Raw genomic sequence first — 141,555 nt, 5'->3', positions numbered from 1 at the left:
CTCAGGTATTAAGTTTCTACATTATTCCTAAGAATTAGCTGCTGGATAAGAGATTGTCTCATTAGCAGTGTCTGCCAGGAGGTAAAAGCTGCAGTGTTGACTCCATAGGTAGGTCATAAATTTGTCTGGCTGGCACCAGGCAGGCAGTGCCTGTAACACAGGAGTCACAGCACATGTGGGTCTCAGGACAGCTGGTAGATGTGGGAGGGAACTGAGGGCCTGTGCTGTGATTCTGCAGTTGTGTGAGGAAAGCTGAATGTCCCATGGTCTGATTCAGAGAACACGAGGAGTGTTGCAGAAGATCATAGAGATGAGGAGGAACTGGGGAATGATATGGTTGGAATTTGTGTGGCTTGGGCTGGTACCTCTCAAACTGGTCTGTCAGGATAACGGCCAGGCAACAGCTTATTTTGGAGGTGATGGGCTGATCTGCAGTGCAGGGAGGGGAGCACAGGAACTCTAGAATGTGGGAGAAGACATCCAGGGAACATCAGAGGAAGAAGCTGGTGGCACTGCAGTCATGAAAGGAGAGAAGGGGCTGAGGTGGGATCTGATAGGAATGACATTATTCAGGAACAGAAAGCAAAGTTACTTCAGCTTGGTAGGGCAAAGGGGTGAGGGGAGAAGTTTAAACACTTGTTCATCCAGGTATAGTAGAGACCACACAGGAGATGTTAAAGGGACTTTACAAGGAATGATTTTGTGGCCTGGACAGAGGGACAAAAGATAAGTCTTGGTTGTGTATAGTGTGGATTGTGTTTTGGTAACAATCTGAGAAAGGGGATGAATGATGGCAGGAATTAAACATTAATTACACAGGAAGCTTGGATGAGGGGGAAGCGAGAAGCATTGTCTTCAGCAAGGGAGAGGAACTGAGAGAAGAGATAGAGGACTGACGTGTGTGTTTGAATTAAATCAATTGTGCACAACCCTAATCCAAAGCCAAGTGAAGACAGCATCTTCAAGAGGCTATTTGAAATATCCCTCTGTGCAAGTATTTGTCTCCAAAACCCTAAGTATGCTTTACAGAAATGTCCAAACATCTTTTGTCTTCCATTTGTAGGGTGTGCCCAGAGGTTAAGTGATCCCAAGCCACAGCAGTGACAAAACTGGCTTCCAACATTCCCTAAAACAGTTCTCAGTCTGGTAAACCATAGAAGTAATAAATGTCCATATATGCACAGAACACATGACAAGGAAAATCAGTGAAACTCTCAATCTCCAGTTTAGGGAGAGCACAGTCCCTTATTAACTGTCCCTTGTTCTGCATATGCAAAATTAGTGCACAGTTTCCTTCCCTCACAGCATTTTGTCCTCAAATTTTTTTCTCTATTTTATTGTCTGCAACTATTTCTTTTCTAGTCATCCTGTAAACTTTCTGTTACCAGCACAAACTGAGGAAATGAATATCAATCATTCAGTGATTTTTTGCAGGAAATAAAAGCGTGAGATAGCAGCCAGCCCAGGCCAAGAAGGAAGGACAGCATTGCGGTGCTTTTTATAAGGAGAGCCAAAAATATTATTCATGTGCTCAGCTGTTTTCTGAATACTGTGGAGCTTTCTTTTGTGAGCTCTGCCTTCTTTGTGTTAGGTCCTGCTACCACTGAACTTGGAATATTTGTTACTAGCCTCTGTGAGAACAGGATCAAGCCATTGTCTGTTGATGGTTGGTAAGATACTGTGAGGGACAAAACCACATTTGGTTTCCCAGAATCTCTGTGAGCAGTTTTATCTGATCCTTGGAGATAGCACAGCCCCTGTGGGTGGAATAGGTTCGGTGCTGACTGTTTCCAGCAAAGCTGTTTGAAGCCAGTGTGAAGCCTCTGTAAAATATTGAATCTTCTTGCTCAGTAGCTGCTTTTTTGAAGTCTGCATTGTGCTCCAGGTTCTGCTAAGCTATGCTACAGTGAGCATGATGAATAGTAGGCAAATTGCCTTCGGTCACTGCTTTGGAAATCAAGATGTGTGATGGTTCACCCCATTCTTTCATAAATATCTTCTTGAGCTACGGGAAGTGCTGTGGAACACCATATCCCAGAGTGTTAATTTTTAATGTCTTGTGCATGTAATGGACTTGACTGTAATTAGGAGTCCCAGGGCACACAGTCACTGTTGACAGGATGGAAAAGATGACTGCAGGTCTGGGTGGCTCCACAGTTAGGGACTGAAACATTGATCATTTTCATTCCCAGGAGCAGTGGAAACAGTTGTATGAATTTAAAGCAAGAGCTTCAGTGGAACGACAGGTACCTGCAAGCCAATAAACATCCCCCTGCAATCTATTAAATTTAGACTTTGCAGCATCATCCTCCTGCGCTGAATAAAACTGACTGAAACCTGGGCAGGGCAAAGTGGTTTTGACAAGCCTGTGCTTATGTCCCGAATAATCCAAGTGAATAAGCATGTAGGCAGTGATGCAGAGAGGAGTTAGGATAAAAAATTCTCAACGTTTTTTTCTCAGTAGTGCTATTTTTAACATACAGATCCTTATTTCTTTCTTACATGAAATCTTGAAGCTGACAGCATCCCTTTCAGACCTGAAAATGAAAGGAAGCTGTCTGAAAGAACAGCAGAGCTGGGATTTTTAGGCCTGATCCTGTCAACATATCTTGGTTGGCAGATTCTTCCTCCTTTGATGAGCCCAAATTGACTTTACTGAACAGTGCAGAGTTCTTCCCTTTATCAGGTTTAATGTAGGATAAGACCTCAGCATTCAAACCCTTGTGCCAGTAGACCTGCATTATTGTCTGCCAGCTTTTCAGAGTATTGAATAGAGGTGGAAGGGATTTTAGACAAATGATTCTCATTTTGCCCTGCCTGTGAAAGCAATACTCCTACATTCCTGGTGTCACAGTAGGTTGTTTTGATGTCAGATATTTAATTTCCTTTTAAAAGTGTTGTGGCCTTGGTTTGGTTCTTTTATTTTGTTGGTAACTCATAAGGTATAAGCTGCGGAGATCATCACAAAAGGAAATTCAACCACAAACTCTGCTCTTCATTCATGTCACTGGCAATAGTTTCTCTGAATTCAGTGATGCAAAATCACTCCTGTGCTGTACTTAGTGCACTCAAGCTTAAATCAAATCCTAACACTTTTTACTAGTGCGAAAAGCACATTTAAAACACAGGGGAAAAAGAAAAATCTTTCTCTGTGACAGGATATCAATTTAATCCATTTATTGTTTATTTGTTTTCTTTCCAGGCTTATATTTGGCACACTTTACCCAGCATATTATTCTTACAAAGCCGTGAAATCAAAGGACATCAAAGAATATGTGAGTAATGAGGTTTGTGGCTGTGCTGTGGGTTTGTTTTCTAAGATTGCTCCTCACCACATTGTGAAGGTGTTGCCTGTATTCTGGGAAAGCTCATAAACCAGTGCAAGGGGCAGACTGGCCTCGAGGTGAACTGACTGATTGCTGGGCACAGGTCTCAGACAAGGAGGCTTGGGGTTTGTGCTTCTGGCTCCGCTGGTGAGTGGATGAGCTCCCTGACAAGTGCGTGCTGTTCTCTGGTGGTGCGAGCTGAGCTATATACAGCTGACTTAAAAGGCATTTGGCATCCCAAGCTTTGTGTGCTCTCCTTTGTTTCTGAAGAGCAGCATAAATCAAAGCCTTTTCAAAAAGCTTCGAAGCTTTAACTGCTCATTCAAAACAAGGATCAGAGAAGGCAACTCGAAGCACATATGACTGAATCCTCAGACAGAAACATCCTGCCTTGTAGAGCGACCTATTTACAGGCAGGTCTGGCAGCTGGGTGTGCTCTCTTGTCCTTTTGCTGAAAAATCTTCCCTGGGCCCCAGTTTGTAAAGCCATTTTGGGGCTATCAGGGAACGGGACATGTGGGAGAATCAAAAGCACTTGGATGCTGTTGGAGTCCTGTGGGATTTGTAGTGCCCTTCACAGCCTGAGCTCTGTTGACTTCATTGAACCCAGCTCAGCCTCCAGATCTTGACTCTTCAATCCTTTCAAGATCCCAGGGATAACAAGCCCATTTTCTCTTCTGGATAACAGCATAGATGGCTGACCCATTAAGTCCTTAGTGCAGGCTCAGACTGGGACTCACTGTGGCTGCTGAGATTTTTTATTTTTATCATTCTCCTCCTTCAAAAAATTATTTTGGATATTTTGAGAATGATAAGTGTTACAGAACACAGTGGGCACCTAAGGCAAAATATCCCTGCAGCCCTTGCACAGCTGTGCTTCTCAGGGTCTGTACACTCTTTGCTTTAAATGCTGGAGACATGCATGAGGATCCCCAAGCAGTGTCTGCCACTGATACTTAATGTTTCCATAGTCCCTTTCCAGAGAGTACTTTGTTGAAGTGCCCAATTCCTGTTGGAAATTCAATTGCAAAAGAGGAACTCGTATTAGACACGTGAGGTCATGACCGCAGTGTGAGAACAGCTGATCTAAGATCTGGTCTGCACTTAACAATTGATTTCAGTTTAACACACCAGTTGTGGTAATACATCCATTAGGGTTCTCTTAAAAATAATAAATGAAGTGGTAATTTACACTGACACAGCAAAACCTTTCATTTATTAATCAAAATGTATATTGCTTTATGATACTCTTTTTCTACTTGGTAATAGTCATTTTCATAAATGTTGTTTTAGGCTGATCCAAGTGTATCCACACCAGATCTTGGTTTGTGTTTAAAGTTTTGCTGGCACTAATGTCTGACTGAGAGAGTCATGCTGGCACTGAGGCTCTGAGGAGTTACAGTTATGTAAAAGTCTGACAGAAGCTGCCCTGGGAAGACAGTGCTCTCAGGCATTTGGCAGTGCCATTGTTGCTGTAACACTAAATATAAATACACATATAAATATAAATCCCAGGAGAGCAGTTATATAGCTGAGTGACAGGTGCTCAGGGAATAATTCCAGTACCTACAGGAAGATGGAGAGAGACTGCAGGTACTGTCCCCCTGTATTGGGGAGAAGATGGAGAGCCATTTCTGAGCTGGTGAGATCCAGATTTATTGACACCTCCATCCTCCCTTCCTCAGAGCAACTCCTGGTATAGGTATCCCTTTTGTACTGCCTTCTTTTCAGCCTTCCCTTACTCTATTGCAGTTGTCCCAGCCTTAGCTAACATGATCCAATTCTCTAATTCATGGATTTTCATGGTTTTTACTTCCTTAAGCTTTCTAATGTTCCAGCAAAGCTGCTTAGGGAACTCCATTTTCCAATATACCTAATCAAACAACAATTTGCAGTTAAATTGGCAACCTTTATCTTACCATCTCTTTTCCATCTGAAGAAGAATCAATACATCAGAATAATTGAGCTGTGCTTCTAAGTGCCATTTAGTGCTCACAGAAAAAAGTCCCCAGATTCCTGAATTACTCAAGATACTACAGTTCACCTGACCAGGTCATGGTCCCCAAAGACTCTCTCTGTTGCTGTCACCCCAAAGGACACCATCCATCCGTGAACCCCACAGTGCAGTTTCCCTAGTTGAACACAGAGACAGCAGAGCACATGCTCTCAGTATCAGTGTGAGGTGGAACACTCTCAGCTAAGCCCTAGGTAAGGGATTTAAACTAATGCCCTTGCCCTTACCCCTGCACTGTGCTCAGGGTGAGGATGGCAGCAGGCACAGCCACTCAAGTGATGCACACTGGTTTAGGGACTGTGGTGAGCTGGTTGTTCTCCTGAGCCCTAGTTGTTCTCCTGAGTCACCTCTTTACCTCTTCCAAGCTATAGATATTATGTAAGCAATTACATTTTGTCTTAATTCTAGTTTGGTCGACACCCTAATATTAACATTTGCCATTGAGATAAGCCAAGTGAGGCTTTTAATGTCTTGTGACAGAGCTGTGGAGCAGCTCCACTGGCCAGTGGGGAACAGAGTAAAGACACAGTCAGGCTGCTCTTCTTTTCCTCAGACCAGTCCTAAAGGCCACAGTCACCTTCCCAAGGGCGGTGTAAATCTGATGTGTGTTGTGTGCTGCAATGGAGGCAACTCTGGCACCTTCAAGTCTGCAGTAATTGCTAAATACGCATCAGTGAGAGTGGGGTGGAGTAAGAATTTCTGTGGGAGTTATTCTGTGCACTTGTGCCTGTAAAAGATAGTTTGAGGCCTTTGGGGAAAATGAACCAGCTACTGCTTTTATTTCCCAGGTCAAATGGATGATGTACTGGATCATATTTGCGCTCTTCACGACAGCAGAGACCTTCACGGATATCTTTCTTTGCTGGTGAGCTCCAGAACGGGGAGGATCTTTGACATGAGATGGAAAGAAAATGGAAAAGTTTACAAGGGGGAAAAAGGGTCACAAAGGTGCACTGACTTCTGAACACAGGATTAGCAGCTTCAGGTGCATGGAGGTGTTTTGTCTGGAGAAGCCATGCTTCCTTTCCCAGTGCTGTCATAGGAAAAATAAGAAAGAAGTGGAAGTGCTCAGTGGTATCTCATTAGTGAGAAATCATTACAGGAGTCTCAGTCCCTGTCTGTCAGAGAGAGGCACAGCCAACTGCCCAGTTGGGTGCTTGCAGAGGTCATCATGTAAACAGCAGCTGCTTTAGCTGCAGGCATGCATAGTTCTGGCCTTGCCTGGCTGTATCCTACAGTAAATACACAGACTGTGGGGTCAGGCACAAACAACTCTGCAGCGCAAGACTTTGTTTGTAGGTTGCTATGTGGGTGATTGTTCCTGGGATGTTTTGCCAGGCCAGTTCCTGGTTAGGCTGAGTTTATGGTTTGATGGAGGACAGTTAACAGTCCGTACTGATGTGGACTTTCTGGTGCCAGTGGAAGGATTCCTGGTGAGCTCTGTCAGGACAAGAGCATATACATGCCCAGTTATCAGATTCAGTTCCTTTAACTTGGGTGCTTGAGTTTGGAAGTGTTTGTTGTTTGGTTGCTCTTTTTAGTAAGGCCTTGCTAGCAGAAGCCAGTGAGACCAATCAGACTTCAGGATGAAAGTTTAACTGCAGTGCACAGCCCTCCCTTACAGCCTGTTCCTGCATAGCACTGTGTGCCTCCAGTGAGTCCTCCAGACAAAGGAAATCGGGGTACTTGGCAACATGTCAGATCTGTTGAAAAGGAGATAAAAGACATTACTGTCTATCTAATTTGCATGCAGATCAACCTCGCCTGTGTTCATCTAGAGCTTTGGTTTTTGGAGGATGTATTATGATGTGGGTCTCTTGGGAGTTACGACAGAGGGTTGGTCCATCCTGTGAAATCAGGTATGCTGTAGAGATCCTTAGAGAGGTGGAAGGCCAACTTGACATATTCATGCTCAAAGTAGTGCATCGCAGAGGCCCATTGGATCAGACCTGGCTGGCTCAGTGACAGTGCTTTGTAGCACAGCAGGAGTCTGACTGGGCCCAGATGGGCTGGTCCACACAATCACAGGTCCCTGCACTGCTCTTGCTTGTCCCTGCCTACAAAGGGTGACAATTGTTCATCCCACTGCTGGCAGCAACATGTGTGCCTGCATGAGGATGCTGCTGGCTGGCCAGTCTTGAACTCTGGGCTTTTTTCTCCAGCAAAAGAGTTTGGATAGTTTAATCTCAGGATGTCCCCAACTTGTTATGACAGCTAAAGCATGTTCTTTTGTTAGTGTCCTCCATATTTTGCAGTGCTGCCTAAAAGTGAGTGTGGATCTGCACAACAAAGGTTCTCATAGTTCAGTTTCAGTTAGATAAGTGTTATCTTAAAAGCAGAAAGGCAGAGAGATGAAAGGTGTCTAAATATATCAATGAAATATTGATTTGCTGGTTTGGTCTTTGCTCCCTCATGATGACAGGAGATACTATGAAAGCAGCACCTGTGCTCTTTGTGTGTAGAAAGCTTCTCACACCTAGAGTCTCTTCCAGACTATTAAATAGTGGTCCTGATAACCAAGTAAAGATTCACCCACATGCCTAGTTGAGATGTGTGCACAGGTGAGTGAATGTGTTCTGGTATTTTGATTCTTTGGTAAGCAAAAGCTGCCCTGAGCTAGACTGGCCAATCCCTTTGTATGCGGAGGCAGTGGTTAAATTGAGTGGACAGTAACAGCTCTTTTTCTTCCAGGTTTCCATTCTACTATGAACTCAAAATAGCTTTTGTAGCTTGGCTGCTGTCTCCATACACAAAAGGCTCCAGCCTGCTCTACAGGAAATTTGTCCATCCAACGCTGTCTTCAAAAGAAAAGGTAAGCACAGGTGCCTTGATCCTCTCTGGGTGGAGCAAAACTCTTTACTCCAGTCTCCTGCGAGTTGCTGATTCTGTTCCTTTATCATTTGATCACCTCCTTTTGGCTGGTGTTTTTGTTCATGTTTTTAAATCCTGGCATCAGTTCAGTGTACTCACATGTATTAACTCATCTTTGTGTGCTTGAAGTTTGGAGGGAGGGGGATAAAAATACCTGAGCTGCTTTGCATGTACTGGGTGAATATAACTGGAGAACTGTGTTGTGGCTGGATGTAACAAATAGAGAAACAGGGTCTGGCAGCCAGGATTCCTTAGCTTTGTTCCCAGCTCTGCCTAAAACATTGTGCAGCAATGAGATAAACAACCCAGGCAGCCTAAAATGGGCTTAGCAAGCACATGGCTGGCTGGGAGACAGAGTATGGTGAAGTGAGGCATGTAGTATGTTGAGGTCCTGGATTAAAAACTGTCATGCTCATATGGGAGGGGGATGTTACAGCTTGGATCACTTGCCTGCCTAGGACATTCCCGGCCTGTGAATGAGGCATTGTTGGGCAGATCTGTTTGGCTCATGTGAATACATGGGCCAAGTATAGCTGTTGATCATACATCAACATGCAAATTACTGAGTTTTCTACATTGGCAACTTTGGGAATGAAAGCTCCCTGTTAGCCATAGGCAATGCATGAACAGTTGTATCTCAGTTCTGTCCAAGGATACTGGGGTCAGTCCCCTGTCTCTGCTTCCTGGGAACTTCTGCTTACACTTCTCACAAGTGCTGCTCATGCATTTTGGGTTCCCACTTCTTACCTACTGGGAACAAGGGGAGAATCACTGAGCAGCCAGCAACTCGTCACAGCCTCCAGTCCCCACTAACCCAGCAATCCAGCCTCTGGGTACTGAAGTCATTGTTACCATCCAGAGCCCTGTGTCTTGAGGGAGGGAGGGTGAAGGGAGGAACTTTTATAACCATTTCACTGTATATTGAGCAGCATCGAAGTCCATAAACTCCGGGCCTACCAATACTGTGGACATCTGAAGGTTGGCACTGCAGTGGTGTGCAGAGATGTCCAGGGTCATCACAGGATTATTTCTAACTATGGAGCAATCCAATCTGTCTAATTTAGAATCCATAGTTTGCAAGTGTCTCCTGATCTATGCTGTCCAGGTGGCTTACTTGCTTCCAGGACTAGGTGGTGGTCACACTGTGTGAGTTTATTGCAACTTTTCGTCCCAAATTTCCATTTACAGAATGAAGAGTTCCCAAAGCCTATGATGGGAGTTACTGTTCCCCTGTAAACCTTTCCAATTTGCAAGCATTGGCTGTAAACTTCTGTCCAGCCACGGTGGAGGAAGTGAAGGACATCTACACCTCCATAAAAGATGACCTGGTTTTACCAAGAGTTTGAGGCTGGGAGCATAGTCTGAACTTGTCCTTCTTGGGCTAATTTTTCGTTTGTTTGGTTTGCTGTGACAGGAGATCGATGACTGCCTCATACAGGCAAAAGACCGGAGCTACGATGCCCTTGTGCACTTTGGGAAGCGAGGGCTGAACGTCGCAGCCACAGCAGCCGTCATGGCAGCCTCAAAGGTAAAGGTGTGGGTCAGGCTGGTGACTCATTAACATCTCACAGTGTAGAGGGAGAGACGTGGGCAGTGCTGGGATTCTCTCACTGGTTTTGTGTGAGCTGAAGTTTGTGAAGGCTGAAAGTTCATCTACAAGGCTTACACATAACATACCTGGTGTGTAAGTGTGCAGACATGCTTGTGTAAGAGTGAATGGGAAGCGGCATTAGTTTCTTTTGGAGAATGAGTAGATACTGCATGAAGGGTCTCATCTGAAGAGGTGTATCTTGTACTCTGTTCCTGGCTCAGAGCCAAACCCAGAATACAGTTGTTTTCTCTTGTTTCTTTGCTTGCATAAAAGCTGCAAGGACTTGATAACTGCCTTTTGTGGCCCTGCCCTCTGCCCATGGGCTATCATGGCTTAGGGTCGATGTGCACAGTGACTATACCCTTGTGTTTTGGGGGCAAGACTTGTAAAAATGATATGGCTACAATGCCTGTTGCAAAAGGATAGCGGAAACATATGGGTGAGGTGGGTACTGGTATTAGGAAAAATGTGAGAAGGAAATTATTTTCCTCTGCCAAATGCTTTTCATATCACCTCAGGCACATCATTTTAGTATGTCTTGGCCTTTCCTCCTTCAAAAATGCATAATACATCCTTAGGAGGCTAAATAGCATGGAGTCTATACAGCCTGTCAAATACAATGTGTTGTAGAATTGGGGAGCCCAAGGGTTGTGCCATGCTCATGTGGGATCACAAGGATATGCAAAAGCAAAAATCTCCCTTTTCCCTGCCAAGCATTGTGTAGACTGTGGTTGTCAGGCCTCGTACAATTCTTCTCCTTAGCTGTTGTTCTTCAGTGGGAAGGCTCTGCTGACCCAGGAGCTGCTAGATAACCCAAACCTGGACTGAAACCTGGGATAAGGCAGAGCTGTGTATCACATACCCAATAAAACCACATTTGTGTGATGCCTCCATGCTGCCGTGTAAGCCTGAAGAAGTCACAGCATGGACATAAATAGGCTCTGGGAATGCCTGTTCTGCAGCACCGCCTTTGCTCTGAGCCCCTTTTTACAAGGTGCTGCAGACTCTCTGTGCTAGAGTTGTTTTTAGGACAGAGTGAGAAAGGAATTCTGGCTCCTTTTTGGGTAGCTCCTGAATATGAGAAGCTCAGCAGTAACCCAAACCCACAGCACCAACCTGTTCCTCCATCAGGACTGCAACAGTGTCTTCATCAGCTGTTCAGCTGGATTGAACACAGTTTGTCTTCCCACTGTTCTGCTTTTCTGGTGTTTCTCTTAAGAATCTCCCTGCCTTGCCATGTGGCTCCAGTGGCAGTGGGGAGAAGGGGAAAGAGACTCCATGGTACAAGGAAGCCGTTGTCTTGCATGAGTTGATGAAGCTCCCCATTCAGTGGTGGAAGAATGCAACTCTGTGGCTCGTGTGCTATTGTTGTATTGCACATCTGCCAGCCCAGCTTGAGAGAAAACTGTTAAGACACTGCAACCTGTAAATGGATCAGAAGAGTCTGTCCTGCACACTGTTTTGGGGAGGGGAAAATGATTTTTTACTAAGATTGTGAGGCTGTTATTGAATAGATTGATTTTTGCAGCAAAGCAAGGAGTGTTCATGTATTTCCTTCAGCCTTGACATTTAAATTACTCTGAATGTCTGAGGAAAAATAGAACTCCTGGCTTCCTTCACTGCTTCATCTAGTGGCATCCAAGAGGTTGCTGGTTTCTGTCTGCCTCAGGGTGCACATCCAGCAGAGAGGGTGAACCAATCTCACAGCTCTCCCCCTCCAACATGCTCCTGCTCCCAGTGTGCACCAGTACTCTGAACCTCCTCAGATTATGTCTAATCTATCAGAAAGCAGATTCAGAAAGAAAACAGAAAGGGAATGTGGTTTCTCGAGCCCACAAATGTGTCTTGAGTGCCTGAGCCAGCATGAGGGAGGGGATGGAGCTGCATTGTCAGGAGTATGGCCAGAGGAAAAGAAAGCAAGCTCATCCCTTCCTGGTCATGGGAAGCAAACGGATTAACTGTGCTGCTCATGGAACTACACCCTCGATACATTTACACTCTTCACAGTGTAATGATCAGGAGTGGTTAAAGCAGCTTCTGTCCCTTGCCCTTCTCAGGCGGAATGTGCTGTGGTGCTGGCAGGGAGAGCTGACTGGTGTGAGTTACAGCCTGAGGGGTTGCAGTACAGAAGTGCTGAGCTGGGGCTCCTCAGGTGTTCAGGTATTGGGTGTGGACATGTCTCCATGTAGCCATCACTGCTGCTGTGGGGGGAGCTGTATCCCAGAGAGGAGCGATACAAGAGGGGCGGGTGGGAACAGTTTCTGTTGCCCTGGTTTCAGCTGCTGTCAAATATTTGTCAACGCCCTCACTTGCTCACTCGAGGAGGTGTAACAGAGCCAGATTGTCCTGAGTGAGAGAAATTTAAGTGACTAATTATCTGGAAAACACTTTGAGCAGGCAGATGCCAGGCCAGACTGCAGTGCGGTCCTTAGGGGGAAGTTTCCAGGGAGGTAGGAAATAGAATACTTTTCCAAGACTTATCGTGGCTTGCCCAGTGCCAAGGTTTAAGGCTATTCAGCTAGCCTGTGGTAAGTGTTGAGTGTAGATGGGAAAATGAGTCCTTCATTTGATTCATTTAGTTTCAGCCTTTAAAGGATTGTGTTAAAGCTGGAACCTGTAGAGATGACCATCTATTCAGGAGCACTGAGCTCCTGCAGCTCCCATGGGAAACATGGCTTTTACCAGAAAGTCAATGTGTGGATTATTTCCTGCTTCACTTGAATTAATGGATGAGGAAGAGATGCTGTTATATTCAGAAATGAACCCTCAGACTTTGCAAATCATCATCTTCTAGTGTCAGTGCCCAGTGAGCTGCTGGGCTGAATGAGTACTCTGTGCAGACCTGTTTTCAGTAAATCAGCTTAAATCTAAAAGCTTCTGTACCTGGAGATGTGTTTCCCACTCTGCACAGCCTGACCCTCTCCTTTCAGTCTGAGCTGGTTACTGATCTTCTTGTGCTCCCACAGGATCCATCATGATCTTTTGTCTTTCGTGATAAGATCTTTGGACAAGGCCCATCTCTTCATTCTTTTAATCCAAAATATTTTTTACCAATTCTTTTTATCTATCATTTTTATTCATGCAGCACAATGATCTGGTTCTCTGATTACGATTTGTGTGTGACAGGCTGCTACCTAGATATTTACTGATGCTGCAAGCTGTGTACAGGCACACCTTCCTTATCTCTGATCCCCTGACCCTTTCCCTTTTCTATCTTTAATAGCCTATGGTTTTAGTAAGCCAACTGCAGGCTTGTTCTTCCCCCTCCTCCTGCTCCCTTCCCCAACTCTGTTTTGTTTTGAAGCCACAGTTGTCTAACGCTGGCACAAACCTGTGCCAGTTCATTTTACAGGCTGAGGAGCTGTCAGTGTCCCAAGCACCCGAGTTTGCCCAGCTGGCTCTCTCGGGGGTGTTCTCTCTCTCTGGAGAGTCTCTTTTTGATGCTCACTAAGCAGACAGAGCACTGAATATCTGGTCTTATTACCCCTGCTAGATGCTCAACACAGATCTTTTCCCTGCCCCCAGCAGCTCATGTCCCCACCAAGGAGCCTAATCTCGTTTGGGTCTCTAATCCTGTCCTCATCACTTGGTGATTCTGTCACATGTGGTGACTTCAAGTGGGTCAGCTCTAAGTGGTGGGATTAGATGACTAGGCAGTAAATCCTGCTGCTCTTTGTGTGTTTTCAGTTAGTTCCAGCTGGTTCAGCCATTCCCACTCACAAAGGACCCTGGGCACTGACCACCACCGTCTTTCCAGCTCAGCTCCAGGGAAGAGAGAAGCAGGAAAGGATCCTGCTTTTGGGTCACAGAGGAAAGGGAGCAGCAGCAAGGCTGTTACAGCCCCAGTAGTGGGGCATCTACAAGGCCCTGGCCAGGCAATGGGTCCATCAGATGGATCCTAGGCCTATGTGGGGTATTCATTGGCACTAGTCAGGTTTCAGTGTGAGCAGCTGGGACATGTGGCCACAGTGAGAACTGTCAGTGGCTTGGTGGGAGCACCAGCCTTCTCTGGCACACCCGTGTGTGCTCCCTTGCAGCCACCATTATCCCAGCACTTTCTTGTCCTCCACCTGTCACCCTGAGCCTCCTACAACCTGCTGCCTTGCCTGCCCTCAGTCCCCAACTCTTCTGTACCTACTTGCTTTCCCAGGACCCTGCCCAACCCTGCCATTACCTACTCTGTCTCTACAACCCACCTATCACCAGTTTTACACTCTTCCCCAGCTCTCTGACCCTCTCCTTCAAGCTTCTGGTTTCCGAGATCCTGTTTGAATGTATCCTTCCTTATTCCCAGCCCTAAACAAACCTATTCTGCCAGTCAGGCCAATGTGCTTCCCCACCCTGCTCCCAACCACTTAACCATCCCCAAACTGCACCCTCAACTCTGCTTTTCAAAGGAGATCTGCAGAAAACATCCCACTGCCAACAGATCAGTGTAACCCAGAGGTTTCTGGCAATATACCTTCCTCTGCCTTTCTCCTACCCTTCTGTGTTTAGGGCAGGGACTGGTGCGGAGCAGCTGGTGCTGTGGCCCATTGCGTGTGCCCTGTGCACAGGGGAGTGGGGCACAGCGTGGCGCTGGCAGTGGGGGCAGTGCCTTGGCAGGAGAAGATAAATGAGGTGGAGGGAGCAGGCACGCATGACTGGTGTCAGTGAAAAGCCCATTTGTGCCTAATAAGTCTGAGAAACAGTTCAGGAGCCTTTCATGCGTGGGGAAATGTGGCTTGTGGTGGTGCTGGAGCCAGCAGTCACTCCGGGTGTCGCTGAAAGGAGCAGGCAGGCAGGAGGGGCTCTGTATGTGCAGCCACCTCCTCAGCTAATGCAGCCTCAGCAGTTCACAAACCACCTGTCTGGGCCAACATGTTATTTCTAGTTCCACTTTTTGGGCTCACCTTCCCCTGGAGAGGTTTCAACTCCACTACGGCAGGGGCCCTTAGCCCCTGAAATATATCAGGAAATTTCCCAGTGTATTTGCTGGTTTTTGAACCAGGGAACTGGAAAGGAAATGCTGGTGATGATTTAGGATTTTTTCTCTCTAGACAAACAGCATCTTTTAATTCATTTCTAGTATCTGGCTAGTGTAGCCAGTGCAACTGCCTGAAAGTCAGTATTTACATCCCTGATCTTCCATGGGAATTTGGAGCAAAAACTTGGGTGGGAGAGGCATGACAGGGGAGAAAGGCACTTTTCTGTGAATTGGGAAAGAGGAAGGCAGGAGGTGGGGAAGCATCCTTTCCTTTAAAATGCTGGATAAAGCCTCTTTATAATGATTAGATCTCACTGCTCACAGGGAGAGTGTTCCTGTGCTTACTGAACATGAGGGAGCACAATTCTGACCAATGTACTTACCACTGTATCTGTGATGGCCACATCATTGCCCCAGTCAGTAAGTAACATGGCCAAGAGCTGCAGAAGTCAGGAGTGATTTGGAGTTCACGGTTTGAGAAGCCTTTGGGGATACATTAGTACTGTCTCAGAGGAGCTGAGCTTGTTGCTTTTGAAAGTAGCTTCCTTTATAGGGTTTCCATTTGGGATCCAAAATCAGAGATCTCATGGCTGAGCTGTTACATCATTTAAGAAGAAGAACAAATGGCTTTCTTGAAATATATGGTAGTGTGCCATTGATCACAGTATTTAGCAAAGTATTCTTGTCATGATGCAGTGTATCTTTCCTTCTAAAGTCTTGGAGAATCTGTTTTTGGCAAATCTGTAAAATCCCAGTTCTGTTTGTGCTACAAACCATGTAGCTGTTTTCAGTGTCTCTTTCTTGTTGGCTCTTTGGCTGACGTCTCCAAGAAGCAGATGACAGTCAGGGAATGCACAGGACAGCAGCCCCAAACAATAAATTTGTACAGAGAGACCAGGCTGGGAGAAACAATAACAAACAGTTCCCAGGAGAGGAAGTGAACCATACAAACAAAAAGGGTGGATGAAATTAAGTTTCCACCATCAACATTAACGTCAGCTGGTTTCCCTTTGAGTCTGTAACACCGTCTGGTATCTCCAAACCAGGTAGCTGTTACAGGCTACACATGGCACGCACACACGAGGATATTGCTTGTAGGATATTTGTGTTCATGTGGTGGCAGAAGCAATTTCCTCCTTCACTCAGGCCTGTGCCCAGACCTTGAAGCTGATGGTTTTGCTCAGGGCCTGCCTGCAGCCAGACACGATAAAGCTTCTGTGTGCAAACTCCTGCTCACTGCTGTGAGTAATTCCCCAGTGTTACCCTCCTGCTCAGGAGACCTGTCAGTCACCAGAACTAAAATGACTGCCACATATCCCTCACCTAATCCTCGTCTAAATTAGCCATTAGGCCACATACTGGGGGTTTCCCCAGTGGGAAGCATCAATCAAGCTCCAGGAGTGGAGTGGCAGCCCATTGTGTTTATAATTTGCTTTACTCTTTAAACACCTTGTCAGCTGGGATTATGAGTGGTTTCTCCATCTCTCTGGGAGAGCTGGGGAAGGGAGAACCTGTGTTCAGAGGTATAGTCCACAGGTGGGTGTCCCTGCTTTTTCTTTGTGTGCGAGTCCCTGCACATGGTGCCCAGTGTCATGCTCGTGTCTCACCTTGATTACTTATGCTTCAAATAGACCTTATTCTCAAAGCTTTTATGTGTGTTGCCACAATGGCTCTATTTTTTCCCTTGCTAGGTCTCTCAGCTACTTCATTTACCCTGGTATTTGGACCAGAAAAAAGGGCAGGTAATCTGCTGAGTGCTTACACTAACCCCTAACTAATGTCTGCTCCCTGTTAGAAGAGTTTGAACTGTTTTCAGCTGAGGTTGGTCTGAGGCCAGATGCCGTTTGCTCCACTTCCAGTGAGCAGATCCTGCGTGCTGAGCCTGTCCTTGATCTCATCAGCAAAATGCCTTCCAAGTCCTCTGCTGGCAATCAGAGAGACTCCAGCAGCCAGGCAGAAAAACACATCTAACTCAGGTGGTTGCTGCTGCTGCTGCTGCTGCACTGGCCAAGCTGCTGTGTTTGCTGTTGTGTTGTTCTCACTAATGGATAAATAAAGGGAGCCGGACTCCCTCTGCTGTGATGCCTGTGAGGATGGTTGGGGTTGCAGTGGAAGTTGTGAGGCCAGGATCTCTGATGGGTGTGGTTGGGACAGTCCTGCTGGCACTGTAGCCATAACTGACATGCTGGGAACATGCACTACACCTGTTGGTGAACATGGGCAGGACAGAGGCTGTAAATGCATGCAGACATGTCTGCTAGTGTGGAGGGGAACTACTAACCACAGCTACAGCAAAGAGAGGGGGGAACATTAACAGGTTTAGTATTGTGCTGGAAGTGTGCTGAGTGTGACTTAGTGTTCCCTTGCTTGTCCATTAACTGCTGATTCTAAGATGCAAAAGGCCAGGAGGTGCTATCCTGCATTAACAGTGATTGTATTAATAGCTTCTCTTTTGTAACTTGGCAGCTTTTGGTTTCGGATTTGTTTCAATTCAACATGCTGTGTCATAGTTTCCACAGCTGCAAAATGGAGTTTGTAGGTATTAGAGGTGTTTTGAAGCCTGAATAATGTGTACAGAATTCTTTCATATTTTCAGGCCAAAGGAATGATAAAACTAGACAGTTATTTGCTTATATTTAGATTGTATTTAGTAAGACTGTTACATAAATTTCAGATTTTTAAATTATGTGCTTAATTTTATTTATTTTAGCTTCAGCTACCTACATACGTAGAGTATTTATAATGAATAAATCTATTGGATGTAAACACAGTTTTTCTTCTATTCCTAAATGCATCTCCCTCTAAGAAGCTTTACTTCATAAATGAATGCAAAGATTAATTATAGAGAGGTAAAGAAAGTTCCTTCTCTTTCTGAAGAAATGCCTTTTATAGTGTCTGTCACAATGCAGACATCAGTTGTTTGAAAGGATCAAGATTTCTGGTCCAGGCAAGTTACATCAGTGTTTGTGCCCACAGAAGTTGATGTTTGTTTCTGGAGATGACGGTGATGACGTCTGCAATATGCAGGGGGAGGTAGTGTGCAGGTTGCTGGCTTTGGAAGGTCAGTGTTTGAATCCTGTTCTGTCCTGCTCTTTAAACCAAAAGGAGAGAACATGCTAGATGTGGGTAAGGAAGGAATGTCTATACAACAGCAGTCATTTTGGTCAAAGCAGACAGATGTACCCAAATTAGTTTTAGATTAATTACCATGCCACCTGGATAGGAGCTTTAACTTCCCTTTGAATCACAGATGAGCTTCTGCAGCTTAAATGGGTTTTGATAGGCAATGTCCCAATATCATTGGAGATGTTATGAATCTAAGTAAGGGTGATAGCAACTAATAGGAGTGTCTGGGGAGTGATATTACCATGTCCTTTATGGTACTTGTCTTTTATCCTATTCAGTAGCACTGAGCCCTGGCCATGAGAAAAAGAGAACTGTCCATGTATGGACCTTGTAAGGTTGGTAGATCCTGGGGGAAGAAGATGCAAAGGAAGCCTGAAGAGCTCCACTTTCAGTTTGTGCTGTACCTTCACCTATGGAGTGAACTTCCCTGTGGGCAAGACAATCAGATGAATTTGGGAGGGAAGAGGGAGACACTTGTTCCCACCTGTAGTCACCAGAACCTCACCATCTGGCAAACTCACTGTCTACCAAATCAGAAGTGCCATGTTCACAGAGACAGTCCATCTCCTAGGAGAAGCTGGATGAGGTAGAAGTTGAGTCCAGGCAGGGAGTCTTGTTCTCCGGAAGATGAAGGCTGGGTCTTTGGGACCACTTCATGCAGGTCCCACACTGCCAGCACAATCATTCTGACAGGGTAGTTGGTGTTCAGTGAAGGAAGAGAGGGAGGTGGTGTCATCCACAGTCCCCATTTTCAAAGGGCTGTAGAACAACGTCGTGCTGCTCTGCTGTTGGCACAGCTACTGGCATGTTATTACTGCTTCTTGCTCTCTAGGATAAGACCAGCCCAGATCATGCTGCAAACGTGAGTGTGGCCTGCAGCGTAGGCAGAGCCTCAGGACCTGGATCTTCTCTCTGTGCAGACACACTGTACTGGAATTCCTAGGATATCTCTCATGTTTGTAGCAGTTGAAAGAACATTTGCATGATCATGGCCAAGATAGTAAATAAAAGTTCCCAAAACAGCTGCTCTTCATCTTCCAAGTGATTGTTTTAACAAAACAAGGCCCAAGGAATGTCTAAATCTATTCTGTTGTGAAATAAAGCTATTAACTTGTTCTTTTCTTTTGCTAATAAATCAGAAGTCTTATTGTGGAATACTAAGTGTTACAGCTGGATAAAGTCTATATTTCTAAAAGATATATCTGCAGCAGTGCAAACCCTCACAGCACTGACTTTTCAAATGTTTGTGGTTTCATATACAGCAGGTGCTTATTTGACAGAGAAATTAAGGCTGCTAACAGCATTTTCTGTTCTACTGTGAAACCATCCTGACTCTGTGGTAATTTCTGTCCTGTTCCTATTTGGGGCCAGGTAAAAATATGGTACCTGGGAAAGAATTGTGTTACATTGTGCCCTAGGAGCAATTAAATCAACTCTATCCCTAAAAGGACCAAATGTGCAGAAATTGGAAAGAAATGACATGAAAGGGGAGTCTGCAGGCTTTCACAGGCGCTCAGTGCCCTCACTCATCACGGCCTTTGCTGTTCCAGCCACTGCTGAGATTTGGACAAACCGTTTTGTGGAATGGTCAAAACTGTATAGTAATATTTTGCTATTATCTGGAGAGCAACCTTTATTTTTGCTGTTAGAAACTCAAGTTAAATTAAAGCAAAAATTATGAAAAGACAATTTTAATTTTTGTTTCCTTGAAGGAAGCTGAAGTTGTTCAGCAGAGCTGCTGTGAGTGTGTGCTCAAGGCTCTGGTTGTGTATTATATGCTGATGTAACGAGCCCACAGATGACAAGCACATATCAGGCTCCTGTTTCAAAGCTCTCCCTGTGGCCTTTGATCATTATATGCCACTGTATCACAAATTGCAATGCAAGAATATTACCATATCTTCTTCATTTTCAATACAAAAGGGTGTGTTAGTGTCACCTTCCCCAACACGTTGGTCTGACGCATGAACCTCGTCTCTAACCTGACTCATGTCCACATACATAAATCCCTGGCTGGAATAAAGTGGAATTTGGGTTAACTGTCTGAGCAGAGCAGCTGGGAGGAGGTTAAAGGCTTCAGCACTGCTGACACTTGAGCTGGTGGTGCGGGAGGAATACAGCACTCAGGTTACAGCAGCTCACCAGTTGCTAACCCTCCAGCTTTGCTGGCCCAGCCATTCTGCAGCAGCAAAATATTATTTAGTGGTCTGATTGCTCTCAGCTTGCTCTCACTAGGGGATCTGTCTGTTGTAATCAGAGTGCAGGGGTAGGATGTTCTTGTCTTGGCTTTAAATCAGTCACTGAGAATAGGGTGGCTGTGCAGGAATTCAGTGCAACCTTCTATACCCATCCAGAACTACACTGAGCTCTGGGTGGCTGAGATCTCACCCAGCTGAGCAGCCATGCAAGGAAACTTCAGTGTACCAGCCTAGTAACATTGCAAAGTAAATGTACCTTATGCTGGCCTAAGAGGATCAACTTGAGATTCCTTGTGGAGTGAGAACATATCCCAAGAGTGGCTCAGCCACTGGCAGGAGTTGCCAAAATTCAGGTATCTACTCATGTGGCAGGTTGAAGAATGCAATGGCAGAAGTGAGATTCTAACAAAACATAAGCCCTCAGAACTCCACTGCCAAGCATATGAAATCAGCAACATAAAATATCTTGGTATACAAGCAAAGAAGCCTCATCTATTTAAAATACTTTCAAAAGTAGAATAAGCTGAATGGGAAAGAACAAAGTAAGTCTACTGCTTCTCTATAACAATCTGCAGCAAAGCAAAATGCAAAGTCCCATCCCTGGAAGTGTGCAAGGCCAGGCTGGATGGGACTTGGAGCACCCTGGCATAGTGGAAGCTGTCCCTGCCCATGGCAGGGGGTTGGAACTGGATTAAGGTCCCTTCCAACCCAAACCATTCTGTGATTCTCTGATTCTGTGAAATGCTGCCAAACAAAGCATACACAGAGAGATCTTAAAAACCACGGATTCAGTAAAATTAATTAAAATGAATTAAAAAATCTTCCCAGCCAGCTCCACTGGGGGACTCTGCCCTACATAGGAGAGTTCAGTTTTATTTTTCATAGGTGGTGTGTGTATCTACTGCTTTGGGACAGCACTGAAGAAGTTATCCCCATGTGCTGTTTGCTCCTTGCCAATGCAGGAAAGCGCTGTAGTCCAGGATGTGGATGTGGTTAAATTGATAATGCTGTGGAGTTGAGAAGGGAGTTTGAACCCATTCTTCTTGTACAAAAAGCATCAGGCTAAAAAGTTGGGAGATGACTGGTCTGTCTGTTTTCTTGAGTGTAAAAAGTGCAGACTATCACAGCGACTGTAGTTCTAAGAACTTGGTGCCTTGTCTTCTTACACTCCCTAGAAGAAAGGTGCTAAGAAATTTATATGGGATAGAGGCACAAATTTTCCATTTCATGTGAAATTTCTGAAATGGTGTTGGTAATTCAGTAGGTAAATTAATGCACTGTGTTCCCAGTGGCTCAATGCCAGTGCAGTAGGGGGCAGGTAGTGTTGCCCAACAACTTTAGCAAGGAATGTGTCCAGTCTTCTCTTTGACTGTAGATGGTCAGGGTCCTTTCTATGTGCCTTAGAATCAGGCTCTGTATGTTAATTTCAGTATTTTTTTCAAGACTGAATGCTATGAAGTATCTTTCAGATCCTCTTCCCTCAATAAAATGTTAAAACCTAAATGTGTTTTTTATCAGTTACGCAGTTCATATTGTGAATGTCACTTAATGTAGCTTAAAGTCTTTTATAGCCTTAAGGATTCTGTGATTCTGTATGGATTGAATTTTCTGGTGTTCCTACTTTATGGCAGTGGTGTAGTATGAGGGTCACAGAATACCTAAAGTCAACTTTTTGATGGGATGTAGTTTTAATAAAAGGTGTCTTCTAACCAACCCATCCTTTATAAAGAACAGTTACATTCCTTTCACCAAGGAATATGTTTATTGCCTGAGTAAGAACTAGTATGAGAAGAAAGAAAAATATTATTTGAAGTACTGCAATATTTCTTTGCATTTAACAATGGTTTTTTATTACTTTAAAATTTCAGATTTTCTGTGTCCTGAAAGTACTGTGTATGGCTGAGAACAGCTGGGTGAATATCATCATAGATGATTAACTTTAAAAGGGAGTTATTTTGATACAGGCCATTTAATTGTGATTCTGAAGCCAAGCACCTGTTTGACTCAGATTCTAATGAAGAAAAGTACCTACTAGAACGATACAATAACAGCCTGCACCTCTACACATGGCCAAGGCTGCTCTGAGCTCAGATGATTGCAGTGAAGAATCAGACAAGCTCACCACAGAACCCCTGCTTTAAACAACTCATTTTTGCCCTCTCTGGGTTACTGACCCATGCAATTTTTTTCTCTTCCTGTTGTTCTGATGGATTTCAATGAGGAAGGAATAAAAAAAAGGCTCAAAGTACACTTAGGTCTAACTTTGTGTTATTTACTTGCATGTTCAACCAGGGACAGGGAGCGCTGTCTGAGAGACTACGGAGCTTTAGCATGCAGGATCTGTCGACCATCCGTGGAGACAGCAGCAGCACTGTTCCTCCCTCGGTCACTGTACGAACAAGTAGCAAACAGAGCCAGCCAAAAACATCCAGAAGTGCATCAGAAGGCACTGGCAGCTCAGGTAAGTGCCAGTGTTATTTTCAGTGTTGTGTTGTCTGGAATATCACACTGTCCGGTGAAGTCACACAGTTGGCAGGAGCAGAGAGAAACAGACACTGCAGGCAGCACATACCAGAATTCACAGGACACAGACATGCTGTCGAGTCTCTTGGCACTTAAAAGGGAAAACAGGATCATGGTGTGATGGTTGCTATTCCTGACTGGTACTGAGGTTGGGACTTGAGCATGTAGGGGGGAGCCAGACTCGGCCCTTGCAACCTGAGCTGGAAAGTTGGGCTCTGGGCTAATGGAAGTGTAAAAAGAGGGGATAAGAATGGACAGTAGTGGACAAAAATCATTATTATCATCAAAGACCCCTTATGGTGATACAGTCTCTCTTCCCTAGGTCATCTAAACATAAATGTGAATTCTAATGCATATCTGGTTTGATTTATGTCCACTTACACTCCTTCTAAACTGTAAAGTAGCTGTTTCAGCACTTAATAGTTGGGGTTTCAGAAATTTATCAGTGATGAAGCCTACTGAGAAATAAAACCCATATGAAGCACTCCTAGGAGCAGAGACAGAGATCTGACAGCTCTTTATGTTATGAGAGCTGACTGCATAAGCACTGGTATGGAAAAAATGTGTCTCTGAGGGGCAATGTTTTTTTTTCAAATTCTGCAAGAACAAAGGGAAGAAACATCAAGCTGTGAGTAAGATCCATTCCTAAGCATTAAGTTACAAGAGAAGTATTTCAAGTTTGGTTAAAGAAATCTTTGTGAGCCCAAATCCAAAACATTTAATTGGAGATAGCTTTGCAGATTAGGTCTCAAAAATTGAGACATGGAGGGTTATCCCAAACAGGTGGTTCCAGATGGCTTCTGGGATTCCCACACACCAACACAGGTCACGCAACTTGACTGCTGTGATGAGATACCATGGAAAGTTGCAGGCGTGCTGCACTTGGTAGCTTGTGAAACGTATGCTGGCAAGTTAGAAATTCAGCAGTTTCAGCTTGTGTGTTGAGGTCTGTTGCAATTCCTTCTAGTCTGCTTTATTTTTGGGATGTATTAGAAATGCCTTGTCTTATTCTTTTTAAAGAGTATCCTTCCAGCCCTTTGAAAATTCTTTGAATTATAGCTCAAAGACTTGTTAATTTTTTAAACGTTATCAGTTGAACAGACTTTATTTATAGGTAAAAAAATAGCTAATGTTATTACACAGTGATTTTACTCTCATCTTCATGTAAGGTCTTGCATACACTTCTCTTGTAGTAATCAGTCTGAAAATAAAGTGTTCACACACAGAATATAGAAGTGTTTAAAAAAAAATCACGTTTAGATCAAAATAACTAATGTCACAAATAAAGCATAATTTAGTCACCTTATTTCCATATTGTGTAGAACAACCTTTGTAGTTTTGCTCTTAGGACTGTGGAGTCAGCTCACCTGGCCACAAGCCCTTGCCTCAACACACAAATATTTGGTATTTTGATCTGGTTTCATATCAACACTGTGCATGGATCTCTCAGAATGAATCCCTGAAAAATTTTTCATAAACTTTTCAAACTGAGCCTAGTATTTATCACAATTTTTTGGATCCAAGTAATTGGAGATTTTGGTTTTAATTTTTCTTTTAATGAAAACTACACAAATTTGCAAGATCTTCCAAGACCTCTATCTGTCCCATCTCACTTAGTGATTTCATTGAGGTCTCTGATTCTCTACCTGAAAAAATACAGACACCTCTGGAGGGTGATTCCACTCACAGGTGGTGGTATCCTGCTGTGTGGAAGACTCCAGCCACAGCTTTGCTCTCACTTCTGATCATATTAAGTGGAAGATCTGATCCTGGTCTCTCCAGTCCTGGTGCTGTTTCATTGGGACACAATTTTGTATGTAGACAGAATGTCTAGAGGGGTGAATTGGTCAGAGTCATAACTACTGTGTGTGTAAAAATGTGATCTGCCAGCCAAATCGTGTCACATCTTGGGGGCTGCATTCGGGTGAGATGGCACTGCTGTCGGCACACCAAGCCCAGGCACAGTTCCATCACTCCACCCTTCATGTTTGTTTAGTTGAAGGATTGTGAGAGGCAGACAGAATTTGCCTCTGCCTATTAGTGTGCTATATATGTGTGTAATATATACATGTATGAGCATGTGCATGAGCTGTCTTACAGAACAGCTGACACAAAGCTCCTTCTCCTGTCTCAAAGCCCTCAGGTGACACAAGTGTCCCTGTCAGCAGTCGCCATCACCTCACAGAAACGTCAGACTCTTATTTTTTCCTGCTTTAGAGACAGTGGGACATAGTCAGTCTGACAACAGATAGAGTCAGCAAAAATACCCCAGACTGTGTGTTTGACATGAGGGTGACTCAGGCAAGCCCCTCACCTTTCTTGTGAAAGGTCTGTTAGAAAGGCAGACAGCAGTGGCTGTGATACATGAATCAACTTTAGAAACATGAATAGAGAGCCTGTCTGGGGCTGCAAACATTGCAGCCTTGATCAGAGTAGAAATCCTACTTTATGAAGGTTGTTGGGGAAGGGTTGAAGAAGTGAGTCCTGTGTCTGCAGAAGCAGTGTGGTGGTTAGGAGGCAAGACTGACTTGGGACATGTGAATCCACTCCCTGTATTATTCCGAAACCCTGGTATGACCTGGACCCTGGTATCTTTCCTGCTTAGCATGTTGAACAGAAGGATTTGTACTTTCCAGGTCCTGAAAGCTGTATAGAGTGGTAGTGTCCTAGTTCAGCAGGAGGGACCAGCTAACCCTGTGTGGGGGTGATCAAAGCTGTGTATTCTACCCCCTCTATTCATTCCCCAAGGACAATGGGCCATTAGCAGCAGCTGCCCAGGGAGCCATTATCACCTTCACACCCAGCCTGAGGGGGGCGGAGCTGCTAATGGGCCATCAACAGCTCAACACCCCCTGGCTCCCAGAGTCAATCACCCATTGTGTGAGTCCCCGCCCAGGGGGAGGGACTGAGTGCTCCCTGAGGGTACATAAGTGGTGGGTAAGAAGACCTCGGGTACCTCTCGTCAGATCCAGAGCAGCAGCAGGACCTTGACAGGAGGAGATCCCCGCTCTTGCCCAGACCACAGCCCTCACCTGCACCAACAGGTTTTTCTTTTCCTTTTGCTCTGGACTTGGGGGAACCACAGGGGTCTCAGCACAAGGGCAAACAAACCCCCTTGGGTTTGTGCCCCAGGACACTGGGTTATATTGCTGGGGTATTGTGAGTTGAAAGCAATTTCCCTTGTGTGTCAGTGTTGCTATTGTAATATTATTATTATTAAATTTTAGGTCTGACTTATAATCTCTCTCGTGGTGAGTTCATTTCCCCTGCTGGTTCACCTTTAAACCAGCACAGGTAGATACTTCTGTATTTAAAGGTCAGTACCTTAGGAGATTTGTGTGGCTTTCCTGCTTGTAAGGATCCCTGCCCATGGCAGTGGGTTGGAACAAGATCATGTTTAAGGTCCCTTCCAACCCAAACAAGACTGTGATTCTGTGATTCTATGATAAAGGCAGGGTGACCTGGAGCAGATTACACAGAACATGTCCAGGTGAGTTTTGAATGTCTCCAGAGGGGGAGATTCCACAGCCTTCCATGGCACCCTGTTCCAGTGCTCTGCCACCGTAAACGTAGTTTTTCCTCATGTTAAACAGAGATGAGCTACGTGCCCCTGGGAAGAGACAAAACTATTCCTCCCTTTTACTCTTCTCTTGGTTTCCTTCTGCTCTTGCCCTGTCGTTACCTGGGAGAAGAGACTGATCCCCACCTGGCTACAACTTTCTGGGTAGTTGTAGAGAGCAATTAGGTTCCTCCTGAGCCTCCTTTTTCTCCAGGCTGGACACCCCCAGTTCCCTCAGCTGCTCCAGCTCCTCTGCCCCATCCTGTAGCACTGCAGGGGATGGTTGTGACCCAGGTACAGGATCTGGCCCTTGGCCTTGCTGAACCTCATTCCATTGGTCTCAGCCCACCTCTTCAGCCTGTCCAGATAACCTCTGCAGAGCCTTCCTGCCCTCCAGCAGATCAACATTCCCACCCAGCGTGGTGTCATCTGCAGACGCACTGAGGGTGCCCCTGATCTCCTCGTCCAGGTCATCAATAAAGATACTAAACAGAACTGGCCCCAGTACTGAGCCCTGGGGAACACCAGTTGTGATCAACCACCAACAGGAGAGTTCCATGCACTGTAGTTACCCAGGAGCAGGATATCAGTAGTGCATTCCAGAAATAGGGCATTTTATCTCCACTTTTTGCCAATTACTGTTGATAAGGAGAAGTTTTCTCTCACCACTCACTGTATCAGTTCACAGTTTAAATAAGCAACTTTTCCTAAGAAGAACAGAACCTGTGCTTCACTTCTGTTCTCCTGATGCTCAGTCACCTCTTACATTAGCAGCCTGGCACCCAAAGCCAACTTAGAGCAGATTTTTGAGTTCTTTTTTTGCTGTTTAGAGGTGTTTCCCTCTCTCTTTCCTTCCATCCTACTCCCACTGCAAATCCACAAATTATGTTAGCAGCATTTAAAAAAATCCAACAAAAAAGGAAACATCTTGTCCTTTCCTTTTACAAGTGTTTTACTCCCAGTGTTGCCAAGAGAAACCTTGAAATAGCAGATTAATGATTCCCAAAGCAAAATCTAAAGCTTCATATGTTTCAAAGAAGGCTTATGCTGATTGTCCTTGGCTGCTGCCAGCTAGAATTGTGCCTGCTCCTTGATCTCATTGTGACCACACTAATTAGGAGAATTAGCTGAGGGCTTAAGTTAAAGGTTATGGTTATAATGAAGACAGCAATTTCTGAGGGGTAACAGCCCCTGCTATTACAGGATTTTGAGGTGAAGAACTCAGGAAGGAAAAGCAGACCAAAACCACCAGCCCTCTTTGATCAGAGCTCTGAAATTCCTCAAGGCTGTGGAAACTCATGGTTAGAGTTAAGGTGTAGCTGGAATAATAATGTCTCAACATAAAAATACATGTTAACTAAATCACCCAGTAAAAGCCAAAACTTTGTCATGATATGGGACATGGAGGACACTGAGAGCTGACCCCATCTGAGTCACAACTGAGAGTGGTGGCTTTACACTGTGGTGGTTCCCTTCTTCAGGCACTGATCTTTAGGGCTGAAGAGGGTTTCTTTGGGTTTTCTTTTGTTATCATTATATTATCAGAGGAGCTTCAGGTTGCACCTGACTCCCAGCATCCTTGGAATTGTCCAAAGCCAGGTCGGAGGCTATGAGCAACCTGGTTTAGTGGAAAGTGTCCCTATCCATGGCAGGGATGTGGAACTGGGTGATCTTTAAGGTCCCTTCCAGCCCACACAATGCTGTGATTCTGTGATCTGTCTTGGTGGTAAGGATGTTTTCCAACATCTTCACAGGCAACTCTCAAAGTCACTGCCTGACTTTACAACTGGTCAGTAACTGTGGCAGAAACAGGAACTCAAAAGTGTCATATTGACTGGATATGTTGAGGAGTTCTGCTGCACCTGGGATTTTCCTGAGGAAGGGGCTTTGCTTGGCCACAGGCAGCCTTACAGGTGGAAAAGCCAAGCTGTAAGAGTTGTAATTCTTTTTGTTTGGGACTGGCATCCTCATGCCTGGGAGTGTGTGTGAGCATCACTCATTCCTCTCGGGGTCACAGTGTTTGGTAGGAGAGTACATACACAAATTGCCTAAGGGACTGCTTGTGCATCTCCCTTTGTTTCTCCCATATGTCTGTCAGGGATGTAAAAGGCTTGAAGAATTAGTTTTGCATCTAGCACAGACTCTTAATTTTCTCATCAGGAGAGACAGTCACATCAGAGAGAGAGCAGCAGCCCTGTGATAAGGTGGTGGAACAGCCCAGCTCTGGCCACTCAAGCTGTCCAGTAGCAGAGAGCTGTGAACCCAGGGAGAAATCCTGAGTTTGATCCAGATTAGAAGTACTTCTTGTACTATTTCTGAGGGATTATTTTTAATTTGGGCCAATTCCCTAATCTGCATTATTGGGAGCCTCCAAAATGTCTGTTTTGGGAAACCTTCAGGGAGATATGAAACCAAGGCCAGGAGCTTGAAGCTGCTCAAGCCAGCTTTGCTGCTGGACAAATGGTGTGTGGAAGCACCCTGAGTTACAGCAGTGAGGCAAAGACAAGAGGGTGCTCCTTAGGATGAGGTTACACGAGTTTAAATGGGTTCCATTTCCTGAGACATGGAAACAGCCAGATCTGGTGTGGAACTTGGTGTTGCTGGTTTCCATTACTGTTTGTTTAAGAGCAGATGTGATATCTGCAATAGATTTGGAAAGATGGGGACAAAGAGAGTTCTGTTGCCTTCCCTGCACTGAGGAGACTGCTGAAACTCATGTTTGTTGGTGTGAAACCTAAGCCCACTGAAACATGTGTCTCCTGACACTGGTGGGCTTTGGCCAAAAAGCAGGACCATGCTTCACTCTACATTAAATAACTGCTCAGCTTCTTTCATTTCCATTGTTGTTATTTTTATAATGTGAATTGTGCTGATTTAGACGGATTTGTGACTCTCTGAATCTCTTGACACAAAGTACTGTGAGAGGAACTTGACACTGAATAACAGCCTCATGCAGGCACAGCAATGGGTTTATTTTTGCCTCCTGAAGAGTGTCTTATGAGGCCAAGAAGTAAAATATGCAATAGCTGCCTTTGAGACAAGGGGAATTGCTCCTTTCCCTCTGCCTTGTGCTGCTTTTTTTTTTTACCTCTGCCTTTTGCTGTCTTTGCTGCCTTTCTGTGGTGCCTGACTCTGAGCAGTCCTGCTGTGAGGATGGTCCTGCAGGAGTGGAACTGCTCAGCACAGAGTGGGCTCCAGGTTCTCAAGGTGTATTCACTCATCCCACAGACAGACCCTTCTCCTCTTCATCACACCCAGATAGCACAGGGGCAGAGGCTGCTTTTGCCATGATTTGGGGGTGGCTGCTGACACCCCCCCCCCAAGCACATTCCATGAGTTACCGCCACTGCTCCTGGGAGGTGTGTGCACACCTTCCTTTGACACACACCAAGGAAACACAATGATCCCCTTTCTCCACACAGCAGGCCCACCACCTCTTCATCTGGTCTTTGCTTTGCTCTTAGTTCAGCACATCTTGATTTAGTGTCCTGGCACCCTGATGGTAGACTGTGATATTTTAGCTTCAATGGCTTTCCTAACCTGTACTTTTTCCACAGGAAAAACTGCCTCTTTCCATTGGGAACTGTAAATATCCTGTGGCTACTCATTGTTGTGGAAAACTGGAAACTCCAGAACAATATTTCCAAGTATTTTTTGAGGCAGTTCTGTTGTTTTGGCAAATGTCCAGTAACAATCCACATACCAGACATGTCCTTATTAACAGTGAGGGTCTTTTGCACTTGTTAATCTCACACTATTGCCTTAATTTGTGTTGTATCACAGGCAGTCTGTGTCCTGATCTGATGCTGCCTGGGCCAGAGGATCACAAACAATGGAGCCACCCTCTGTATTGCCCAGCCTGAGTGTCCTTTCTGCTTAAGCTTCCCTCAGGCTCAGATCATTCTCAGCTGGAATGATTTCAAAGCAGAAATGGGCAGTGTGTGCTCTGACACTCTCCATTCTTCTGGGCAGGAGAGAGTCAAGGCTGTTTCTTTGTTTGGCATTGAGGGACCAGAGGCTTTTCAGGACAAGAACAAAGTGGAGGGAGAACATCAGCAGTCAGGGTGTGTCTGGTTAGTTCAGACACCACAAACCAGAAGGGTGTGTGAGAAAACCCCCTATGTACATGTTGTCTGAGCTCTCAGAGAATAAACTGTGATAAAACCCTGATGAGCTCCCTTCTGTGTAAAATCAGAGGCTGAACCCACAGCAGATCTCATGAGGTTAGTTGAGGAAGCCCATAGTTTCCAGCCAGTGTGAGGCAGCACTCCCATTGAAAGGGTGTGACCCAGCTGTTTGCTTCTGGCCCATACTGTCCTTCCCCATGGACATGTTCAAATATTATTTTTACATGCTGACCCCAGTTGAGGAGCTGGTTCAAGTTAAATGCTGTTCCTTGCTTCCGGGTGGCTCTTGACCTGGGTTAGATCCTCAAGCCAGGAGAAAGCAGCAGCTCAGACATCAGCACGGGGACAAGGAAGGTGGAGGCCAGAGTGCAAGGAGCAGTGGGACATCTGCTTTCAACAGCAGCTCTGATTTGTGCTGGTCTAAAATGATTGTGAGACGTGGAAAAACTTTCAGTGTCTGCAGTGCAGTATAATCATGACCAAAAGCATCACACAGAACTCAGACCTTTTTCTTCTTCAAAAGCTTTTTTTATGTGGAGTCATTGATGCCACTGTGAGCATTAAATTGAAAGGCTCAAACTAGAATTTATTTCTAGGCTGTTTCCTGGAATACGAGCTGTCCACAAGATAAAGCTGTCAAGTTCACACTTCCATTAACAGCTGTGAATCATCTGCATTTGCACTGAAGGGTGCAATGCAATTCCCTTGGTTGGTTTCATTCTTACAGCAATTCCAAGATATTAATTGCTGCAGGACCCTCCTGATTTAGGAAGATCAGGGATCTGTGGATAGTTTTCCTTAGAAGCTGTGTGAATGGCTGCAGCAGCCAGACTTGTACAAGAAGTCTAAACTACTGAAAAAAATCCAGGCACGAAGCAATACAAGCCCACACCATGTTTATATCATACAGCCTTTGTGCTGTGTTGCCCATTGCTTACCCACACTCCCAGGTGCCTCCAGTCAGGAGTTGTTTCGGTCAGTGGTCTGAGAGCAGAGCCAGGGAGCTGTGCCTAATCCCATCCTTAACACCCATGAGGTTCACAGCCTGGGATGAGGCACATTCCTGAGTCTGTGCTCCATGCTGGTGAATGGAGACACTGCACACGAGGGCCTTGAAGTCCCACTTCCAAATGATGCCAAGTGTTCTCTAAGAGTCAGTGGCTTACCCAGTGAGTTCCTAACACTCAGCTCCTCTTTCAGTGTGCACGTGTTGCTCGGTGTGCCGACTCCTCAGAGGTGAGTGCTGGATTTCCTGTGTCCTGGTATCCACGCATCCCTTTTGGGCATGGCTGTGTTCCCCAGCCTGGCTTGCTCCCGCCGCTCTTGCTCATGGGGTTTCCTAACACCATGTGGACAAACCAGGGGAAGGCCAGGCTGTGAGCAGGTTTGGGAGCTGTGTGTGTGCTGATGGCAAGTATTGCAGTGCTTCTCACCATACTGACCTATGTTACCCAAACTGGGTATGTTTCTCTGGAGAAAAACTTCATTTCTTTCTCTTCTGGAGGATGTGCCATGTCCTTGGTGCGCAGTGTAACTCCTCTGCCATGTGTCTCCCACTGGGAATGCAGCAAGAGCAACACCGTTTTTGCTCTGTTCCCTAAGGATTGGCATGTGTTTCTCTTGGTGGAGAGGACATCTGTGTTTGGGATGGGCAGGGCATATACAGAGCCCAGCAGCAGACTCTGGTATGAGAAGATAGGGTTGAACAGACTCTCCTTGTTCCAGTCTGCACTAGAGCCGTTTTCGAAAAATGTCCTCACTGTCCCCAGCATTTATTGTGTTTACAAATGTAGGAATGCAGTGAATGGTTTAGCTGCTGGTGGTCTTTTCAGTGCTGTGCCAGTTAACTTGGTTGCTAAGAGCCGAGACATGCCTCTTCTGCATTTTGTCCCAGTGGCAGATGAAAGGAGTGGGAGACCTCCAATTTGGGCATGCCAGAGGATGGTGCTGCCAAGCAGCTTGTCTGGGAGAAAAAAGAAATCCAGACTGGCAGTGTCTCATGTGGGTGGAGGCAAAAGACCTTCATAACTCCTTTTCTTCTCATCTCATGTGCTTTCTGTTTATTTGGCACACTAACCAACCTGGGGACAGCAGCAGAGGGACTAGAGGATCACAGTACTGCAGCCAGCTGTGCCTTCCCCCTGCCTTGCACCTGCTGCCACAGCCCTGTGCAGCACTGGTGCTTGGAGGCTGGTGAGCCCAACCTGACACAGGCTCCTTGCACCCTGTGTAGGTGGCAAACCAGCCCTCATATTTGGTTTGTCACCCTCCCCGTTGTCCTTTTCTGGGTGAGTGTGCCACTGTGCAGGACAATGAAGCCTGTTTAAGGTGGTATCAGTTTAAGCAGTCATGAAACACTTGTATTCACAGAGCATTTTATTAGCACACTTCTAATTTTAGCCTAAATGAATTTTATAGATTTCACTTCAAAGTGTTACTTATAAAAAGAATCAATGAATCCTTATGGCCTTAAGAGTCAATGGTTTCATCTTAGGAAAGTCATTTAATGATGCTAAAGTAGCAATCAGCCCAATATATTTATGAATTGGACCCAAAGTCATGCTGATCTGGTCGAAATTTCATGCCCTGTCTTTCAGACTGGCTTGTCGTACTGTTCCCACCCCCCTCTCCAACATAATCCAGTCTCCTAGACCATGTCAATAGGGATGTGCTGAAGCTTTATCGTAGAGGGTTCATTCTGTCTCCACAGGCTGCCCTTTCTCTGTCTCCAAGGCAATAGATGCATTAATGCACTCCCAGACAGTGGCCTGCCATTAAAGTGCTCCTTTGTAAGTGCAGCTTTGGTAGCTTGGAGAGCTGACTACGTCATGTGAATGTTTTTCAATGCCACAAAAAGCTGGGGGAAGAAAGGATCTAAATTTGTTTAGCTGGACTATGTTGCCCTCAGCTATTGGTGCTTATCTTTCCTTGGTACACTTTCTTGTAGGCAGTTTCAGAGTCCAGTCATTAACTGTTCTCCTTTCCAAAGAGTTTATGATCTAAATGGGCAGGTAGTCAAGCCTTACCTCAGGGAGGAGTATTAAAGGCTGGTTTAGAGCCTCTTTATCAGGAACAGCTGCCTTAGTGCTCTGGCAGGTGCAACTCAATTGTTTCCCTGATCAACTCACAGAACACCCCACAGTTGTTAGGAGGGCACAGGCTGGTGGAGCAGTCTGAGCATTCTGCTCCCTAAATGACATCCCAAGAGAAGGTTTCATGAGGATGTGGCCTGCAGGTGCCATGGAGTGTGCTTTTCTGTGGAGCTTGAAGGCCAGGCTGAGCACAGCCTGAGTGCCCCTGAGCTGAAGCAGGTCTGTCCCTGTCAGCAGTGAGGTGGGCTCGGGTAGTGATGGGCTCCTCTGCTGTTGGAACAGGTGTGTCCCTGTGCTATGCTGGAGGTGTTTATCTCACAGGAGAGCCCTTTCCTGCCCAGCTGGATCGCTCCCACCAGCCTTGCAGTCTGCATATGACAAAGCATTGATGCAAGTCAGGGCATTCCTCCTCCTTTGCTCTGAGCAACTTCACCAAATCCAAGAGTGTCCCACCAGGTGTACTCCATCACATCCTGACAGTTCCTGTGCCAGCTCCTCTTGCTCTTGTTCAGTGGCAGGACTTGACTGGTGAAATTCCTTCCAGGTCTCTACACAGTTTTCTGATTTATCTCCTCTATGTTCTGTGACAAGTCAGGCTGCAGCATTCAAGAGCAACAGTACAATTATGTAAGAGCTCTTTTTCCCCTTCAGAGAGAACAGAGTGAAAATCTCCAGGGATATCTGTTTGTCTTTTGGCAGTGCCTGGCAAATGCTTAATGCTGGTCAATATTAAACAGTCTTGCTTGGACTGGCATTTAAAAAGTAACAAATACTATGTTTGGTGTTATTCTCTCAACTAAGGTCTCAGGAGCTGTTGCAAAGACCTGGAGCATGGTGAGAGGGAGGAACAGTTTTAATCCTTGCAGAGGATAAATGTATCTAGCAGGAAGAATCAGCTGTATATCAGGAGGACTGTTGGGGCTGAAAGTATTTAGGATACATTTAATACTAAAATGCTGATCAGGAGCCTTAAGCAGTGTGGGAGATACGCAAGGACATTAGTGATGAACAGGACTGGTTTTGGGTGTGCACTGCAGGGTTGTGCCCCACAAGGTGACAGATCTCACACAACCAGCAGTGCAGCTCTGCGAGCACCTCGATGGACATTTGTGTTTAAACGAGTTACTTTATTGGTTTATTAGCTGTATCCAGCCCCGGTGTGGTAGACTGCAGACTGCACATGACTTATTACAGTGAAAAGGACTCTAAAAACACTAATTGGCTTTGTGTCAAGGGGGCTGATCATACATCTCTGAACTATTTCACTTAAATGGTGTAGGTGGTTTCGTTTTTGTTCTTAGCCAGTTTTGCTTCCAGCTCTCATTAGGGGGATTTTTTTAACCTTTTTTTAATTGAATTTAAAGAACAAACAACAACTTTCCATTGCTGTAGGCATTTTGCTCCTTAAAACTTCCCTTTACTAAATACTGAATCTAATTTTTACTGGGCTAATTTGCATCACTTTGCACTGGTGCTTCTGAATGGCAATTTGGAAGTCTCTCTGGGTATTTAAAAAGAGTTTAATACTTATTTTAGTTATTTCAGGAATGAAAAAAATCATAGAAAATCAGTAGGTTCTTTAAGTACATTTGCATTTTACCAACACAAAGTTAAAACAGTAATTGTTGTTTAATAAGCTCCAGCTGAACCACAGATATGATAAAAGCAAAGATGAATGTTTCTGTGTACTGAAACAATGTTCCTTCCCCCTCTGCACCCAGATGTTTTCCTCTAACAGTTTATTCTTTCCTTTTCTCTATGTAAATATTATGGGACTCTGATGTAAGTGTTACAGATTGCATGAATTTTCTTCTGAGGTGTTTGGAATAGACTAGCACTTAACAACTTACTCATTTGTGGGATGTGTTTTCATTAACGGATGACTTTGTTGATGTGATTAGACTTGTTTGCTTTGGTTGCATTTGACTCCAGCTTTGGAAAGGATGGCTGCCTCTGCTTTGTGGCTCCTGGGCAGTGTGTGCTGATGGAGTTGGCTGCTCCTAACTTCTTGGTTTGGCAATAAAACTGCTGCGGAAATACAGGACTTGGGTCAATGTCTTTTGGAAATGATGGTGAATTTATCTTTGTTGCAGGGGAAAGAAGCTGATGGCCATCGTATAATAAATACCTGTTTTCCTGTGCTTATTAAGTGATGTGAAAACCTCTTTTTGTGAATTATCCCCTGGAAAGGCTTAACTTTGGAGTCACCTTACCTTCCATTACAATAATACAATACCTTGCTCCTGTCCTGTGTAGTCTGTGACTGTGGTTTTCCCCATTGATCCTGAGGAGTTGCAGTGATGGGAGGAAGAAGTATTGTGCCCAGCAAAATAAGGGGAGATCCAATTTCTCTCAGAGTTGCCTGATTCCCACTGTAACTGTATTTAAGCATCCAGATTTTTCAGAGGATCTAGATCCAAGTCACTTGCTCACCTGTATTCAGAGTGGGCAGCTCCTGACCTCTGTTCTACTCATGAAAATCCGTGGGAGGTATTCTGGATTTTCACAGCAGCATGGACCAAAGTCTGAACGAAAGCGATTGCTGAAAAAAGCATCTCACTACTGAATCCCAGTTGTAGCAGTAGAAAGTGTTTTGCAAGTGAGATTTCTTAGCCCTTGTTGAATCACAGAGATTAAAGATGATGACGATCTGGCCCTACATTCCCTTGTCCCTGCTGGGTTGTTCCCCATGGTGCATTTAACAGCTTAGATCCCAACACTGCAGAGCACTCGACTGTCTGCTTTAACTTGAAATGTGCCCAGTTTCAGGGCTTGCGACACAATGTCTTGGTTGTATCAGTTCCCTTTGGAGGAATTAAGATAGGATGGTAGAACTGGAATTAAGGAGTCCATTTCTTTAGGCTGTTTACAGTCAGATTCTGTCTTGCCTTAGTCAAGAGAGAAGTGTGATCTGGTCTGGGTGCTGAAAACGTGTTTGCAAGAGGCAGCAGCAGCTTTAGTCCTGGCACACCAAGCCCATATCCCATTTCTGCAGCAATCCAGCCCCTCCACACTAAGGTGTGGAGTCGTAAATGTAGCAGGTGAAGCACCTGAAACACAGCCTACCTTGAGATGGGGAGTGAGAGTCTCCCAGAAAAAGTCATGGCAAAGGCCTGATGTATGATCCATGTTTTCACACAGCCACCTCCTGGCTGTGACACAGTTCCTGGGGCTGTTGGCTGCTTCCCTGGGGCAGCACACACTGCTGTCTCTGCTGCTCTGGGGACATCTGATAGCAACCTCAGATCATAAAGGTGGCTCTTAGAAACACACACAAGGTCACCCGAGGCCAAGTGCTGTCCTCAAGAAGCACTTGCCAGCCCTGACAACACGTTTGCTTCTCAAACCTTGTGTCCCAGAACCCATCCATTCACTTTAAGCCTCCATCTCCTTTCTCACCAGTTCCTCATATGTGTGTTTATTTTTCTGGTTGATCCCCTGGTTTACATTTTCTCCTACAGAGGACTCACTCTCTTGGTGTCAGAAAATGAGTTTTTTGTCATGTCATCACCCCATTCACAAAAAGTAACAAACAGCTTCAGAGCTGGGGCTCGCACAACAGCCACCCTTCAGAGATGAGTTCTCTCTAGTCCCACAGCAGCATAACACTTCCATAAAGATGGGACAAAGTCTGACACCCCAGATCCATACAAGGTTGGCATTGCCCATAATAATACAGGTGTCCTTCTCAAGGCAGGGTGGGCAGGGAGTCCTCCCTTCTTGCCCCCAGTCTTGAGGAAAGTGCCCTGTGTATTCAATGGTCAGAAATGTAGTGGAAAGGTCCGGGATAGCCCTGCTTCTTCCCTTTTCCAGTTCAGTGAGGCTGAAGCAACACTGGTTCTCACTTGGCTGGTTTTCAGTGAGATGGAGCAGGGAAGAGGGTGTCAGCCCTTCTTCCAGTGGACTTTACAACCTCTCAGCTGCAGGGAGCAAACCAATATGTGCCAGCTTGGAGGCTGAGCTCTCCCCTTGATCTTCATGGACGCAGCTCCAAGACATGGATGTGTGGCTCGGGCTTATGGGGAGAGTGGAAGAATCTGCAGGAGGCTGTGCTTGCTGTGGAGAGACTTGATGTGGATGGCAGAGCCACCTGGATATCTTTTTTGGCCTGCACCCATTTCAAGAGAGAACAATAAGGAAGAAAGCACTGTATGCTAGAAAAACGTGGGATTCATGGGAGCATTATCAGGGCTGACAGATGCTTCTGTCTTTTGCAGCACAGTGGCTGCAGCAGAAAGGCAGTCGGGCGCATTTTCCTGGTGCTGTCTGCTCTCAGCCTCAGCTGCCAGTATCTCCTTGCTCTCGTCACTGAACACTGAAACTGGTCCTCCAACACATCTCCACCCTGTCCCATTCAAACTCCTGTTTCCCTTGTCTCCTCCCACTGGTACATGGCTGGAGGTGTCTTGTGCAAACCTCAGTGACGCCGCTGAAAGAAGTCCTGAACCACTTCTACTAAGCTTGACTCCTTTTTTTTGTTGGCTTAGAGAGGCAGCAAGGACCAGTTTGCACATCCAAGATGGCCTAAGCTAGGCTGCTCCTGAGTAGCTCACATCCCAAGTGGAGGGATAAAATAGTGAAATAAAACATTCCTGTACTGTTTTGCATTGTGGTTTAGAGAACATTTAATTCTCCCCGCAGTGTGGTCTTCACACTGCACTCATACATAGGGGGAAAACAACTCAGCATTATCCCGAGTCTTGACATGACTATCAACATTTTCAGTACAGCTGGGAAAAAAATCAACTTCCAGCTCTTCCTGGAAACCTGTGATGGTGTCTTCCAGCCTGCCTGTGCGAGTGGTGATAAAGGGGTAAAAACACAGGGTCAGTGGGCAGAGGATGGTGTGCACAGACCACTGTCTCGAGCAGCAGCTGCATCCTGTGGGCTGAGAACAACTGGCTGCTGACTTTAGTTTGGCACTGGAGAGAGAGACCCCCAGTGACCTGCTTGTGACTCGTGGTGTTGCTGTAGCCAAATCACTTCCCTTTGTCTCTCTGTTACCCAATTGAAAGAGCAGTTGGAGAGTAAGGTTCTTTTGGGCTTTAGGAATCAAAATGGATTAATAAGTATTAGGTGTTTAAGAATCCTCCCTGATTTTAGTCTTTGGGGTTTAGTCTTTGGTCCAACAGACTCTTACAAGGTGAGACAAGAAGCACAGAGCATTATTTCTGTGTATGGTCATGTCAGCAGTCAATAGACCCAGTAATTGTGGTTAGTGCCTTCTACAGAGCAAACACTTCCAAGCCTGACATGTTTCAGAATGAAAAAATCCTTCTCAGTTAAACAGAGAAAACTCCGGCCCTGCTGGTAAGAAACTGTCTGTGAAGATGCAAGAAGCTGGGTCATGTTGGGTTTCCTCTTACTCTCTTGCTTTGAGTTGCTTGTTAAAAATGCTGTCTCATTCCGCTGTCTGTATTTAAGGCAGCAAATTAATTATGTTATGGAACATGACCAGTCCCACAACGACCATGCCATAAGTTACAAGGATAAGAACCACCAACCAGGTATGTAGTCATGGAGCCATAATCTGCCTTCAGATCCATCAGTGAGGTTAATGCTCATCACATTTACGTTTACTTCAGAGTGACAGAAGAGAGACTTTTTCCTGCTCTGGTCTTGCTGAGGGTCTGTTCCATGCCTGGTGAAGCTTCTGGTGAATCTCAGGCTGAACGCTGGCCTTGAGCTCTCTCAGCTTCAAGTCTGTCAGTGCTGCTGTGCTTCATGTTTCTGCATCCCAGGCAGCTCTCTGTGGTGACCAGAGGGCTTCAACACCCATTTGGAGTCTTCTAGAGGACACTGCTCCTTGAAGCAGTAAATGCAGAAGCCATGGATGGAATCAGCAGTTCAAGAAATCAGCTATTTTGTTTATCCCTGAGCCAAACCAAAAACCCCTCTTGCTAGCATCAACCTCCCAAACATCAGAGGCTCTGAATTTAGTCTCAACTCTATGTAAAATAATCAACATAGAGCTTAGAGTGGCTTTGTAAAAAGAGTGTTTTGATTTCTAACCCCAGAGCTGCTATTACTAGAGTGTGTCTGTGAACCTTCTGTCTATTAATCTCTGGGAGATGCATGGCTTTGCAGTGAGGTGACATTTGGCATCCTCTGAATCAAACCAGTCACTGATTTCCTCATCCTTTTTCTTCACATTCAGACTGTAAATGGCTGTGTTAAATAGGTGAAATAAGTGTGGACATTAGGTATGAGAAGCCGCCTGAGATAAACTGTGAAACAAAAGACTCTGTGTTCTCAGATGATGAAGAGAACAGTTGTGCCTTCGTGAACAAGAGGCCCAAAAAGAAGGATCAACCCCTTGAGGTACTTTCTATAGTGTCAAGGCTTTTCCTTCTGTGCCATTCCTTGAATGTTCAACAGAACAAACACATCTCAAGTTTAAAACCACAAAGTCCAAACAGTACATTTGTTTTTTGGTATGTTTGCTCATTTTTCTCCATGTGTGTATTTCCTTAAGGGAGTCTGACTTTATGCCTATAGAGAAATTAGCGATACAGGGTTTGGTCATCAGTTACAATCCCTTCTGGTGGGTTGTCCTACCTCGTGGAGCTCTCACCAAAGTCTGGATTGCCATAGAAAGATTCAGCCTCTCCAGCTGCTCTCAGAGCTGTCCAGTGGCCTGGAGGCAGAGCTGTTCATTCCCAGTTGAGGAGTCCTTGCTGTGCAGGGAGTGGCAGCTTTGCTCTCAGAGCTGTGTGGCTTCCCAAAGAGCTGCCTTCTCCCGAGCTACAGGAGGCACTGCTGTAGCTGTGTCTCCGTCTCAGGGCTCCCAGTTACAGTGACTCCGAGCCAGCAGCTGTGAAGTCAGGTGTGGTGCAGGATCCCTGCGTGCCGTGCTCAGCATCATCCCTCCTCAGCTCTGCTCCCTGTGCCTTTCTAGGCTCAGACATCCCATCCAGATCTGTTGTGCTGGTGGGGATCCACCGTGGGGACTTGGGGTAGGATTTCAGGCTTGGAAGTTGGGATCAGGTGTTGGATAAATCCCTTCTCTGCGAAAAACTGCTTTGGTTTATGGTCAAGCTAATAAAAACAGAGATTTAGATGGAGTCTAAATAAAACCTCACCGTGCTGCAGTTCCTTATCTATATGAATGTTTATACCTTGCTGCATTGTGGGAATGCAAAAACATTCCACGGCCTTGGGTTTGAAAGTCCTATAAAATCAAAATGAGGAAGTCCTCACTTAAGAATGGGTAAGATCCTTTCAGAGCCTTACAGGTAAATAGATTGATGCTGTTAAAGAAAACAAGGCTTTGGATGTTTATGTAAATGGAGTAAAGAGCCTACCAAGCCTTGCAGTGTTCCCTGATGCTGTGACACGGCTCCACACTGAGAATCCGTGCTCCTTTACAATATCTGTTAAGCATTTCTTGTTGTGAGGCTTGCAAGACACCGTGCCATGCCAGAACTCTTCTGACAGAAGTAGGCACTGCAGATGAGAGTTTTTCTTTTGTTTCTTTGCTAGTCTAACTAATTTCTGTCTCAGTGTGGAGAACAGGGTTGATCACAGTAAACCAATTCCATGGAGTTAGTCTGCCTTCTCCTGGGCATTCAGGGCTCCTTGTTAAAGTTCTCTGTCAGCTGACTGCAGGGCAGAATTCCAATAGTTGGTTTATAAACTAATTTCAACAGATTGTGTCTGGCCTCTCTCCCAAGCAAGAGGCTGATTTTTAAGAGTTCTGCCTTGTGAGAATTACAGGTGCTTCAGCTTTGTAATGCCCATGAACTGCCCATGAGCACCCCGTGAGGTGCTGCAGGTGTGTTGGACAGTGCAGGATGCTCTGTGAGGTACCAGAGCTGGCTCCCTGCCACCAGTTTGACATCTTGATCCATGAGCTGCTGTAAATGGCACCAGTTTGACCTGACTCTTTCAACTGTTGTGTTATTAGCAATCCTTAGCCACACCTCCAACCAGGTGCCAGAGGGGAAGGTGTTGGTGTAACCTGAGTAAAGGACTACAACAGGGGTTAGTCCTCAGCTAGTTGTTCATTAATGATCTTCAGGGCCAAGATCTGCTTCTCCACTACTCCATCCCTAGCCACAGGGGTCCCACAGACATGGGTGAAAAAGAAAATATGTTTTCCTATTTTGCCACTGAAGGTTTGTCTTGCTTCTCTGCAGGCACCGCCTAGGACCCTTAGGCCTCGCTTCAGGAAGAAAAGTACCTCGTCCTCTGCCACTGAAACAAAGTGAGTGCAATGAGCCAATAGCACCAAGATTGACAGAATGTCTCTCTTCTGCCTTAAAGAGCTACTCGTTAACAATGTAGGAAACAGCAGTGGGATGGATGTGCTTTGATGTCCAGCGTTGTAGACATGGCCCTTCTCTCTCCTCTCTCCATACCCCTCTGTGAGACGCTGCTCGCCTTGGTCCGTGGTGTGGGTGGGACAGGCTGGCACACACCTGCAGGTGAGGTGTGCTGGTTTGGTTTGCAGAGTCTGCACCCACCCATGCTGTACCTGTACGATCTCATTTGTGTCTGCATTGCTCCTGCTCTGTGAATGCACAGCAGAAACAACAATAATCAGTTACTCATGATGATACACTGACGGCGTATTTATTTATGGCTTTATCATTGATGAAGTGATGCAGAACCCATGGATTTCTCTTTCCTCCCTTCCTCCTCGAGACTGTGAATGATATTAACAAATGTCAAAGTACTTTGTACAAAATGTCCAAGATCCGTCAGCGAAGGCTGAGCTGCAACTGTGTTTCTGTTTGGGCAAGTAAATCACGTGTTCTGAGAAAATCATTGTGCTAAACCCAGACAGACAGAACCACTTACAGAGGGTGAGGAAGAGATGTACAAGAGAAAATAAATGGTTTTAATGATGGAATGAAAGGGGAGTCTTAAATTTTGATCAGCCTGAGCCGGGAGAGTATTTTGTGGAAAATGATGGCGAGTAGAGGAATTAGATCCCACCGCTCGTGGCCAATGTTCCACTGCCAGTTTTAAAGTGTGAGCAAGCCAGGCGTGTGCCAGCTGCAGCCACAGAAGTTAGAATTGCTTTAGTGCTGCATTTCCAGGGGAAAACAAACCTCTCTCCCCTGCTGCAAGAGTGCCATTCCCAGCGCTCTGCTCTCCTGGTGAGGGGCTGCTGTTCTGCCTGCACAAGCAGAGGAGGGTGCTGGGTCTGAGCTGCTTTTTGAAGCTTGGAGTTTCTCCTGTAGCATGGAAGTTGGTTAGAACCACGAGAACCAGAGTGGTGTATTTGTATTCATATATAAATGAGACATATAAAAGAAGAGGAAGACGTGGTAGGATTTGTGTATTTGTGCTTCAAGTTGGTGTCTCTTGTACGTGTTAAGCATGTGAGATTCACACATAATTTAATTACGTGGCCCTTTGTGTTTGCTCTTGGAGCTGTCACATAGACTAGAATAACATTTAGCGTTATGTAGGACGTGCCATCACCAGTGGATCAGCACAGGGCTCCGTGGTGAACACTGTTCTTGTAGGTCACGTGCTGCAGCCCAGGATGGAGTGTCTCAGGCTCAGAGGTAACTCTGAAGTGGCCTTTGAAACCTTTCCTCTGCTGGGTGTGGATCAATGTCCCAGTGCCCCTGTCCATTGGGTCCCTGAGGCCTCCCCCACAGCTTCCTCCGTGTGTGGGGAAGGAACACAGAAATGAATTACACGCACACACAAATGTTTATCTGACCTGGCTAGGAAATGGAAAAAGCAAGCAGGTATTTCCTGTGTCTGCCGCAGTACTTGGCCTCATTACCTGAGAATTTTATTTCCTTTACATGTGCTGATTCAGTCATATTTTGCAATATGCAAGAAGGAAAAATTCTTCAGAAAGTAAATTAAAAAAATAAAGAACAAACATGTCTAAATAGCAATTACAGAAGAGTCAGTCCTTGAAAGATACTCAGCAAAAGCTTTGAGGCGCTAAGCTTGTGTATTTTGTTTTTAAGCAGCTTTAGCGTTTATTTGATTTCTCTTGGCAAACCTTAAAAATAAATAGAGAAACTGCCTGCACTGTTAGCAGAAAATAAAATCCTGTTGCAAGCAAGCCATGTTTCCCTGCTATGCAGTGGGCTGCTGTAAGATAAAAAAGAAGCTGACAAGTTTGCACTCAATTATGCCAAATAACCCCAACAACACAGAGCTGCATAACATCTGACAAGTTCTAATCTCAGACACGCTGTATTAACATTGATTCTCGCTAAAACTATTAAATGTGCGTCTAATCTGCTGTTTTACTGTAAACTTGACTGTTTAGCATTTCTTAAGTGCTGAGGTGAAATGTTGAAAAGGGAGTTGCCTTATATCTCTCAAAACATTCACTGTATAAATGAGAAAAATAAACCTTTTCATATCTCTGGCGAAAACTTATTAATTTATCAACGGAGCTGTATATTTGTGTATAGACAGACAGACATGGCAATGCCTGACCACGTGCACTCGTGCTCTAGTGCTTTTGATTCCTCATCTTCCTCACACAGGTTGTTTACAGGTCTTTCCCCAAGCCTGTCATTTCACCCGTTGGCTACCAGCGTTCATTCTGAATAAACACCACCCCTGAAGTCTTTTGTTCCAGTTTTTCTCTGGAACCTTTGCCAAGGAACAAGCCCGAGTCGGCTTCCTGCGGTGCTGCTGACCCCTCCTGGCAAACCGGGGCGTGCAGGACCTGGGCAAGGAGAGGACGCATGGATGGATGGGGGGATGGATGGATGGATGGGAGGGTGGATGGATGGATGGATGGATGGATGGATGGATGGATGGATGGATGGATGGATGGATGGATGGATGGATGGATGGACGGACGGACGGACGGATGGATGGGGGGATGGATGGATGGATGGATGGATGGATGGATGGATGGATGGATGGATGGATGGATGGATGGGGGGATGGATGGATGGGGGGATGGATGGATGGGGGGATGGATGGATGGATGGATGGGGGGATGGATGGGGGGATGGATGGATGGATGGATGGGAGGGTGGATGGATGGATGGATGGATGGATGGATGGATGGATGGATGGATGGATGGATGGGGGGATGGATGGATGGATGGATGGATGGATGGATGGATGGATGGATGGATGGATGGAAGGGGGGAGCAGTTCTCAGCTCCCTTCCAGCTCTTGAGTGTGCAGGCTGGCTGACCACTTCCATATCTCCCCTACTAAAATCAAGCAATCTTCCATCAGATAGGTTAAAATAGCAACAGATCTGGGTTAGGTCAAACCAGCCCCGTTTTCAGGCAGGTGGCCCCTGCCATCAGTCCTGCAGGGCAGGCAGGAACCTCCTGATGTCTCAGAGAGGGCCGGGAGAGTGGAACCCTGAAGGGAATGGGCCAGCCCATGGCAACAGCCTTTACCCAGCCCAGGGCTCCAGTGGAGCGTGCATTATTTTGAGCACATAAAATTGAGGCTGAAGATGGTCTGTGGTGAACAAGCCTGTGAATTGCCTCACCACTTTAGCATAAATCCACTCAGTTATGTAGAGAACGAGCTCAGAGCAGCCCAGTGCAGCCCTCCGTGCCTCCTCTCCTGCCGCAGGGACCAGTGTCAGCGCAGCTCCAGCTGCTCAGTCGGGGTCACATCGAACACAGGACATGCTTCACGTGTGTCCCTGTCACCCTGGAATGAATCCCACAGGAACCTAAATTGTGTAAGTGCAAACCACCACAGAAGGAAAGAGAATTGGGTAATTTATTTCTGCCAGGAGGGGGAAAAGCTGCTTGGAGAGAGACAGTGTTCCTCATATAAACAACCTGCTGCCTCTGGCTGCTCTCTGACGCGTCCCTGTGTCGTGATGAACCCTCGTACTTGTGACCGAATGCTCCTTGCCCACAGTCTCCTTTTTGCTGTTAGTTTTGGGTCCCCTTTTTGCATCCAGCACCATATTTGAACTAGCAGAGAACACTACGTTGGGAATTGCGTTTAGACAAACTATTTAAGGCTCATAATTGTGCACTTGGTGTGATTTCTTTCCTGTGATGGGTAGAAAAGGTCTGTGATGCAATGGTACACTTGATGCCTCACAAGGACAACAGTATTCCAAAGGTTGATGTTTTGCTGGTTTTGTTACACTGCTTGATATACATCTTGAATAAAGTCTTAATCTTTTCTTTATAAAAAAAAAATAAAACACCTTTAGTCTGTTCAATGTATCTGGCAGGCCAGAATAATTCCTATGGTCGCTGTATTATTTTTATCTCAATTCTGGCTGACTGTATATAGATGTATTCACTAAGTGCTGCATGTCCTTCAGAACTTTCTGTATTATGAACTGGAAAAAGAACAAAATACAGCTACTGAACACTCTGAGTAACTAGTGAATTCATTGAAATGCTACAGCCTTGTACAGCAAACCACCTCTTGCTGCACAGGCAGCTCTGGGGCTGATAACCAGGGACTATCTGCTCAATAATGGCTTAATTATTGACCAGTGTTTGGAAGCAAATGCTTTTCATACACTTTGTGGAGTAAATGTCTGATGTATCCCTTAGCAAAACCAGTGGAGTTGCTCTACACACTCCAAAAGGACCCTCTAATAAACCCCTGGGATTGTTCCATCTATGTGTGACCAGGAATATGCAGTGTGTGGTGTAGTTAAGCTTAAAGAAGAATAAACAAAATATTCAGACTTGCCTGCTTGAGGATGTCATGCAGGACCCAAAGAATATATTCTGCTACTCAAAAACCTAAACAGGACACGAATGTGAGTCCTGTAATGAAATGTAGTGGCCAACACGTTTTAAAATCAGTTATAAAAACTGCATGTAGCCATGAAATCAGGGGTTTGGGTTTTTTCTCTATGCTGTCTAGTAGTATGGACACATGGCAAGTTTATCTGGTTGGTATGACAGGCAAGAATGCTGAGATGGACCCTGTTCTCCTTTCTCCTCTTCCCCCAGGAGACTCCATGCAGTGAGCCACCAATCAGTATGGACACAGCAAAATAGATCATGGGGTTATTTAAAAACATTTCTTTAAAAAAATACGTTGAATTAGTCACCTTTAGTGCCATTTAGAGCCTATTCCTCTATGTTACACAATCACAGGAAACCACCAGACATCAGAACGTCTCAGTGCCCAGCTTGACCTTTGCTAAGTAAAACAAACCACAGCTGAAGACAGTTTTGAATATTCCTTTATTTTGGGCATTGATTCCCATAATTCTGCTCAAATGCTGTGCACGTTTATGAGAAAAGTTACAGACATTACAGATTCATCTTCCAAAATTCAGATCACACCACACAACCACCCCTTTTCCTAGAAAGGTGCAAAGACAACCCAAGGTTCCTACACACGGAGATTCGTGCGGTTGTGGTACTTCTGGTAGGGATCATCCACATACCAGTTCCTCCTTTTCCAGAAGGAAGTGGTCATCTTATCAAGGAGTTTACACTGTGTTCTGTTGCACAGCACGAACTCCCTCAGACGCTTCCTCTGGGAAGCCGATTTCTTCCACAGTCTTTTCTTGTAACCAGCCTGTCAGAAGGAAACACACACACAGATTAAAACCCCAACCTTTTAAGTAGGTCACTGCAAATACACACACAGCCACACTGCTCAGCAAGCCAGGGTAAATCCCGCAGGTTCAGGAAAATGGGAGTCTCTCTACAGAGCGTTTTTAACTTCCACACCAGGCACTGCCCTCCAAGGGAAGGAAAACAATTACACTTTATGGTCACTGTAAAGCAGAAAGTCTCACACTACCCAAAGAGTCTGACCTTTCTCCTAACCCAGAGGCCATTGTGCAGCCGGAGGAACCTTTTCACAACAGCTTTCACGCTTTTCCTCTTCCCCCTCCGGATGCTGCAGTAGATGAGAGTCCTCGCTGGCTGCTGGAATACACTTGGAAGCAGAGGTGTGACACTAAAGAAGAAACAACCCCAAAACAGGGACAAAACATCTTTTTATAAAAGTGATCACTGCATTTTTCACTTAGGGAGAGATCAGTTAAACACTCAAACACAAACATTCAGCTGTGACCAGGATTCAGAAATTGCTTTTAGAATATTAATCACCAATTGTTCTGGTTGGAAGTGGCCTTTGGAGATCATCTTGTCCACCCCCATCAGCACCAAGAGAAAAAGCAGCTATTACAAGACTGACTGTACAATATATCCCATTTCACCTCCTGCTTCAGGCATTAATGGTACAGAAAGGGGAGGCTCGGGGCCAGCACAGACCTGCTACTGAGGGCAAAGGGGCCCAGGCACCTCAGACAGAAGTATATTTTAAATATGTATGTATAGGGTTGGGGTGAGTCTCTCCTCCCAAGAAACAACAGGACAAAAGGAAATGGCCTCAAGTAGTGGCAGCAGAGGTTTAGACTGGATATCTAGGGAAAGTTTCTCCACTGAAAGGGTTGTTCATCACATCTGCCCAGGGCAGGGGAGGAGTCCCCATCCCTGCAGGGGTTTAAAGCCGTGTGGATGTGCCAATTTTGGACATGGGTCAGTGGTGGCCTTGGCAGTGCTGCTTAATGGCTGGACTTGATGATCTTAAAGGTCTTCTCCAACTTTAATGCTCCGTGATATTCATATATATACATATATATACATATATATATATACACATGGAGGCATTTCAATATAATTTCAATATATCTGTACTATATATATTACATGCTATTGTATATAATTATTATACATAACATAGACTATATTAATATTGAAATAAAATTTATATACACGATAAAATATTAATATATATTACATACAGTGTACACTACATATAATACACCCTTATATATTACATAATATATATTTCTGTATAAACACAAAGTAAGTAAATAATAGATAATAAAATCCTAAACAAAGTAGATAATATAAGTGTATATAAATATATGCTTATATACATTTAAATATATACATATAAAATATATATAGTTAAAATAATATATTGTAAATATAAATATTATTGTAAATTATATGTCATTGTTCATATAAAAATATATAAAAATTTAAACAGGTTAATAAAAATATGTCAAAATATTATATATTAATATATTAATACATTAATCTTTATACATTGAAATTATACATTATATTATCAAAATATATCTTTGTATATTGGAAATGGTTTATCTACAAATATGTAAAATATAGAAATAAAACATGTCAATACATATTATATATTAATACATTAAAATATACAATTAATATATTTTATATATTGAAAATAGTTTATATAGAATATATAAAACATTTAAAATACATTAAAATACATCAATATATATCTTAATATAATGCAATATGTATATTAATATATTTTATTTATATATTGAAAATAGCTTCTCTACAGATATATAAAATTTAAGATATAGAATTACAACTATATATTAACAATAGGTGTATATACACATACATGATATATAATATATATATTATTTTCATATAAAATATGTGAGAATAGATATTGATATATGTGTGTGTATATATACATACACATATACATGTATAAACTCCTAAATATATACACACACACACATATATATCTCTTACATATATACACACACACACATATATACATACACACATATATATTAATACTCTTACATATACATATACACACACCTAAATATAGAAACTCTTACATATATATACATATATGTATACACACACATATATGTATACACACACCTATAGACACATATATATAGACACCCATATTTATACACACACATATATATAAACTCTTGCATATATATACACATATAAACTCTTACATATATATACACACATATAAAACTCCAATATATATACATACACACACACATACATATATATACACGCACACACATATATAAAAACTCTTACATATATATATATACACATACATGTATACACACACACACAAATCCCTACACATATATATACATACACACACATTCACCTATATGTCTACACACACGTATATACACACACACACACGTATACACACACACACATACGTATACACACACACACACACGTATACACACACACACACACACACGTATACACACACACACACACACACGTATACACACACACACACACACACACACACACGTATATACACACACACAGCACTCCCTTTAAGGTTGTTTTTCTGCAGGACCGAGGCAGCCTGCACAGCCCGTACCTGCTGAGCACGGCGGGTGTCGCTACCCGGGCCCGGATCCCGCCGAGCAGGAGCGGGGCCGGGAGCGGGTGCGGGGCCCGGAGCGGTACCGAGTGCAGGGCCCGGAGCTGGAGCGGCGTCCGGAGCGGGGCCGAGAGCGTTGTCCGGAGCTGGAGCGGGGCCGGGCCGAGCCCCGCGCAGGGTGCGGGCAGAGACAGTGCGCGGGGCGCGCAGCGCCGCAGGAGGCCTGGGGGGACACGGAGAGACATCAGCACGGACCGGGACACCCACACACGGACACCCACACACGGACACCCACACACGGACACCCACACCTCCCGACCCCCACACACGGACACCCACACACGGACACCCACACACAGACCCACACACACCCTGACCCCCACACACGGACCCACACACCTCCCGACCCCCACACACGGACACCCACACACACGGACACCCACACACAGACCCACACACACCCCGACCCCCACACACGGACACCCACACACGGACACCCACACACGGACACCCACACACGGACCCACACACACCCTGACCCCCACACACAGACCCACACACACCCCGACCCCCACACACGGACACCCACACACGGACACCCACACACACCCCGACCCCCACACACGGACACCCACACACACCCCCCGGCCCCCACACACGGGTCCCGATCCCCCGGGCCGCACCCGCCGCCCCCCGCGCCGCCGCCGCCGCCGCCATGTCCGCGCCGGTCCCGCCCACAGGCCGAGGCACCGCCCGTGCCCGACCCGGGTTAAAAGCTGCCCCCGAGCCCGCGCCGGCCCCTCCAGCCTCGGGGAAAAACCCACCCCGTGGTTTTGAGTTATTATTTCTGGGCGGGTTTGGTGTATCCTGGTTTTGCGCGCAGAACCCCGGGCGGGCCGGTGGGCTGTGAGGGCTGTGAGGGCGGGAGGTTTGTGTGCTGAGTGAGGGGCGGCACCGTAAGTTGTGAATAGATCAGCGCGTGCTGTGCTACATTTGTGTTACAAGCGCGTTTCGCTTCTGTTCGGTTTTTTCCTGAAAGTTTCTTCCTTCTCTCCCAACGCAGAAGAAGCCGCGCCCCTGTGCCGTGCGCTGCGGGGTGGTCTCCCCGTGGTCTCCCTTCCAACCCGGACCCGCCCCGCGTTTCTGTGCTTTATTTTTATTTGTATTTATTTCATTCACCGCCCGCAGAGTCCCCGGGCACGCGCCAGGCCCCGCTCACGCGCCCGCGTCACGTGGGCCCCTCCCCGCCCTCCCATTGGCCCGCACGCGGCCACGCCCCCCGGCGGGGCGGGCACGCTGGCGCAGGCGCGGTGCGCGCTGAGGGCAGGGCGGGCCGGGCCGGGGGGAGGCGGTGCCGGCGGGACCCGCGCACGGCGCCTCGCCCGCGCCCAGCCATGCTGCGGGCCTGCCACCGGGCCGGGCTCGCCGTGGCCAAGCAGGTGAGCGCGGCGGCGGGAGCCCCGCCGGCCGGCCCCGCTGTCACCGGTGGGGCTGCGCGGGGGCCGGGCCGGGCCGGGCCTGCCTGGGGGGTGAGTGTGGGCAGGGGCGGGGGGGGCGCGCCTGTGACCGCGGCGCGGCGCGCACTGAATGACTCGCCGCGCGCGGGCCGCGATTGGCTGCGATGCCCTTGACGGGCGGGCGCGGCAGCCAATGGGCGCGGGGGGCGGGCGCTGGTGGGTGGGGCGGACTGCGAGTCCCGGCGTGCCTTGCCGCGGCGCGCCGTTCCCCGCTGCGCTGTTCCGCCGCGCTGCACGCCGGGACTCGTAGTCCGCGCCCGTGCCGCGGGGCACGCCGGGGACTGTAGTCCCGCCGCCATGGCCTCGCCGGGCCCGCCGCCCCCCCTCCGCCGGGCCGGGCCGGGCCGGGCCGGGGCAGCGCCGGGAGCCGCGGACGCGGCCCGGGAGACGGCGGGGGCTCGGCCGGGCCGCTCATGGCCCGCTGGCCCCGCGGGGCGGGGCGGCAGGCGGGCGCGCCGGCGGGGAAGGACGTGACCTTGCGTTCCCCGGCGCGGCCCCGCAGGCAGCGCAGCGGCGGGAGCGGCGCGGGGATCCTGGGGCGCGGCGTGGAGGATGAATAATGTCAGCGCTCGGGTGTGAGGGGAGCCCTCTGAGCTCACGGGGAGGGCACGGCACGTGATGCCGCGGGGAAAGTGCCCGTGGGACTCGTGCTCTGTGTTCCAGACCTTTGCCTCTCCTTATCGGCACTGATAAGGATGGTGATGTGGTGCGGAGCGTCTGTAAAGCAGAGTCGGCCAACTTTGGGAAGCCACGGGGATCTGTAGGTGAGGGTGACTCCTTTGCCAAGGCCACGACTTTTATTTCATCTGCCTTCATAACCAGTAAAAAGTAACCCGATTAGATCACTTTTTGTGTCCTGCTCCCCATCCCGTGTTCGTTACTCCCTGTTCACACAGTTCAGCACAGGAGAAGCTGTGCATTCTGCGCTGCAAGGCAGCACCTCCCTTTCCTCTGCTGCTCCGTAGGAGTCCTCGGGCCAGGTCACCTGATGCCCACTGAAAAAAGGCTCTGGGTTTGCCGGGCTGTGGAAAGTTTTAGCTGGGAGCTGAGAAGACAGAAACCAGGCTTTGGCAGATGTTTATCACTTGGGGCCATTTGCATGGCTCAGCCTTTAACAGGATGTGTCTGGAATGACTGTACAACTCCAGAATAGCCAGGGTGGTGCTCTGTGGCTGGGAGTGTGTCATCGGGCTATGAGAGTTTGGTGGAAGAATCACAGAATGGTTTGGGTTGGAAAGGAGCTTAAAGTTCATCCTGTTCCTCCCCTGCCATGGGCAGGGACACCTCCCACCAGCCCAGGTTGCTCCAAGCCCTGTCCAACCTGGCCTTGGACACTTCAGGGATGGGGCAGCCACAGCTTCTCTGGGCAGCCTGTGCCAGGGCCTGCCCACCCTCACAGGGAAGAGTTTCTTCCAGAGAACTGTGCAAATACAGGTGCCAGAGCACTCTGTGAAGTTTGTTGTCTGTACCTTTGCTGACTGTTTCTTTACTTAAACCCCCCAACTTTTCCTTTATCTCTACTTACCTTTCCTGATGAGACCAAATACAAGGGAGATTTAGTTTGGGCAGCAAAAGTGGGCATGTAGTGAAATAGTTTTACACATTTTGCTTCTTTTTTCATGTTGAAGGGAAGTTTTGTTCCATACTGTAGCACATACACATGGAGACTGTTTCAGATCCTATGGGCTTTCTGCAACTAAAACTTGTTTCTTTTTGGGTAGCAAAAGAGACAGAAACTGGAAATGAGAAATGACTTTTTAATTATAGTGTTTGTATTGCAAGAGGTGCAGAGCTGGGGACTCCAATCAAGAAGGGCTCCCCTGATCTGAGATGAAAATGGGTAGTGTTTCTACAGGAGTGAAAACTCCTGCCACAAAGTAAGACCCTCTGGTTGTTAACAGAAGCTGACAGTGAGGCAGGTCTGTCTGTGTTTTGGGATGTTCAGATACCTCTCTAAAGGTTAAAAAGCCCACTTGTCTAAGGAGGGCTGGACCTGCTCAGGACTCTGGGGTAACAGATCCCTGTGATGTTTGGCTGCTGGAGAAACCTGAGAGCTGGGAATCAGAGCCTGGCAGGGTGGGAACAGCAAAGCAGCTGCTGCTCCCCAAACCCAGAGCAGGATGAGAGTCTGAGTGTGGAAAATCCCAGCAGAGAACTCATGGTGGAGAATGGGAAAACTTTCTTTTATCCTTCTTACTGTGAGCTCTGTGTGTCAAGGATCACTAAGCTTGTTAACAAGCAAATTGAAGTTACAGCTGCAGAGAGTTGTTCTTCATCACCCTGATTTCAGAAATGTTCAATGCTACATTTGCAGTGCTGCAGAGAGAGTCTTACTGGGAGCAGGTTTGTAGTTCTCTTTGAAAAGAATCTGGGCTTTTGAAGTAAAAGTGTAGGATGTTTAGCAGAAGTTTTGAATGATGGGAAATCAGAGTTCTGTGGTCGGATGCCCTTGGGACACCTGACCTCTGTCATAGTGAAGACAAACTTCCTCTGAAGTTTATGGTTTGCTCTTTTGTTTAAGCACAGAAATCCCACGTTGCTGAAATTCTGGGTCAGGATGCTCGAGGCTGGTGCTCAGAGAGGTTTAGGTGGGACTGGAAGAGGATGGTGTGTGCTGTGTCTGGTTATTTGGAGGTGCACATGAAATATAAACCTGCAAGGCAGATTTTATGTGTTTATTGATGCTCTGCCATGTTGTGCCTGTCCTGGGCATCTGTGGGTAACTTTAAATGCTGAACTCACTGGGGGTCCTAATATTAACCAGAGTGATGTGCCTTGCAGAGTAGTTGTTGTTATGATTAAATAGTAGATAATAAATGTAAAATAAGAAGCATTTATGAAGTCGAGTGAAACAAATACCACACAGAACTGCTGGAGGAGGATGAAGAAATAGAAAGAGCTGCCCTGTGGTGCCCTTGCTGTGGGGATCTGTGCTGTCTGTGCTGCCTCATCCAGAGGGTTTTCAGTCTTCTACATGACAGCAAGTGGTTTGTTTCTGTCTTGTACACAGCACAGCAAAGCTTGTGTGATGTATTTCTCCCAGATCCTTTAAAGCATTATTACTAAATAAATAACAGGGGTCTAAAAAATTACAAACTCCTGGGAATTATGCAAAGGGGAGATTAGAAACCACCTGCAGGTTTCCAGATTATGGTGATACAGCAAATACAAGCAATGTTATTATGATGGGCAAAAGGGAGCAATGCTTCTTTAAAGAATTAATTTTCAAAAAGTCAGTGATTTTTGGAGGTGTTAGGGTACTTTGGTGTATTTGTATGTGAGGGAGGAAAATCAAACTTGGGTTTCTGTTCATGAACCATCAATACTTACAGACTTTTGAATGTTGTTCCACTGGCCAGCTGTGGGAATTTGTTGCAGACTCTTGAAAAAAAGTTGGTGGGGGGTTTAGTTATCACTCCCATTGCACAGGTGTGAGAGTGCAGTGCCATACATGGAGGGCCTGTATTTTGGTTCCTCTAATCTTGGTGAAAAATAAATAAAAATGAGGATTTGGCTAATCCTACCAAAGCCCAGCTTGAAAGGGACCTTGAAAGGTCATCTGGTCCAAAGAGCATCTGGGCTTAAATCAATATTTCCACTGAAAAACCCTCTCCTGGTGTACAAAGCATAAATGCTGAGCCACAAGAAGCAAATGTTCTCCTCGGCCCTGCTGATTCCCTGAGCACAGCCTGATCCAAGAGCAGGAACTGTTTGCTGAGGGTGTAGAACTAAATGTTGTTTGCCATCAGTAGGTGTGAGTAGGGGCTTTGGCCAACATGGACATGGGTGAGCTGGCCCAGGCACCAGGGTTGTGGTTATGGCTGTGGGAGCCTCCGGGATTGCCAAGAGGGCACATCCAGCCTGAGCAGGAGGGTGGGATGATGGTGGTGCAGGGTGGGGTGACCTCCAAAAACCTGGCCAGGAGCTTGGGAGTGATGGGTTACTTCCAGCTGAGCACTGGGCAGAGCAGCATAATCCCAAAGTGCTGGAAGGGACTGGAAATTCAGTCTGAATTTATCGATAGAAAATCACTGGTTTTGCCTTTTCATTTTACTGAGTTGAGCTGTTTACATAATGCTGAAATAGTTTGTTCCTCCTGTGCTTCACGGTGTAATAGGGACATTCTGAGAGTCAGAAACATGTTCAGCAGTTCATAACAAAGCGATTTATGGGGCTATTAGTACTGAAATTCCCTGTGAAAGGACCAGTGAAGCCTCAGTAAGTGCTTCTGTGGCAGCCAAGTAAGAAAATCAAAAACCTTTCAGAATATATTTATTATTTTGTCACCTGTTTTATCCATCACAAAACAGAAAACCAACCATGGAGCACAGTGAGGGCTCCTGAAGGTCTCAGGGCCAAGGGGAGCACGTTTCCTCCTGTTGCACACTTGCTCCTGCTACTAATTAAAAATGTCTTGGCTGCCTTTCTGGAAAGAGTAAGAATTCAGTGTTCCTGCCTTTTCCTGTCCACACTTTTGGACAAGGATGGGACCTAAACCACAAGAGTTGTGCCTGTTGTTGCCATGTGCACAAGGAATCAGAGAAACTTGGCTTCTGGGATTATGATGTAGTGAAGCATCTCCCAGTTTTTTAAGGAGAAAATTCCCAGTTGGATTAAATATCTCAGCTGTGGGAAAAGTTCTTTTTGTGCCTTGTACTTTGATTTCTCATGAGTCCTTTATTTCTGTGTTAGTAATTCCCATGTGGGGAAAAACTTTTGAGAGGGACAGTGTGTTTCCTTCTGAAGGCTTAGAGCAGCTTAACCAGTCCTTCTGGTAAATCCTAATTTTCAGCTAAAATATGCAGAAGATAAACATCTTGGGTAATGTGGTTCTTGTTCAGTAGAATATAATGAAAGGTCACTCTTCATATACTAATTTAATTTATATTATAATCTGATGCCTATGTGGAAAGTGTATGCATTATTCTTTGAATGAAGAAGTCTTGATTTGGAAGCTCAGTGAGAATTGCTGTATGTCTTCAGAATTGAAAGTAGTTTTAGTGTAAAATGTAGTTTTTGATAGTCTTAAGCATTTAAACAGCTGCTGTTTCCTTCTGCACTGCTCACACCGAGCTGTCCTAGAGCAGGAGATTGTTGAAGAGAATCTGAACTGACAGGGGGCAGGAAACATAAATAAGCAAAACAAATGCAGAAATAAGCTGGGAGAGGGTTATTTTTTCCTTTTCACTTTCCAAAATGCCTGATTACTTCTTAAAAAGCCCTTTACCTGGAAGCTGCACCTGGGGAAGCTGCACCTGAGAAGGGTCTGCTCGCTGTCCAGGGGAAAGAGTCCAACATCACAAACTATTCTGAGTTGGAAGGGACCCACAAGGATCATGGAGTCCAACTCTTAAGTCAATGGCCCACACCGGGGATTGAACCCATGACCTTGGCATTATTGCAACCGAGTTTTAACCAACTGAGCTAGAAGGTTCTACATCACTGTTCTGGTGCTGTCACTGCTTTGCTCTGGACCCGTGTGGGCTGTGGTGGAGCAAATCAGTGCAGTGCTGCCGTTGAGGGGGAGAATGTTTGAATGTGCTCACTGCTCACTCCTTTTCCCTGTACCCCCTGCAGAACAGCCACAGTCTGAGGGTGTCGCTCCGTCCATTACGGCTGTGCCGCGGATACGCCTCCCACCCGGGAGAGTCCGGGTACGTACCAGGGATCGGGGGGTGGCGCGGTTTGGTGTTTGCCATGTCAGAAAATTCACATCTCTTTCACTCTTCCTTCCTCCTCAGTGTTTCTGTAGGCAAAGTCATTGGTGCAGGTGTCCTGGTTGTGGGTGGAGGAGTAGGTGGGACCGTCCTGTATGCCAGCTATGACAGACAGTTCCGGGAGAGTGTGGAGAAGGCCATTCCCTACTCCGACAAACTCTTTGAGATGGCACTTGGCCCTGCTCCTTCCAGCACACCGATGCCAAAGAAACCAGTGAGTGTTTCCCATTCACTCCCACCTGTTCATTTTTCCATGTTTTAGACACAGGGCCTGCTCTCAGGTTTCAGGTTCTGATTAGTTTTGCTGTGTACTAAGAATTAAAACATTTAAAGCATTTTTAAGGTTTCTGAAATTCAGAAGATTTAGATTATGAAGAGGTACTACTTTGTGGTGCATAAGTGATGCTTGTACGTCTCCCAAATTCATCATATAATTGTGGTCTGTGGGTTGCAAAACTGATTTTTATTTACAGTAATGTGGTAGAATCCCAACTGAATAGCTGCCCTGCTTTACTTGAAATAAACTGGTGAGAGAGAGGGGAAGGTGACAGGCTGGAATGTAACTGTTTTTCTAGAGGCTTAGTGTAGTTAGGGGTGTTGCAGGATTAGAACTTATAATAATAAGACAAACTTATGTTAAAGAGAACTGAGAATACCTCTGAATGAGTGAAGATTGGAATGGTGCAGAGCCAGGCATAATCATCATACTTTGAAATCTTAGTGGCACAACCCTGCAGAAGGGAAAACCTGACACTGCCTTCAGCAGAACTCTGGAAATTGAGCCTGGAAGTTTCTCTGCTCCTGCATCTGCAAGCAGACACTTCCCAGTTATCCACTGATGATGAGAAGCTGCTCTGGCCATGGTTTTCCTGAGCTTTGAGAAGCCACTTGATCTTCAAGAAACACAAAATACTTTTAATTGGATTTTAAGAAAGCTATTCTTAATGAGTGGGAGGGTATCAGTTAACAAAAGTGTATCTCCTCTGGTTCAGCAGCACTTGAGGTGTGATCAATCCAAGCTCTTGGTGCCTCCCAAGCACCAGGAAATTTTGCACACCAGCTCCATCAGCAGATGGAGTTGTCACCTCCCTGGTCATGGCTCTGACTCAAATGCTTTCATTTTTACTTTGTGGCTTTCCATGAAGGATATTAAAGGATTAATATCCTAAAACCTCACAATACTCTGTGTTTGAGTGTTTGTCTGCCCCAACCACCAGCATGTGAAGCCCTTCAGAGGGAGATCAGTGAAGCCACAGTTACAGTTTCTTCATTATCTGTAGAGTTCAACACTCAGAAGTGCTTGGAATATTTGGGCCATGAAACTGTTTGCTTTTTATGCATAAGTTAATAAATATTTGTTTATAGTGGAAACTGCCACAACTCTGCCTTCATTTTTGGAGAGGTGACAATTGTAAAGATCCCTTCTAAATTAAGAATCAAGGCAAGAAATTAGGTGGCCTTGCTGCTGTTCTTGTGTGCCTTGGAGTTCAGATTATGGTACAGACATCTGGACACAGAAATGTTCTTTTCCACTGAAACCCAAGCTGTTTGGAAAACTGAGGATATTTCTTATTTTTGATGTTTCAAGATACAACAAGGTCCACTGAAGATCTCTTCTGTAGCAGAAGTAATGAAGGAGTCTAAACAGCCTACTCCCAAATCCCAGATAAGCAAACCAGAAGCTGCTGCTCCTTCAGAGGATAAACAAGGTAAATTTTTAGAATGTCATGAACAGAGAAGCAAAGGACTTCATGATCTCCAGTATCAGACATGCTAGAGTAGATTAAAATAGTCCTTTGAATGGTTGAAGATGAATGTTACAATTTCTTAGAATTAAAGTTATTTTCTTTACAAGTCATAAAATTTGCCTAAAATGGCTTTACTTTTTTTCCTATCCCCTTAGATTTTAGGAAATGCATTTACTTAATAGAATATTTACAATCTTAAGTTAAACAATGACTAACCTACATAGTTTAGATATGAGACTCAGTAGGACGAGAACCAGAGTTCTCTTCCTGCGGAGTCTCTTGAGTGCTGGACCCTGAGGCCATTTGCCCTCTCCTTGCAAGCTCAAGAAACTTAGTTTTGGGTAATTGCTGAGCGGCTGTGAAGCCAGATCAGTTGGAAGTGGTTTAGAGAGGAGCAGTTGCAATGTCTTTTTACGTGTATCTCCTATGGCTGTGTGTATGGCTAGCTAATACCTTGTTGCTGTTTGCCCAGGAAATTCTTTTTCTGGAAATAACAACATCAGTGTCCAATTAGTATGTTTCTACAGAGGAAAAAAGTGAAGTCTTACAAAGCTGTTCCTACTTTATAGCACATACCATAGAATCACAGAATGGTTTGGGCTGGAAGGGAAGGGAACCTTAAAGATCATCCAGTTCCAACTCCCTGCCGTGGGCAGGGACACCTTCTGCTAGCCCAAGTTGCTTCAAGCTCCATCCAGCCTGGCATTGAACACTTCCAGGGCAGAATTCCCTCCCTGAACCCACTGCCCAAGCTGCTGGGGATGCAGCCAAGCACTGGGGGTTTCTGGGGTGCAGGTGCACATGCTGGGTCACATTGAGCTTCTTGTCCACCAGCACCTCCATGTCCTGCTCCCCAGGTCTGCTCTCAGTCCATTCTCCACCCAGCCTGGATCTGTGCTCGGGATTGCCCCGACCCAGGTGCAGGACTTTGCACTTGGTGTTGTTGCTCTTGTGTGAGGTTCACCCACACCCACCTCTCCAGCCTATCCAGGTCCCTCTGGATGCCATTCCTTTCCTCCAACATACTGACCACATCCCACAGCTCAGAGTCATTGCCCAGCTTGCTGAGGGTGCATCAATCCCCCTGCCCATGTCACTGACAAAGATGTTAAACAGCACCAGTCCCAGCAGCAATCCCTGAGGGTCACCACTCTGCACCGGTGTCCACTTGGACACTGAGCCATCGACCACAACTCTGAGTGTAGCCATCCAGCCAGTTCCTTATGCAAAGAGTGGTCCATCCATCAAATCCATCTCTCTCCAGCTTGGAGACAAGGATGTTGTGCAGGACAGTGTCACAAGCTTTGCATCTGTCCAGGTGGATGGTGGCAGTCACTCTTCCCTCATCCACCAAAGCTGTAACCCCATCATAGAACGTCACCAGATTTGTCTGGCACGGTTTGTTCCTAGTGAAGCCATGTTGGTTGTCGCCAGTCACCTCCTTATTTTCCATCTACCACAGCATGGTTTCCAGGAGGATTTGCTCCATGACCTGGCCCGGCACTGAGGTGGGACTGACAGACCTGTAGTTCCTTGGGTCTCCCTTACTTTTGTTTTTGAAAATGGGAGTTATGTTTCCCCTCGTCCAGTGAGTTGAACTTAATCAGACTACCAAGACTTCTCAAATATGATGGGTAGTGGCTTAGCCAGTTCCCTCAGGACCCATGGAGGAATCTCTCCAGGAGCCATGGACTTGTGCACCTTCAGGTTCCTTAAATGGTCTCAGGTGGTGTGATTGGAGCACTTGCCAGTGAAGACTGAGGCAAAAAAGTTATGAGTATCTCAGCCTTCTCCACATCCCAGATAACTAAGCTTCCTGTTTCCCTCTGGAGAGGGCCCACGTCTTCTCTCGCCATCTTTTTATCACCATCATACCTATAGAAGCTTTTCTTGTTGCCCTTGTCATCCTTGGCCAAATTAAATTCTATCAGGCTTTAACTTTCCTAACTTCAGATCCCTGTCTGCTCAGATAATCTCTCTGTACTCCTCTCAGGCTGCCTCTCGTTGCTTCCAATCTCTGTGGGCTTCCTTTTTGTGTTTGAGTTCATCCACAGAGGCTTCCTGGCAGCTTTGCCTGACCTTCTTTTCATTGGGATGCATCACTCCTGAGTTTGGAGGAGGTGGTCCTTGAATATCAACCAGTTTCCTTGGGCTCCTCTTCCATCCAGGGGTTTATCCGCTGGTGCTCTACCAAGCAGATCCCTGAACAACCCAAGGTTTGCTCTGCTGAAGTCCAGGGCAGTGAGCTTGACTATGCCCTCCTCTCACTGCCCCAAGGATGTGGAACTCCACCAGTTCATGGTCCCTGCAGCCAAGGCTGCTCTTGAGCTCCACATTCCTCACCAGCCCCTCCCAGATGGTGAGAACAAGGTCCAAGATGGCACCTCTCCTCATTGACTCCTCTATCACTTGGAGAAGGAAGTTGTCATCAGTGCATTCCAGGAACCTCCTGGATTGCTGATGCCCTGCTGTGCTGCCCCTCCAGTAGGTGTTGGTGGTTCAAGTTCCCCATGAGGACCAGAGCTTGTGGACATGAGGCTGCTCCTGCCTATTTATGAAGGGCCTCTTCCACATGCTCTTCCTACTGGGGTGGCCTGTAGCAGACCCTCACTGTAATGTCACCTTTAATCCTGACCCTTAAGCTCTCAGCCAGCTCCTCATCCATCCCCAGGCAGAGCTCCATGAATTCCAGCTGGTCATTGATACAGAGGGTGATCCCCCTCCTCATCTTCCTGCCTGTCCTTCCTAAGAGCCTTCATCTCTCCATTCCAACGTTGCAGTCATAGGAGCCATCCCACCATGTCTCCTGGTTCCCCTCCTGTTGTTTTAAACCCCTCTTCACCAGCTTGGCAGGCCCTGGGCCTCTCCCTCTCTGACAGACGGCCCTGTGAGCCCCACCTGTACTAACTGGTTTGTTCTGTAACTGTATTTGACAGCAGGCAAGGCTGCAGCTCAGATCATCTCTGCAACAGGTGTGGCCATGTCGGTGCCAGCTCCGGGGATACAGACTGAAGAAGGTGAAAAAGATCATATGAATACAATGAAGAAAACCAAAATCTAAATTTCAAGTGCATAGATTTGTGCTTCTGTGTTGGTATTTGTCAGTGTTTGAAGTGCTGAGTCTCTGTGTCTCTTGCAGAAGAAAACTTCTGTCATCTGTTACTAGATCTTTAACACAGTGAGAAGCTGAGGTTGATGCCGGGGCAGGTGTAGGTGTGAGCATGAGAGGAAATCCTGCCTTTGAGTTGAACTGAGCTTGTCCAGTCCAGTTTGCCTCCAGTCTTGGGGGCTCTGATTGCTGTTCAGAAAAGTATCTGCTTAGGGCCAGGTGAAGAAGCTACGTTTATTGTTAAGCTCAGCAAGAGGCACTGGATTCCAGTTGGTGGTCTCTTTCAGATGAGGTTATATTATATAATCTCTTCATGTAGGAACACATCTCATATAAAGTATGCCAAGGGTAAGTAAATGCCTTCTGCAGAGCAGCATCAGCATTGCTCAGAGGTGACCTGTGGGTTTTGTTGCAGCATTGGGCTCTCCTCAGTTCAGATGCAACTTGCTGTTGGTCTTGAGAGCCTTAGATGAGGCATTTTAAGTACCCAGAGGCAAGGGAATAGGGAGATAATTGTGCTTCACTATTGTGAGTCACCATAGCCCTCTCACTAATACTTTGTTGTTTGTTTGGGCTCTCTAAGTATCCTAAGGGAGAACTGAAAGTCATAACAGAGGTTGACTTAAAATTTAAACTTGGCTCCATAAGTGTTTCTCACTTCTTGCGTTTTACGTCTGAATCTTGTGTAATTTTGTGACTGGACAGCATAAAATTTCCAGGTGCATGCAAGGTGTCTGTGATAGTATCTTTAATTTTTAAAAGATGCGAGATTGATCTTTGTAATTAAAGATTCTTGAGGTAATTTCACTGTGGCTTCAGACAGAAGTCAGATCTATGCAGCAATCCCAACTATAAGATTCAGTTTTGATCATAAAATTATTTCCCTGCAAGTAATCAGTATAATAATTTGGACTCTCCACTTAAACAGTTTATCTGCTTCCTACTTCTGAATAGGTAAAGAACATGAAGGTTCCCAGGCCATAAAGGAACGGTCCCCAGAGGAAGTTGCAGCTCGGCTTGCCCAGCAAGACAAAGAGGAGCAAGAGAAGATCTCAGGTAAGTCCTGATTGTCAGTGTTTCTACGGGTGTGGATGGGACAGAAGAGCTGTGGGACTGCTTTGTCTCTAGAGCTCTAAGCTGCTTACACACCTCTTTGTTGTTGTCCCTGTGTTGAGGGGCAGAGTGAGTGGTGTGGAAGCTTCTTCCACTCACTCAGAGGTAACTGAGAATTGAAAAATAATAGAAAATTGAGGTTGGAATGGATCAACCAATTGAATGGTTCAGGGAAGACAGGAAAATTTACTTGTTTTCTCTTAAGAACCACTCTAACAAGTGAACATGGGATGTACCTGCACCCTCTGAAACCATGGGAAAGGTCTCCCACTGAGGGCTGTGTTGCTGTTAGTGCACACTTGCACCCTCATAGTCCTGCCCTAAATCAGGAGCACATTTTGTCCTTCTTCTTCTTTAGGCTGCTTTGTAGTTCCCAAACTGACAGCTTTTCTGGGTCACAGAAAATAATGTTAAGAGATGCAGAGGCTGTAAAGTGTCATTTTACTAATGATAAAGTTAGTTTCTTTATTGTCTAATTGACTTACCTGTTTTTTCCAGCCCTTGCAGCAACTCTAGAAGGAGCTCTGAACACAACTGCTCGTGTAACCCTTCAGGCTATCACTGCCCAGGAGTCAGCTGTGCAAGCAGTGAATGCCCATTCCCAGATACTGAAGGAGGCCATGGATAATTCTGAGGTAAATTGGACAAATGGGGACAACTTTATCTTTTTCATTCTGTTCAGCAAATCTTTAGTCTCACAATTAAAAATAAACTTGGAAAGTTTTCTTGCAATGTCTTTCCATTTATCACAGTTTTAACTAATCTTTCCGGTTGTGAAATGTGGTGTAGTCAAATAATACAGTGGTGTTGGATTTTGAATATTGTGGGTTCTTTTCCCCAACTCCTTTATTTCATTTTTGCAAGAAGATAAGTTCAAGTGAATACATTAATAGTTTTCACACCTTTCTTTACCTAGTTAGGGTGTCTGCTGTCCAGCCCAATAATTCCATTGAAGTTATGCCCTTGGCCAAAATCTTCTTGCTTGGTTGTTCATTTCTTGTCTGGAAATGAGAAGGGGATGTACAGTTGATACCATTTGTGGTCCTGGTGTGCTCACATTGGGGCTTGTGTGGAACTGCTGCTGCCTGTTCAGTTCTGGAGCAAAGGATTTGGTTCAGTTGTTACTCGGTGAGGGACATGTGAGCAACTAACCAAGCACCTGAGACTTAATGTAGTCGTTGGTAAAGTAACTGTCTTAAGAGTTTGCTTTTGATTATTAATTATTAAGCTTACTTTAATCTTAAGCAGATTCAAAGTATTGTGGTTAAGCTTAAAAGCAATTTTGAAGTGCTACAGTACTTTAATACATGTAGAGATTTCCCCCCAACCTTGTGGCACCATACAGTGTTCCTCCTGTAAGCTCTTCTGCATGGACAAAGGTCTGTGGCTCAGGAAAAAACCCATAAAGAATCAAATAAAACAAAACCAAAACGCTGGAAGAAAAACATCAGTTATAAAGCTTCCAGCTGTGCTGCTGAACAACACGAGAATGTTGCTCAGTGTGAGTGCAATGTTCAGGGGCATGTGATGCTCTGCAGGCTTTCATTTCTTTGGTAACTCTGATTTAGTGGTTGTAACAACCCTGATGGGGATCTGTGCTTCCTCCTCAGGAGGCTGGGGAGAAGAAATCGTCGCAATGGCGCACGCTGGAGGACGCACTGAAGGACCGGAGGAGAGCGGTGGATGAAGCTGCTGATGCCCTTCTGAAAGCCAAGTGAGTTGCTTGGTTTAAGTCTTGGAGTAATAAGTTAGTGTGGCTTATGTGAGGGCTGGCAAACACTGGAGGGGTTTCTAGAAAGTAGGGACTCACCTGTGTTCATAATTGAACTGACGTATTTGTGCCAATTCAAAAAATATTTTCATAAACTGATGAGTATTTTATTGGATGTGTGTAAGTCATGGATGCCTGTGCACATGGTCCTCACTGTACCAGTCTGAAACAGTCCTGTTCTTTTTTAAGAACTTGTTTATCTCCTTCGTACTTATACATAGTGTTGGGAAGTTCAAGTTAGATTAAAAATGCCCCACAGTCCTTTTAGTATTATATTGAATAATTTTGTCCATACTAACCCTATGGTAAGGACTTCAGCTGAGAGAAGAGAAGGCTCTGGGGAGACCTTTGAGCACCTTGCAGTACCTCTAGGGGCTACAGGAGAGCTGGAGAGGGACTTTGGACAAGGGCACAGAGTGGCAGGACAAGGGGGAATGGCTTCAAAGTGACAGAGGGCAGGGTCAGCTGGGATATTGGGAAGGAAACCTTCCCTGTGAGGGTGGGCAGGCCCTGGCATGGGTTGCCCAGAGAAGCTGTGGCTGCCCTGTCCCTGGGGTATTCAAGGCCAGGTTGGATGGGGCTTGGAGCAACCTGGGCTGGTGGGTGGCATTCCTGTCCATGGCAGGTGTTTGGAACTGGATGATCTTTAAGGTCCCTTCCAGCCCAGACCATTCTGTGATGACTCCACGACTGCACTCTCTGTGTACTGAGTCAGTAACCATCACCAGCCTCTTTTAGTTGTAGCAAAAAATTAAACCTGTCAGCATCCTTTGGCAGCTCCATTTGTCCACAGAGTTTCTTTTAAGGTTAGACTTTTACTAAGGCTGTGTCAAAGAAAAGGTTGAATTGTGAAAGGAGCACTGCTCTTACCCAGGCTCTGTATGAACCACGTCGCTGTGCACTGAGCGCTGCCTGCAGGGTCCTTGCACAGCAGTCAGAGCAGCAGGAGTGAGATGACAGACAGCATCTCCAAAATGCCCTTGTAATGAGGTTAGAAATGAATTTGGAAACCCTTTGATGCTTCTGAGGCTGAGGGGGCAACATCATCCCTGAAGATGCTTTGTTTCTATTATGGTATAAACATCTATCTTTGAAGTTGCTGTGCTGACTGAAATTAGTGGGAGGTGTAACAGGTTTCATGGATAAAACAGAGCTAACGCAAGCCCCACATGCACCACCTTTTGTTCTCTGTTGCTGTACTAGATGTCTCTGCTTTTATTTATTTTCTTAATTTTTTTATTTTAAAGCTTCCTTATTCCAGTGAAACCTCCATTGGTTGCATGGATTTGGAAAAGGAGCACTTTTTCACTTTTTCCTTGATTTCCAATTGTGCTAGAGGAAAGCAGTTCTTTCTTAATTACAAAAACCCATAATCTGTCTTTACAGAGCCCTATAAATTTTCTCCCATCCTCATTAATCTCCACCAGTCACCATGTCCAAAACACTTCTGCAAGCGTAAGCCATCTATATTAAAAATGTTTCTTTGCTTGAAATGTCTGCAGTCTAATTCTAACTTAGTTTTACTATTACTAACTCCTTTCAGTGCACTTTCATCTTCCCTCCAGATAAATCTTGAATACTAACTGCAGTATAAATAATTCTCATTTTACATGGAATAGCCACACTGGCATCTTTAGGTTTCAGGCTGTGGGAAAAGAATAATCTTTAATCACAGCATCTTAGAGCTGGTAGATGGGAAGCAGCAGTAGAGTTACCCAGTAGTTCTTCCTGTAAATACCAACAGCATAAAGTAAATTTTGTTTGGGGTGATAAGCCCTGTATGTGTTACATTTAGCAGCTGCTTCTCTTTCCAGAGAGCAGTTAGAGACGATGAAAGGTGTAATCGAGAAGGCCAAGAAGTCTCAGCTTGCAGGAGCCAAACCTCACATTACTGCTGCAGAAGAAAATCTCCATCATATGATCGTTGACTTGGACAATGTGGTGAAAAAGGTAAAGTTCCCTCAGACTGTTTGTGATTGCCAAGAGAGTAGGGAGTCCTTGCAGAGAACCCCCATGGCCAGATCCTCTGCCGGAGGTGACATATTTGTAAAGTGCAAATCGGTGCTTTTGTAGCTGTACTCAGTCTTTGAGCTGGTTGTATTGGCAGTGATCAGACATGACAAGGTCTTTGTGAGAGCTTGAACTCTGTCCTGAGTGTCCAGGGAGCTTGTTTGGTGTCAGTCCATTCTGTTGACAACTTGTAATTCTTTCCGTTTGATTCCAAGAGGTATTTAGCATGAGGTTAGGGAGGAGTTGGAAAAATGTGTGCTGATGACTTGGTGGGTAAGTCACTTTGCAGTCCAGAAGTCTGGGGAAGAAACCTTAAAGGTGAAATTTATCTCCCCTTGCAGGACAGCACTGGGTGAGTTTTTGTGCTCCCCCAAGTGAGTTTGCTTCGCTTGGGCTGGAGGGTACCAGTATCCGCCATTAATCCAGGGCTTTAAATCATGTGTGGCTTTGATGTTACTACTTGTCTTGAAAAATAAACTGGTGTCATTTTTGTTGTAGGTTCAGGCAGCACAATCTGAGGCCAAGATTGTAGCTCAGTACCACGAGCTGGTGGCTAAAGCCAGAGAGGAGTTCCAGCGGGAGCTCGACAGCATCACCCCCGACGTGCAGCCCGGCTGGAAGGGCATGAGTAAGTCTCCCATTGCAGGGTTATGTCTTGCTTGTTGCTCTTTGGTTTGTGGTGCTTCTGGAACTGCGGCCACCAATGTCCAGTTTCCACATGGTTTGGTTGGTTTGAAGTGAAAATTACTTTGCAATTAAAATAAGGTGTTATGAAGAGGATTAGTTCTGCAAATTACCTGTGCTGTGCTGGAAGTCACAAACCACCATTATTGGAATGATGAACTCCCTGAATTTCTCTACATCATTACTGAAACTGAGAGATTTCACTGCTCATACCCTGCCTGCCCCATACATGTTATTTCTGAGTTAAACTGACACAATAACTTACCTGTGGCAACAGCCAGTGCTGCACAAAGCAGGGAACAGACATCTTCAGTCAGCTCACACACAGCAGTCCCTCTGCCCACGCCATGCCCACAGCTTCTCTTCCTCACCTGAACTGCTTTGATTTGAAAGACAAGCAGAGTTGCAGGAGGTGCAGTGTGTGTGTTCACCATCACTGGGGATGAGCTACTGCAAGAACCTGTGTGTGGTGTGTCCATGGACCAACTACTGCCTGTGGTAGTCTAAAAAAAAATAATTCCCTAAAAAAAACCTCCTCCCCAGATACATTCAATCAGGGTTTAACATGAATGTACTGGGCAATCTCAGCCTTTTTCTAGCCTCAGTGTTTAGAGGCAGCTGTCATGGCTTTATTTCTGAGTTACAGACTTTTTTATAGAAGTGATAACTGCCATTTGAAAAAAAACCAACAAACTGTGGTGTTAATATTGCCTAAATTTTTTTTCTTGAAGTATACAGTGAAGAATTAAACACTCTTTTTAATGGTATTTTATGCTTTAGAAATGTGGACCTCAGTTCACAAAATCATTTTCCTGGCTAACTGAATACAGCAGCTCTCTGGAATGGTCAGTTTTCATTTAAAAAACCAGCCAACCACACACCCAGTATTTGTGGGGACAACATGTTAGATTAACAAATAGGTTGTGGAGTTTGCTTTTGGGGTGTTAATTTTGAAGAAAACTTACTTAGACATCCTGGAGTTGGAGCTGCCTTTCCTGGCAGAGGATAAAAGGAGAATATCTTGGGTTCTGTGATCGCTGCCCTTCTGTGGGAGGAAAGGGAAGCTCCTGGTACCTTCCATGTGCTCCATGTCCTACTGGTGTGACCTCCTGACACTCATGGGACTGCCTTATTGGGGTTCCTCACTCTCACTGCCACGTGGGAATTTGTTTCTTTACCAACTGCTTCTGTTTGTAAGAACTGAGAAATGTCAGACTAAAATTTCCAGTGTCCTGTTGCACTTTGCTATTTCAGACTTGTGTCCTTGCTTTGGCTGAACTTAAACATCCATCTGTGGGTTTCCAAGGGTGGTTTTAGTGGTTGGGGTGTCTTGGGCTACATCTTGCCTGTAATGCAGAGACTTTTATACTCAACATGCTGTTCTTTCTGAATTCTGAAAGACTTGGACTCATGTTTAAGTCACTGTAGATAAGATCTTAGTTTTCTGTTTTACTTTTGCATGACTGCCTTGCTGTAGTGAACGTGCATTAACTTTCCCAACCTCTCTCCCTTCTGTTGCAGAGATAACTGACTTAGGTGAGTTACTGTCACTTGTTCTGGTCCTGTGAATGCCATCTCTTCTCTTTGTCCTGTTCATGTTTGTGTGGTGCATGAATTCCCTCTTCCAGCAGAGAAAAACACTTAGCAGATACATTGTGGCTGTGAATCCTGCTGCTCTTTGAGCAGCCAAACCTGAAAGGTACAAACTGGGGTAAGAAATCTGGTTGTGAGCAGTTGGTCTGGAGGACTGCTGAGGAAAGAACATGATTGTGGCTGTCTCACACTGACTGCAGTGTTTTCAGGCTCACACTCTGAGAGCTTGTACTGCTTGGAGGTATCACTGCTTGGGGTTTTACATCCCCTGCTGCGCTCTGTGCTGGCACAGGGGAAAATACACTGTGGTGTAAAGACCAAGAAACAGTTGTCATCAGGTCTCCCTGCTTGAGTGTGACATGGATATGGGAGTGTAAATAACAGCTGGGAATAATTTGAAAGAAACTAAGATACTTTCTATGTCCTAGAAAGAGAGCACTTGCCTGTAGGTGTGGCTTCAGAGAGTGGTGCCAGGTGGGCACTGGCACAGGTCAAGGGCTTGAAGTGCTCAGGTTTTCACAGAACTTCTTACTGGGGCCCATGGAGCCCCAGAGCAGTGGAGTGGGAGGTGAGTGGCACTGTGGCAGCATTTCCCTGACTCCCGGTGTTCCCTCAGCTGGGCAGTTATCCACGGACGACCTGAATTCCCTGATCGCGCACGCTCACCGGCGCATCGACCAGCTGAGCAGGGAGCTGGCGGAGCAGCGCGTGAGGGAGCAGCAGCACATCGAGACAGCCCTGGAGAAGCAGAAACTTGAAGATAAAAAAGCATTTGAGGCAGCTGTGGCCAAAGCACTGGAGCGTCACAAAAGTGAGATTGAACTGGAGCAGGAGAAGAAGGTAAGGTGGCCTAACACACCTGGTTGGATCTCTGGCTCAAAAGGGAGGTAGAAAAGCTGGAGGAAATGCACAGAGAAGCACCTGGGGTGTTCTGAGTGGTGGGAGACTTCAGATGGGTGACCCCCAGGCTAAGCATGGAAAGGAGGTGTTGAGCAAGGAAACTTCTGCAAAGTTGGAATGGCACAATCATACAGTGAAACAGGGAGGGACTTTGTCATGTTGCTTGTCTGCTGTTGGAGTTAGGAGCAGGGGGTCATAATAAATCATAGTTTGGTTTGGAATGGACCCTAAAGACCATCTCATGCCAAACTCCTGCCATGGGCAGGGACACCTTCCACTATCCCAGGCTGCTCCAAGCCCTGTCCAACCTGGCCTTGAACAATCCCAGGGATGGGACAGCCACAGCCTCTCTGGGCACCCTGTGCCAGGGCCTGTCCACCCTCACAGGGAAGCATTTCAGTGTTGGATCTGACCCAGTATGGCCATTATAGGGCTGTGCAGTCCCTCCATTTTGTCTCCAGGAGGTACATCCGTGTTCTTCCACTCTTTGACAATGGTTTGGGATTTGATTTCTTCCTAAAGGACTATGGAACCCCAGAATTTTAATACTGCTTTGGATGTGAGGCAGCTGCAACTTACAAATGTGTAGGAATTTGGGCATTGGAGGTTTTATCTTTTGAGATCCCACAGTGCAAGTTGACACTTGTGCCAAATACTCCTGTTCTTGAAAATGGGGTTGAACACTGGTCATTAGTTGAAAAATTTGCCTTGACACAGGAGGGAAATGAAGGATTTCACCTGTAGCCTGTCTGTGTAAAGCACTGCAGGAACAGGTACTAATTTAGAGCTCTTTTTTAAAAGTTGCTTGAACTGTCATCTCTGTGTTTAATGGAAGGTTGGTAATTAAACAATCCTTTAAAAAATGCCCAAACCCAACAGAAAGCAAAAAAACTATTCAACTGCTCCTAAATAAATCTATACCACCCCCTTGTGCACTGTCTCAAGTGGCTGTTTTATACAAAACAGGTAAAATCAAGTTAAAGGAGTATTACTGTTTTATAAAACTGTGTCTAACTCAGCATTACAGCATGTGGGGAAAAGGTGAGGTGTGTTTTGTTGGAAGCTGGTGTATGAACACCTGGGTGTTTCATTTTTTATGTGCTGTTGTGATAGCTGCACGAAGGGCCTACCATGAAGCTGTTCCGTAACATCCTTAGGGAAAGGCTCAGCTGTAAAACTGGACCTCAGCAGGTTTTTAAGATGAAACCTGGGTTCTGTCACTGCCAGTGCTGTACCATGTGCCCTCAGCAGTCCCTGGTGTGTGGGGGTCAGTGTGGGACAGGCAGGGCTGTGGTAACAGCAGCTCCTCTGTGTGTGCAGATCGAAGAGGTGCGGGAGGTGATGGAGAGCGAGATGCGGACGCAGCTGCGGCGCCAGGCGGCTGCCCACACCGACCACCTCCGGGACGTGCTCAAGATCCAGGAGCAGGACCTAAAGGTGGAATTTGAGCAGGTAAGGGAGAAGAGGCTCCAGAGGAATTCAAGGGATATTTAAACCCTTGCAAAGCACACACTTGGCAGGATCAGACTCACAGAATCATAGAATCAGTTGGGTTGAAAGAGACCTCTGAGATCATCAAGTCCAACCCTTGGTCCAACCCCACTTTGATTGCCAGATCATGGCACTCAGTGCCACATCCAGTCTCACCTTAAAAACCTCCACAGTCGGAGAACCCACCCCTTCCCAGGGCAGGCCATTCCAATGCCTGCCACTCTCTCTGTAAAGAACTTCCTGATATCCAGCCTAAACCCTCCTCTGGCAGAGCTTACACCCATGCCCTCTTGTCCTAGTGTTGGTGGCCTGAGTCCCGAACCACGTACCAAGATATTGAAATGGAGGTTGGGGAGGGAGGCCAGCTTACCTAGAAGAGATAAATATTGAGTGCCTCAATACATAGGTTTTATTCAGACTGGTCTTAATTAAAAGCTTTTGCTGTAGGTGACAAAATTTTCCAGTTATAAGTGTGTTAACTTAAATTCACTTCAATAACGTTTCTTACTGGTATATTGTTTTTTCTCATATATTGTATTTTCTGTATACATTGTCCCTAGCAAGGACAACAGATTTAAAGAAACATGTCTTAAAAATAAGGTAGGTGTAATTAGCCATCTGTCTCTGGTCTGATACATGATCTCCCTGTTTCAGAACTTAACGGAGAAGCTCAGTGAGCAGGAGATGCAGTTCAGACGCCTTACTCAGGAACAGCTCGACAATTTCACCTTGGACATAAACACTGCCTACGACAGGCTGAAGGGAATTGAGCAAGCAGTCGAGAGTGAGCACTGAAATCCCATTTCTTTAAGGACTAAGTATTGATCCCCAAAGGCCCATTACCGTAACCTGGGTGTGTAAACCCAGGCTTAGGGATGAAACACGCAGGCCTGGGTTTGCTGCACTACTGAGCACGCAGCAAATCCCAGATGAGCCAGTCCAAAGGGTTCTCCCACAAGCTGTTCTTTTGTTCTGGCTCCAAACTGTGGGACAGTCTTGCTTTAGAGCACAATCCACAGAGGGGGATGCTTTGGAAAGCAGAGTGTGGAGGGGAATGGCTTTTGCTGCTTGTGCTCAAAGCAACTGAGAGTCTGTTCTCGGCTTACCCTGCAGGTCACGCAGTGGCCGAGGAGGAGGCCAGGAAGGCACACCAGCTGTGGCTGTCCGTGGAAGCGCTCAAGTACTGCATGAGAACAGCCACGGGGGACAGTCCCACGGAGCCCCTGGGCAGCGCGGTGAAGGCCATCCAAGCCAGCTGCTCCGACAACGCCTTCACAGAAGCCTTAACAGCTGCTCTGCCGCAGGAGTCCCTGACGCGGGGCGTGTACAGCGAGGAGGCCCTCAGGGCGCGGTTCCACACGGTCCAAAAACTGGCAAAACGAGTGGCCATGATCGATGAGACGAGAAACAGCCTGTACCAGTACTTCCTGTCTTACCTGCAGTCGCTGCTGCTGTTCCACCCCCAGCAAGTGAAGCCGCCGGCCGAGCTCAGCCCCGACGACCTCGACACGTTTAAGTTACTGTCTTACGCCTCCTACTGCATCGAGCACGGAGACCTGGAGCTGGCAGCCAAATTTGTCAACCAGCTGCGAGGGGAGTCGAGGAGGGTGGCACACGACTGGCTCAAGGAAGCGCGGATGACCCTGGAAACCAAACAGATTGTGGATATCTTGACAGCTTACGCCAGTGCTGTGGGGTTGGGAACAACTCAAGTGCAGTGAGCTGGGATTGTAGCTTTGGAGGCAGCTCAGTAATTCTGTGCAGCAGGGAAATGCCACGATCTCCTGAGGGTTCAAACCGAGCTGTTGGCAGGGCTGGAAGCGTTAAATCAAAGCACGGGTACTGTCTTGTTCCTTGCACTGTATTTAACTTCACCATCTGTTGTATTTTTATTGGGTTTGAGTTGTCATGACGACCAACTTCAGGAAGCTTCCCTACAATTCATGTAAGAATTAATGTTTCCCCATCTTACCAAGTGGGCTTGTGATCCAACCAAAATAATGTTTGTAACCTGCCATTAAATCATTTGCCACTTTGTCAGCTGAATAAAACAAGACTTCAACCACTTGCTTCTGCTGTTTAGTCTCCTGTTTAAACGAACTACAGCTGGGGTAGTACAAGTTCAGCCTTTTTCCATGACCTGAAGAGCTAAACCTTTGGTTTGGAATTCAGTGACATGATTCATTAATTTGTACAGCTTTAAAAAAAAATGTAAAAAAAAATCCATGTTTGAGTACAGGATACATAGCTATAAGCTGGTATCAGAGCACACATACTGTGGTGAATTTCTGCCCTGGTATGGTTCTTGTCAGACCTGCTCTGCTGTGGGTTTAGAACACCAGATACTTCTATCAGGAAGACAGATTAATTCAACCGTGAGAGCTCAGATAAAGACCAAGCTCCTTCCTTCCTTCCCTTCCCTTTCCCTTAATTCTTGCCCTCAGTGAAGAGAGACTGATCAACTTACTTAGAACTTGCTGAATTCACTAACTGGAGCTTTGTCTATGTGCTGCTCCAGCTTTAAATTCTTGATAGGATAAAGCACAAAGCCTATCACACTACCCTTGAGAGACCTTTCTCTTGGATCTACACCTGCAGCATCGTCCACTTTAAGGTTTTATTTTTCACAACAAGAATGAACTGTGTTAATTACTTTTCACTAGAATACAGTGCAATTCTCTCAGAGCAATCCCTGTGCTTATTCATGGTAATTATCTCAAAAACATCCTTCAGGCTGAACAGCACAAGGCTGAGGGCCAGTTAATGGCACAGCTCTGCTATCTTTCTTCCCAGTAACCTCCTTGGCATTTTCTGTATGAACTTCCCCTTCTCACTGAGCAGCAGCAACACGGTGTAGTTGCCAGGTTTTGCTCAGGGATTATCAGAACACAGCCAGCTTCAGTGTCAGCCATTTATTAGTTTCCAGCTGTACAAAGTGTAGCACTGTACATCTACAGTCCAAGGCTGTCCCAAAACACCAAAATGATGAAGAGTAACGTCACAGGGGGTAAGTTGCATTACTCACAGTCATTACATACAGAGTAAACTTAAATATCAAGTTGTTCATTAAAAGTAAGATGGAAATTAATTAAATCTGGTGCAGGGTCAAGTCACAGGAGGCCCAAGAGGTTGCTCAAGCTGTCCAAAGTTTCACCCCTGCTGAGCAGCCTCCAGGCCACACAGCACGCTGGTCCCTGCAGCCCTTGGGTCCCTCAGGGATGCTGTTCACACAGGCAGAGCCAGCCCATGCAGGGGTGGTTGTGGAGGCGGCTGCTGGTGTAGTCCATGCTGTGTTCCAAGTGACACAAAAGATTTAACAGGACAATTCCTTGCTTGGTCCAATGAGGACAATGTGTCTTGCCAAGCCGGTCCCATATCAGAACACTCCCAGTGCTCAGCAGTGCTGCAGCACCTCCCAGAAGCCATTCCTTCAGGAATTCCACTCCTCACAGAGGCCTCTTGGCATCACAGCAGTGGTTGCTCCTGCTTTTCCCAAGGAAGGCAAGAGGGACAGCTACTCACGGTCACTGTCACTGTCGCTGCTGTCACTGTCACTGCTGTCGCCGTCCCACTTGATACTCTCCAACGTCTTCCTGGGATGTGAAACAGTTCAGAATTCAGTTGTTGTAAAGAGAAATCCAAACCACAGGGCAAACACCCTCCAAAGAGAACAGTATGGGCTTTCTGCTGCCTACTGTCCTCACAGGACAGGTCCATCCAGCATTTGGTGGATGCACATCCACATCTTCTTGGAAAAGTAACAACTTCAGTTACCCCCCCCCAGGGGTGAGTCAGCTATCAGGGTGCTGGGCTTCTCTTTACTCAGGACCAGAACTGGCTCCAAGCTGTGGCCTCTCAAGGCTCAGCCCATCATCTGAGCTTGGCTGCAGCAGCTCAGCAGTGAGCAGTGGTGCCTGGAAAGAGGTGACCACAGGCCTCAGATCCTGGGAGCCTCCTGTACCACCCCTCTGCTTTCACTGGGCTGCAGCACTTTCTCTGGGCTGCAGCACTTTCTCTGGGGCTGCCAGACCCAGCTAGGAAAAGATTCTGGGAAAGAAAGGTAATGGCAGGTCTGATCAGTGGGACATGGAAAGTTCCCTTCCCTCCTAGGTGGGTGGATACTGCATGGAATCAAAAACTGAGGGGCCATTTCAGTCCCAGAGTCAACAACACCAACACATCATTCTGAAGACAGTTCTCTGCTCCCTTGTCAGAGAAGCCTTTCCACAGGAATTACCCCTCCAACACCCTGTCCCTACTGTACCCCAGCAGTAGCATGAAGTGCTCCAACTTACTTCTGTATTTCAGAGAGCTCAAACTCCTCCTCTGTTCTGCTTTTAAGCCTGTGAGATGAAGGCAGGCCAAGGGATGCTGCCAGCTTCACCAGCTTAATCGACTCCTCGGGGCAGTTGGTTTGTTTGGCACAGTTCAGGAACTCATTCATCACCTTGTCACTGCAAAAGGAAAGGCACAGCGTGACTGTTCAGGGGTCACAGGTGAGGTGGCCATTAATTTACAGCCTGTGCTTTAGAGAGGGAGAGAAGTGGCATTTTCAGATCACTCAACCAGCCCAGTTCTGCTTCTGACAGGAATTTCACCTCAGCCTTCAGCCTGTACCAGCATGGTGAGTTTGGGAACTCCTGTCCTAGCAGAAAGGGGCAGGTACAGAGTGCCACAAGGTGTGTGCCTCTTAGTACCACAAAACCTCATGGTGTTCACTTGGGCAACTCCAATTTTGTAATTTTAATTTGAAAAACCCACCTCAAAATCCCACATTCCTTAGAGTTGTGTTCTACTTCAAACAGATTTCCCTTCCCTGGCAAAATCCTGACACAAGCAGACTATTGTAGCCTTCTGGGGTACCACCTAAGATTTAGGATTTGAGTCGATAAACTTGTCTTCAGAATCCAGGCACCTCTGCAGCACCTCTGCTTTGTTAAGAGCACACTGGATTTCTTTTGAACACATGGAAAATCGTATGTTCCCAAGAGTCCTGCTCAGACTGATCTGTACTGCCGAGCCTATCGGCTCTCCATGGCCCAGAGCTTCATTCTCTGACATCTTAATCCCCTCCCACTTCACATTTTTAACATGTTTTAAGACAGAAAGGTCTTGGAATGTATCTGCTGGATAAACAAAAGCCATGCTCACAGAGACAGACAAACACTCATGTTTTGGAAGCAAATGGACCACTGTTGTCAATTGTGACTGGGGCTTGGACTTCCTGATCTTTAAAGGTCCCATCCAACCCAGACTATTCCACGATTCTCTGACAGAAATGCTGGGTCTCAGCCAAAGGGGAGACTCAGTACCTGAAGAACAGAGAAGTACTTACGTAGGAATCCTATTGGTTTGCTGGAAAAGTTCCATCATGTTCCTATTCAAAAGAAAATAATAATTAAAAACCCCCACACAACACAGGAACAGACAGTTATTAAATCTCTTGGAGGAGCCTCCATTCAAACACAGGTAGGCTCAAATTCATGAAATATTCCCCATGGAACTGAAAGAATCATATGCCATATTCTTGCAATCTGTACCCTTTAACTTCATTGATTAGTTTAACACAATGTCTTAAACCAGTGCAGAATACATAAAAAGTGGAGCTGGTGGCAAGTTTCCTTTAAAATATGACATATTTTAGAAGGGTACTTGCCACTTCTTTGTTTTAAATGAATCAGTGCAAAAGGAATATCTATATTTAATAGAAAACAGCTCAGGACCTTAAACTGAAGGATGGATATTTTAACCTGTATTTTAAGTTTAGAGCACGTAGGACAGTAAATTCCAGCCACTGGAGAGTTCTAAAAAACAGGTCTCTTAGAGGTTTAATTAGGGTTAATTCTAATTAGAAGCTTAATTAAGCTAGTTAAAGTCTTCAGCAGTTTGAAATCCACGTTCTGAAGATCAGAAAATGGGAAGCTGTGGGCAATCAGCAGCACTCAGGGAAGTGACAATCAAACCCCACCTTGCCCTAAGCAGCTGTACAAAGCTCTACACCAGTCACTGTGTTAATAGCTAAACCATTTTTAAGACAGAAAACTGTAACTTGGTGCCAAGAATGAACAGTACCATTGAGAAAAACAACCCGTCACATCCTCAGCAGGATTTATCCCCTCCCTTTGCACAAGCATTCAAAGGCAACTGGTCATTAGCTTTTGATTTTTGTGATAAAATCTCGAGTCACAGTATCAGCAAGCCCACACTTACCAAGCATCCTGGGTCCTCCCAGCCCTGGAAAATAGCACCACAACATTGCCCAGAGTACTGCCTGTCCATTCCAGCGGGACCTGCTCCCTCCCAGCTGGCTCATGGGCAGCTTTGATGTCTTCAGCACACTTGGCAAATGCCAGCTGAATCTGTGAAAATACTGTGCTATTAATCCCCAAACCTCTAGAATTAATGTAACAATTTCAGTGCAATTTCTTTGACAAGTTTGCTCCATATGTGATTTAAATTTGTGAATTGACAGCAGTTACTCCTGGCAGAACAATCTCTCACTTCTGCCAGGACAACCATCCCTACTAGGCAAGATCTAAGGTGGCTTTGCAGGGACAGCTGGTGTCAGAGGATTCTGCAGGACACATCTGCCTTTAACACTCTGCAGCTTGAGAAGGCAGTTAGTGCAGTGAAACCCTTGGCAGAAATTCTGTCATGTGCTTCCTCAGAGATGTGGCTGGCTGGGCTGGATTACTCCTCCAAACCCTGTTAAGGAAGTGATCCTCTGTGTTAATGTGAGGTTTCTCTGCAGGTTGAGGACAATCCAAAGGGTTTAAGAGGTGTGGATAAGCTCACATGAATCTGGAAATCTGCAATGGCAGATGAACTGGAACTCTAGGACTGACCTGGGACAGTAATACAGCATTTACAGTCTGTGTGCTGCACTCGGAAACAGGGAGACATCGCTCTATTCTGTCCTGGTTTTGAATTTCTTCATAGTTTCTTCTTTCTTTCTGTGGGGCTGTGTTTTGGATTTGGGATGAAAATTATGTTGGTAACACAGGGGTATTTTTGTCACTACTGAGCAGTGCTTACAGTGTCAAGGCCTTCTCTGCTGCTCACCCATCCAGCGAGTGGCCTGGGGGTGCACAGGGAGCTCAGAGGGGACACAGGTGACCCCAAGTGACCCAAGGGATATTCCAGATGACAGCAGGTCACACTCAGCACAAACAGCTGGGAAAAGGAAGAAGTGGGGTACGTTTGGGGGATGACATTTGTCTTCCCAAGTAACCACTACATCTGAGCTTTCCAGGAGCATGGCTTTCTTAGGGATGGCTGAACACCTGCCTGCAATGGGAAGTGGTGAATGAACTCCCTGAGATTTTGTACTGTCCCAAATCCCTCCACCATCCATCCCCCCACTGGGGGGATGTGGGTGAGTGGCTGTGTGGTGCTCAGCTGTTCTCAAGGGTTAAACCACATCAACTTCCTTACTTCAAACCACACCAACTTTCTTACCTCATCTGGGTGCTGGTCCCTGCTCATCAAAGACAGGAACTCTTCCAACAGCTCTTGTCTCCTGGTAAACCCCAACTGTTTCACATCTGTTCAGAGAAAGGCAGTAGTTGGTAAGTACCCTTGTTCCCAACTCCTGGTAATGTGGCCAGCACAATGCACACCATTTAATAAAGTGAAAAGCCACTGTCTGTGACTGAGCTGGTCACATATGGTCACTCTTTCCCCTCACTATCAAGTCCTGGAGGTCCTGTGCACTAAGTACATAAACTAAACAGGTTTCTTCTTCCCCTCTCTCAAGATTCCAGATTGCCAGAGCAGCTACTCCCCTCGATAATGGCCTTCAAGGTTCCCAGCACTGGCCAACCTGCTGATGACCCCATCACAGAAGAGGGAAGGTAACAGCACAGAGCACTGTCTGCAACATCAAGCAGTTACCAATCCTGAGAGGGAATGTGGATCTGAACTGCTGCTGGACAGTGAGACCCACAAGCCTCTGCAGACAGGGAGACCTCCATCACCATCTGTCTCCTCTGAGGACTGACTTTATTTTTATGTTTTTCAAAGCTAGATTAACTCTTAGCCAAGGATTAAGATTGGAACTGATCTCCAGGTGATTAGATGTCATAGGATAAGTGGTGCTTTAGAATTCTGTCCTATGCTACCTATAAAATTGCACTACACTGACTCTACTTACAGAAATCTGTGCTATTTTGACTACTGATTCTATGCTAATAAGAAAATCCTGTTAAGAAAATTAAGCTTAAATTGTAATTACAAATGAGTGCTGTCATCATTCTGACAAGGATCCCTAAAAGAACCACCTGTCCCCTCAGTGTTGGCAACAGTTGGATATCTTTTGTGTGCTACAGCCTGTATCTGCATTATTGTTTCCTCTTTGTAAGATGCAAAGAATGGGAAAATCATTTAGACATGTTAAACCCAGGCTGCTGGTTGAAGTGCTACTCTCTGTAAGCACTCAGTTTTCCAGGACACAGACACTGCACTATGACACAGCCATAATCTCTAGGATAGTCTGTGCTGCCTTTCACACAACCTCACTATTGCACTAGGGAGCAACGTGCCTTGTTCCAGTGCACCTTATCCTGGCTATTCTGAGCAATGGGAAGGTTCCAAACTAACTCTCACTTCACATTGCTACTGACATTTATCAAACACACTTGCCATGTGGCCACCACTAACCTTCCCAGACTGCAGGGATCACTTCCAACTGGTTGGCTGCATCCAGTGCTTGAAGGAGGTCCAAAATGTTTTTAGGAGTTGGATAGAAGAGCTGATGAAGGAAGAGAATCATTTCAGTCACCTGTAACTGCTCCATTTCTCCAGACTGAAGCTCTGAAGCTCATTTACCCCAGTGCACACTTACCGAAGGGGACATTTCTTTGTACCACTTCAACACAACCTCAATTTGTTCCATCATGCACAACAACGAAAAGAATTTTGACCTAGAAGAGAGGAAAAATGTCCTAACTCAGTAATGATTAGAGCAACCAAACCACAGAGACACACCAGCAAATGATGGGTGTGCTGATCAGACTTGTACTGCAGATCAGGGAAGTCTCACTGTGTGATTGCAATATTCCAATCAGACAAGCAGCAGCGTTTTTTATGACAGAACTTAATGCTGACATCTCATAACTGGCAGAAATAATGAGAAGTTAGACCACTGCATTTTAAGATCTCAAAAAATGAAAAAGGCCATGTCCTGCCTGATGCCAGGTTTGAGCTACCTGAATCTGTCTCAAATGCAACCTCTGGTTAAGAAGCACTTTAAGAACTGAACTAAATGAACTTCATTACTTGTGCAAGTTCACAGTACAAGGCTGTGTCCCTGATCCAGTGCATCGATTAGGAAAATGTCCCTACACTAAGAAATTCTACTATTTTGTTGTTTTGTCCTAAGCTGCCATCCTAACTGCACAAAAGGATTGTAGAAAATACAACTGGTTGGTCTAGTTGTTGGATGGGTATTGAGATTAACTGACGCTCCAAGACAATGGGTTTCAGTCTGGAAACTGAAAATAAATCCTAAGCAATCATTGTCATTGAGGGACCCGATTCCCAAACTGCACATACAATAACCAGCTGGTGTTCAATGTCCAAATCCTAGTTCGTAGTCAAGCTGACAAAACACAAGATGCTGAACTTACCAGTAGCCATTTAACCGGTCCATATCCAAGAATTTCCAGTTGTCTCCCTTCTCCATTCCCTTATTTAACCGATAGGCAAGCTTGATATCCTTAAGATCACAGCACTGCAACAAACCAGCCAGATTTTAAAGGCATCAAATATAAAGAAAATCCCTCTGAGTCACTTTCACACAAAGGCACACACATTCACCACAGGCATGCAAGTTACCAATTTGGAAGGGATCAAACCAAGAACTGCAGAATTATGAGGGAAAGTTACAAGAGGTGATGAAAATGGGAGATATTGAGAACTAAACCTTGTATGACAGGGTGGAAAACTCACAGGCAATTCTTAAACAACTGGATAGCTCAAAGGAATTCTGATGGCAGGGAAGAGACACTTACCACTTGCATGGCAGTGGAAAAAAAGTTGGCTGAAAAGGAGAAAACAGTGTTAGCTTCAAACTTCCAAGGAGACCCAGAGATAAGCAGCTCAGTAACCCACACTCCCAGAGGACAAACAGGGTCAATTAAAAAGCTCAATTTGTAGCTAAGTTTGACAGTGTAGAAGGGATCTCACTTTTTAGGTAGAAACTTCGGTGTGGCATGAGTTGGGTGGTTTTTATACCCTTCTGCCAACAGCTTAGGGCAGAGAAAGGAACACTGTAACATACATAGCAGGACAGAAGCAAGCAAAGGCGGTGTTCAACATTCTATTTCCAGGAGTCCTTCCAAAGACAAAAAAGAAAGCTAGGATTGCCTAATATGCTACTCTCCTATCTTTGGCCTTCAAAGGGCCAAAAAACCTATCAAAGCCTCACTGAGTTCCTGAGGTATGAACTGTAACAGCTTCTTCATCCTATCATACAGGAATCTCAGCTGGTAAGAGTGTCTTCCAACACTTGGTTAACACCAGGTTGTGTACGGACATCTCTTTTCCAAATTCATCTTTACATGGAAGCTGCATCTGCTCCCAAAATACACAGAGGCCTGTGAACATCCCAGGGGAAAGCTGTGTATACAGAGATGGCAGAAAGAGCCAGACATGTGGGAAGTTCAGAATACACCCCTTCTAGAGATCCACACTTCAGTTTCCCACAAAGTTTTATTTCCTGGAATTATCTCAAAAGGATTAGGAAGAACTAGAATAGGAAAACTCACACCACACCACACCAAAACCCTGCCACTCACCAGTCATGTACCATTTAATGAAGCTGCTACGTGATGTTCCTCCTTAAACTAATCCTGTAAGTAGCCTTGGGTATTTTTAATTCTGTGGAGCTCAAACGCTCATTCAGGTTACACTCCCTCCACACAGAACCCAGTGCACCAATGCACAGGGCAATTTCTGTCCCTGAAATTTTTCCTTTGTCTCCAGAGAGTATCAGAAGGGACTGACAAGCCAAGTGCATGCATTTTTCCTAGCTGAGTAAAGCTACCTGAAATTCACAGGTATCTTTTCACCCAAGCTTAATCAGATATATGGAAGTCTTTACCATCATCAGGGTCCTGGGGAGTGAAACTCCTCTTTTCAACCTCATCTAACACCTCAGAGATGATGCCTGATGGGGGAAGATCAACTGTGGGATAAAAAGACAAGCAACAACACATCTTAGTTGTGCCAAATACTTCCTCAGTGAAGGGCATCAGCCTGCAAATATAACATGGAAATGGGAACAAGCAACATGATTTCAAACAAGTCTCATGACTTCCATGGTGCTCCCACATCAGCTGCAGATTTATTCGCTCCAAGATTTGCCCTCCTATTACCAGATTTACATAGCACAACAGGGCAGATTCAGAAAGATGAAAGTGCTTTCTAGCAAGGAATCAAATGGGCCTGGAAGTTTGTCTGTTAGGAGGCTGCACTGGGAAAAGCAAAGCATTTAATAAGCAAACAAAAAAATCTCTAAGGAGAAAACCCAAATATGAAACTAAAAATCCCCACAATCAAACCCAGAGAGACTCCAGAGTAGATTCTGCACAATTCTTAAAAGACAAGAAGTGCAGTTACCCTGCAGTGCCTATTCTCTTCCTACACCCAAAATTCTGTGGTCATGGGATCTTGAGCAGTTGGGCTCCTGCTTTCTAACACAGATATTTTCACGATGCCTCCAACGCACAGAACTGTTGCAGAAAAAGAATCCCCGAGCAATTTCATCCCTGAGTGGGCCAGTCTATGAAATCATATTGGACGTGGCACTGAGTACCATGATTGAGTAAACAGACTGGAGTTGGACCAAGGGTTGGACTTGATGATCTCGGAGGTCTTTTCCAACCCAATCCATTCTGTGATTGACTCTATGACAACACTGTGGTCAGATCCAGGCTCCAGAGAGACTGAGAAGCATTCACTCCCTGTACAAGGCTATCATCCTCTGCAGCTGTTTTCCACCCAAGCAGGATCAGGTTGCACATGCAACACTGAGATCAGAAACATAAGAGCTTGTCTTTTAATGCACAAGTCAACTGGCTCCACCCATCCCATGTGGGAAGCATTCAGAGCAGAAGCTAAAGGAGACACGTTCAGGGACAAGCTGACAGCGCACGTACCGCCTCTGTAGAATATGGAGAGAAGGTGATCGTACGTCGCCAGGCTGGGCTCTGCAAAGCAAAAACATTGCAGTTACTTCAACCTCCCTGGCTGAGCTTCATGCCAGAGCCTTAACCCAGTCTCTGCCCTTCCAATCAGGCACGCATCAATTTACTCCAGTGTCTCTCCCCACCCACCCTAATGCTGTAGCAGAGCTCAGGTACACACAGCTGGGAGAGGTGACATCTGAGTGCACCAGCAGCTGGAACATCCCAGTTCTATGGGGGGAGCAGCCAAGCTTCACTGCCCTGAACTAAAATCACAAACACTTCTCAGCTAGTTTCCCTTCTGCTCATGAATGTATCTCTGGCCTATCAACAAGCATTTTGCTGGAGCAAAGCACAGTCCACAGGACATCAAATCCGTTGTGTGGATACTCCTTGTTTTTGCAGTATGTTTTTGGATTCAAAAAACATTATTGAGATCAAAAGGGTTTTTTTCTGTAGAGATGTGGATATATAGACCTGAAATGGTTTGAGTGGCTTATGAAGAACATCTTCTCTGCCACAGGGAATCCCTGTGTTGTGTGCTACTTAACTATTCTGCTCTGGAGGTGGCACTGGAATATAATGGCAAATGAATATAATAAATATTATGGTTCTCTTACCTATATCAAGTGCTTCCATTTCCTTCACTACCAATAAAGCCATACTTCTGCCCACACCACCACATCTTCTCAGAGCCTTCAGTACAGCATTAAAAGTTAGCAGATTTGGCTGCACTTCCTGTTGAGCCATGTGAGTTAGGAACTCCTGAAAACAAAATACCCAAATCCTTAGTGTTTCACATGTTATGGATCACAGCTCAGCTTTCAGGCAGGTTATATACACATTTCCTTAACCTAATCCTTTTCATCCCTGTCAGGGAAACAACTGCTTTAACTGATCATTTATTAAGGGAGTACTGTCTGATTTTTAATTACTTTGACAAGAATCCAAGTTTACCACATTACATCAGATTAGATCTTGGACAACTGTGTCTAGAACATCAAGGAAATTTTTATAGTTTCACACTACTTTTCCTTATTGATGTTATGTCATTAAAAGTGAAGCCTCAAAATGTCATCCCTCAAAATTCCATTTTCATCACACCACCATGAATTCAATTTTCTTTTTTCTAAAATTGTTGGTTTATTTTATCTTCCAGCATAATTTCCCCAATTGCTTTCTGTAATTCTTGGACCAGGTATGTTCTCATAAGATACACCACTCTGCAAGGGCAAGGCTGGATTTTGTACATTTGCCACTCCTCTATAGTTGGCTTTTATGTTTACACTAAAGAACTTCCTTTGCAGCAGAAATCAGTATTTTAGGACAAAGCTCTTGCTTTTCTAACAACTGCAGAATTTTAATGGTAAACTAGATCCATACACTCCTGCTCCTTTCCCCCTCCTCCGATCTACCCTCCTTACCTTGGTTAATTCCCATCTTTCTGTGAACTTCTCCTTCAGAATTGGGGCTGCTCTGATCAGTGCATTGAAGGTGTGCACATCAGCTGTAAAAATGTACGATAATAATTTTAACTGATAATTTATAAGTGTGGAAGAAAAGATGTTGTTCTACCATGGCTCAGCTTTTGGCAAAGTCTCATGCAAACCTGTTTGCAGCGAGCCAGCCACACGCCAGCTGCACTGAAACCACCAGTCTGCACTCAGCTCCCATGATCCAGCTGAGGTCCGTACCCCTGCGCCAATCATCACTGCCATGGAACAAACACCACGGACTCAGCACGGGGTTCTGCTGCTTAAACATCACAAAGGAAAACCAGGAGACACTCACCCTTGTGCCTTTCATTCAGCAAGTCTATGTACATGTCATAAGCTTTAGCAAAAGCCCCATGCTGAAAAAAACAATAAAAATAAACCACTTCTGTGACTGTGTGAGATTTCACAAACTGAAAAAAATCCCCCAGCACTGAAGAATAACTTTACCTTCACCATCCCACGGATCATTGTGCAATAGGAGTGTGCATTCCTCTCTGGCATTATCTTAAATATCCTTTCAGCATGGTTGTTATCCCTAGAATCAATGAACAAACTGAACGTTAAAGAACCAAATAAAAGATAACTTTAGGAAAAGGATTTAACATGCAGAGCAAAATGAGGGGCTGCACCCCCAATGGCTGACAGTCAAATACATCACTTGTGATACTTTGAGCTGTTCTACAATTGCCAGACTTCCATCAACACTTAAGATCAGCAAACACAGATGTATTTAACAAGTAATTCCCATGAATATGGGCTGCTAAAATGTCTTAAAGTCTGTTTTAAAAACAATGATGTGTGTGCACAGCCACTGAATATGGAGATATTGGCAACAGCTTCTATACCTCCATCTAGGGCCAGATGACTGTAAACCTCTTTGGAACTGTCTCTTTGGAGCCTTCTCCTCTGAAGCATTCACCTGGAGAGATTTTGTAGAAGTAAGTTTCCCAGAGTTCAAAACTGTGGTTAAACATCACTGATGCAATTTGGTAACAACACAGAACTTCACTGGCAATTTACATGCCACCAAATGTGGGGTTGGAGAGGCCACATAAAAATAATCGCTGTTGTATTTTCTATTACAACTCAGACAGCAGTAATTAGATTAAAAATAATACTTATGTAATTAAACATACTAACCAGATAAATTCCATGTGTTTATGGAGTTGGTGGGAATCTTTAGACCACAGCAACTACTCTATAAAACCCTTTGTTCCTCAACATTCTTTCCAGGGACAGTATAACTACTACTGTCCCCTGCAACCTGATACTCTGATGTCACACAAGGAGCCCTCAACTTCATTAAAATCCAGTCAATGTGGTTCAGACTGGAAGAAAACTGACCAGGTTATCTATACTAGAGTCACAAGAGGTCTTCTTTGCAGGCAACTATAAAAACAAGGCTGTCAGGGAGAAACAGTTATTTAAGCACAGCTCAGCCAAGACAGGGTTTCAGCTACAAAGTTCAGCTTTACACCAACTACTATTGCTACTAGGTCAGACACCAGATTTTTATAACATTTATCTCCTGAGAACGCTGACTGCATCTTACCCACCTCACACCATCTCCCAGGCAGGCTGCCAACAGTACATAAAACCTGGCATCACCTTGATACACTCCTACTACATATGAAATAAATAGAGATCAACAAGTTTCTTCATACCCCTGGTTCTTCCAAATCCTTTTTTGCTTCTTCCTCATTTTCAGAAGTAGATTCTTCATCTCCATAGAAGCATAGCAAATCTAAAAGGCTGTTTGTGGTCTCCAGAGATAGAGGGGTACCTTTAGAAAACAATGATTTATGACAGTCACTGAGAAAGTAAAGAGCCCATTATGGCAGTATCAGAAAAATTCTGAGCAGCCAGTTACTACACTTTACCCTGTTTCAACACAAAGACATTCTCTAGCAAGTCTGTAAACCTCAGTGTGTCATGAACCCACTCACTACAGGAGACAACTTTAACACTGAAATAGAGTATTTCCTTTCCTGCTGAAGCCACTGAAAGGGTAGAGTTTTCCTGAAGAAGTGGGAGAGGGAAGTGGCAGCTGGCAGCCAGAACCGTGAAGCAGCACAAGCCCAAATCCACACCTGAAATTTTTAGTGTTTTTCATAACTACTCCTGGGATACGCCCTGCTGTGAAGACTACTTCCTGTGTTTCACTTTCTATGAAACAGATTTAAAAACAACAAAAGAAAAGGATTTCCTCTGCTTCCCGGTCATGAAATCATTTGTTCTCCTTATCACCACCGTGACACCTCAGAGAAGCAGTGGCTAAGATTACATTATTCTCTAGTAACTCTAGAGAACCACTTCACCAGACCAGTCAGCTGTGAAATGCAGCAACACTGTGATAAAACTGTCCCCACAGCCTGTGTCAGCTGCCAAAACTTTTGGCACAATTTAAACAGAGCTCTACTGCAGAATCTGGCAGGTGACCACATACCTGCTTGTACAAGCTGATCAAATATGTCCACAGACTCTTTCACCCTTCTGAGCTTGATACGCTCCTTTAGAGCTTCCTCACTCACTCCTTCAGTCTGAGGTGTGAGAGTCTCAGGCATCAAGCACTAAAAGCAAAGACTGTAAGTTAGTCATGAGCTCAAACCTTGCCTAAACTATCACTAAAACACTAACCAAATATCCTTACTCTTCACTAAATACACTTAGAGCCTACCAACAGCAGTCCTTCTGGTGATGAAGGACCTCATGCATCCTCACCCCTCACTTTTGTGCTAGTAAGTCAGCAACTAAACAACATTGCTCTTCTTGCGTTTGTCTCAAGAACCTGATATGATATTGAACTCTCAAGGAAAAATACTCCCTTCATAGTGGAAACACAGCACTGCTTTCATAGCAGTCTGCAAAACAGTTAACAAAGTTATCCTTTTTTGTCAGTTTTGGACCAGTCTGACAGCTGATTTCACTGACAAAGCACAAACACAATGAAAATGAAAAGCAAAAAGCTTACTGGTACATTGGGCTCTGCAAAAGTCTTGTCAAAATACTGAGGGAAGTTCTTCACAATGTACTTTGCAGCATTTCTCCCAGACTCCTTTGACAATGAATACAGACGCTGCACAGGAACAGGAGAGAACAAGATGAAGAAACACAAACTTCAAGGCCAAGAGTGAGGAGAAACATTTTCTGTAACTCTGAACATTCTGATGGGATCAAATTAAACTCATACTTTGTTTTCAACTCAGTAAAATCACAGGCAAGAGACAACATTTCAGATAAACATTCTGGTATTTTTGCCAGTATGTCTGTTCTTTAAATGCCACTGTACTTTATGCCCTTGTTGTTTAGCCAAGAGACACAGTCCTCTAACAGACATCTGAAATCCTGTATTGCTTCCTCAAGTTTAAAAGCATCTCTCATTTTAGAGACAAGAAAAAATTCTGAAAAAGATCTTTTGTAATCAAAACCAGGCTCCAATTAGGTAAGAGTCTTCACCACCTAAACAAAGGTTGGGGGGAAGTTATCAAGGATTTCAAAGGAAATACTTACAGAATTGGCTGCATTTCTGGGCATAAGGAAAGGGTCATCCTGGAACATATAATGAGCAGCAGTAGGATCCTGTGGAAAGAAGAACCTAGGGTTGAAAACTTACAGATATGTGCACAGCACTCATGGAATTTAAGGCACAATGAAAACTTCCATGATAACCACCACCTGAGAACATTTTAAAGAAGTTCCTCCTCTTATTCCAAAGGGCTTAGCCTGTCTGGAAATAGTTTTAGAAGTATTTCCATTTTACGCACATGCAGGCTGACATGGTGACAACAAACTATGACATGGAAGCATTAAGTGTCCTGCCAGGGACTTGCAGGTTCTGATTTAATTCCCAGAATTCCAGATAGACAGGATTAAAGACTGGCATCACAACATTTTCAGCTGTTGTCCAGCAAGAGCAAACATCCACTGCACTTTGCAAGGCTTGCTTTCTCAGACTGGGAAGGGGCATTCTGGATTGTGAAGCTGAGCTGGTAAAGGAACTGGCTCCTGATGTTAGCAAAAGCCTGATCAAAGTACTGCAGCTTTCACTGGTAACTGCAGCTCTCTCTCAGCATGAGAATGAGGCTTTAAGGACACAGAAAAACATATGGAGCGAAAGTGAAAATCCCACAAAAAAGAGATCTTTCATTTATGGTCAAAGCAGAAATTAAGAGCCTCCTGAGCACAAAGCTATTGCTTGAGATGAACAACCTGACCTAATTCCCCCACCAGCAGAACCACTCACCCTGTTCACGGTAGAAGCCAAGGTCTGGAGCACTGCCAGCTTATTCCTGAAGACAAAGGAGATTTGATTAATACTCAGTTGCAGAATTTGAATGCTCTGCCTCACATTGTATGGAAAACTAGCACAGGAACATGCCAGGAAAAGCCATAAGGACTTTCAGTTCTAGGAAATAACGGGTTTCCTGCACTTAGAAAATATCACTGTTCGCAAAGGGAGGGAAAATTCAACTGCAAAAATAAAAGGTCTCAGTTCTGGAACAATCCCATGAAAAAAGAAAAGATTTTGAGGAAAACCAGAAGAGCATCTGTGTTTCCAGCTATGACTCCTGCCTTTGTAATACATTATCAAATACAAGAACAAAGGGAAGAGACACAAACAATTCCCAAGAATGATTCTCTCAGAGCCCTCTCTAAGACAAGTCTTGGCAAGAAAAATAAAGCAACATAAAACTAGATTTCTCAGGACCCCGTGCCTGTGGATCTTTGAGACTCTGATTGTTTGAAGCAAAAAAGGAAAGGCCAATGGAAGTGTTTAGGTGAAGACAGTCTTATTTTAGGTTTTAAATACAGACACCATTTGGTTTTTGGAAGTACAGTCATACAATTCCATCTTAAGTGCTCCCAACAAAACAGCTTTTGTTGTGACAAATAATTTCTAAGAAGGATTTACTGAGCCAGCTATCAAGTTTTATTTTGCTGGAACAAGCATATCCATGTGCAGAGACCCAAATGAACCTGATTTTACACATTTCTAGTGAATGTGAACTTTTACAGAGACAGAACCAGGCTTAAAAGTGCAGTTCTGGTGTTTTTAGAAGAAAGATCAGAATGGAGTGCACATGGTCTGCATAGAGTCAAAATCAAGAATATTCCTGGAGTTCCCAGGAAAACCACTAGTGGGACTTTGCATCAAAGAATACAGAAACCTGACTTTTCCTGTTCAGATTTGGTGGACAGACTACACTTTGCTGTCTAACACTGATTTGCTTCCAAGTCAAGAGACACTCCAGGAATAAACACTTACCATGTTTTCCTTCGGGGGAGCACAATTTCCTCCTCAGTTACTGTGAAAAACAATATTACAATGGTCGTCAGGAACAGAATGACACCCAAAGAAAATCTTAACCTCATTGTTGTGGCGAGGTGGGGTCCATCTCTTCTCACACATAATAGACAGGACAAGAGGAAATGCCCTCAAGTTGCACCAGGGACGGTTTAGGTTGAATGTAAGAAAAAATTTCTTCACAGAAAGAGTTGCCATGCATGTGACAGGCTGCCCAGGGGGATTTAAAAGATGTGTAGATGTGGTACTTGGGGTCACAGTTCAGTGGTGGCCTTGGCAGTCATGGGTTAAATGTTGGACTCTATGATCTTACAGGTCTTTTCCAACTAAATGATTCTATGAAAATTGATGATTTAAGCAGATCCAGCTGAAAAACTCAGTCTAATGTAGGCCACAATTTATTGCAATGGTGGTAGCAAAGGCTGGCAGGGAACTTAAGAGTCTTGTTCAAACTCTTGGGCTGCAGGGCTGGGTGGTGATGAGGCAAGGAATCAAATTTAGCCAGGAAATTTCCACACAATGAAGACAGGGTGAAGGAAATCCAAGCAAAGAGGCTGTTCATGTCCTCGTTATGTCCTGACACACTATGTTGTTTTTGAGATTTTTTTATATGCACAAAACTAGTAATGGAGACATCTTATCTTACCTTCTGAGCTGTCCACAGCCTTCCCAAGAGCTGTGCTACTCGAGGAGCACCTACAAAGCAACCAGAAGTTTGAATTTATGGCAGTCACATTAATGCAGCAAGACCAGATAAATGAAATCCTGTACTACAGGTCAGAATTAATTAAAACCTTAGAAAGGAAAAATAATTAGAAATGTTGAACTAATTCCACTCTGACCCTGACCCCAAGGGAGATGCTGTGAAGGTGCATTCACAGCTCTGTGCTGTACAGTGGCAGAATTCCAGCTGCTCCTGTAAGTCCCATAAACTGGTTAGGGGTGATTTTGCCATCCCAGATGTGAGTTATATTTTCCCTACAGAGCACCCAGTGAAGTGAGGCCTTCTCATTTAAGGCACACCCTGAATGAAAACTCCTCATTTCACAGAATCATGGAATGTTAAGAGTTGGAATAGATCTTCAAAATCCTCCAGTTCCAACCACCCTGCCATTGGCAGGGACACCTCCCACTATCCCAGGTTGCTCAGAGCCCCATCCAGGCTGGCCTTGGACACTTCCAGGGATGGGGCAGCCACAGCTTCTCTGGGCACCCTATGCCAGGGCCTGCCCACCCACACAGTAAATTATTGCTTCCTAATATCTAATCTAAATTTCTTTTATTTCAATTTGCACCCATTACTCCTTATCCTATGACTACAGTTTCTGACAGAGTCCCTCAGCAGCTCCTCCAGGTACTGGAAGGTTGCTGAGCCCTGAGCAGCTCCAACTTTCTCAGCTGTCTCTGTCAGGTGAAAATCGTAAGGTGAAAAGCCGTAAAGGAAGTGCCCATCTGCTTTTTCAGTTCTAGGAATCGCTTAACAGCTCAAACTCTCTTCCGGGAGCCTCCCAGTCGTCCAAAAGCAGGGAAGAGCCCCAGGGAAGGCGCCCAAACGCAGGGAAGAGCCCCAGGGAAGGCGCCCAAACGCAGGGAAGAGCCCCAGGGAAGGCGCCCAAACGCAGGGAAGAGCCCCAGGGAAGGCGCCCAAACGCAGGGAAGAGCCCCAGGGAAGGCGCCCAAACGCAGGGAAGAGCCCCAGGGAAGGCGCCCAAACGCAGGGAAGAGCCCCAGGGAAGGCGCCCAAACGCAGGGAAGAGCGCCAGGGAAGGCGCCCAAACGCAGGGAAGAGCGCCAGGGAAGGGACTCCCCGCACGCCGACCCGGCCATGCCGCCCGCGGGCGCCACCGCGCATGCGCACTACAAGCGCCCACACAGTGCCCTGGCAGCCTTTCCCGCCTCTCTCCCTCCACCGCCCGCCCGTCGCTTCCTCCCCGGCGCCGCAGCCCGGGCGCTCCTTGCCCTGCCGGAGGACCCTCACCGGTAGCTCTCGGGCCCGGCCTGGAGGCGGCAGCGCCGGCTCAGCCACAGCGCTCGCTGCCAGCACCCGGCCCCGGCGCGCCCCGCCGCCATGCTGTCCCCGCGCGCTGCCCGCTGGGAGCGGGGCGGCACCACTGCCGCACGGGAGGGGGGGAAATGGGCGGTACCGCCCCAGCACCGCAGTGGTGCCGCCCAGCCCCGGTCCCGCCCCCCCCCGCGGCCCGCAGTGCGTGGTGCTGGCCGTGGCGCGGCACCGCCGGCAGGAGAGCAGGACAACCAGGAGTCGGTCGAGGAAGAGCCGCCCGCCCGCTCGCCATGAGGCCGCCCAAAGTGGTGCCCTGGCGGCGCCTGGTCGGGGTGTCCTTCGGGATGTACACGGCCGAGGAGATCAGGTGAGGCGCCACGTGCGTGCAGCCCGAGCATCGCGGGTGCCCCCGAGAACTACAAGTCCCGGCGTGCCGCGCGCCAGGGCGCCGACTGGCCGCGGTGGACTATGGCGCGCGGAATGCTGGGACCTGTGGTCCGGCTGAGCCGTGGCCCGCACCAGCCACCGCGAGGGAAGCAGCTGAGTTTTGTACAAACTGTCCCGCTGCTCGAGCGGGCACACAGGCAAAATTGCATTACTTTTTAATAGAACGGATGAATATATCAAAGACATATTTTTTGTGGTGCAAATTATGTGCTCAGACGGCGGGGTCAGTGATACATAAGTTCCTATTGCGTGGACACCTCAAAGATAATGTTTTCATCAGTTAAAAAAAGCATTCGGGCACTAAATGTGTGACTTCTTAATATTACATGACTTTTTAATAAGGCTAAAGATGTACAAGAGGTATTTGCTGTGATATAAATGTGCGTAGGGGATGAAATCAGCGATACCGAAGTTCCCAGTGTGAGGAACAGTCTCAGTCTCGCAGGTTTTCAATTGAAGTTTATTATGTGCTAAAAGCAATTTCAGCGTGCTGGGTGTGACGGCCACTAGCATTGCTTGCCATCGCATGCTGAACACAGTGTAATTCTAACATTTATTTAGTCTCTACATACATATTCATTCGACTCATGCATAAACATTCTAAGTACGTTGTTAAGCAGTTTAACATACACCACTATAGCTAAGCTACTTTTACAGCCCTAGGGATAACCCCACCATAAATTCTGTTCCCCTTAGATGTGGGAAAGTTTTAACTCTTCAACCTTCCTGTTACAATTCATGTGGTCCTTGGCAAAGTTATAGAAGATAAAGTGATTTAACACTATCCTGTTTATCTCTCCATGTGGATGTAAATTGGAATTTTTGTTTAATTGGCTGAGCATGTGTTTTTTCTCATGTCACTATAGGAGCCTCAATAACCTATTCATTTTTACTGACATGAATCACACTCAAACTTCTCACACCAGTGAGCAAAGCCCTCTCAAAAAGATGTCTTCAACAATTAAAAAGAACACAGAGATGATAAACACCCATGCTAGCTGTACCATTAAAGTGGCTGCGTGTTGATTTTGGCTCTTCTCTTCCCCTCAGGAAGCTGAGTGTGAAGCCCATCACAAACCCACAGTACCTGGACAACCTGGGCAATCCTGCAGCCAACGGGCTGTACGACCTGGCCCTGGGGCCTCCGGACTCCAAGGAAGTGTGTGCCACCTGCATGCAGAACTTCAGCAACTGCCCCGGGCACTTTGGCCACATAGAGCTGCCCCTGACTGTCTACAACCCCCTGTTCTTCGATGTATGTGCACTGATTGTTGTCGTGCTGGTGCCTGAGCTGTCACAGAGTTTAGTCCTTGAAAACAGTAAAGGTGCCAAGATCTGCTTTCTCTCTCCAGAGCAATAACAGCAAATGTAGTAAGAAAGGTTTGTTGTGTCATAGTAGTTAAAAAGAAATAGACCTTGTGGAAAACACACACTTTGTTGTAACTATTATTGTACTCAGTATTGACAAAGAGGAGAGGGGGAATGTTCATCATTAAACTGTCTGTAGGGTCTCGTGCCTTAATTAAATGGATGGCACAGTAAAAGTTATCATTCCCTTTAAACAGCTACTACACATGAATAGGTGCCTACTTTTAGCTGAGGTTCTCCAAGTGCTTCCTGGGCATTCAGGGCTTGTTTCTGCTCTGAATAGCTGTGCTGTCCATCCTGTCCAGCAGGTTCTCTTATCCCAGATAAGTTATTGTAGAAAACTGGACCAACATGGGTAGAACTCACAAATCTATCCAGTAATGTGCTGAGTGACATAACAGTGTGCCAAGTAAATGAAAGAACACAGTGTTGTGAGTTTGGTGGCAGCAGAGAGTTCAAAATACTGAGCTGTATTGAAATCTATCTGTAATTTTTAATTTAAAATAAAGGCTGTCAAGAAGATTTCTTGTATCTGGAAGTCAGACACACGTCTCCCATGGCTTTGCTGCTGTTGTTTTATGGGAATGCCTGTCATAGAGCAGAGGTTTGACTTGTTGTGCATCTCTGGGGACAGGTGTTTGAAGCTTGTTTTGAAAGCTACAGGGGATACTCAGACTGCACTTTCTCATGAGTGCTCTGTGTGGGTGATTTTCCAAAGGGTCATTTCTGAAATGTAAAAGGATTCGTGGCTGTAAGGGTAGGATTTGTCTTATTTTAGTCTTCTGAAACTTAGTTGCATAATCTGAGCTTTTTAACTCTTCCTGGAGTCTGAGTACTGGGGCAATTTGCAGAGCGAGATTCATCCAGTCTATAGCAAACCTGAGCTAGGATGAATTTCCCTCCTGAGGTGTAGATCTCACCATTTACAGTATCTGCCTTCTATACAGGCTATTAATTGAGAGTGAAACCCACACATTAAAGTTAGATGAGGCACATCCCACTTCTAGTCTTGTTCCAGCTTGGAAGTGAAACACTTGTATTTGACCCAGGATTAGAGCCCTGCAGCAGTAATTCCAGGCCTTCAGGGCTCTGGGGCTGTGTGCAGCTGGAGTTAGTCGTGTGCAGAGCTATGTTAAATAATAAAACCTACTGGTCATTTCCCAAACCTTGAGGAGAATGTGATTGTATGAAGAATCATGAAGGACCCTGATGATCCTTGTGACCAGAATGTTTCATTTTGGCAGTGTGGGGTTTTGGGTGCCACGTTGTCCTTTTTTGAGATGAGCTGTTGGGAGCTGTAGTCTCTGTGCTGTGTAAGAGCAGCCTTGGTTCCAGAGCTGCTGTAGAAATTACAGATGTTTCATGTATCTGTTATGCAGATGGCCTGAAAATAGTTTGTCTACATATCATGTTTTGCAGATGACTTTGTGTGGCTGAAAGATTTTTTCTAGTCCAATTCTTTATAATTAACACTAACAATCAGTCTAATTTCTCAAGTATAGTAGCACTATCTTTAAGTTCTGACAAATCTACTTGCTTACTAGTAAATCTACTAAGATAACCTTTTCTTCCCCTTTTCTTTCCAGAAATTATACCTTCTGATCCGAGGTTCTTGTTTGAACTGTCACATGCTGACTTGTACTCGCGCCGTGGTTCACTTACTGCTGAGTCAGCTGAAGGTCCTGGAGAAGGGGCTGCTTCATGCTGTCTATGATCTTGAAGTCATTCTGAACAGGGCAAGTACTGTGTATTGCTCCATCCCTTTTCATGGCCCCATAGCCATAAAGCTGTGCCAATTCCTTTTATTCTCTTCCTTCAGTTCTTAGAGCAATGTGCAGATGCAACAGGTTCTGAAATTGAGGAAGAGTTAAATAACCATGTTCAGGAAATCCTACAGAGCTCTCAAATAACAGATCAGTGTTCAAATGTAAGTACAATCAGTGCTTCTCCTGAGATCTTGGGGTTTGTGCTCTTAAAATAGTATTGGGCAGAAGAAAGCCTGTCTTTACTGTGTAGGCACTGGATTTTGTCGTGGAGTTCTGAACTGTGTTATGTTTAGAGGGGTTTTTGAGTGAAATGTCTGAAATTAAACCTAAAAAAATCTTATTTCCTGTTAGTATAAATGTTAAGTTTCTGGAAAACAGTGTTTATGTAGGGAAATGTTTTGATGGTGTAAATACAGTATAAAAATCTGATACTGCTGTCAGTACAGTATTTACTGATCTTGGTAGTTCTCTGTGTGATGTTCCAGCTGTTTTCAGCTGCAGAACATACTTTGAGAACTCAAGTATCCAGCAAACTTGCAGAATTACTTACAGTGAAATTTTTGGAAAGACTTATGTAATTGAATTCTGATTTCCATTTATGTGTAGTTTAGTCTACATTATTAGTAAAGGCAAATATGAGTGAAGAAGGTATTTAAATGTCTAGGATCTTTGGGCAGATTTGTTTATAAGCCAAGTTTAATTCCTAATCACTGTTCCAAAATTGAGTAAGCACTTTGTAAATCACACTTTCATGAGTTATCAAAATAAGTAATTTTTATCATTCTTCTACCTTCTGAAGTCATCATTAGAGAAAAGCTCTAAATTTCAGTGCTGACATGAAAAATATAAACTATGAAATAAATTTAAACAGGAGGGTGGTGAGCACTGAGGGCTGTAAGTTTCCAGCAAATATGGGAAGATGATGAACACTAGAAATCAAGACATGAGTTAAATCAGTGCAAGGATGTGTGTGCATTGACATTAACAATGTTCCTGTTGATAGGAAATGTTAATTTTTATAATGTTTAAAGAATGCTTCCTCTAAGTTGTTTTAATTTAATTTTTTTTACTATTTTCATTATTTTTAAGTTAGTTTTCTTTTTCTTTATCAGGTCAAAAATGTATGTGAGTGTCGAAATAATCTGATAGCACAGTTCTGGAAAGCACATACGAGTTCAAAGAAATGCCCAAACTGCAAGTAAGTTTAACTACATGAGGACATAAATAGCTAGTGTGAGGTTAAATATTGTATTTCTGTTAACTTTTATCTGCCTTTCCTGTTGGTTGTTTTTTTCCTTTAAGATCCAGGAGATCACTGGTGAGAAAGGAGCATAACAGCAAGCTGACAGTAACCTATCCTTCCACAGTGTACCATAAGTCAGGAGAGCGAGGCATTGTGGAGGAACCAGCAGGTAAAATATTTGCCTCCTGCTTAAATGTTCACTTTATTCCCCCTGCGTTTAAGGGCCACAGATTCCTATCAGTGGCTATGCACTTGTGACATTTATAAAAAATGTGAATAAAAGAGTAAGCTCAGAAGTTGGGGAGGACCTGATTCCATTAAATTTCTCTTTGCAAGTCTTCTGTGCTTTGCATCTTCAAGTGTGTGCGTGTCAGGGAAAGAAGTACAAAAGCATAATCTATGTCAGCTTTAGGGTGGGTTTGGGGCATGTCATTTTTGGCAGGTAGATAGATGATTTTCTGCTAGATTTTTTAAAGAAAGGAACAAGAGACAAAATTAACTAGGAGAAAGATGACTACTTTAGAAAGAAAATCATATAATCCTAACTCTTAGAAAAGTATTTCATCTTAAAGAGGAAAAGACAGAAGAGAAAGTAGGTGACATTTTCCAGGCTTAATTAATTAGTGTTTGAATCAATTTTACCCTACTTTTTTCCTCTTGTATCCTGGATCCTTTACACAAGGAGATAGAATTGAAGTGGATTTGTGTGTGTGTGTTAATTTAGCCCTTGGAAAAGTTTTACATAGAGAGTTTATTTAGTTTGCTACTCTGTGGTTTAAATACTGCATTAAATCTCTGGAGTTGTGGCTGAAGAAGCACAGTGTGAAGTACCCTGAAATGGATCACAGAATTATGTACATTCTCCGCAGCCTGTGTCATGGTTGAGTCTCAGAGGGAGTGCTTTTAATCTTGGCATTGATGCATTTCTGTCTAAAAGATGGAAAGTTTTTCTAGGTGAATGGGGAATTGAAGTTTCAATGTGGAAAAATCTGGACTTCTGGACTGCAGCCAAAAGAAGAATAGTAAACCTTTATCTGAGGTCATGAGAGAGTTACTTTTCATCAAGTTGTGTACTCTGGCTTCCCTGGGACACAGGAGGCTGGCCTGCAAGAGAAGTGGAAATTGAGAGCTAAAATCTTTGGCTTTGTTTTTAAAAAATGATCTTTTTGCTTTTCAGTAGCAGAACCATGTGTTTCCCCTCCTTTCCAAAGCACAGCTATCCAGACTCCAACTTACAGTATGGATGGATTGCTGATTGGTGCTATTGTCTCCTGCAGCTGAGTATTCTATGGGATTCTTGACCTCACTGGTAGTACCTGAATCCCATTTAAATGTTCCCCAGCTGCAGGCTGAGCCTTGATTTGTGTTCTGGTCAGTGGGTGAGATCATCCTGAGAAGGTCCAGCTCACCATTAGTCAAATAAAGCATACACTTTACATATCAAAGCTGAGTCTTGTTTCAGTTACTTACATAGATATCCATTCATCATAGAAATGGCTCCTTTTTTTTTCCATTCTGAGAAGGCTCTTTCTTTAGTTAATTTCATATTCCCAAAGCAAACATTTGAAGGATAATTTTAATGTAGATGTCAACTGGTATGTTTTGTATGTATTTCCATTCCCTGTCTTAGCTGGAAGCACTTACCATTGTAAGCCAAAAACTCCTTTCAGAGTAACCTCTCGGGATTTTTTACTAAGTATTTTATTTTTATTTTTTATTTTTCAGCTATTGATGAAAGCCAGTTAGGGAAGAGAGGATACCTGACACCAATGACTGCAAAGGAATACATCCTGGCTCTGTGGAAGAATGAAGGTAGTGGTTGTTAATAGCAATTACTTTGTTTTCTGTACCAATTAGTGGACAAAATCTGTAAATGTTCCAGTATTAATTCCTTGTCAAATCTTTGCCTTTTGCCTTAAGGGCTCCTGTCTGCAAGGCAGGTTTTGTGACAGGAGGACTGGTCGTGAATGCAGAGAGCTGGATTCAAGGAAGAGTTTGGTCATGTGTTCTCAAATTGTGATCATGCCTGTTATTTACAGAGAGTGATTTTCATATGGTGCTGCAATTCCTCACAGCTACCCTGGCAAAATACTGACAATTATTTATCAATCTCTTCTTTTGAGTAGCCTGTACTCTGACTCTGTCTGCAGTCACCAGGAAAAAACAAAGCAGTTTCATGCATCGCTCACAGCTGGTATCTGGAAACCTTCTTCCTGCTGTTTCCCTTTTTTCTTTTGCTATAATCTGTGTTTCTGTCCAGAGTTATTTCTAAAATATCATAGTGACCAGAAAAAGAGTGGCAAGTCTTTCTAAAGTATGCCTCAATGTTTTTATTTTCAACAAACTCACTTGTGTTTAACTCAGCTGGTTCTTTTGACTTGAGTGACCCAGTGCATCTGGGGATTTAGATTCCCAAACAGCAGTGAGAATGAGTTTATATTTCTATTTTATCTTTTTAGGTTTCTTTTTGCGTTATCTCTTCCCTGGGATGGATTCCCATGAGGAGGGTACAGGATTCAGTCCAGACATGTTTTTTTTAGATCTTCTTGTGGTTCCACCTTCAAGGTAAAATTCCCCCCAAAAAGCTTTTGTAGAAATCATGGGGTTTAGCACATATGCTTTTTGAGGAGTTGGAGATGCAAACAATTATAATGCAGACACTGGTCTGCTGAAGTGTCAGTAGTATGTTTAAAAAAATCATAGCAGTAACTGATGGTAACTTACTGAACTTCAGATGAGTTTGTTAGAGGATTTTAAAATACTGATTATGGAAAAAAAATAGTATTTTATTATAGAATATTGCAACTGTAGTACTGGTAGAATTTCTTGCTAAGGTTCATTCCTCTTTTATGACTGTCCCAGTAGAATATATGTATTTTTAAATGCTCACTGTTAGTTTACAGGGGTTATTTTTATGCATTGAAGACTTAGCTTAGAAGGTATGAGATTTATTTTGCTGCTTTGCAGTGGCTTTCATCTTCTAAAGTAATTTTGATCCATAGGTACCGTCCCATAAATCGTGTTGGAGATCGACTGTTCACGAATGGCCAGACTGTGAACCTGCAGGCTGTGATGAAAGATGCCCAAACAATAAGGAAACTCTTGGTTTTCATGGCAAAAGAGCAATGTCAGCCCATAAAAATTGCAGAAGAAATTCAAACAGTAAGAGTTGCTGATTATCTTTGCTTTTTGGATATGTGGGTTGAGTTCAGTGAGGTTCCTGTTTAAACTGTCCCACTGACAGTTTTTGCCTGAGCTGTTGGAGCACGTGGAGATGTTCTCCAGATCTGTTTTACTTTTTCTTCCCTCCTTTTCTTCTCATCTACCCGGTGCAAAGGGAAATAAAAAATGCTTATATTCTTTTAGTCATGGGTTTTGGTGATAGATTATTGTATGTGAGACATAATGGGCTTCTATATCTGCAGAATGAAATATGTACAGTGCAAACTGTTCATGATAAAACTTTGCCAGTATTTCATCAAATGAAAAGTGATGGGAGGCAAAAAGCCACTTTTTTTCTAAGCCTAGTAGGGCCAATTGTGATTGTGGTTGTTTTTGACCGTTGATGTCTAAATAGAACCAAAAACTTCACAAATAACATCAATTAGTAACAATGCTTGTCTGCTACTGGCCAGTCCACGTGGTTGTATAATGGGAAATCATAATGTGTGTCAGTTTGCCTCTTTCCATATTTGTTCATCAGTTGTATCATTGAGGGTTCTTTGATACTGGACTGAGACATTTTTGGTTACTCAGAATGCAGCCACTAGATGGAGTCTGTTCTGAAACGTGTGGCTGACAGGAGGTTAATGCGTTTCAGGGGTGACTGGCATACAGACATTGAGACTGAAAACAAAGTGATGTAGGTGTAAAAGCACTTGTGTTCACATTGTTTTTATCTAAGAATAGAATTTTCTAGTTTCAGTGGTTCGTAGCACACACTGACTAACCAGAAACATCTAATTTGGAAAGAGGACTGTCACCTAACAGGAAATATACCAATTAGCAACCATCTTTTAAAATCCCAGTGGTATTTGTAGCTGTGGTTTTGGGAGATCTCCCATCCAAGTCAGTTTTTAAAGCTTGACAGCAGACCTGTCTGAGACTCACGGCTGCAATAACTTTAAAGTTAAGTTTACATTGTTAATTCTTTGTTTTCTGTTGGTTTTAAACTTAGTTTCTTTAAGAAGGTGCAAAATAATGGCGAATGTTTAATTTGTTGTATTTAATACTCTAATTAATACTATAATTTCAGCCTAGTAAACAGAAGATATTTTATTAAGCCCAAGTTTCTAATTTCTGTTTTTGTAGGAGACTGGGGAGGAGAACGAACCTCTGGACCGTTCTGTGCTGGCAACAATTCCAGGACAGAGCATTGCAGATAAGCTCTACAACACCTGGATACGTCTGCAGAGCCATGTCAACATTGTATTTGACAGTGACATGGACAAACTGATAACAGAAAAGTACCCTGGTATTCGTCAGGTGGGTGGCAGCCAGAATCTTAAAAACTCTAGACTTTGTGTGTCCCAGACAGTTAAAACAAGAGGAGCTGATGGAGTCAGAAAAAGTGAATTATTTGTTGTTAGTATGTGGGCATTTTCATGATGATCATCACTGCAGTATCTGGAGAATCTGTCTGATGTTGCATACTACCAGATTTTAATCATTGCCTTCTGTTTCCAAAGCTGCTGGAGAAGAAGGAGGGGCTGTTCCGGAAGCACATGATGGGAAAGCGTGTGGATTTTGCTGCTCGATCAGTCATTTGCCCCGATATGTACATTGGTACCAATGAGATTGGCATTCCTATGGTGAGAATAAATTAAGGAGTGTTTCTTTCTGGTGCAGCTGAGGACTGAACTACTGTGTGTTAATAAGGAAGGAGCATTGCAGAGCAGGAAGTTCTTACTGTTACACTGAACACCACATCCAAGAGAGGATTTAAAAGAAAAAGAAAAGGAAAAAGCTGTATTTGCTTCATGGGATTAAGAATTGCTGCAAATCTATAAGAAGAATCTGTTTCTCCTGTGGTTCTTGTGCAGTGCCTTTTGTACAGCTGTGTCAGCCTTAAGAAAAGGCCGTAATAACAAGCCCAGCTTCATCCATCCTTAGTGATTTTTAACCACACAGAGCCTGAATTTGAGCTTTTCATTGTATCATCTCTTCTGGTTGCCTATTAGCAAATAGTGGTACTGGTGATACTGTGCTTTTTCACTGTATTTGTGGGTTTGTTTCCAGAATTGAAAATCCAGCTATTTTTTTAAATTAAGCTTTCCTTTGCTGCAATAGAAAATTATAAAAACGACATCCTTTCTATTCTAATGGTAGAGGATTTTAAGACAGAAATGTATTTATTTGGCATTAGAGAAGGCTGAGGAGGAGACGCATCCAAGAGGTTAAAGTAACTTATGTTTGCATTGTATGAGTTAACATTTGCATTGTATGAGTTAAAACATTACTGTTTTAAGACAAAGTGGAACAGCATGTTATTTCTCACCTCCTCTCCCTCCTGCCTAGGTATTTGCCACCAAACTGACTTACCCTCAGCCAGTCACTCCCTGGAATGTCAAAGACCTGAGGCAGGCTGTGATAAATGGCCCCAAGGTTCACCCTGGGGCCTCCATGGTCATCAACGAGGACGGGTCTCGCACAGTGCTGAGCGCCACCAGCCTGACCCAGAGGGAGGCCATCGCCAAGCAGCTTCTCACTCCTTCTTCTGGAGCTCCCCAGTCAGGACTGAAGATTGTGAGTATGACAGAGGGATTGTAAGAGCCCTCCTGCACCTGTGGTGATACTTTTCAAAAATAATAATGCTGTCCCAGTCGCCAAGACTGCCCAGACAGGGTTTTCTTGTGTGGCTGAGAAGGAGTTGAGGGGTGGGAAGAAAAACATGATACTTTTTCAAAGTCTAAACCTCATTTTTCCATCCTGAATTTTACTTTTTATTTAACATGCAGTGTGTGGTATTCACCTTGCTAAGATGTGGAGTAGTCTTTTGCAGTTAACTGTTCTTGGGAAGTTTAGCAGTATGGAAGATAAAATATTGCTTTCATTTTATGGTTTTACATCCTCCTTCCTCCCTGTATTTCTCAGCAAAATCTCAGCAATTCAAAGTGCACCCTCAGTAGTTTTTTGCAGATGACACCAAATTGGGTGAGAATGTTGGTCTGCTGGAGGGCAGGAAGACTCTGCAGAGGGATCTGGAGAGGCCGGAGAGATGAGCCCAGGGCAGTGGAATGAGGTTCAACAAGGCCAAGTGCTGGGTCCTGCCCTTGGGTCACAACAACCCCCTGTGGTGCCACAGGTTGGGAACAGAGTGACTGCAAAGGTGCCCAGTGGGAAAGGACCTGGGGTTGCTGGTCAAGAGGAATCGGCCTCCACTTGTTGAGGAGGTTGAAATTAGATGTTTGGAACAATTTCTTCACTGAAAGGGTATTCAGGCATTGGAACAGACTGCCCAGGGAAGTGGTGGAGTCATTATCCCTGAAGGAATGTAAAAGACATGTAGATGTGGTACTTGGGAACCTGGGTTAGTGGTGGCCTTGGCAGTGCTGCATTAACAGTTGTACTTGATGATCTTGGAAGTCCTTTCCAACAAATTGACTCTATCGTCAGTTGTTTCTTCTCTTTGCTACAGCTTAATCAACCTTTGAAACTTGTTAACTCTATCTCACTCCCTTTCAGGAGTTAGGAACTTAGTATTTAGTTGCTAGGGCAGAGGTTTTGGTGTGGAGTAATCTTTTCACGTTGTCTGATATGTATTACCCTGTCTCTAATAGAGGCTTAGTAGATTTAATGGTCAAGACTTGAGTATTTTTGTGATGTCAGTTCTCTCAGTACCTGTCACAGAGGTAAATATGACAGTATTTAGATGGTGCAAACCACTTCCCGTTCTCCTGTTGATAATCACTTCAGTGGATATATGGGTGTTACTGACAGAAAAATTAAAATGACACAGTTTTGAGAGACTGTTCTAGATAAGAATATATTGTGTTGTGCTCAAATCTCGAATTACAACTCAGAGATCCTCTGTTCCAGCTACTGGGTTGTATTCTAGGATGTCCAGGGCTGGGTATATTGTAGCAGGTACCAGTTCAGCCCAGTGGGCTTTGGATAAATTTCTTATTGGTTTGATCATGGTGGTTGGTGGGTGTTAATGTGCGTTAGGTGGCGAGCAGAGGGTGTTCAGGGCCAAGCAGTCGTGATTCTCTCTTAAGTTTTGCACAGAACATTAATACTACAAAGTAAATGTTTTGTGTGTGTGTATGTTTAGTTGTGCAGTCCTTTCTGAGGCATGGATGGAAATGCCTGGTGGGCAGCAGCCAAACTCCTCTTGCAGGTTTGTCGGCATATTAAGAATGGAGATGTGCTGTTGCTGAACCGCCAGCCCACCCTGCACAGACCTTCCATCCAAGCTCACCGAGCCCGAATCCTGCCTGGAGAGAAAGTGCTGAGGCTTCACTATGCCAACTGCAAGGCTTACAATGCTGACTTTGATGGAGATGAAATGAATGCCCATTTTCCACAGAGCGAGCTGGGCAGGGCAGAAGCCTACACCTTAGCCTTTACTGACAAACAGTATCTCGTGCCAAAGGCAAGTGAAACTGTCAGATAAATGTATTCCTATGTGAAATCACTTTGGTTGGTTTGTTTTGTCTAATGACAAAATGAGAGATTTTTTTAAAAAATCTGTCTATTTATATATTTATTTTTGTGATTTATTTCTGGTTTCTGTTCTTTTTCCACTTGTGATTCTGTTCATCTGAAGAAGCCCCAGCACATCCAATCTTGTTCCTTTCAATGTCAGTGTCCTGGAGGAGCTGTAGTTGAGTTGTGCTGTAATGATGAGTTCTTTACAAATTACTTTAGTGCTTTAATCCAGGGGGAATAATTTTGGGAGCTGGTAGCACATGAATTATTATCTACCCAAACCTTTTTCTTGTCACCTCTTTAGGATGGGAAGCCACTCCCTGGCTTGATCCAGGATCACATGGTTTCTGGAGTCAGCATGACAATCCGGGGCTGCTTTTTCACCAGAGAGCAATATATGGAGCTTGTTTACCGGGGATTGATAGACAAGAAAGGAAGAATTAAAATCTTTCCTCCTGCCATTCTGAAACCACAGCCATTATGGACAGGAAAGCAGGTAGTTTATAATTTACTGGGTTAAAGAATGCTGCTGGTTTTAGCATCAGAATGCTGATGCTAAAACCAGGGCTGCTGAGGGTGTCTGAAACACCTGATCAACACCACATAGATCTTGGTATATGTTCTTGAGCTGTGAGAGTCACCTTTCATTTAAAATTACAGAATTAGAATATTACTTCTAGGTGCTCCTCTGCACAGGGTTGCAGATGAAAGTGTAGTGGTGCAGGTGACAGGCATGGGAGCAGGGAAGGAATTCACTGATCATACTAAATTAGGTTATGCCAGTCAGTGCTTTCAAATCTCTAAATTTAAAGGCTGTATGTAAATGGTCTGGTACTTGACTTTTTGGTTGAGATCATCATTAGATTGAAATAACACCTGGGAAACCCAAGTGAGTGCTCCCATTCTTTGTTATTTAAAGGAGTTTAGCATTCAGTCCAAGAATCATGTCTTATAGCAACTAGGAGAAATTCTCTGCCCGTTTTTCATGTAAACCCCAACAAACAGCTCTGTTTTGTGTTGTTTTCATTTTAATCTATCTAGTTATTAGAAAAATCTTTGCTTCCATATGTTTCTAAATAATTATGTGTCTCAGCTCATTGATCTTTCAAAGACTAGAGTAGCAAGAGGTATGATATCCCTGTCTTGTCAAATTTCCAAGCTTTTAAAACTTCACTGTCAGTGGAGAAAATACATACAGGATGTTGCTTGTCTTCTCCATGCCAAATTCTTTGTGTTGAGGAGGGAATATAGGAAATAAATAGTTCCTGTCACTCTTTCTGCTTCTTTATAGGTTGTTTCTACGTTGTTGATAAACGTCATCCCTGACAACCACATTCCACTGAATTTGACTGGGAAGGCAAAGATTGGTGGGAGAGCCTGGGTGAAGGGGCCTGCCAACAGATGTCTAAATCTTGATTCAATGTGTGAATCCCAGGTATGCAGCAACTCTGGGGCAGCAGAGGTTGGGGTGAGCTGTGTTGTATTAAAATTGTGTATACAGTAGAGGAATGGCAAGGGCAGCAGACAGATGACAGAGTTAAAAGCAGGTATTTAGCAACAGTTACTGCCAGAAGCAGGTGATTAAAGGATAGACCTGGGGGTCAGGAAAAACTCTTCTGGACCTGACTGATGGAGATTCCATCTGTTTTTGTTAGGCCATGTATCTTCATTTTTGGACTTCAAAGGTGGAAAAGCATGCATGGTGTTAGAAGTTTTATTTCTGCTATAAATTCTGGAAGTACAGATAATCTGACCATATTGTTCACCAGGATGTGAGCTTTTTAAACTTAAACCTACTTTTACATAGATTACTCAGAAAAACCTGTAGAGGTCGTAATAAGATCAAAAGTTCTGTTTTCCTGAATGGCTGTGTTTTATTTTCCAGGTTATCATCAGAAACGGGGAATTACTTTGTGGAGTCTTGGACAAGGCTCACTTTGGCAGCTCTGCCTATGGCCTGGTGCACTGCTGCTATGAGCTCTATGGGGGTGAAACCAGTGGGAAGGTGCTGACATGCCTGGGACGCCTCTTCACTGCTTACCTGCAGCTGTACAGGGGGTTTACAATGGGTGAGTACCTGCAGCACCTTCTGGGGTACAAAACAGACATTGCTGGGCATAATACATGCTAATTCTGTAAGACTGCAAGACTGCCCTTGAGTGGGATAGCTGCTTGCCAGCCTTTTTTTGATCTTTTGCTTTTTTTCTGTTGTTGCGTAAGCATGAAGTGTAATCTTGAGATGTCCAACAAGTTCTGTCTTCTGTCCATCCTAGTTGAAATTTTGTTTAGATCAAAACCTCCTGTGAGTCTCTGTTGCCTTTAGTTATGTGAAAAAGAACTGTTGTGTAGAAAGCAGAACAACTGATAAAGCAAGATGGAAGAATTTTTAGGGGTTGTTAATCTTAAGTCTTGCATCATTCTGATGTAAAACTGTTGGTAAATGTTCAACTTTCAGTACAACTTTGCAAACGAGATGTGGAGAGACAATCAACTGTTAGACAGCAATAGTGAGGAACCAACAGACTGCTGTGAGCCAAGGAAAAGGGAAGGATATCTTTTGGAGTGAGGAAGAGGGTTAGCTGACTATAAGACAGAACATACGTCTAGAGAGCCAGGGTGCAAAAATTTGTTACAAAAGGATAACAAGCCTGGGATCACCAGGTAGTTAAAACGTGAGAAAAAGAGAAGTGGGACTGGAGCAGCAGTCTGGGATGTGGTGCTTTGACACAGCCATTTCAGGGGCCATTTCAGTGTCTTTGGGCTCCTTACAAACAGCTTACAGGAGTTGGGGTTCCAGTCTTTAATTTGTTCTGTTGTTCTCCTGGTCCTGTCATCACAAGAGTCTGTATTTTGAGTTTACCTTTTTTTAAGAAAACTAGGAAATGCCAGATTGAACAGTGTTCAGCTAACAGGAATTTTAATGTGGATGAAAGAATAAAAGCAGTTTGATGTGGCTAGCCCAGAAAACATTTGTTGGTGCAAGTGCACCAGCTAATATTTTTTTAGAAATCGCTGAATTGAGACTTCTTAAGTTAGGGAGTTGATTTGACACCCTTACTTGGTGTTGCATGGTTTTTTTGACAGCCTACATCTCCATCAAAAAGCCACTCGTTTTTCTTTCTTGTTAAAATGCAGAATTATAACTTTAATTGTGACCTCTTTATCCAGCTCTTTGCTCTCAAAATCCCTGACACAAAATGTTGTTCCTTCCTCAATCCTTTTTCAGTTTAGGTCATTGTTTTCTGTGTCTCTTCTTTAACAGGGATTGAAGATATTTTGGTTAAACCTGAAGCAGACCACAAAAGAAAAAAAATCATTGAAAAGTCAAGGCAGAGTGGTATTGAAGTAAGTCTGTTTTGCAGATTTTTTTTTTGTCCCATGATTAAAAATATTTTAAATCCTGTCCTGTTTAATCATGCCTGCTTAACACCTAAACCCCTCCCATATTTTACTTTCAGGCTGTTAGAGCTGCTCTTAATTTGCCAGAGACAGCATCATGTGAGGAGGTCCAAGGGAAATGGCAGGATGCCCATCTCTGCAAAGACCAGAGGGATTTTAACATGGTCGATATGAAATTCAAGGAGGAAGTAAACAATTACAACAATGAAGTTAACAAGGTTGGCATCAAGGCATCTGTGCATGCTAATCTTGTTTGGAGACTCTCTTACTTAGTTAATGAGGGGTTCCTGACTCTTCTGAGGGGTGTAGCTTTCCATCTGTCCCCTGCATGAGGCTTCACATACTGTCTCTCCACCTCAGCCTTGTTCTCCCTCAGTGAGAAGATGACCTAATATTCAAAATGCCTTTAAAATTATATGTAGAAATATTTGTGATAGTTTTTTCACTTCATTAAAGCCTTCAACAGGAACTGCTTTGGTTTATTATTTTATTAATAATGTTTGTTTTTGTTCCCTTCACTCCCCCACAACTCTTTTAGGTTTGTATGCCCCTTGGTCTGCACAGGAGCTTTCCAGAGAACAATCTGCAGTTGATGGTACAGTCAGGAGCCAAAGGATCCACTGTAAATACCATGCAGGTAATGACAGCCAGAATACTCAGCAGCTCCGTGTGTTGATGTGATTTGTCCTAGAATGTGAGCTCTTGGGAAGCTCTTGTGGGAATATCTAATACCAAAGCAAGATTCTTATTCTGGACTTTGGCATGGAAAAATTCTAGAATAATGTAATAAAGACCTCATTGGTGATGGAGGAGAGTCATTGTTTATTATAACCTGTTTTTGAATCGCTTCTCAGTACATGAGGATTTATTGAAACAGCAGACCTGGTGTTTTTGAAGGAATTCTGCAGATTATACAAACAAACCTACTGTAGGAGAAAGAACTTTTTCTGGCCTCTGTTGGAGACTGAACCCTCTTTCCTTCTTCCACTACTGAATGGGAACAACTAAATCTTTGATTTTTATAGAAATGGCAAGGATGCTTTTTCATTTTGCCTTCTGCAACAAAGACACCAAGCAAGAAACACCATAAAACTGCCATCTAAAATTCTGTTTCTGATAAGACAGGATAACCAAAGCTCAAGGGAGAAACTGTTTTAGTTTTAGATTTTTGTTCTCTTTTTGATACACTGGTGAGAGGTGGTGGGGGTAATGGAGGGACCTAAATAAAAATATTTACAATATTTTCAGTTTCACATCTCTTTGTATTAAACATACAGAATGAGAGTGAAAATGCTGAGGATAACTTGGGGCTGGAATAACTAAAAAGACCAGATAAAGTCTTCATGTTTTCCTGCTCCTCAGTAGCAAAAATGTTTCATGAACAAGACACATTTAGCTACAGAGAATTTAGGGAACTTTTTACATTTTTTTTACTGTATTTTTCAAGTAAATTTATTAAGCTTCTGTGAACAAAAAGTTGGATGGAAAAGTGATGTTTCCTTTTTTCCTGTCCACATTTAGATTTCTTGTTTGCTGGGCCAGATTGAGTTGGAAGGTCGAAGACCCCCACTGATGGCATCTGGGAAATCACTGCCATGTTTTCAGCCTTATGATTTTTCCCCCAGCTCAGGAGGATTTGTGACTGGCAGATTTCTCACTGGGATCAAACCTTCTGTAAGTTTAATAAACTGAAGTTTATTAAAGTCTTGTTATTTTAATACCAAGTGTCGGCAATTATAGATAAAGGGACTTTATTCACCATACTCTCATATGTAGCTTTTGAGGAGGAGCATAAATTGCCAGTCTTGGTGTACTTCTCAGCAGAATGCTGATGGTGTTGTGCTTGTGTTTAGGAATTCTTCTTTCACTGCATGGCTGGCAGGGAAGGTCTTGTGGATACAGCTGTCAAAACCAGCCGTTCTGGGTACCTGCAAAGGTAAGGGGCTTGGTTTAGAATTGGAGCCTTTTGTTTGGTTGATTTTTTGTTTTGTTTTTTGAAGAGTGCTGTAGACCAGAACTGCCTGTATGTCTTAGATAAATGTCACTGTACTTCATTTTAACAAATAGTGTCTGAATGATGAATGTCTGTTCTAAGTCAAGTATTTGAGAGATAATAAAGTGGAACTTTATTATCTCTAACTTACCTCTGGCACATTAGCAGCAGCAACTTCTCCTTTTGGAGAAATCTTTTTCCTGGTACAAGTACAGATGTAAAAACTCCAGGCAACTCTAGATTTTCTTGGCCATGGTGAGTGACCCTCATCTTGGTTACAGCAACACCTCCAGTATATGGAAGAAGATGGAACTTCTTAATTGTTTGAAGGTAGTGAGGGGTTCTAAAGGAGGGATGTCCCCTTCTTGCAGACAACTCCTAGGGTGACAACAGAAATTGTAATTTACTGTTTTATTTTAAGTCAGATCAGTCCAAGGAGACTGGAGGGAGCAACAAGCTGAAAGCTTTGCCAATATCATTATGCATTTCACCTGAGTATTGTGTCTGTATGATTTTTGGCTTCCAAAACTCCTGTTCAGCCCTTAAGTACCCTTAAGAGGTTAATGAAAACAGTATTTTTTGTGTTAGAGTTACATCATCACTGTTGCTTTGTAGCCTCTTAACAGCATTTTTTTCCATTTGTTTTTTCCCCTGGAATAGGTGTATCATAAAACATCTGGAAGGATTGGTAGTTCAGTATGACCTGACTGTACGAGACAGTGATGGCAGTGTGGTGCAGTTTCTGTATGGAGAAGATGGGCTTGATATCCCTAAAACTCAGTTCTTACAACCTGAGCAGTTTCCTTTCATTGCAGAAAACTACGAGGTAGAACACCTAAATCTTCAGTATTTATATGGTATAAAAGGGGGATTCAAATGCATGGTTAACATCTGGCATATCTGTCAGGGATCCAGTGGCAACAGTTGTTTCTCTCAGTTATTCTCAGACTAACCTACATTTTTATGTGCCATTGTATCACTGTGTTCAAAATATGGAAGCAGACCTTAAGTCTGCAGCATGATTTAAGTTGTCTCCATTTCAGCAGAGCACCAAGCACTGTCTGTTTTAACTCTGCACTTGAATTCAACAAAAATGATCTTACTTTACAGTCTGTCAGGTTTGATTAACTTCCTTTTACCAGTATCATCACTTATTTATAGAATGGCACTGATAAAGTTATAAGGAGTTTTGTCTCATTTGGGTTGAAAACATTTTGAGTGGTAGCAGATGACCTTTTCAGTTTGGTTTGCCTTTTCTGCTACAGTAAACATCAAGAGAAGAATAATCACACACATAACTTGCTTGTAGGTAATCCAGAAGACAAACCATCTGGATGAAGCTTTAGCAAGGATGGAGTCTCACCAAGCCAACCAGCAGTTCAAAGCCATCAAAAAGTGGCGAGCCAGGCACCAAAAGTGTGTGCAAAGAGAAGGAGGTTTTCTGTTGTTTTCCCAAAAGAAAATGGCAAGTGTGAAGGCACAGATTCCAGGAGGTGAAATAAAAAATGGAAGAGATCCTGCTACTTTACAGGTACCACAGAAGCAGCTGAATTGACCAAACTTTTCAAAAGAAGTTGCAGAATTCAGTATTTTTTTTAATTACTTTGTATGTTCCAAAGTGTTTCACAGTCTACTTAAGTTACTTTTAGAAGGAATCATGTGTCAGCTGTGCATGATGAAGCTGAAATTTGTTTATTAAAGTCTGTGGGCCCTGGTGCTTGGGCAGGGCTGAAAACTGAGGTAATCTGGTTTTAGAAAACAGCTCATGTTCATGGATGGTTTGGGGTGATTGCTTTTGTTGGTTTGTTTGGTGATGGGTTGCATGGGGCTTTCTTTCATATACACAGAGTAAATCTCCCTTGCATGGACAGCTGTCTGCTGAGAGCCTCTTTAAATACCAAAGATCAGAGGGCTGAGCCAGCCCTGCCTAATGTTTCCAAAAATCACTTCAGCCTCTTGTACCTCATGACACTGATCTCTATCTAATGAAAATGGTATGTATGGACGCAAAATGCAAACAGGTCCTACTTTTTCTTTTCAGTAGATAGGTAGATGCAGGTATTTTTATTTCTATTGCAATATATTATAATGCTCAGTGGACAGATCTCCATGTCAAGCCAGTTCTTCCTTCATAAAACAGCAAGACTTGTAAAAGATCTGTTTATCTCACTTCCTGTATTGATTTTTTTAAGGTTGGGATGAGCTATTTCATTTATGAAACACAGCATTTAAAATGTTACTTGAAAAACCAGCAAACTGAAGAAGATAAAAAAGCCTATCAACGTGCTGGACTATTGGACTTGAATGTTTAGAACTGAAAATTAGGGAAGCTCCTTTTTCATGCCATCTTTGGATAGGCAAGGTGATAGTAGCTAGAAGTAAAGACTCAAGTATGCTGAGGGGATTAAAATCAAGTTAAAATCATTCTTAGAGGCTGTATTTCACTGAGTTCTGGAGTAGTTACTGTGGTTGTATAAGTTGGACTATTCCAGGCTTGTAAAGGATCCTGAAATCATTTGGGTTCATAAGTGTTGGGTATCAGAAAAAGCAGAACACCATATTTGTAGCTGGGCTGTTTGGTGTGTACATACACCCTTATATTTAACACAGGTTATCTTTTCTCCTTTGCTGCTGCTCATGAAAGCATTATTGGGTGTGTGTGGTCTCACTGTGGATAAATCAGTCTGCTTAACAATCTCCTCTTGCTTTCAGTTATTGAAGATGTGGTATGAGCTGGATGAGAAGAAACGAAGAAAGTATCTGAAGAAGACAAATAAGTGTCCTGACCCAAGCCTCAGTGTTTGGCGCCCAGATAGTTACTTTGCCTCTGTTTCAGAAACATTTGAAAAGGGAGTCGAAGGGTATATCAGTAAATGGGAATCTGAGAACAGCCAGAGTTATATGCACCCAGCACTTTCTTCTGATAGGTAAAAACTTCTGTTTCTGCTTCTCTGCTCTGAGCCAAAACCCAAAATACCTTTTTCTGCTGAATTTGCTAAAACTGAAAAGTCTTTACCACGTCTTGTTTTGTTGTGGCCTTTGTCAAACAAAGCAATGAGTCTCAGAATCGTTCCTGAAAGCCAAGAGTGCTTAGTGTGCAGTGGGGAGGTCCTGGTTATCTGTTTCTTCCAAACCTGAATTTTCCATTCTGCTGAGGGCTTTGGCAAAGGCTTTTTGCTGTCCCGCTACATATAAAGTAATACTTTAGAGTAACCTTAAAAGCCAAAATATGCTCTTGACACACCTTGGAGTTACCAGGGCAGTTAAGAAGACCAAGTGGGAGCAAATGGACTCTCTTTTGACATTCTGGGAATTGGCAACAAATAAAATATGGTTTGGCCAAGGCCCCAGTTCTGGGTTAATGGGCTGTGTTTGTCAGATCCGATTGGGATAGAAAATTTTACAGTTTCTGGAATGTATTTCCCCATAAGTTACCAGGAGAAATTGGCTGAAAGACATAACTATTGAACTGAGCAATGTTTCTCCCTTGTCTGAGTTCTTGACTGTGTACATTGAGCTAAAGCTCTTATTTCTGTCTTCAGATTAAAGGATTTGTTGTATTTAAAGTGGCAGCGATCTCTCTGTGACCCAGGAGAGGCTGTGGGTCTTCTTGCAGCTCAGAGTATTGGGGAACCTTCCACACAGATGACTCTGAATACCTTTCACTTTGCTGGCAGAGGTGAAATGAATGTCACATTGGGTATCCCAAGGTGAGAAAAAAGTATTCAATGAGTCCTTTATTTTAAGCACTTAGATCTATAATTGTGCTTATTCTCACTGGCAGATGTAAGTGTAACCCTGAGGGTAAATGACCCTTTAGTTTAATAGAAAATTGTGCCTGTTCAGAACTATTTTGATGTTTTATAATTTTACAGTTATTTTGGTTCTTTTTCCAGATAGAAAATACTTGTGAGTGCCCCTTACTCTTATCTGACGTAAGGCAAATCATCAGTTTGTTCTGAATGACATGGGTGCTGACCTGGCCTTGTGTGTGGGTGTGTGATGACTTAGGGAGGTGGTTGTGTTACTTCAGAGAGCCAGGAGAGGGGGAGAATGTATGAGGAAGCATCCATTATGCATCTGTAGGAAACAGGCTTCATTGATTCTTCTTGGAGCAATTTCTAATATCTATTCTCTTCCCATAATGGAGGGGAATAATCTAATTGAGGCAGTGGAGCTGCTGTTGTTGTGCTGTGGCTGATGGGGAACCAGAACAGTGAAGAGGAGCAGTGCAGTGGTAACCACAGTTCTTGATGTATGGCAGCTCCTGCATGTGCCTAATGGAATGAATTAGATACTTATCTGATTGCAAAGTGTTTTTATTGCCTTATTTGAAAGGTCATTCTTTGCTTAAAGGTTGCGGGAGATACTGATGGTGGCCAGTGCGAATATTAAGACGCCAATGATGAGTGTTCCTGTGTTCAATACCAAGAAAGCTCTCAAGAAGGTCAAACAGCTCAAGAAACAGCTCACAAGAGTGTGTTTAGCTGAGGTGAGCCTCCTATTCAGTGCCTCCTTTGAAAGTCAGCAAAACAAAATCTCCTGTTCAAGCTGATCAGTAGGGCTGGCTTAGTAGGAGTTTCCATTTTTGAAGGTGTAACTGTGGGCACAAGATGAGAGGGTCCTTTCTCTTCACCTGCTGAACCTGTTATACCTGCTAGAAGTGGAGTGTTGGAAGGAATTGCACTGATTGTGGCTGTATAAGACTTAAATTCAATTTAACCTGTAGAACATTGTCACAGGCTGCAAACTCTGGAAGGTCAAGGAAAGGTAATAATTCAGACAAAGCAGACTCCTATTCCTTGGGAGCTGCTACAAAACCTCCAGTAAAGTTTGCCAGTTAGCCTTGTGTAATTCTGTCTCCAGTGGAAAGTAGTGGATTTGCAGGGAGTAAATGAAGTGTCTTCATCAAAGAAGTAGCATTTTTACTTGGGGCTTTTGTAGGTGTTGCAGAAAGTGGACATAGAGGAATCCCTGCATGTGAAGTGCAAGCACAACAAGCATCGCCTCTACAAAATCAAATTCAATTTCTTGCCCCATGAGTATTACCGAGAGGAGAAGTGTGTGAAGCCCAGGCAGATCTTGCACTTCATGGAAACAAGGTGAGTTTGCTTTCAGGTACTTTAATATTTACTCTTTTTTTGCCTTGTCATGGGTTCTGCCTGTTGTTTACTACAGCTGGCACGACTTTCAGAGCTTCCTGTGGATGTGCGACCAGAGGCATTTGCACAGTTGTTTTTATGTCTTGAACAAAACTGTGGATCTGTGGCATAGTGACAGTGCAGAATTTTATCAGGGCAGACCTTTCACATGTCTCTGATATACTCGAAGAGCCAAATAAGCAACATCTCATTCCTTATTTTTGGGTGCTTAACCACTTACTACCAGCAAAAATGTTTCAATGCTTTAGGTCTCCCTTAGTGCTCTCATTGAACAGAATTAAACTTTAATTCTTACTATTAAAAAAAAATTAATAACAAAAGGCTGGCTATTTTTCCCCCTTTGTTTTTTATCCCTGGCTTTCATCCCCAAGTCTGACCAAATATGCTTAGTTAAAACTAGAACACTTAATAATAAGGGTCTATTGAAAGCTATTTTTGTTTTCATAGAATCATGGAATCATAGAATCGATTAGGTTGGAAAAGACCTCCAAGATCATCGAGTCCAACCCTTGGTCCAACTCTAGTTCATTTACTAGATCATGGCACCCAGCGCCACGTCCAATCTGCATTTAAAGATCTCTAGGGATGGTGAATCCACCACCTCTCCGGGCAGCCCATTCCAATGCCTGATTACTCTCTCTGTAAAAAATTTTTTTCTGATATCCAACTTAAATTTCCCCTGGCAGAGCTTAAGCCTGTGCCCCCTTGTTCTATTGCTGAGTGCCTGGGAGAAGAGACCAGCCCCCACCTGGCTATAACTTCCCTTCAGGTAGTTATAGACAGTGATGAGGTCACCTCTGAGCCTCCTCTTCTCCAGGCTAAACAACCCCAGCTCCCTCAGCCTCTCCCCGTAGGACTTGTGCTCCAGTCCCTTCACCAGCCTTGTTGCTCTTCTCTGGACCCGCTCCAGCATCTCAATATCCTTTCTGAACTGAGGGGCCCAGAACTGAACACAGTACTCAAGGTGTGGCCTCACCAATGCAGAGTACAGGGGAAGGATCACTTCCCTGGTCCTGCTGGCCACGCTATTTTTGATACAGGCCAGGATCCCATTGGCCTTCTTGGCCACCTGGGCACACTGTTGACTCATGTTGAGCTTCCTGTCAATTAGTACTCCAAGGTCCTTTTCTGCCTGGCTGCTCTCTAGCCACTCTGTGCCTTTTTTAAAAAGTTTCGTTGATTTCCTTCTCCTTCAGGCCACATGAGTTCAAGATGGGTTACTTTATTTTGTATGTGCTTGTTGGTCTAAAAAAGGAAAAAAAGTCCAGTGGTGAACCATCTCTTCTGAAGGTCAATTTGATGTGCAGATTTTATATCCAAATGAGCATATAATTTTAAGGTTTGGATGCATGGCTACATCTGTGATAGTAAGAGAGCTGATACCAACATTTTGTTTCCTAAAGGAAAAGAGATGAAAAGAAAAATTACTTGCCTTACTCTGGAAGTACTTTTACATCCAGCAGGGAATATGCCCTCTTACGAGTTGACTGGCCTTTTAGCAAAAATAAATCCATTTTCTGATGACTTCAGGTTGACTGTGGCACTGCTGAGCTTTGACGTTCTGGGTTGCTTTTTTTGTCAGATTCTTCAAAATTTTTCTGGAAGCAATTAAAAGGAAGACTGCAAAGATGGCATCTTTTAGTGAAGTTAGCACTCGGAAGACAACTCGGAAAGATTTAGATGATGACCAAGGCAAGGTACAGAAAAACATTTCTGGAAAAATGTCTCACTACCTGTTTTTGAGAAGCAAAATTTAGAAAAAAGTGCGTGTTTCAGGGTACATGAAATGTGTAAATACAGAATTGCGACTTAAAATATTCTCTTCATGCATAAACCATCTGCATTCTCATAAAATTAACAAGGAAATTAAAAGTTTTTGTGTATTAAATCCTAATTTACTCTACACTGAAAATGCCTGCTTATTTTAGCTTTACTGAGACAAAAGCTTATTACCCTATTTGCTCCCAGATCGGTGTCCTCTTGTAGCAGTGGTTGTCAAAACTTTGGGAAGGTCCTTTTTTCCTTGAAAGGCTTTTGCATGTTCCCTCTGCCACTCCTCTCCCATCAAGGACTGCCACAAGGAGGCTGATTGCTGTTCCACCTTGCAGACACTCACCTTTTTTAATGTGAAGTTATCTTGAGTGTAATTTCATTTCTTTATAGTAGTGGGCTTATAGAAATCAATTTGTCCTTAAAGGTAGAAAGAACACCAAACAAGGGATTGTTGAATTCCAGATGTTTGGCTGAAGCCTTTTGATGCTCTTGGTGCTTCCTATCAGTCAGCCTGACTATCTGTCCTGGGTTTCTAGACACAGAATAATGAGGAGGCTGTAGTAGAGGAAGAAGAGAACATTGTTGATGCAGAAGCTGATGAAGGGGATGGTGATGCTACAGAAAGAAAACGGAGGAAGAACCAAGAAGAAGAGGTAATGACTTTATAGGTGCTCAGCACTGTTCTTTAATTGCCTTTTTCTTCTGCCTGGGCTTGAGCTGGGAAGGAAAATCTCCAATGAAGCAACATGCTGGAAAAAACCCGAACCCCTCGTGAGAGGAGATAGGAAAGTCTCTGCTTTGTCCTGATCAGTTTTCATTTGGACCTCTTTGGAATCCTTGGTCTCCAGCATTGGGTAGATGTGTCTGGCAATCAAAGTTCACCTTAACTTGACCTCTTGCTAATTTCATGCCATTAATTGTTTTCAAAACTCTGCTGTGGTTCTTAGTAAATACTCTCCCTGGCTCTGCATGTTCCTCTGGGTTTAGTACTTCATAATTACTGCATAATTATTACTGGGTTGCCTTAATTTTATCAAGAGAGTGGAATTGAAAATCCTGAGGGAATCCCATCCTCAGAGTTGGATTATGGAAAGTGATGAGACTTTTTGGGAAGAGAAAACTAAATTGTGCTACAGTCCCAACAACCTGTAGCATCCCAGACTGTGCTGTGGAATAATGGCAAGATTATAAAGAAATAGAGACTGAATTGAATCTGTTGTACTATTTTCTTTACAACAGAATTGCATTTTCATTTTGCCATAGGTGAGATACTTGCAGTATCTCATCAGTGAAGAATATTCCTGAATTAAACTGTGCTTTATTTCTGTGCAGGTTCTGACTCAGATAAAAACAACATTGTTTCTTTGCAGGTTGATTATGAGAGCGAAGAAGAGAATGGGGAAGAAAACGTTGATGAGAATGCAGAAGATGAAGAGGCTGAATCAGAAAAAGAAGAAAAGACTCCTGCTGCTGAAGAAGATCAGAATAGAGCAGAGGGTGAAAAGTCTCAATCTCTTTCCTTCGTGTCTCGGACTAAAAAAGGGAAAGATCGATTGCTTCAGGCAGCAGAGGTGCGAGTGAGTGCTGTGCTGGACAGCCACCCATCCATACGGGATTACACATTTGACACTGAAAATGAACTCTGGTGTGAGGTAAGCTGGTGGTGCCTGGATCATCTCTGGGGGGTTGCAAGTAGCTCCATAACAAATGGATCTTTTCAGTGCACTGTTCTGTCTCAAGAATCCTATATGAATACAGAAAGTGGCACTGCAAATGTGCTTGTTGACACAATTTTTAGTAATCTGTAGTTTTCAGAACACTTGATGAAACTTCTTTTTAAAAGCAAGTTTTTGACAGTTTTTTTTTTGTGTTTTAATGTTTAAATATATGATGGACTAGGGCGGTCCCACGGTGTAAAGGAGAACACTCTGGACTCTGAATCCCAAGGTCCTGAGTTCCAGTCTCAGTGGGACCGTCCCCTGGCAGTTCAGTGCCTCCCTGCCATCCCATCCCGTCACATCTCGGATGCTCAGCAGGGTCAGCCCCGGTCAGTACTGGGAGCTGTGACAGTCCCGAGGACTTCCCTGTCACTGTCCAAGCTCGCTCGGCCGTGGCAGATGGACCTCAGGACTTAAACGGTGGGGCCAGTTCTGTGCACGCTGTGCCTCACCTAAAAAATCCACTGCGCAGGCTGGAAGGGCACGTGGGGAGAGCCCTGCCCAAATCTTTGTTTGTGAAATATGGCCATACAATATGATGGACTGCTGTGTAGCTCTTGGTGAACAAAAGTGATGGCTGGACTGTTGAAAAAAATCTAAAATAAACCCCCCAACAAACAGATACCCATCCTTTTCCCCCAGAAAAGCCACCTCAAGAAAACAGTAAGTTCAGAGATCTCCACAGCAATGTGAATGAATGATCCTGGGATGGGGAATTCGTGCTAGCATCGTTTAGCTCTAGTCACAGTCAGACATTTATGTCCCTAAATACACAACTAGGGTAATTGCAGTTGCCTGCTTTTTGCCTCAAAAGAAGTAGGCTGCTTTTGAGCCTGGTGTTCAGACTCCCTTACGCTGTGTTGTTTCTTCCCTGCCAGGTATCCCTGGCACTGCCTCTGACCAAGGTGTACTTTGATGTGTCCTCCTTGCTCACCTCCCTGGCACGCAGCACGGTGATCCACGAGGTGAAGGGCATCACGAGGTGCTTGCTGAATGAAAGCACCAATAAGGAAGGAGAGAAGGAATTCGTTCTGCACACCGAAGGGATAAACATGACAGAGCTGTTCAGATACTCTGATGTGTGTAATCTATTTATAATCCCGAACTTGAATGATCTTTTGTGTTCTAGGGGAGATGCTGGATGCCATTTCAATTTATCAGGGGTGAAAAGGGTAGCCTTTTCAGCTCTTAAACTCTATTCCTCCTCCTTTTTACCCCAGACATGGTCAGAGCTCAGCAGAGCCTCTTTTCACGAGCAGCTTGCAAATGAGTGTTTGTGCAGCAGCCAGTGCTTAATGACAGATAATTTCACACCATGCTTCTTACTGTCTCTCTAAATGTTACTTGAGGGAGTTCTTCCATCTAAATGAATTGCAGTGCTTGGAGATGAATAGGTCTGTTACCCCATCTGGCCTATAACTCTACAAATACAGGATTGTTTTAAGATACATCTTCTCATTTGCCAAAAGACCAGATTGGCTGAGACACACTGGGCATTGTGGTATTTGGAAGACTTTACCATGTTCCTCTGCTGCTTGGGATGGTTTGTTAGTTTGCTTTTTGTAATTTCAGTTAATTTTCTCCTGTGGTGAGTTTTGATTCCAGTACTCCTATTCATGTATATAATGATTAAACATATATCCCTGGAATTGTTTTTGTCTGTGTTTGAGCTGCTGCCTGGTTGTTCTGTAATTGTTGATGCTGCTTAAGCTCATGAAAAATGGAGAAAAAAGCCAGCTTAGCTTAGCTTAGCTGATTCGGAAATACAGAGCAGCTACTGTCCAAATTTGCATCTCTATTTTTTTCTGCTTTCAGATTTTGGACCTGAACAGACTTTATTCCAATGATATCCATGCCATGGCTAAGAATTATGGAATTGAATCAGCCCTGAGGGTGATTATAAAGGAAATAAAAGATGTATTTGCTGTATATGGTAAGATTTTTTTACATTTTTAAAGGTAGTCTTTAATACCCTTAATATGGGAAAATACAGCCACAGTGCTTAGAGCTATGGTTTTGCATGACGTTTTATGTGCCTATTTTTGAATTGCAGAGTTTCATAATTTTGGTCATTGTAATGTCTTCTGTAAAGACCTTGTTAGTTAATTTATTAGATTTCTTTTAATCAATAGAAAAATACACTAGATGAGGTGGAATTTATCCCCCCTTCCCAGAGCTTTTCTATTCTGGTATATTTTTTGCAAGCTGGAAGGTCCAGACAAATTAATTATTGATGTCTGAGGGAGCCAGTTGTTAGAGTTGTGTAGTGGTCCTGAGAACAGGAGTGATCTTGCCTCATTCTGGATTTTTAATGATGAGAATCAAGGCACCTGAACTTTTACATCTTTCCTACAGCAGCTGCACTGCATTGTCTGGATATTCTGTCTGCACAGGTTATTCAGAGACTCCAGTCTGGAGAGGCTGCCTGAATAAGGCTGTTAAATTTGGGCACGTTGAATTGCCTTTCAGTGAGCTGTGAATTAAACTATTGAATAGAAGGAAGATTAATACAGTGGGAATTTTAGCAGGCAGTTATATGAAGCAGATTTGCCAGCTGGCAGCCCAGAATGGTCTGACCTTCAAGTTGTTCAAGAACTGCTTGGTAAATGTTGACAGAGCTGTTAATGATCCCCCATTACACTGTTACTTAGAAATCAGTGATATTTCTTTTTAGCCTAAACAGGGGTTTCTGTGGATGCCTCACAGAGAACATCAGAACCTTTCTGACTCCAGGGCCCAGGCCACGAGGTGAGGGGATAGAGCTTTGTCCATCCCAGATGGATGGCTCTGTGATCCCCTTCTGCATAACCAAAGATGGTGCAGACCATACTGATACTATGCAGAGAAATTCTTCTGCCTTACAGCATTCTTGACATTTCAGTTTCCCTGGAGAGATACTGCTCAGTATTATAGGTCTGCCTCTCTTGGATATCTGAGGGGAGCAGTTAGGGCAGATACACACTGACAGAAGATTGTTAATGGAGGTGTTCTGCATGTTGATTGGACTCAAGGAGTTTAATTTAGATCTGATTTATTTAAAAGACCCGACACACTCAGCCCTTGAATGCTCTGATGATTGCTCTTCCTTGTGTTCTAAGGGATTGTGGTAGACCCTCGGCACCTTTCGCTTGTGGCAGATTACATGTGTTTTGAAGGAATTTATAAACCACTGAATCGTTTTGGAATTCAGTCCAACTCCTCCCCTCTGCAACAGATGACATTTGAAACCAGCTACAAGTTTTTGAAGGAAGCAACAATGATGGGTAAGTGGTTTAGTTTGAGGTCTCTCGCTGCAGCATTTCACATAAGTTTGGTTTTTGTCATAACTTTCCACTATTTTGAGTAAAGCATTACTACATTAGAAAAAAAATGCCAGAGGCTAAAATTTTAATTAAGCCCTGGCCCAGGAAAACGTTCCAGGTGTTTTTAATAAAATTCTGTCAGCTTAAATGAAGTCGGCTCCCACATATGATTTGTGGGGTCTGTGGCTCCTTTCTTTAAGAATTAGATAGGCATTTTTATAACAAACCTAAAGGTTGTTAAGATTTGTTACAGCAAAGCTTTGCAACAGACTACTAAATCTGCCTTTTTCTGTCTCTGCTCTTACAGTTGTCTTCTCTGCTTGGTTTTTGTGCCTCTCTTATAACTTCCATATCTTCCCTAGACTTGTTATTCAGCAGAACAGACCTCCTGGTTGTAACTTTGATTTAGCATTTTACTATCTTTGCATTTTTCCTCAAAAACAGATAAAGGGTCAGACTCATTTGCTAATGGTATGTTTTTGGTGCCATTTGAGATTCCCAAGACTATCCTTTCTGCCCTCTAGTTGCCATTCTGGAAGGGGTAGATATTACATGGCTGTGTGGATCATTCAGGACATTTGGACCACCACTAGCCATCTGCATTCAAGGTGTTCTATCAAAGACACCCTTGTGCTTTAAGTCTGTCATTAGACAGGTTATGTGATCTCGTGCTTTGGATGCTAATTTCATCTCCCTTTTGCAAACAGACTTGGTTTCTGTCCCTTGCCAGCTGGATGCTCTCCTTGGATGCTGCTGTGCTCTGTCCTTTGCTCCCAGTTCCAAATGGGGAAAGCCCCATCTCTTCAGCTAGTGCCCTAAGCTGCCCTGCACAAATGTCAGAGATAGTTTTATCACTGAATTCCTTTTTGTTAATGCTGCTTTATACCTTTTCTGGGAAGGTAATTTGGGTTTTAATGAACAGTATTGGTTACAATTGACTTAATTCAGCTGCAAATAATAAAAGTCATAAATCTGGGGTGCAGTTGAAGAGAAGAGGATGTTCTTCTGCTGTTGCACCCTCTGGATTTATGTCATATTACACACTGACTTGGAAATGAAATCCCATGAGGTTTTTTTGCCAATTGAAGTGTAATTTATGGGTAATATTACAAATAAAGGCATTCAGTGCATACTGACAGAAGGGCACGGTGACTTGGCAGGAACACTGCAGTGGTTACAAAGCAGAGGGAGTTAATGATACCACCATCCTGGAAATCAGAGTCATAATGGGGATTGCAGCAGCATGGATCTCATCTGCTTTAATGTGCTATAATGTAACTAGAGACTTGACTGTACCATCAAAGGAGCCTCAGGGCTGATAGCCCTGAGCAGTGGAAGGAAAGAGGAAGGTTTGTGGCTGCCCTGCACAGGTTGCTGATCCAGTTGTGGTGTGCAGTGAGCACAAATGAGATCCCTTGGGCTGTTTGCTTGGAGAATGACTCTTTGTTAACATCCCATGAGCAAACAGGGCAGTTGGGACTGTCCTGTTTAACGATCTTACAAAGGGGCTGTTTTTCTTTCAGCTGACATACATTTAGGAGAAGCTATTTAATTATCCAGCTGTGGCTGAGATCAGAGCAGCAACCACGCTGGTGTGGTGCAGCTCCTCCCCACCTCCTCTGCATGAGAGAAAGTTCACTAAATTTTGATCAGTAGAATAAAGATAACCAAACTTATTAAAAGTTTAACAGTTTTATTTCCAATCTTTTAACTGCTCTAATGATAAAATTTCAGCTTGCTATAGTCAGGATGAATGAAAAACAGCCTGGATGCTTATACAAACAATGGAATCAAAACAATCCCAGCCAGACATGTCATCTGGAGTGCTTCCAAGTTTCTGTGACATTATTTCACTACAGTGAACAACCACAAAATCAAAGGAATTCATGGAATGTCTCTCCAATGAAAAGTTCTCTCTGCATCTAGCCAGAAGGATTTAAAATCCACATTTAAAGGATTCACTCTAACAAAGGGAAAAAGCAGCAATGACAAGGGAATCTTTCTATGGTTGCCTCATGTATTTTTTTAGTGATCTATTTAATCAGCAAAATGCGTTCACTGGAAAGTCAAATCTGTGTTCTCTTGGAATTTAGAACGTGTTGTCTTTCCGTGCTGAATCGGGAGAGTTTAGTAATGTGTGGCCTAATTCTTTGCTTGGGCAAAAAAGATTGGGATGAGATAACAGTTGTAGGAGGGGTAGGGAGGGTTTTGGACTCTTGCTGCCAGAAATCCCAGTTCAGTGTGAACAGCAGGTGGCAGAGCCTTTCCGGACCACGTGGCTTCTGGCACCAAGTGCTTTCTTTCCAGCACTGACCTTTGGGCACCTCCTAACACGATTTTGTTTGAATTCTGTTGCAGGTGCCCACGATGAGCTGCGCTCCCCTTCGGCATGCCTGGTGGTTGGGAAAGTTGTCAAAGGAGGGACTGGCTTGTTTGACCTCAAGCAACCCCTGAAATAATGTTTTGGTGATAACTTAAGGATTCTGATTGAAATGTTGGCCATAAGAGCTGTGTGTGCTCTACAGCTGCACAGTGAGGGCACGTGCTGTGTCCCCAGCTATCTTCCTTGTGCCAGTGGGCTTCTTAATATGGATAGCCAATGGGCCTTATCTATTTCAGGAGAATAGGAGCTATCCTTTGATCCAAAGAAACATTTATTTACTCTTAATCAATGTGAAAAATGAGACTATTGGTTGACACAGAAAAAAGGTAGGTGTCTTGTCTGGGTCTCAGACAGGCCCTGTAGCAGCTGTGACAGACAGGAGTCAAAGCAGAATCTGTTTATACTGTCTTAATTTTTGTGGGGCAGAATCCCATCAGGGTGGGCGGTGCCAGTTGTCACATGGTCCTTAATGTTATGAATTTCCAGCACTGGAAATAGCATTCCAAACTGGGCAGTGCTGTGCTCAACCTTCTACATTGTACTGGAGCATCTGTGCTTGAGGCATTTCCTTATCTCTTGCTGTATTGGGGTGCACTGCCATGACTTGTATAAACTTTTTGGAGGATGCTTTTTCCTGTTCTGCTATTTCATTTAGTAAGAATAATGTGTCTGTGACACAGCTGATAAATTTCTTTATTGTCTGAAGACTGGAATTCAGAGTTCCCATGGTTTCTACAGGCATTTTCCAATGCCTACTCTTATAACTTGTGTGGAACTGATCTCACACAGTGAGACACCTGACTTTTGCTAAAGATTTACTCCTTAAATGCCAACATCAGCTGCTGTAGCAGTGGTTACACTGAAGACTCCTGTAAGAATTACCAAAACAGAGACTGTAAACTATTTTTGCTTACATATTCTGTATCAAAGAGGATATTTAATAAAGGAGACTGCAAAGAAATACTCTGAATGCTCTATTATGTGGCTGTGTTTCCCAGGGGAGTTCAGCATGGGGCCAACAGCCATCACTGGCACTCTGATGGCTGTTGGAATCCTGTAGCCCAGAGCTGTTGGCCATTCCTTGGAAATCAGACTTTTTAATCAGCATGGACTATACACAAGTAGATTAATTCTTTGGAGTTTGCTCACTATTATCTAGGCAAGTTCTCTAACAGCTTTAAACGCCTGATTATTCCCACAGGTGCCTCTGTGCCAGAGCTCCCTTAGCCAGCTGAGGAGCACCACTTCCAGAGGGGCTGCTCTGAAGGGGATCAGTCCAGAGAGTGGGAGACATTGGCTTGGGATTGTGAAAGAGCCTCTTGGCTTTCCTGGTGGCCTCTGTTCTGCCTCAGCCCTTTAAAGCTGTGTCATGTGTCCTGCCAGTTGCAGTGAAGCTGAACAAATGCGTTGGCTCAGCAGGATCCGGTTTCGCTTGGCAAATCTTTGGAAAAGATTTCCTTGTGTCTTTCTCCAGTCTTAACACCTGCCATGTATTTCTCAAAAATAATGATGTTCTGCAAACAATCGTGAAAGAATTAGTTGGGTAAGTTTGGTTTGATGGGAAAGAATAAACATAATGCAAAAAGACTTCTACTTTCAGGCTGCAGTCTGTGCTGGTACAGACCTTTTGGTGAGAAAGATGCCCCAGAGGTGTTCACTGTCCTGCAGTGAAGAGCATCTGTGTTACATTTCCTGTCTGGAGATGTGGCATCCTTTAGTTCTCAGAAGAGTTTGACCTAAATATCTCATTCATTCAAGCAGGTGGTTAGTCAGTCCTGCTCCCAGATTATCTAATACTGATGATTCTTTAAGTAGAGCTGATTGGAAAATGTGCTCAGGCTGTGGCAGGATGAGCCAATCCCTCCTTTCAGTGTTGAGTTACCTTTAAAGTTTTGGCACAGGTCAGGATCCAAGACCCTGTTCTGATTGTACTGGAAGAACTGGCACTGTGGGAAAGTCCCGAACACAATTCAGATCTTAGCTAGGAAAAAGTAGGTGGCAGTTCCTGCTCACGATAAAAGTCATAGGGGAGAGACAACCTAAGATGAGAGTCCATGTCTTTAAGGCTGGAGAAAGGCACGTATTTTGGCATAGAAATAGGCTTAGTTTATACTGTGAAAGGGCTGCAGCTGAAGGAGCAATTGGTTCTAATCCCTAGTGTGAGCAGCTTGGCTGGGGAATCATCTAAACTGCCCCTTTCTGAGGCAGGAGTTTTGATTTGCTTAAAGTTCACGTGTGTGCAGAAAATCGAAGTAGAAAAAAGTCCTGCTTCCTGTGCCCAGAAAACTTCTTTTTCTTTTCACATACCACAAACCTCTGCGTCTAGATCTTCTGTTTTAAAGTGCATTTCCTCTCCTTGCACTGATTGCTGTCACAGTACAGTGCTTTTTGAGGAAGTGTGATCTACCTGCCCCCAAACATGGTCTGGGAGAAGTCTGCAGTAATGCACGGGGCTCTTGCTGCTTTGTAGTTACATAAAACAGACAAATGGGAGTCAGTTTTAATATAAAGGACCCCAAAGAGTGAGCGGTAGATGTGATTTTGTAGAGGAGGAGATCATGCTTGAAAGGCCAGAAGAATGGGCTAGAAAGCCACTTTAGAGAGTGAGAATGGAGCTCTGCAAATATTTTAAGTAAATGGGAATTAATAGCTGGGACTTCCTTTTTCTTTTTTTCCTAATAAATATCTTATTGCTTAAATAAAGAATTCAGTGTGGTTTTTTGCTGCTGAGGAAACCTCATGGTTCTCTCTGGTGGCAGACCAAGGTCAGACTAGTAAGAAGTGAAGAAACTCATCAGATGACCCTGAAAACTTTGTGGTATTTTGGGCTGCTTTTTCTGCAGGTTCATTTTGACTTTTTACACAGGGAAATAGTGATATGGCAAGGAAGAACAGTTTTAGATAATAAGATGTTTAATTAGATGTTAGGAAGAAATTCTTTACTGTGAGGGTGATGAGACACTAGACCAAGCTGCCCAGAGAGACTGTGTCTGCCCCATCCCTGAAGTGTCCAAGGCCAGGTTGGATGGGGCTTGGAGCAACCTGGGCTGGTGGAAGGTGTCCCTGCCCATGGCAGGGGGGTTGGAATGAGATGATCTCTAAGTTTCCTTCCAACCCAAACCATTCAGTGATTCTCTAGTACAAAACACCCACTTCTGACCCAGATTTGTTATCTGTAAGACAGGGATAACAAGTCTTTTCAGTGTGTTGGTAACCGTGAATCAGCTTTTATTTGCACAGCAGTTGGAACATGATCTATGGTCAAGCTTAATAAATCATAAGAGAAGGCCTGGTTTTGTCAGTAAATGATAAAAAAATCTGAAATTGGGCAATGAGAAGGGATACAAATAGGAATTCATTTTGCTTTCATATCAAAAGCAAAGTTAAATATTAGAAGACAGGGAGCAGAAAAGTTTGTTTTCCCAGATTGCTGGTTCCCATGTTGCTGTGCTTGTGTAGATCAGTAACCAGGCAGTGGCCACAACACAGCCAAGAGATCTTTAATCATTCGCAGTCTTTCTGGACAAACCACTTGAAGTTTGCCAGTAAGTACTGGAAGCGACCTCATCTGCTGAGGAATTTGGCAAGTGGCAGGGCATGTGGGACCTCCTGACACTTCCCACAAGGTCAGATTGTGGTGACCAGATTGTGCTCCCAGATCCAACTGGCAGCAGGCAAAGCAAGCCAAAAGAAAAACCTTTCTCTGGGATTAAGTCAGACAGGAGAACTTGTGAGCATTGCCCATGAGGGCTGAGATCCCAACTGTATTTTGAAAGTTTCGGTGGTGAGAGTGGCAGTCTTGATCTTTGGGGTGGGTGTGAAGATTGGGGTCTGTGGGTGTGAAGATGACTGATGTGGGGTGGGGAAGAATGAGACCTGTCTCCCACAGCTTCATGCATGGCAACCACTTACCTCAACCAGAAGGGAACAGCAGGAACTTAGTGCATCTTCAGACCCTGCTTTGCTTTGCTGTTTATATTTGCACAGATGATGCTTCACCCTGAAGACCCCTGAGTTTTGTTTTAGTTTGTTTTGCAGATAATGTGACTAAAAAAGAGTAAATGCGATTTCTTTGACAGTTCACCCAGGGAAAAGGCAGTGAGCCATGGCCAGTTGTGCCCCTGAGCTCAGTGGTGAGGGCAGTCACTGAGGGCACAGGAAACCTGCTTGGGCTTTCTGCAGTGCCCTGAGGGGCTTCAAACCCACCTCCTGAGTGCACTGACCACCAGCCCAGAACAGGAAAACTTCAGTCTTCCTGCTCTGACACTCTGCCGCTGCTGGAAATAACGTGCTGCTCGCAGGGACAAGGGCAGGAGGAGGTCAGCTCCGTTCCCGGGGAAAACTAGGACTTTCTTGGAAGACCAGAGAAACCTTTCTCCTAGTGTTTGTGCAGCCTCATCCAGAAGGGCCGAGAGAAAGCCTGCCTTAAAACAGTATTGCAACTAGCTCTTTTTCAGGGTTTAAGGCATTTTCCTGTGGTGACAAAGACAGAGGTTGTAAGTCCTCAGGGAAAAGAGGGTTGTGAAGCTGTGTGAGCACTGTGACCCCCTGGTGTGTCAACCACCCAGCTTCAGCATTGCCCTTCTATCTCAGTTCTGACTTACAGTGCAATACAGGTTTGGTGAGGCCTGAGGATGTTCCCAGTGGGAAGTGGACGCCCTTGCTGTGGGGGGTGGGAAATGGAGCTCTGCTGGCTGCAGGGTCAAGGGGCAGCTCAGCAGTGGTTTCCAGAATGCAAAGTTGATCAGGGAGTGCAGAATAGATCAGGGAGGCAACCTTAGCACATCTTCCATGGACGCCTGAGCTGAGCTGCTGTCCAGGGCCAGCCCAGCAACTGTTCCTGCTCCCATTACAGTGGGTGCCACAGAGCCAGGATTAAGCAAGCTGCTCATTAGTGATGTTTTACAGTTTTCTGGCTTAGATCCCTCAAAAGTGCTGACTATCCAAATTGCCCTGGAAAAGTTTTAGCTCTGATCACAGAGATGGAGAGGATGCAGAGCTGTTCCCATCTTCCTGGGTGCAGCATGCCCTGCCAGCTCTGGGGAGATAAATGATCCCCCTCAGAGGAGCTGCCTTGAGCCTGGTGGGGCTGTGGCTTAGTCTGTAGTAACACTGCTATCGTTGTTTGGGTTTTGGAGTCTTGCCTAGCACTGCAGAGAGAATAATGAGTGATCAAGAAGTAACAGAGGAACAGTAACACAAACTGCAATAAATACAGAATGTATTATTAATGAGACATTAAAACTGAAAGGGCAAGTAGAGCAAATCATGTGCTGAGAGTAGAATAGCTCTGCAGAAAAATCCCAGGGCTGTCCCTTGGAAAAAAAAAATCAATGCTCTTCTGCTCTCTGTTATACCATATTTCGTCAGCTTGGGAACCTGGGTTACTTCTGGAAGATGCAGAATTTGAGATGTGTTTTAGTCCCAGTAGCCTCTTGAATGTAAATAATGCTATAAACCAGGGCAGTGCCCCAGGCCTGCAACAGGAATCAACTGCAACTTAATGGATCTTTGTTAATTTTGGGTAAAGCTACAAAGATGAATTTTTACAGGAGTAGAAAGACAGCAGAATCTGAATTGCTGCTTTTGAAAAGTGCAGGCAGGAATTTGAGCCTGGACCCAGAGTGGTGCCCAGTGAGGGGTGGCAGCAGAAAGGGCCTGTTTCATCCCCTCTTTGCATAAACATCAGCACTGGGTACAAAGTTGTGTAATTTTACACAGTTACAGTAACTGAAACTCAGGCAACAGCTTTTGTCTTTTGCCTCATGTTTTGGGGCTGGTCCAGGGCTCTGGGCAGGAAAGAGTTGCTGAAACAGCTCTTTGAAGGTACAGATGCATCCACTCCTCACCCACTGAGCTGTGGGACAGCCAGATCATGACAAGGTCATCTTCCTCCATCAATGTCCACACGTGCTCTAGCTGAACAGGCCAGCAGCAACGGAGTGACACAAAGCATGTGGTGGGAGCACGGATCTGCCCCTTTACCTCGACCCAAGGGCTCTAATTGACACAATTCTTTGCCACAGAGTGGCTTCAAGTCTCTGTGTTGGCCTCTTGAAGCCAAGACCTTCCCAGGCAGTGCTTTTACAAGCTCTCAGCTTTACGTTTCACTTGCAGAGGTTTTGTAGGTGTTGCTCTGACTTGCACAAAACAACTCTTGCAGCTGAAGCTCCAGCCAAGCCAAACCTGTGTCCAGCTTAACTATGTTCCCCGGCTGTGTCCCTGTTCCCAGCACTCCAGTTTCCCAAGAGCCTCCCCCTTGATTGGTGGTGTTCATCCTTTCCAGAAGCCCACGATGAAGTGCCACTCCTCTTCCCATGGTTCATGTTGGCTTGCCCAAGTTGCTGGTGGGGCTGGTGCTCTAGTGAGGGGAGTATTGTACCCCACACTGCTGCCAGGGAGGCAGAGGAGGGGCATGGGGCACTGCTGCCTTGCCCTTGTGTAGTGGCAGGGTGTGCCCCCTCTGCCCAAAAGCCTCCCCCTCTCTGTCTGAAACCAGTGCCTCACGTCCCTTGCTTCAAATTCAAAGAACTGGAATTAATTTGGTTTGTTCGAGATTTTTTCCTCTTGCCTGCCAACATCTGTCATACCAAACAGTTTCCACACTAGGCTGTTCAAGGGAAATGAGTCCTTGCTGGTTCATTTCAGGAATGGGATGGGAGACCTCTGTGGAGAGTGTATGACTGATGGCACATGCACCTGGTCAGGATAGGATTCATCCACTGCAGTTAATCCCAACATAAGAGCCCAGGGGCTGCACTGCAGGGATCTGCATTTCCCAGAGCCTCTCTGGCTGTGAATATAAGTTGGCAGCTGCGGTTTTGTTCCAGGCTTTGTAAAGCCATGCAAGGCAAATGCTTTATCCTCCTGGGATTCATGGATATCTTTTTACAGGAGATGTTTGAAATGAGATTGAGATTTCTTCCTGGAAATGCTGAGTTGTTCCAGGGAAGCAAAGCATTCTTCATTGCAGTGAAAGGATTATGCAATAGGACTTGGGACTCTTGAGTACTGCACTGTCTGTGCCAGAAGAAGGGATCCTTTAAAATAAGGTTCTGCAGATGAAAAAGCAGAAATATTGACACAAGGAACACAGATGTCCTGAAGAGCTGGTTTCAGTTCAGCTTTGCTCATCAAACAAAGAGATAGAAGTTTTTCTGATATAACAAACCCCAACATTTCAGTTGGCCTCAGATTTTACCTGAGCTTCTTTTTCAAGGAGGTATTTCAGATGTCCACAATTGTTGAAGTGATTTTAGATGTGAAAAGGTTTGTGCCAATATAAAATAAACCAGCCAGGTTTCAACATCTGCAGTTCTCTGATTTTCTGTCTTAATCTTGCTTAAATTAGTGAGGAGGTGTCTTATGGATAAGAGGGGGTTTATTTACTGTCTGACAAACCACTTGAAAAATGCCCATCTACAATTAAATAAATAAGGAAAACCCATGATGGGTGTATGCTCCTAGGGCTTAAGTTGCTTTCAAAAATAAACTTGCCTTTCTCAACACTGCCAGTTCCTCCTGACAAATTGATAAAGAACATCTTTCTCATGATCAGTCAGAAATCTTGTGCTGGAGCCAAACACCCTCCCAAGGCACCCACATCTTGCTAATTCCTCATTTGAACCATCAGCTCTGTATTTACTCAGAGACCATCTCAAATGAGCGAGGACTGAGAAACACGGAGATGTGGAAATGCCTCACAGCATGTCTTTTCCCTCTGAGAGCTGGAAGTGTTGTCTGAGACTCATCACATCCTATGTGATCTGACAAGCACAAAGCATCCTCTCTATGGCATGTCTTCCCTTTTTCCTAGCAAAACCTCCCACAGCTTAAAAATAGAGTTGTCAGAGCCGGTTTGATTGAAACTGCTCTGAGTTTAGATGGATGTCTGTCCAAGAGTGTATTTACAATGGCTGTTTGGGACAAGAGGCTGAGAAATCCTGGATAAACACACTGAGTTAAGCAGTACCAAGAAGAAGGAGAGGAGGGGAAAGGACCAGTGAAGTCCTGTCATTCCCATTTAAGCCAAGCCTGCTGGTTTTAATATCTTTAAGGTGGGGTGAAGGTTACTGTGTCCCTGACAAGCTATTTCCACTATGTCAGCAGTTGACCTAATGTGCACTGGGGAAGAAAATGACTCCTTAATGTGCAAATTACTCCTGAACTCTGCATTTTTGCCATGACACAGCTCACTGCCAGTTCACTAGTAATTAATTACCTCTGTGCAACCCAAAAATAGAACACAGCCAGTGGCATCCAGCCGTGTTGCACTGCACAGGAGCAATGCAGTGGGAAACTTTAAACCCTCATGGACATTCTCATGCTATGGTTTGCATTGTCTTTTTTCCTGGGTCAGTAGCAGAAATGTGCCTCTCTTCCTTGCTGCATCATTTGGTGGCTGCTTCTCGTTATCTGAAGACCTGGCATCACCTCAGCAGTGCCGTAGCATCTGGGCAGGGTAGAGCATCTCAGCCTTCACTTCCATGGAGTGGTTTGGGTTGGAAGGGACCTCTAAATGCCATCTAGTCCAACCCCCTGCAATGAGGAGGGACATCTTCAACTCTTCAACTACATCAGCTGCTCAGAGCCCCATCCAACCTGGCCCTGAATGTTTCCAGGAATGGTGCATCTACCACCTCTCTGTGCAATCTGTTCTGCTCAGGTCTTGTGACAGATTGATTTCATGCAATGAAGCTGCAGCAACTCAAAGCTTTCACTAAGTGAAAGTGAAGAGCTGCAGGGTTAAAGCAAATGTTTTTAACGCCCACTAGATCTGGGCCCTGTTCCCAGCTCACATGCAGATGTCTCATGATCTCAGACAGATCACATCACTCCTCCATTCACAGGAGGGGCCTCATAGGCCTTGAGACTTCAACAGACACAGCTGAGACTTCTTTACTAAAACCTCTTCACAGCACCCTGTGAGATTTGCCAGCAGGAGCTATTGCTCCTAAATAAAGGCTTATAAACTCATTTTCTGACTGCATTTGCTGTCCATTTCTGCTCCAATTCTGATCACCTCAAAGACACAGTGTGAAAGCCTCATGCAGAGCTTGCTGGCACTTATGAGTCAGTCCTTGTTTTAGCACTCTGTAAACCACAGCCCTTTTTTTTTTTTTTTGTTGCTCAGCATGACAAGAAAAACATATTATATTTATACTGTCCTATCAAAGACAGAAGAGAGCACGAGCATTTCTGTGTCATCATGCATGAGTTCTGTGATATGCTGGTCCAAGGAGGAGAGAACATTTCCCAGCACAGAAGCTCTTTAGCCAGCTGTCAGCACAGCCTGTGCTTTTAGCTGGGAATTCTCAGTCCACTTTCCTACCTTCTGTCCACAAGGAACCATCAAAAACCATTCAGACCAGAAGATGGTCAGGCACTGGAATGGCCTGCCCAGAGAGGTGGTGCACTCGCCATCCCTGGAGGTTTTTAAGGTGAGACTGGACGTGGCACTTGGTGCAATGGTCTAGTAATCAAAGTGGGGTTGGATCAAGGGTTGGACTTGATGATCTCAGAGGTCTCTTCCAACCCAGCTGATTGTATGATTCTATGATGAATCCTTCTGTTTGGGGGTCCTCCTGCATTTGCTATTCAATTTTAAGTCAGCTTAGAAAGCCCCCAGCATGTGTGACGCTATTTCTGTGAACCTTGAGAGCATTGCATTTTTTTGCCACTACCTACGTTAGTATCCTGTAGACTACAACCCTCTTCTGCTCTGGTCTGCTCTGGTCTGCTGAGAAAAACTGTGTTTGGGAAACAAGCAGTCCATCTGATGGCAGTTTCCATCTGTCAGATAATCCCTTTCTGGGAGATACAGGTGCAATGATGCACTGAAGAGGTTTGACTCAATTCCCAAGCATCAATTACACTTAGTTTCATTAGTGTTTTACAGTCAATTACTCCTCATGCTAAATCTTGCAAAAGGCAAAATACTCAGGAAGCAACCAAGCCCTGGAGGGAGAGGACCAAGAGAATGTTTTTAGCTTTCATCAGTCACCTGCTCATATTTCTCGCAGACCCACCAGCCCTATCTAAATCCACCACTGCATCACTGAAAGCTTGACAGCATTGCCTTGCAAGATGCAGGCTTAGATCGTAGAATCACAGAATCATTTAGGTTGGAAAAGACCTCCAATATCATCAAGTCCAACCTTTGACTTTCCCTGTTTTTCTTGGCTTTAGCTGCCCCTCCTCTTCCCCTCACAAGGAAGTTGTAACTGCAATGAGGTCTCCCCTCAGTCTCATCTTTTCCAGGCTGAACAGACCAAGTGACCTCAGCTCTCCTCATATGGCTTCCCCTCAAGGCCCTTCACCATCCTCATTACCTTCCTTTGAACACTCTCTAATAGCTTAATATCTTTCTTGTATTGTGCTGCCCGAAACTTCCCCAATATTCCAGGTGAAGCCACACCAGTGCAGAGCAGAGCATGACAATCCCCTCCCTCACCAAGCAGTGATGCTTTGCCTGGTGTCCCCCAGAACACGATTGGCCCTCCTGGCTACCAGGGCATGGCTGACTCATGTTCAACTTGCCACTGACCAGGACCCCCAGGTCCCTTTTCATGGCACTGCTTCCATCCCTCTCCCCACTCATCCATGGAGCATGGTCTTCCCCAGTCCAGGGCTACTTTTTTCTCCCCTGTGGTTTTTGCAGAGGTTTTGTTCCTGCTCTGATACCAGTGCAGAAGATCTTGCTGGAAGGAGAAACAATGGTGTTCAAGCCCAAGCATTTCCTGATGAATAGGACCAGCAAGCCCAAAACTTGAGCCTTTTGCACGTTGTTTAGTGAAAGGGTTTTCAAGGATTTTCAGTCAGACACGCAGTGGGCATGGTGGTGTTGCCTCTCCTGAGGATATGCAAGAGTGTTGGGTCACATTTGAAATGCAGTGGGGATCACAGCATGAACCAGTGTGTGTCTCCAGAACCTCCTCCATGACCATAGGGAGAATTTGGACACAAATGTGAGCTGTGTGGCTTTACCCACCAACAGTGCAATTCCACAAGCTCATGAGCTCTGAACAGGCTGATTCCTTCACCGAGGGGATTCACTCAGCTGAAGCAGCCCTGTGAACTCACAGCTAGCCCCAAATTTCTGGGTGGTGAAGGAACTGAAATTTTCTAACTCTGTACATATTCTATGTTTGGTTTTGCAGCTGTGACAGGTTCCCCCTTTTAAAAAGCAGCAGTGGATTTAAAACAGTCATTTGTTTATGTCATGTGGTGTTGAGGGGATTCTCTCAGAGGTTTAATTCCTTGAAAATATTTGGGATTTTTTTTTGAAAGAAGTTTCATACTGTGATGATTAGCATTAGGATTTCAACATAAGAACTCAGATCATTAAAGGCAAAAAACAAGGTAAACTCAAAATGTGTTACCTTTAAGAAATCTTATGGTATCAGTTAGCCTCAGATTTTGAATATCCAGGATCATTAATAATAAAAAGAAGGAAATACCTAATTTAATTAGTAGTAAAGAGCTTGAAAGATTGAAAAAGACACGGGTAAATGAACAGAAGGAAAGCATTAATGATCTGAATTTCTGATAAGCAACTTGGTGGATTTCTTTTCAATGGAAAGATGAAAATCTAGATACAATAGACCTTCAAAATGAAACAGATCAAACCATCAAGCAGGGTTGTAGCCAGGGATACATCAGAGCTAGATCATTTCCTGAGCCACTTTTGTGACCAGCAAACTCCTGCTGACAGTTTTGACCAAAAGGTTCTGGTATGCAAGGTACCCAGTGTTCTGGAACCCAAGGTTCTGGCCTTCTCAAGACACTTCCCTTTTCACTGCCCTTCTGGCTTGGTGGGACCGGCCAAGAAGGTGCCTTTCTCTGGTACAAGTTATTTTTTTTCCTGCTTGTAAAAGGAGCTGCATAGATTTGAATGGTAAATGCTGGTACAGTTTTGAGACTCAAGCTCTGATGGCACTATAGGGAAGAAGAAAGTCAACATTCACCTTCTCCATTCTCCTCTGCCTTTGCTGGGTGGGGCACTCAGAACTGGCCAGGCCTTTGTATCCCAGTGGGAGGTGAGAGAGTTAATTCCTTTTTAGAATAAAATGCAAGACTCTGAGGTGAGGTTTTAGTGTCTGGAAAATGATCAATACATGGGATTTACTTTGGAAACATTAGAGAGGGCTGGTAGTCAACACAGCTCTGTAGTGTTCTGCACAGCATTGGCCAGAGAGGGGACAGTGACAGCTGGAGGACCCCAGCTGAGATGTCCTGAATTTCCAATTCCCTTCGGTCCTGGTACCTCTGTGATTTCTTTAGTGTCCCCCTTAAAATTTTTCTGGCTGCATCCCCATCCTTGCCACCACCTCTCTGCATGTTATCCATGATACCAGTGGTGCCTCTCTTTTTTCAGTTGTGAGTCAAAACATGCTTATTCACCTGCTGCTGATTTGGCCCTTGCTGCCTTTTGTGGATGAAAAACCTAAAACCCAGGTCTTTCCACACCATTGTCAGACCTAACTGAAATCACCTCCTAGACCTAAAATGTGCCAGAACTGGAGGCCAGACCAGGGCTTGCAAACGGTGTTTTTGAAGATGAAACGGGCTTTCAAAAAAAAAAAAAAAAAGAAGAAGAAAGACAGAAGAAAGACATGATGAGGATTTGATACTGGCTTAATGTAGGGCTTAAATGAAAGTGCTGACTTAAGGGCATGGCATCAGTGGTGCTTAGCAGGGAAGAGGAAGGGGAGGCTGGAGGGGAAGAAAATGCCTTTAGAAGGGCTCTCTGCTCCCATTGCCCCACCACCAGGCTGGATCCTGACACAAGCAGCTGCATTAATTTTTGTGCCATATGATATATATTACTTGTTTACATACATATGTAAATTATTCAAGGAGACTCTTTAACTTATGTCTCAGGCAGTATTTCACTCTACTAAGCCCAGCTGCAATGGGCAGAGGGTTGATCAGAGCCAGCCCAAACCCGTCACGCTGCTTTGCAAAGAGCATGTGCTGACCAAACAGAGCAAAGGGGAGGAGGGTACAACAAGAGTTCTTCCTCCTCTTTCCCTCCATATGTCCATGTGTGCAGGACAGCAGTGAAAAGTAAGAGTAATTCTACCATAAATTAAGAAGTTAATTGCAGTGATCTCTTTGCAGAGCAAGAATAACTATTCATGCAAATAATCTCCTTGAAATTTGCCTGAACACCTGCCAGCTCAATTGCTTTGACACTGTGCAATGAGATGGCTACATTTGTGGTGCTTTTACAACGTTAGGAATGAGCAGTTGTGAAGCACCTGAGACTGACGTCCTCACGGCACTGCACATGTGCTTGTCTTTACATCCAGCTTGACTAAGAGGCAAAGAAGTAACTTCCATGGAGATACTAATGCTGTATCTTTTCTGGCTCTTCTAAGGTTGGAAAACCAAAGCCTTTCATTAGAAAAGACACATCTGAATGATGGAAAGCTATGGGAAAGGTGATTTATGACAAGGTTTAAATGTTGCAGCTGGGAAGTTTGGCTGGGGGTGGAGAGTGAAAAATCACACAGAAGTATTTTTCCCAAACACTTTTTTGTCTGAGAATTTAAAACCACCACAGTTTTGGGTTAAACAAATTAGTTATTGGTTATCTATTAGGCAAGACACCTTCTCCGGAGTATCTGCATTCAGTGGAGAAACACCTATCTGAAAAATCATGCAAAGTTTGATCTGGGAAAATCTGTCCTCCTCTCCCAAATCTGACTTTAATGTGAAATGCCCAGCCAGAGGGGGATGGGTGCACCATGGCACCAACCTCTCCCTTTCCCTGCAGTTCATTCACCCTCTGGCCTAAGCTCTGGGTGAGTGATTTCCCAGATTCCCATGCCTTTCCCACAGAGATTTTTTTAATAGCTGCTGAGCACATGGAACTTGATCCCTTTGAACACCCTCCACCCCAGTGGCAGTGTCTCAGCTCTCACCCAGGCACTCCATGCTTTGCCTTTGGAGCATGTTGGTTAGAAACAGTTTTAACCGCATAAAAGGAAATTACTTCAGACACAGCAGCCATTAAACCAAGGAAATCCTTTCCACAAGATACGTTAGTGATGAAAGGTCTAAGGGAGTTTAAGAAGATATTAGGCCAGTTCATAGAGGACAGGGTCCTCAGGGCACACTGGCTTGTTCACAGCCTTTCCTTACATCACTAATTGACAAGGTCCAAGAAATAATAACAGAGAAAGGATCACCCTCTACCTGCCCTGTTTTGTAATGGCACTGTTGGAGAGTTACCCTGAGCTATGGGCATTTTTTACTTGCTCCAGTGTAGGTGTTTTTTGGGCTGTCAGATCAAAGCCTGTTGCCTGAGCCTGTCACATGTGACTATTTGACCCTGTGGTGAGGAGATACCAGGCCAGTTTTCTGCTTGACACTGACAAGGTTAACCAGTTCAGGGCAATGCCAACAAAGATTTCCAGTTTAAAACTCTGCACATCTGCACTACAGTGTTGTCAGGGAGCTGCTCCTGCCACACTCTGTCCAAACCAAATGCAGTCCCTGCCACTTGCACTACCACAAAAATACAAACTGTTTTAAGTTGAGAGGTTGTTTCAGTATTTCCTCTATTTAATTTTTTATTTAGCCTTTGGCTGTTGTCACGGGCAGTGTTGAAATGCAAGGAACCGTATCTTTGCTCTGTGGTTTTCCTTCCCAAATTGCTTCAACTCTGGGGAAATGTGTATTTGGAAGGATGTCTGTGCTGGGATGCTCTGCCTTGGCCTCCCTTTTTGACTCTGGGGGACATGACCAGGAGTTAGGGAGCTACAGAGTTAGAGAACACTGGAGCTGCTGACTCTGTGGTAGCTGAGCTGCCAACACCTCTAGCATGGAACAAAGAGAGCAAACCTTTCCAGGCTGGAGCCTATGGCTGCATGGTGGGGCAAACCATTTTCAAATTCAGCTGATTTTCCTCAGCACACTTGTATGCTCTGTCTTAACAAAACCATAAACATAGGTTGAGACCATCTGACATCTGGCCATAAAAAATGATGAATTGATGACTGAATGAATTATTTGTTCTTTCATCCTATCTGATCTACATTAACTAAACCAGTCACTGCAACTTTTCTAAATTGATTTTAAATTGACCTAATTAAAGCAGTAGGAGAACATAATGGAAATGCACTTAACCCAATTTAACCCTCCCTTAAATCAATTACACTAGAATTCAGTAATTTGCAGGCAGAAGTTAAAACAATTTAAGAAAGGGCTGGGACAGGTTAAGTACCCTTTTAGTGCAGGTGTGCACTGCATTAGACTAATTCAGGTATCTCAGCTTTTTTACCGTTATAAACAATGTTGCCAGCCCTGGCTAGTAGTTGGTGTTGTTAATGATAATCAGTAAAACAAGATAATTTGTATATGGCAGTGAGTGGGGTGGATGGGTGAGTGCCCTCCAAACCTCTAAGACTTCTTTAATTAGGAGTTGAGTGCATTTGCTGAGGGATGGATCTGAATTTTGGAAGACCAAGTTTCAGAGACAGGAAAATCCTTGCTGTGTCACTCTACCCCTCTGAAAATGACAACTCCATCACTCACTGCCTCCTGGTTCCTTTGATGGACTGAATTCTCCTCCAGCTAGTTCATAAAGGCACCACCTCCAGTTCCCTAATGTCCCCTCTCCTGCCAAATATCATCTCTCACTTTTGGAAAATAGGAAGAGAAACATAAACCCAAAAGAGAGGGAGAAGTGGAAAAAACAAGTAAAGATTTACTAGTAGGCCAGGTATGTGGAGATAAAGCCCCACGAGAATCAGAAGCAGGCAATGAGTGAGGAGATGTGAGCAGGCACTGGGGCACTAAAAACAGACACCAAGCAGACAAGTATCTGCTGCTGGTCTTGGCAGGAAAGCACTTGGGCAGATGAACATGGCCAGCACAAGCCTGCAGACCATGCTCATGCTGATAAATCATGTATGTCAGGCAGAGCATCACCAGGTGCAGAAAGGAAACCTCATCCTTGTGAAACCAGGTGGGAAGAGGTGATCTGGAAGACAGAATTAAGGGAAGAGTCAGCAGAGCCTTTTACAGACCACAGCACTGCTGGGAGGTGAGGATCTGTGTCAGTTTGTGCTGCTATCAGAAGCAGTGTCAGGTCACTGTGCAGCCATTTGAACAAGGTCCTGCTACTGAGAAGACAGGTTCTGGTGAAGCAATTTTGTTCAAAAACAAAGTGAACTGAGGGAAGAGGAGGTGGCAGCAAGTCACTCTGCTGCTCTGATAGTCCCAGAAACACAGCCTGGGAAAGGCGGATTTAAGGAGCAAGGAGACTGGTGGCTCAACACACCTGGTTGAGAGCCAAAGCATGGAAGGGGAAAGTAAACACTTTCTGCCTGACCTACGTGCTGCATCCATTGTACAGCATGACAGGCTGAAGGCCAACAGAAGGCAGAAAGCTGCTGGAACCAGGGCCAGTCTCGCACGGTGGTCTGTGCAGAGCAGAGCAGGGTGCACTGTGCAGGCTGCCAACAGTGTGATTAACTCAGGAGACATGGACATGGCAGTAAAACCAGAGGGATGCTGCCAAGCTGTGAGGAGAAGGTAAATCACATCAGGAAGGGGAGATTTCTTTGTTTCAGTTGTGTACTGACATATCCACATACATCCTTCCAGTGCTGGCAGACAAAAGGTGGCCGCAGAGAAGTCATAATTAAACATCAGAGACCTGGTTGTGCCCCACCTGGCAGGTCCGAACAAAGTGAACTCCTTCCTTAGTGATAAATATAAGGCTTATTCCTGAATTATTTTCAGTACTATTTTCATAGAAACCACAATAACTGTTGGGGGAAAAAATGAGTCCATTTCCCAAGGAGCCCCACTGGCCATAGGGATGCCACATCTTACCCTCAAAATGGGGAACGGAGAAGGATCTGAGCAGTTGTGCACAGAGCATCAGTCAGAGGCAGGTGTAAAACAATGACATGATCACTGGTATTAGATGTCACACTGGTCTCTCAGCTAAGTCTTGTGGTTACAAGTATTTTTGGCAGTGATGTTTCCAGCAGATAGCTGGAGGAGCAAGACACTCAGTTGGCTACAAGAGAGCTGTAGAAATGTCACTTAAAAGAACATGTACAAACACCATTTTTAGTGCATTACTGATGAGAAAGGATCATAAAACTGACAATATCTTTGTTTAATTAAAAGCTATGGCAGCTTTATTGCAAAATAAACTGCAATCATTTGAGGTTAAAAAGA

General features: G+C 44.5%; 5 protein-coding genes and 1 non-coding gene across 12 annotated transcripts in view; 3 read left to right on the top strand and 3 right to left on the bottom strand.

Moving 5' to 3' along the window:
* Window positions 1–44,166, top strand: part of REEP1 (receptor accessory protein 1) — a 67,885-nt gene extending 23,719 nt beyond the window's left edge. Inside the window, exons 2-9 of one of the 2 annotated variants that reach the window (XM_071555252.1) lie at window positions 3,203–3,275; window positions 6,128–6,204; window positions 8,031–8,151; window positions 9,625–9,738; window positions 22,384–22,552; window positions 31,501–31,536; window positions 39,574–39,713; window positions 41,531–44,166. In XM_071555252.1, the coding sequence (XP_071411353.1) occupies window positions 3,203–3,275; window positions 6,128–6,204; window positions 8,031–8,151; window positions 9,625–9,738; window positions 22,384–22,552; window positions 31,501–31,536; window positions 39,574–39,713; window positions 41,531–41,602 (802 nt within the window). In that variant the 3' untranslated portion in view covers window positions 41,603–44,166. The remainder of the gene's footprint in view (window positions 1–3,202; window positions 3,276–6,127; window positions 6,205–8,030; window positions 8,152–9,624; window positions 9,739–22,383; window positions 22,553–31,500; window positions 31,537–39,573; window positions 39,714–41,530) is intronic. The other variant, XM_071555251.1, reaches the window with a different exon arrangement.
* A 2,339-nt stretch (window positions 44,167–46,505) lies between these two features.
* Window positions 46,506–50,264, bottom strand: MRPL35 (mitochondrial ribosomal protein L35). The gene is made up of 4 exons (XM_071555250.1): window positions 50,192–50,264; window positions 49,506–49,731; window positions 47,105–47,249; window positions 46,506–46,862 (listed from the first exon to the last, which is right to left on the bottom strand). Exons 1-4 carry the CDS (start codon window positions 50,223–50,225, stop codon window positions 46,674–46,676), a joined length of 594 nt encoding a protein of 197 aa, XP_071411351.1. The 5' UTR covers window positions 50,226–50,264; the 3' UTR covers window positions 46,506–46,673.
* Window positions 50,265–50,817: 553 nt separating this feature from the next.
* IMMT (inner membrane mitochondrial protein) lies at window positions 50,818–73,229 on the top strand. 6 transcript variants are annotated; one of them, XM_071557003.1, is made up of 15 exons: window positions 50,818–50,947; window positions 56,603–56,679; window positions 56,767–56,956; window positions 58,331–58,451; window positions 61,430–61,507; window positions 62,554–62,655; window positions 63,211–63,347; window positions 64,323–64,426; window positions 66,298–66,433; window positions 66,992–67,121; window positions 68,699–68,713; window positions 69,387–69,610; window positions 70,991–71,122; window positions 71,816–71,945; window positions 72,275–73,229. In XM_071557003.1, the coding sequence occupies exons 1-15, from the start codon at window positions 50,903–50,905 to the stop codon at window positions 72,880–72,882; spliced, it is 2,229 nt and encodes a 742-aa protein (XP_071413104.1). In that variant the 5' UTR covers window positions 50,818–50,902; the 3' UTR covers window positions 72,883–73,229. The 6 variants fall into 6 exon arrangements, with proteins under 6 accessions (XP_071413104.1, XP_071413103.1, XP_071413106.1 ...); XM_071557002.1 differs by having other exon boundaries at window positions 61,427–61,507; XM_071557005.1 differs by lacking the exon at window positions 61,430–61,507.
* Window positions 73,230–74,058: 829 nt separating this feature from the next.
* Window positions 74,059–92,247, bottom strand: PTCD3 (pentatricopeptide repeat domain 3). The gene is made up of 24 exons (XM_071557001.1): window positions 92,126–92,247; window positions 90,794–90,843; window positions 90,109–90,148; window positions 89,086–89,131; window positions 88,353–88,421; window positions 87,814–87,918; window positions 87,289–87,412; window positions 86,507–86,625; window positions 85,688–85,761; window positions 85,290–85,377; window positions 85,138–85,198; window positions 84,771–84,853; window positions 83,967–84,111; window positions 83,320–83,370; window positions 82,263–82,346; window positions 81,172–81,200; window positions 80,788–80,891; window positions 80,004–80,082; window positions 79,820–79,910; window positions 78,620–78,705; window positions 77,372–77,520; window positions 76,497–76,538; window positions 75,457–75,615; window positions 74,059–74,754 (listed from the first exon to the last, which is right to left on the bottom strand). The coding sequence occupies exons 1-24, from the start codon at window positions 92,215–92,217 to the stop codon at window positions 74,676–74,678; spliced, it is 2,049 nt and encodes a 682-aa protein (XP_071413102.1). The 5' UTR covers window positions 92,218–92,247; the 3' UTR covers window positions 74,059–74,675.
* On the bottom strand, window positions 84,923–85,064 carry LOC139672681 (small nucleolar RNA SNORD94). The gene has a single exon (XR_011697967.1). It is a non-coding gene; the product is annotated as a small nucleolar RNA SNORD94 (small nucleolar RNA).
* A 104-nt stretch (window positions 92,248–92,351) lies between the features above and the next one.
* POLR1A (RNA polymerase I subunit A) lies at window positions 92,352–125,553 on the top strand. Its single transcript, XM_071557000.1, has 34 exons — window positions 92,352–92,516; window positions 93,647–93,851; window positions 95,551–95,700; window positions 95,784–95,891; window positions 96,843–96,928; window positions 97,033–97,142; window positions 98,699–98,785; window positions 99,433–99,538; window positions 99,976–100,135; window positions 101,285–101,458; window positions 101,662–101,784; window positions 102,491–102,718; window positions 104,313–104,567; window positions 104,928–105,119; window positions 105,915–106,058; window positions 106,509–106,692; window positions 107,886–107,968; window positions 108,082–108,240; window positions 108,561–108,659; window positions 109,544–109,696; window positions 109,876–109,958; window positions 110,676–110,841; window positions 111,325–111,546; window positions 112,728–112,942; window positions 113,558–113,725; window positions 114,372–114,507; window positions 114,960–115,117; window positions 116,760–116,874; window positions 117,487–117,603; window positions 118,321–118,602; window positions 119,547–119,747; window positions 120,484–120,601; window positions 121,767–121,931; window positions 124,329–125,553. Exons 1-34 carry the CDS (start codon window positions 92,440–92,442, stop codon window positions 124,427–124,429), a joined length of 5,130 nt encoding a protein of 1,709 aa, XP_071413101.1. The 5' UTR covers window positions 92,352–92,439; the 3' UTR covers window positions 124,430–125,553.
* The last annotated feature ends 16,002 nt before the right edge of the window (window positions 125,554–141,555 follow it).

The sequence above is a fragment of the Pithys albifrons genome, chromosome 5 (assembly GCF_047495875.1).
Source record: "Pithys albifrons albifrons isolate INPA30051 chromosome 5, PitAlb_v1, whole genome shotgun sequence".
NCBI lineage: Eukaryota > Metazoa > Chordata > Aves > Passeriformes > Thamnophilidae > Pithys > Pithys albifrons.
This window is presented reverse-complemented; position numbering and strand designations above follow the sequence as displayed.

Coding starts and splice junctions, on each gene's coding strand:
- PTCD3 (XM_071557001.1), bottom strand. CDS start 92,217: ATGGCGGCGGGGCGCGCCGGGGCCGGGTGCTGGCAGCGAGCGCTGTGG. Junction 87,413..87,813: donor TTGCAGAGCCCAATGTACCA/GTAAGCTTTTTG, acceptor CTTTGCTTTTAG/TGCTTGATGCCTGAGACTCT. Junction 85,378..85,687: donor TCATCTGGCCCTAGATGGAG/GTATAGAAGCTG, acceptor CATTGATTCTAG/GGATAACAACCATGCTGAAA.
- POLR1A (XM_071557000.1), top strand. CDS start 92,440: ATGAGGCCGCCCAAAGTGGTGCCCTGGCGGCGCCTGGTCGGGGTGTCC. Junction 102,719..104,312: donor CCCAGTCAGGACTGAAGATT/GTGAGTATGACA, acceptor CTCCTCTTGCAG/GTTTGTCGGCATATTAAGAA. Junction 111,547..112,727: donor GAGATCCTGCTACTTTACAG/GTACCACAGAAG, acceptor TCTTGCTTTCAG/TTATTGAAGATGTGGTATGA.
- IMMT (XM_071557002.1), top strand. CDS start 50,903: ATGCTGCGGGCCTGCCACCGGGCCGGGCTCGCCGTGGCCAAGCAG. Junction 69,611..70,990: donor AACTGGAGCAGGAGAAGAAG/GTAAGGTGGCCT, acceptor CTGTGTGTGCAG/ATCGAAGAGGTGCGGGAGGT. Junction 71,123..71,815: donor TAAAGGTGGAATTTGAGCAG/GTAAGGGAGAAG, acceptor TCCCTGTTTCAG/AACTTAACGGAGAAGCTCAG.
- MRPL35 (XM_071555250.1), bottom strand. CDS start 50,225: ATGGCGGCGGCGGCGGCGGCGCGGGGGGCGGCGG. Junction 49,732..50,191: donor GGCGGCGCGGGGGGCGGCGG/GTGCGGCCCGGG, acceptor GTGTCCCCCCAG/GCCTCCTGCGGCGCTGCGCG. Junction 47,250..49,505: donor ACACCCGCCGTGCTCAGCAG/GTACGGGCTGTG, acceptor TTTCTTCTTTAG/TGTCACACCTCTGCTTCCAA.